The 144179-nt window shown below is 43.6% G+C and overlaps 1 protein-coding gene across 1 annotated transcript; it reads left to right on the top strand.

The window, feature by feature from the left end:
- The first annotated feature begins 28107 nt into the window (after positions 1-28107).
- On the top strand, positions 28108-122130 carry HSPA4 (heat shock protein family A (Hsp70) member 4). Its single transcript, XM_073620654.1, has 19 exons — positions 28108-28374; positions 55877-55934; positions 56474-56614; positions 58476-58598; positions 59871-59970; positions 68266-68399; positions 84139-84383; positions 88001-88077; positions 88636-88787; positions 89931-90037; positions 90149-90282; positions 90752-90933; positions 91040-91126; positions 102461-102613; positions 103548-103673; positions 115141-115248; positions 117180-117299; positions 119409-119570; positions 121532-122130. The coding sequence occupies exons 1-19, from the start codon at positions 28268-28270 to the stop codon at positions 121730-121732; spliced, it is 2517 nt and encodes an 838-aa protein (XP_073476755.1). The 5' UTR covers positions 28108-28267; the 3' UTR covers positions 121733-122130.
- Positions 122131-144179: the final 22049 nt, after the last annotated feature.

Below are 144179 nucleotides of genomic sequence, written 5' to 3'. Positions count from 1 at the left end.
AACAGTTATACGGTGATCACTGGTGAAAGGGTTAACTAGGGGGCAATCAAGGGGTTAAAACAATTATTAGATAGTATATGGGGGTCCCTGACGCTATAAAACGCTGATGGCGAACCTAAATATTTACCTCCCTAACTAGCATCACCTGTGACACTAATACAGCGATCAGAAAAACGTTCGCTTAGTGAAACTGGCGATGGGGGGTGATCAAGGGGTTAAAACTTTATTAGGGGGTGTTAGGGGGGTATCCTAGACCTAAAGGAGGCTAACACTAACTGTCACAAACTGACACCAATGCAGTAATCAGAAAAAAAAAAAAATGCTTGGTGTCAGTGTGACGGGGGGGGGGGGGGTGATTGGGGGGTGATCAGGGGGGGATCAGGGGGTGATGGGGGGTGTTATGTATGCCTGGCATGTTCTACTGTAAGTGTATGTGTTTTACACTCACTCGGATGTCTTCTCTCCTCGGCGCCGGAACGGAAAATACCGAGCCGAGGAGTGATGACATCACTTCCTCTGCCTCTGTTTACTATACAGAAGCAGAGGAAGATTCTCATTGGCTGGGAGCGATCGCGAGGGGGGGCCATGAATGGATGGCCTCCCCCTCACGTCTGATTGCTGCCAGACAGAAGCCGACCGCCTCGGGCACCGGGGGGGTCTGATCGGACCCCCCACCCGCGGGAGGCAGATCACGTACAGGTACGTGATTCTGCCTGCCCGTGCCATTCTGCCGACGTATATCATCGTGAGGCGGTCGGCAAGTGGTTAAGGGGGCGTGGTAAGAGGTGTGTCCTATGCCTGCATACTTTTGCTGATAGGTGTCCCTCATTCTCATCTCAAAAAGTTGGGAGGTATGCCACTGCAAGGGGGAAAGGCATCTATGAGAGATGGCCAAAGCACCCAGTGTACATAAGGCCTTAGGCCCTGTTCACATCTAGTGATTGGGGATCGCTGGTGGAATCACCACAATTCTTCCTGCGATTCCAAATCTCACTGCAATGCTGGCAAAATGCAGTACGCTTGTCATTTTTAATGGCACCTAAATGTGGTGCGGTTTTGCCCTAATTGTCGCACGATTTATCACGTGGCAATAAACATCGTGCAAAGCTTATCGCCCACAAAGGAAAAGGAGCTTCATTTGGACAACAAGCTTTGCTTGTTGCAGTTTGCAGTGATTGCGGCACAATAAATTGTGCAACAATCGTGGCAGCTTTGGTGCAATTAAAAATTAATGGCACACAAATACGCGTGCTGTGTTTTGGCAGCATTGCAATGCGATTTGGAATCGCGGGCGGAATCGCCAGATGTGAACGGAGCCTTAATAATTATACCGCGTACACACGATTGGAATTTCCAACGAGAAATGTTCGATGTGAGCTTGTTGTCGGAAAGTCCAACCGTGTGTATGCTCCATCGAACATTTGCTATCGGAATTTCCGTACACAAATGTTTGAAAGCAGGCTCTCAAATTTTACGACAACAAAACTTGTTGTCGGCAAGTCCGATCGTGTGTACACAAGTCAGTCGCAAAAAAGTTCATGCATGCTCTGAATCAAGCAGAAGGAGCCACACTGGCTATTGAACTTCCTTTTTCTCGGCTCGTCGTACGTGTTGTACGTCACCACGTTCTTGACGTTCGGAATTTCCGACAACATTTGTGTGACCGTGTGTATGCAAGACAAGTTTGAGCCAACATCCTTCGGAAAAAAATCCACGGTTTTGTTGTTGGAATGTCTGATCGTGTGTACGCGGCATTAGGCTGCATGTACACTGATTTATTGTAAATGCTGTTTTTTCCTGACAGGAGAAAATCAGTGTTAAAAGCTCACCCAAGCTGCATTTTTTCAAAACAGTTTATCAGCATGTGGTGTTTGGTCGTTTATTCATTTCACTGGCCAGAATTTTTTTTCATACCACTATACTCTCTTGCTACTAAAAGTAGTGTGCATGGACACATAGGGGTTGATTTACTAAAGGCAAATAGACTGTGCATCCAATCATGTGCAAGCAAAAATTATTATTTTTTTTTTCCTTGCATGTGATTGGGTATTCTTTGCAAAGTGAAGCTTTGCCTCATTTACTAAAGTCTGGAGCAATTGCACTTGCAGAGTGCAACTGCACTTTGCAAGGTGCACAGTCTGTTTGCCTTTAGTAAATCAACCCCATAGGCTAAATGCAGTGGAGTTCAGAGGCAGGAAGAAAAACGCTGGATGCCCCTAAGAGCAGCTGTAAAAAAACGTCCAGTGTGCATGAGGGCTTAGAGCTGGAGCGCTTCTGAAAAATGATATTGTATGTTGTGATATATCAGAAATTTCCTTAGCCAGACTTGAAAAGTTATTGAAAGGTCCACTTTAGGGCTCATACACACAGGCACAAAATATAAATATACTGTGTTCAGATCTGAAATGCATCAATCTTTTATTTTTTTTATAGATCTGAATGTAGCCGTATGCTCTGCTGTGGTCCCGAGCTGTACACAATTCCTTAATCTGGAGATGTGTTCAGCTGTTTAGAAAAAAAAATACATTTACAGTCCTGCTTATGGATCCTATTTAACATTGTGCGCGTGTAAACGTTTTTGCTAAGGTTTACATACATACAACATTTAGAAAAAAAGACAGTATATGCTTTGGCCCTTAATAGCAAAGACCCTAGGTGGGAGGAGCTGTCTGCAGGCTAGCAACAGAGGATGCTATTTAGAAGGCATTGTTTGAGTCCAAGCAATCGAGGAAGCTTAATGGTAGGAGCCACCAGAGTCCAAGCAACTGGGGATGCTATATGGCAGGAGCCACCTGTGTCCTAGCAACTGAGGATGCTATGTGATAAGAGCAACCTGTGTCCTAGCAATCAAAGATTTTATGTGACAGAAGCTGTGTCGTAGAAATCAAAAATGCTATGTGGCAGGAACTGTCTGTGTCCTAGAAACTGAAGATGCTCTGCATCAGGAGCCCCCTGTGTCCTAGAGACCGAGGAGGTTATGTGGCAGAAGCTGCATGAGTCCTAGCGACCAAGGAAGCTATTTGGTAGGAACCTCCCAAGTCTTAGAAACCGAGGACACTATGTGGCAGAAGCTGCCTGTGTCCTAGAAGCCAAGGACTCTATCTGAAGGACCACCTGTATCCTAGCAGCTGAGGAAGTTATAAGGCAGGAGCCTCCTGAGTCCTAGCAACTAAAGACACTATCACCGAGGATGCTATAAGGCAGGCACTTCCTGAGTCTTAGCAACCGAAGACACTATCACCGAGGATGATTTAAGGCAGGAACTTCCTGAGTCCTAAATACCGAGGAAACTAAGTGCTAGGAAGCTCCTGACCTGAGTTTTAGGGCCTTTTCACACAGGCGTTCTATTCATCTCTTTCCATCTGTCCATGGAAAAAAGACAGCAATTCATTCTTATGGGCTTGCAGATTTAAACAGATAATCATCCATTTACATCCTCCTACATCTGTGTCCATTCAGGTCCATTTTTAAATGGCACAAGGCTGTGTTCTTTTCCATTTATACAGATCCTAAAAGATGTAAATGGATGTCCGTTTTTTTAGGCAAGAAACATATTTTTTGTTTGTACTTTTGTCACATATGATTAGTTTCTTCAACAGCAAAAATGAATGACCGGCTGCTATTCACTTCCCACTAGTTCCTGATTACCTGTAGCAACTGCTCACCATCTCCTTCCCCAAGTTTCCTCCTGTGTTAACCTTCCGTAGTGGCCTGGCTTCATACTCCATTGTGCTTTACAGGCTCTGTTCTTCTGATACACCATATTCTATTATGTACCCCTTGAATAACTTCAGACCAGGCTTAGAATGTTTTAAAACTTTTATCCCTTGTTCACATTGAATGCGGCTATGAAATCGTGCGACTTCATCTGAAATGGCACAATTTCAAAGCTGCATGTCAGTGCGACTTCAAGTGCGACTTTGAAGACATCTGCGCGACTTCATGCACAGATGTCTACGCAAGTCGTATCCGAAATCGCCAATAGAAGTGCAGGAACTACTTTTGCAATCGATGCGGCACGCAAAGTCAGTGTTGCATCAATTTGAACATGGCCATTGCCGACAATAGGGTGTGACTTGTCATGCATGACAAGTCGCTCCAATGTGAACGAGGGCTTACTGAGATCTTCTTGTCGCAAAGTCTATAACAGTGAACTATATTTTTAATCCTAACTACCTCAACTAAGGCTGCCCAGGCATACCGTGACATGGTGCAGCAGTCCCTCCTTTTAAATTACAGGGCTGGAAGGCAGGGCCCAAAAAGCCCGGGAAAGGAGTCCGAACCCAGTTAGCCCCTTCCCAGGATGAGCAGGCTAACTTACTTGCAATTACAAAACCCACATTGCAGGCAACATGCCTACAAACGCACACGCTGAAGTGTGAACCTAGTCTGAATTTTTTTTTTTATAGTGTGAAAGAAAAATGCTGAGTAAATTGATACCCAACATGTCATGCTTCAAAGTTGCGCCCGCTCGTCGAATGGAGGCAAACTTTTACACTTACATATGCGACGTTTAAAAAATTCTACAGGTTGCATGTTTTGAGTTACAGAGGAGGTCTAGGGTTAGAATTATTGCTCTCACTCTACCGATCGTGGCAATAACTCACATGTGTAGTTTGAACACCGTTTTTATATGCGGCTGCTACTCACGTATGCGTTCGCTTCTGCGTGCGAGCACGCAAACTCCCCGAGGAGGTTACCTTGCGGGCGAGCTCCCGAGTCCAGCATTCGGCGTCCATAGAGGCCCCCTGCGCTCGTGTCATTGGATTTGATTGACAGCAACGCTGCTATCAATCTATCCAATCAAGAGCCGAGAACCCCGGGCACAGAGTCAGCGGGTCCCCGTGGGTCAAGTTCGAGGGTTCAGGTAAGTAAAATGGGGAGCTGGGGGGCCGGTCACTGACAGGTGTTTTTTCACCTTAGGTGAAAAAAACACGTAGGTTTACAACCCCTTTAAGAGCTATGGGCAGAAGTGACGTTTTAACGCTGCTTCCGCCCTGCAATGGTATGGAGACGGGTGGGGGCCATCTTCCCCTCACGCAACTCCATACCGCAGACGGAAGCAGACGCGATCGCCTCCGCCGGCTCCGGTAAGCGGCGGAGGGCACTGTAGCACGGCAGGAGACCCTCTCCCGCCACCGATAAAAGTGATCTTGCGGCAAATCCGCTGCAAAGACCACTTTTATTTGAAAGCGGTCCACCTGCTGAAGAAGAGGACACCAGGGTTATGGCAGCTAGCTGCTCCCATAACAACAATATCCCTCTTCAAACAGCTGACGTATAACAACAACGGGTGGTTCCCTAAGTGGTTAACAATGGCTTGCTGCTGTGTCTCAGCCAATGAGGAGGCAGATACCCAGGAGAGCAGCTGCTCTTGTGTTGATCAGTGGATCAAGACTGGGCTCAGGAGTACTGGAATAGTCCCAGGACTTTCCCAAGTACTCCCAGGACGTTGCTAAGTGAGGCCTAGTTGTCACTGTTCACCTCTACCAGCACAGTAGTGAACTCTCAAATGCTGAGCTCAAAGCTACTGCATCAGGGGCAAGAAAAAGTATATGAGGGGGTTTGAATCGGAGAAAAAGCTCACTGTGATGGTGGAGGTGAACAGTAATGACTAGGTCTCAATTAGCAACATTCTGGGAGTACTTAGGAATGTCCTAGGAGTATTTCAGTCAGGCTTCATAAGGTATGGAAATGGCCTACACCTACAGCAAGGGAATTATTCATCTTTAGTCAGAGCTTCACAGTTTGTTTTAATCTACAAACATCAAACATCTATAGTGCTACCCCCGTGAGGGGGTATCTTGTTGAATCTGTACCCGACTGGTTGCCCTGACCCTGCAAGTCCTCTGACAGCCTGGGGTCAGACATTTTTAGCAGTAACCAAGACAATTAGAAACACACACACAAATCAGGTAAAACAGTTAAACAGTAAGAGGCAATTTTAAAGTTTAATGACATAAGCTTGTTACTTATAGTAGAACCTCTTAAAAAGTACTCCTGATGATAGAGACAATAATAGCAGCAGATAGTAATCGATGGCAGAATATATAGATCAATTAGACACCCTGTTTAGACATAAGAAAACCTATGGGAACAGGCAGGAGGGCAGAGAAATGACCTTTAGCTATGTCAGACCACTCCCTTCTGTATCTCAACTCACAGGTCCAGCTAAAAATGATATTGTATGCAATCCAACACAAATGGCTTAACCTGTAAAACTTTAACCTCCTCCTTTAAGAAGTAGGGTCCCAGGTAAAAAAAAGGCCTTTCTGGCACTACAAATATCAATCCCTTGTGAGGGGGGAGGTTAGGTGTAGACCCTTTCAAGAAAAAAAGCCCTTGAATCTTCAGCTAGCACTTAGGTGATTTTTGTCTGAAGATGTCCTGAATAGCAGAGTAAGGCAAATTAGGCTGGTGTATCCTGGCAAGCAGGGAATGCAAAGTGTGCCTGTGATATCCTGACACAGGATGAACACTGGAGCTGCTTGACAAGGTGTAAGTGTGGCACAGAGTTCTACAGGTGTAAGTAGAAAAAAAGACGTTGTTTGCATGCAGTGTCTCTTATCAAAAGAGAATGGGCAGGTCCCCGCACACCGATCCCTGTGACTGGTGGTGTCGAAGACAGGGTGTGAAGGCTCTGCAGCGACTCCCTCAGGGACCTGGCTCAGGGGATGGCGTCTGACCTCAGCTGGATCTGGTGTGGATGGAGTAGAAGTAGCCTGCAGGCTGCTGCCAAACAACCAGATAAGGCTGGCAATGGATGTGTCAAGACTGGGCTCTCAGCAGCTCTCTTCTCTGTGCTCAGGCTGCTAAGCCGTCGGATAATTGTCAGCATTAATGGTTTCCACAGTGGCTTACCTGGTGATCATTTCCTGCTCGTCAGTCCCGCCTACAGCCAGCCCCTTCTGGCCATTTAAACTGCCTTGTCCATTCCTTTTGTGTCTTCGCCTTGGTCAACATATCTGGAGATTCGCTGCTGTGTTACTGTGAAAGACGTCCCTTCTGGTTCCTGATTCTGTTCTTTTGCCTCTGACTATGCTGATCTCTGGTTTCCTGATTACTGGCTTGTCCAACTACCTACATTGGAGTCCGATCCCTGGCTATGTTTTGACTACATTACTGATCTGTACCATTTTTACCATTACAATAAAAGGTGTGATTTTTACTGCATTTTCTGTCTCAGTCTGATTCATGGTTCCTGACAGTAGGCGAAGGACATGAATTCAGAAGATGCAGGCAATCCACCAAGTGGTAGTATTTTTTCCAGATTAAATGAGCAGGACCACCACATGGATCAGTTTGCCATAGCGTTACAGATGCTCCTGATTCACACTGCTCACCGGGATCCTCTCACTGTGGCTGTTCTGGTACAACCAGTGTTGCGGGCCTTCCCTGCTGCTGCTCCACCTCCACCTCGAAAATTACCTCTGTAAGAGGTATGTCTGGTTCCGTTTCACTTCCCCAGCATTTTGGGGGCCTTGCAGTTCAATGTAGAGGGTTTTTCAACCAGGTTTGGATATACTTTGAGATGCTGCCCCAGGCGTTTCCCAGGGACAGAAGCAAAGTAGGCTTCATTATTTATTTGCTTTCTGATTACCCTCTATGGTAGATACAAAAACCCATTGTCCTGTATTACCCTGAGTTTGTGGCTTCCTTTAAAAGGGTATTTCACTTTCCAGCTTGCTTCAGTTCTGCTGCCAAGAGCCTCAGGTCCATCAAACAGAGTACGAGAACTGTTGCCGATTACGCCATTGAATTCTGTACTCTGGCAGCAGAGGTTGCTTGAAATAATGAGGCCTTCGCGGCTGCTTTTTCTCATGGTCTCTCGGATAACATTAAAGATGAGATAGCAGCCCGAGTCATACCTACGGATCTGGAGAAGTTAATCACGTTTGCCATTCTCATTGCCTCCAGACTCCAAGAGAGACCTTCCTTTAAGGAGCGCTTGCGGAAGCCTCCTGTATGTTTGGCTCCGAGCTTTGCATTCCCACCCTTGCCTCCCTCACCTCCCATGCCTCCTGTTACCGAGTCCGCCAGTGAAGTAGAACCCATGCAGTTGGGCTTCACACACCTCTCTGTGGAAGAGAGGGCCTTTGGGAGGAGGGAGAGATTGTGCCTTTATTGTGGCCAGGCAGGTCACTTTTTGAAGTCTTGTCCTACCCGTCCAGGAACCTCAACCCGCAGCTTGAGGTCCTGTAGGGGACAGACCTTAGGCGGCGTTGTTGCGTCCCCAGTTATCCTGAAGGATAAGCCTCTAATTCCGGTTACCCTTTCTTGGTCTGAGTCATATATCGATACACAGGCTCTAAGCAACTCTGGGACTGTAGGCCTGTTCATAGATAGTGCCTTTGTGTCTTCCGCTGCAGCTTTGAGTCACTCTACTTGCCGTTGAGGCTATTGATGGGAGACCTTTACAGCCTGCCCATGTGATTCATGAGACTGCTCTGTTGACCATAGTCGTAGGGGCTCTTCATCAAGAGATAATCCAATTTCAAGTCATTTCCTCACCTCATTACCCGGTGGTCATTGGTTATCCTTGGTTACAGAGGCACAACCTCTCTTTTGATAGGCATTGTGCTGAGGTTCTTTCCTGGTCGCCACAGTGCAGTGAAACATGTTTTCAGAAAGTGGTAAAGGTTTTGAGCACCTCTTCACTTTCCCCAATGCCAGAGGAGTGCCGCGAATTTAGCGATGTGTTTGACAAAAGGTCAAGCCGGTAGTTTGCCTCCACACTGGTCATATGATTGCGCAATTTAACTTCAAACTGGTGCCATGCCCCCTCGTGGCTGGGTCTATCCCTTGTCTGTCTCGGAGGATAAAGCCATGGAGGACTATGTTGCCGATTCACTTTCTCAAGGGTTCATCCGCATATCCTCGTCTCCTGCCGGTGCTGGCTTCTTCTGTGTGAAAAAGAAGAGTGGTGAACTGAGACACGATCAGGGCTTTTTTTCAGCTGAAACGCACCCGAACTGTGTTCCGGAACCTTTGGCAGCCCTCTCCAGCCTGTCATTTAATACTGAAGCCAGTAGAGGAAGTTTTCTGCACAGCTCACTTTCTCTACTGGCTTCTCTGTGCTAGCGTTGTGCACTCAGGGCTGCTGCCCTCGATCACTGGTGAGGTCCCAGGTCCCAACCTTCAGCTGCTGCAGCGATTCAGGAGGAAGCTTCCATCCCTGCTTGCCGCCGCTCCTCAGACTTTGTAGCACGAAGCCGAGGAGCCCTGAAACACCTCCTCAGTTCTGTGCTACAGTAGGGGGAGCTCTCCAGTCCACTGCACTGTGCAGAAAAAAAAACCTGCACATACCATGGAGAGTGGTGATGGCGGAAGAGGTGAGGGATCTGTCACTGTGAAAACGAGGGAGAACTTTGCATAGACTGAGTTCATTCAGAGAGCAGTACACTGCACTGTAAAAATGTGTGGGGGAGGGGGAATATTTGCAGAGAGGTAAAGTAGTTTGTGTGTGTTTAGCAGAGGGGAGAGCATTGTACACAGAGGAGAGCTTGTTCACAGAGGAAACCTGAGAAAGTATGTGTGTGTGTGTGTGTGTGGGGGGGGGGGACTTGTGATGAGAGGGGAACTGGGGGGATTTGTACAGAGAGGTGAGCTGGGGGGATTTGTACAGAGAGGGAAGCTAGGGGGATTTGTACAGACAGGGGAGCTGGGGGGATTTGTACAGACAGGGGAGCTGGGGGGATTTGGATTTGTGATGAGAGGAGAGCTGGGGGATTTGTGATGAGAGGAGAGCTAGGGGGGATTTGTGATGAGAGGAGAGCTAGGAGGGGATTTGTGATGGTAGGAGAGCTAGGGGGGATTTGTGATGAGGGGAGCTGGGGGGGTTTGTGATGAGGAGAGCTGGGGGGATTTGTGATGAGAGGAGAGCTGGGGGGGATTTGTGATGGGAGGGGAGCTGGGGGGATTTGTACAGTGAGGTGAGCTGAGGGGATTTGTACAGAGAGCTAAGCTGGGGGGATTTGTACATAGAGGGAATCTGGGGGGATTTCTACAGACAAGGGAGCTGGGGTGATTTGTACAGACAGGGGAGCTGGGGGGATTTGGATTTGTGATGAGAGAGAGCTTGGGGATTTGTGATGAGAGGAGAGCTAGGGGGGATTTGTGATTAGAGGAGAGCTAGGAGGGGATTTGAGATGAGAGGAGAGCTGGGGGGCTTTGTGATGAGAGCTGGGGGGGTTTGTGATGAGAGCTGGGGGGATTTGTGATGAGAGGAGAGCTGGGGGGGATTTGTGATGAGAAGGGAGCTGGGGGGGATTTGTGATGAGAGGAGAGCTGGGGGGATTTGTGATGAGAGGAGAGCTGGGGGGGATTTGTGATGAGAGGAGAGCGGGAGGGATTTTGGGGAATTTGCCTTATGTGATGCACAATTCTAAGCCTTAACTCATTACAATCTTTGGCACCGCTATAAGTCTCTCCTCTAAGAAAGGTGTGGCTGGGAGTATGGTTTGGATGTAATTGGGGCGGAGTTTGGGTGTGGTTGGAGCAGAGAGGTGGACAAAAAGGAGTTCCTGCACCTTTTTTACTGAGAAAAAAAGCCCTGGACATGATTAAGAACGCTTATACGATTCCATTGACCGCCTCAAGGGAGTAACGGTTTTCACTAAGCTCAATTTGAGAGGGGCATACAATCTCGTGAGTATTAAGGAGGGTGATGAATAGAATACCTCATAAATGCTCCTGCAGTTTTTCAGGAATTCATCAACGATGTCCTCTGAGATATGTTGCAGCAATGTGTTTTGGTTTATCTCAACGATATTCTCCTAGATTCAAAATCCCTGGAGAGCCATCACACAGATGTCTCCCGTGTGCTACAGGGGTTGAGAGATAATGACCTGTATTGTAAATTGGAAAAGTGCGAGTTCCATCGTGAACAGGTTAAATTTCTGGGTTATGTCATTTCTACTGCCGGTTTTTCGATGGACTCTATAGATAGAAATTATCTGCAGTTCTACAGTGGCCTCGACCCATAGGTCTACTTCCCCTACAACGTTTTCTTGGCTTTACCAATTATTATCGGAAATGTATTTGTAATTTATCTTCTCTGGTCAAACCCCAGACTGATATGACCAGGAAGGATGGTAACCCACAGAATTGGTCTTCGGATTCCCTTAAAGGAGAAGTCCAGCCAAAGCTCCTTTGGCTCGACTTCTCCTATGGATCACAGGAGTGCAATTCGTTTTGCACTTCTGTGACCCGTTTTCTGTGACCTGTGAACCGAAGTCTGCTCTCTGCTGACGTCACCTATGTCAGTCCAGGCACTGACACCCGTTTCAGCCTCTCAGCAAACCACTGAGAACCTGAGACGGCCGCTCCACCCCCTCCACAGCCCCGCACTCCAATGAGTGAGGAGGGAGAAGAGCAGAGAGCTGTGACTGACAGTCTGCAGCTCTCTGCTCACTGAGCTGCGAAAACCGAGCAATCGATGGTGTTTGATCACTTGGTTTTCAGTGTAGAGGCGTAGGGGGACAGATGCAGTATCGGACCGATGCTTCATCCAATTAGGTAAGTATAAATGGGGGGAAAAGAATGCCCATACTTCTCTTTAAAAGCCTTTGAGTCTCTCAAGGCTGCCTTTGTTTCAGCTCCTGTGTTGGGAATGGAGGCATCCCCTCGAGGGTACCACTGTGCCAGTCCTCATTTTGACTGACCATAAGAATTTCACATTCTTGTCTTAGGCAAAACGCTTATCTCCCAGAAGGGTGTGATGGGCTCTTTTTCTGTCAAGCTTTAATTACATAGTCTCATTCGTACCTGGTACTAAGAATGTAAGGGCTGTTGCATCGTCACGACAGTTTTCCTCCTCCTCCAAGATGGAGTTGGTTCCTACTCCAGATACCTTCCAATCGCATTCTAGCCACTATTCGCACTAGTCTCTCTTCACCTTTGGGTGACAGAATTCTTGCTGCTCAGATCCATTCTCCTCCTGAGAAACCTTGTGACGATTGCTTTGTCCATGAGAATCTCTGCACTGCTTTGCTCCAGACCTACCATGCTCCCAAAGGCAGCTGGTTACCCAGGGAAGAATCAACGCATCTGGTCTATTTCTCAACAATTCTGATGGCCTAGTCTCTGCACTGATGTAACCGCCTTTATAGCTGCTTGTTCCGTGTGTGCTCAGAGTAAAACACCACGACACCTTCTAGTGGGCCTCCTACAACCCATGCCCAATGGAGAGAGGCCTTGGACCCACTTGTCTATGGATTTTATTGTGGAGATACCCAACTTCCAGTGTGTCAGGAGAATAATTCCTCCAGGCGCTTCGGCCGTGTTCCTGCACGCATGCGCTGCGGAACGGCGCTCCGGCGCATGCGCATTCGCGATCCGGCGTGTGCGCACTGGTGCACTCCCAACGTGACCCTTTAGCTGGCCTATATAAAGGGCTTTGGTACTCAGACAAATTGCTGGTTCGTCTTCAGCTTCCTGTTTAAAACTTGATCTTGTCTCCTGTGCCTGTTTACCCGTTGTGACCCGGATTGCTACCCGACTACTCTGCTCTTCTCCTGGACATGACCTTGGCTTGCTTAAACGGATCTCCAGCTATCTCCTGTGTTTTACCCTGTGCCTGTGACCCAGATTTGTCTCCTGTCTCCTTGCCTTGACCTCCTGCCTGTAACCTGGACTTGCCTTGTGTCTTCCTGACACCATCCCACAACCTACAGTTGTATTGCTGATCCTGGTGTTTGACCCTCAACCTGGTTCTGGACTGTCTGTTGTTCTCTTCCAGCAAAGTACTTCTGTTACCAGTTCCTGCACAGCGGCTCTTCCCTTCAAGGACCTCCACGCAAGTTTTCTACGGTCCACTGGGTAGCCTGTGCCTCTTTGTGCCATTCACTCCCTGTACCACCTCCAGGGGGGCGGACTGTGCTTAGTTGCAAGGGTGAATCGCTCTCTGCATCTCGGCTTTGGCAAGTACTTTCCTGACAGTACGAACCAGCCATGTCAGAGGCCGACAGAGCGCGTTCCCCGCTTGAGATCCTGTGTCAGCACTCACCGATGCAGTTCAGAAGTTGCAAGAGGGCTATACCCAAATTGACAATCGTCTTCAGCAACTCTCTGGGGCACCCTCATTAGCAGCCGCAGCTCCTGCTCCTCCCAGTGGGGCCTCCTCTCAGATATCACCTAACCCTACAGTGATTATGGCTTCCCCCGAACCCAGGATTCCTATACCAGAGCGATTCGCTGGCGACCGCAAACAATTCAGAGCCTTCAAAAACGCCTGTTCTTTGTACTTAGCTCTGCAACCCAGGACTTTTTTCTTCTGAAGTAGTCAAGGTCGGCTTTGTCATCTCTCTCTTAGCCGATGAACCCCAAGCTTGGGCCCATAGCCTGATGGAACAGAGGAGCCCTGTGTTGAATTCAGTGGATACCTTTTTTGAAAGTATGGCACAACTCTACGATGATCTCCAACGCATGGCCACGGCTGAGGCAACGTTGCACAATTTATCCCAAGGGCGAAGGCCGGTAGAGGACTATACTGTTGAGTTCAGGAAATGGTCAGCTGATACCGGCTGGAATGAACCTGCCCTCAAGTACCAGTTCCATCAGGGGCTGTCTGAAACCCTGAAAGATGAGCTGGCCAGGATAGAGACCCCCGACACTCTGGAGGATTTGATCCAAGCAGCTACCAAATTGGATCGGCGTATGCGGGAGTGACGCTCAGAGCGCTTCCAGGTTCTTCGTCCCAGCTGGATGCTTCCCAAACCGACTCCCATCCATCCATCCTACTCGGCTCCTCCAGTCTCCACCACTCCTGAGGTTAAGCCTATGCAATTAGGACTGGTCCGTGCTCCTCTTACCCCGGAGGAAAGATTACGTAGGCGTCAGGGTAACCTGTGCCTTTACTGTGGGGGTTCTGGACATTTCCTTTGTTCCTGTCCTGTGAGACCTAGTAAGTCTCACCCTCGATCTGCCTTAAACTATCAAGTCTCCGGTATTTCACAGACTTATGTTACCCTCTTTGTCTCCTTACAGTTAACGGGAAAGGAAACTCGCCTGCCAGCCATAGTTGATTCTGGAGCATGCAGTTGCTTCCTGGATGCTTCATTAGCTACAAGACTACACATCCCTCTGTTGACAAAGAACCAAAGCCTCCAGGTACACCTAGCTGATGGGTCTCTTCCCCCGCTCTGGACTTATCATTCAGGAAACCAGACCCATCCTTACCACCACGGACTCCGGTCATCAGGAGTTCCTACGCTTTGACATTATTCCTTCCCCTATGTTTCCCATCATCTTGGGGCTCCCCTGGCTACAGGCTCATGAACCTCGGATTAATTGGAATAAAAAAGAAGTCTCCTTCTCCTCCCAATACTGTTGTCAACACTGCCTCCTTCCAGCACCAACCTCTTGCTCAACCATAGTACCAGTACCTGACAATCTTCAACATATACCCCCAGTCTATCAGGAATTCAAGGAAGTTTTTGATAAACAACAGGCCGACCGTCTACCACCTCATCGGTCTTATGACTGCCCTATAGACCTTATGCCCGGCTCTGAAATTCCTTTTGGCCGCATCTTCCCCTTGTCCGAGACAGAATTAAAGGCTCTCAAGTCCTACATTGATGAAAATCTTGAAAAAGGATTTATCCGTCCCTCCTCATCACCGGCTGGAGCCGGTATCTTCTTCGTAGAAAAGAAAGATGGCTCTCTCAGACCATGTATTGATTATAGGGAGCTAAACAAAATCACCATTAAAAACCGATACCCACTTCCTCTCATCCCAGGGTTGTTTCAACATTTCCGATCCACCTGGATTTTCCCCAAGTTAGACCTTCCTGGTGCCTACAACCTTATTCGAATTAGAGTTGGCGATGAGCTGGCGATACACCAGACACATGTCAAACAGGTCCTTGCAATCCTCAGGAGACACAAATTATACCTCAAAGCAGAAAAATTTGCATTTGAAAAAACAACTGTGCAATTCTTGGGATTCATTATCTCCACCAACGGGGTCGCAATGGACCCTCAGAAGGTCAAGGCAATCCAGGAGTGGCCGGCTCCTGTGGATAAAAAAGGGGTACAATGATTTATAGGATTCTCAAATTTTTACCAGAGGTTTATCGCTGGCTTCTCAGCTATTGTAGCCCCCATCACCCAACTCACACGCCAACATAACCGTTTTCAGAGGTCTTCAGAAGCACAGGAAGCTTTCATTAAATTAAAGGCCCCATTTTCATCTGCACCAGTCTTACGACATCCAGATCCAGCCCTGCCATTTATACTAGAAGTTGATGCTTTGGAAACAGCTACTGGGGCCATCCTTTCTCAAAGAAGGGGCCCCAAGGCCCTCCTGCATCCCATAGCCTTCGCATCCCGGAAATTAAGTTCACCTGAAAAGAATTATGACGTAGGCGATAGGGAGTTGTTGGCCATCAAGTTTGCTCTGGAAGAGTGGAGATACCTGCTAGAAGGAGAATCTCATCCTGTCATGATCTTCACCGATCATAACAATCTGGAGTATCTCAGGACAGCAAAATGTTTAAAACCCAGACAGGCCCGATGGGCCCTCTTCTTCTCCAAATTTAATTTCCATATTTCTTACAGACCCGGTTCAAAGAATGGAAAAGCGGACGCACTCTCCCGGATGTTCCACGAAACCTCTTAGGTAACTGAACCCAGTACCATCTTGTCTCCACAAAATTTTTTTCTGGTCACTCAAGCTGACCTAATAACCTCCAATAAATCAGCATCCAGTCAATGTTCTGATCCTGACATCTTCTCTTTGGAAAGACATGATGACTTACTCTGGTCCCACAGAAAAATTTTTGTCCCGCTGGAGTCAAGACCTATAGCTTTAAGGACCTTCCACGACCATAAACTGGCAGGCCACTTCGGGACACAAAAGACTATTGAATTAATTTCCCGTTCTTTTTGGTGGCCGGGTTGGAGACAGGACTGTAAGAATTATGTTGCCTCCTGCATCCCATGCCAACGCAGTAAGGGTCCAAATAATAAATCTTGGGGTCTACTAAAACCCTTGCCCATTCCTGAACGGCCGTGGGCAGAAATCTCCATGGATTTCATCGTGGACCTACCCCCCTCTGGGGGTTGACCACCATTCTTGTTATCGTTGACCGGCTTTCAAAGATGGCACACTTCCTGCCCATGGTGGGTACTCCCTCTGCTTCTGCTACAGCCAACGTGTTCTTTAAAGAAATTATTAGACTTCATGGTGTACCTGTGAGCATCACCTCGGACCGAGGTGTCCAATTCACTTCTAAATTTTTGAGAGAATTATGTAAATCCCTGGAAATAAAGGTCTGTCTCTCCTCTGCATACTATCCCCAAAGCAATGGCCAGACGGAGAGAACGAACCAAACCCTGGAACAGTATATCCGCTGTTTTTGTTCTGACTCCCAGGATGACTGGCCCACTCTTCTGCCGTACGCTGAGTTTGCGTATAACAATTCCATCCATACTGCCACGAATTAAACAACTTTTTGGTCTAACTTTGGTTTTCATCCCTCTTTCCTTCCAGATTCTATTCCTGAGTTGTCTGTCCCTGCGGTTCCATCCAGCTGAACTTCCGGAGAATTCAGGAAGCCATGCAGAAAGCCCAGGAGGATTACCAAAAGCACTATGAGAAGGGAAGGAAGGAGAATCCAGCCTTTAAGGTAGGCGAAGAAGTTTGGTTATCAACCTTCAGTCTCAGGTTGCCAATTCCCTCATGGAAATTAGGGCCAAAGTTCATAGGCCCCTTCAAAATCAAGAGGGTGGTCAATCCTGTGGCCTTTGAACTAGCCTTACCTAACTCTTACAAAGTGCATCCACTATTTCATGCATCTCTCTTGAAGCCTGTTGTTCCCAGCCCCTTTCCTGACAGGGAGGAACCACCTCCTCCACCAGTTATGATAGACGGGGAAAGTGAATTCGAAGTGGAAAGAATATTGAGTTGCAGGAAGAGGGGAAGGCAGCTCCAGTACTTGATTAAGTGGAAAGGGTATCCCCCTGAGGACAACTCCTAGGAACCTTCCAAAAATTTACATGCCTCACGTCTGGTCCAGGCCTATCATCAAGAACATCCAGAGTTAATGTCCAGTTTGGGTGTCCGGAGGCCACCCCTCGAGGGGGGGCACTGTCAGGAGAATAATTCCTCCAGGTGCTTTGGCCGTGTTCCTGCACATATGCGCGGCAGAACGGCATACTTGCCAACTGTACTGAATTTCCTGGGACATTCCCGGGATTTAGAACTTTGTCCTGGTCTTAGCGTTTCCCGGGAAATGTCCTGGGAAATCCGTGTTTTCCCATTTTTTCACCGCCGATGCTAGAGGTCTGCGGCCTGCATTAATTGTCTCCGCCGGCCGCCATTTTACAGAAGACCAGAAGTAACAGGTCTCTCGCCGAGGGGAACAAACAAGAGGCGGAGCCGGCTGGGCTGCTGCCAATAGAAATTGAGCTACCACCAACCCCCCCGCCCTGTGGTCTGCTGCCGGTCTGTGACCTGTTGTGGAAAAGGCCACGGGGCGGGGGGTTGGCGGCAGCTCAATTTCTATTGGCAGCCACCTGGCTGGCTTCACCTCTTGTTTGTTCCCCTCGGTGAGTGACCTGTTACTTCTGGCCTTCTGTAATGGTGGCGGAGACTCTGCTGCTGGGACACCTGATGTAAGTGGGGCTCCACTGGGGGACACCTGATGTAAGGGGGGCTCCACTGGGGGACACCTAATGTAAGCAGGGGCTCCACTGGGGGACACCTGATGTAAGGGGAGCTCCACTGGGGGACACCTGACGTAAGGGGGACACCACTGCTGGGACACCTGATGTAAGGGGGAGCTCCACTAGGGGGGGACCTGATGTAAGGGGGGCTCCACTGGGGGACACCTGATGTAAGGGGGACTCCACTGGGGGACACCTGATGTAAGGGGGACACCGCTGGGGGACACCTGATGTAAGGGGGCTCCACTGGGGACACTTGATGTAAGGAGGAGCTCCACTGGGGCACAGCTGATGTAAGGGGGACTTTGCTGGGAACAGCTGATGTAAGGGGGACACCACTGGGGGACACCTGATGTAAAGAGGGGCTCCACTGGGGGACACCTGATGTAAGGAGGGACACCGCTGGGGGTCACCTGATGTAAGAGGGACAGCTGATGTAAGGAGGACTCCGCTGGGGACACCTGATGTAAGGAGGGGCTCCACTGGGGGACACCTAAAGTAAGGAGGGGCTCAACTGGGGGACACCTGATGTAAGGGGGACACCTGATGTAAGGGGGACTCCGCTGAGGACACCTGATGTAAGGAGGGACACCACTGGGGGACACCTGATGTAAGAAGCGGCTCCACTGGGGGACACCTGATGTAAGGAGGAACACCTGATGTAAGGGGGAACCCTGATGTAACAGGGACTCTGCTGGGGACACCTGATGTAAGGGGGACACCACTGGGGGACACTTGATGTAAGGAGGGGCTCCACTGGGGGACACCTGATGTAAAGAGGGACACCGCTGGGGGACACCTGATGTAAGGGGGGACACCTGATATAAGGGGGACTCCACTGGGGGACACTTGTTGCAAGGGGGACTCCGCTGGAGACACCTGATGTAAGGAGGGGCTCCACTGGGGACACCTGATGTAAGAAGGGGCTCCACTGGGGACACCTGATGTAAGGAGGAACACCGCTGGGGGGACACCTGATGTAAGGGGGACTCCGCTGGGGACACCGGATGTAAGGGGGACACCACTGGGGGACACCTGATGTAAGGAAGGACTCCGCTGGGGGGCACCTAATGTAAGGAGGGACTCTGCTGGGGACACCTGATGTAAGGAGGGACTCCGCCGGGGACACCTGATGTAAGGAGGGACTCCTCTGGGGACACCTGGTATAAGGAGAGACTCTGCTGGGAATGCCTGGTGTATGGAGGGACTCTGTTGGGGACACCTGATGGCATCTGGTGGCAGGCGATGTGGCAAGTGACAAGCTCAGGCATCCTACTGATTCTGCATTTTGGTGAGTTGAACCATTTCATTTTATATTACAATGTAATAATAGAAAAAATGCACTTCAATCATCCTGACATCATAACAACCGTGGTGCTGGGATGATTGAAGCGCTAACACCAAGTATTTGGAGTATCTTTATCTGCTGATTGTTAACCACTTGAGCCCCGGACCATTATGCTGCCTAAGGACCAGAGGTCTTTTTCCAATTTGGCACTGCGTCGCTTTAACTGCTAATTGCGCGGTCATGCAATGCTGTACCCAAACAAAATTTGCGTCCTTTTCTTCCCACAAATAGAGCTTTCTTTTGATGGTATTTGATCACCTCTGCAGTTTTTATTTTTTGCGCTATAAATGGAAAAAGACCGAAAATTTTGAAAAAAAATGATATTTTCTACTTTTTGTTATAAAAAAAATCCAATAAACTAAATTTTAGTCATACATTTAGGCCAAAATGTATTCGGCCACATGTCTTTGGTAAAAAAAATGTCAATAAGCATATATTTATTGGTTTGCGCAAAAGTTATAGCGTCTACAAACTAGGGTACATTTTCTGTAATTTACACAGCTTTTAGTTTATGACTGCCTATGTCATTTCTTGAGGTGTTAAATGGCAGGGCAGTACAAAACCCCCAAAAATGACCCCATTTTGGAAAGTAGACACCCCAAGGAAATTGCTGAGAGGCATGTTGAACCCATTGAATATTTATTTTTTTTGTCCCAAGTGATTGAATAATGACAAAAAAAAAAAAATTTACAAAAAGTTGTCACTAAATGATATATTGCTCACACAGGCCATGGGCCTATGTGGAATTGCACCCCAAAATACATTCAGCTGCTTCTCCTGAGTATGGGGATACCACATGTGTGGGACTTTTTGGGAGCTTAGCCGCGTACGGGGCCCCGAAAACCAAGCACCGCCTTCAGGATTTCTAAGGGTGTAAATTTTTGATTTCACTCTTCACTGCCTATCACAGTTTCGGAGGCCATGGAATGCCCAGGTGGCACAAAACCCCCCCAAATGACCCCATTTTGGAAAGTAGACACCCCAAGCTATTTGTTGAGAGGCATATTGAGTCCATGGAATATTTTATATTTTGCCACAAGTTGCGGGAAAGTGACACTTTTTTTTTTTTTTTTTGCACAAAGTTGTCACTAAATGATATATTGCTCACACAGGCCATGGGCATATGTGGAATTGCACCCCAAAATACATTTAGCTGCTTCTCCTGAGTATGGGGATACCACATGTGTGGGACTTTTTGGGAGCCTAGCCGCGTACGGGGCCCCGAAAACCAAGCACCGCCTTCAGGATTTCTAAGGGTGAAAATTTTTTATTTCACTCTTCACTGCCTATCACAGTTTCGGAGGCCATGGAATGCCCAGGTGGCACAAAACCCCCCCAAATGACCCCATTTTGGAAAGTAGACACCCAAAGCTTTTCAAACGCATTTTTTGGGGAAAAAACACACTTTTTTAAATTTTAATGCACTAAAACACACTATATTGCCCAAATGTTTGATGAAATAAAAAAGATGATCTTAGGCCGAGTACATGGATACCAAACATGACATGCTTTAAAATTGCGCACAAACGTGCAGTGGCAACAAAATAAATACATTTTTAAAAGCCTTTAAAAGCCTTTACAGGTTACCACTTTAGATTTACAGAGGAGGTCTACTGCAAAAATTACTGCCCTCGATCTGACCTTCGCGGCGATACCTCACATGCATGGTGCAATTGCTGTTTACGTTTGACGACAAACTGCCACTTGCGTTCGCCTTAGCGCGAGAGCAGGGGGCGACAGGGGTGCTTTTTTTTTTTTTTTTTTTTTTTTTTTTTTGCTTTTTTATCTTATTTTTAAACTGTTCCTTTCATTTTTTTTTTTTAATCATTTTTCTTGTTATCTCGGGGAATGTAAATATCCCCTATGATAGCAATAGGTAGTGACAGGTACTCTTTTTTGAAAAAATTGGGGTCTATTAGACCCTAGATCTCTCCTCTGCCCTCAAAGCATCTGATGACACCAAGATCGGTGTGATAAAATGCTTCCCCAATTTCCCAATGGCGCTACATCCGGCGAAATCTAAGTCATAAAATGCTCGTAGCTTCCGGTTTCTTAGGCCATAGAGATGTTTGGAGCCACTCTGGTCTCTGATCAGCTCTATGGTCAGGTGGCTGAATCACCGGCTGCATTCTCAGGTTCCCTGTTGAGACAAGAGAGAGAGAATAGAGAGAGAGAGAGAACAATAAAACGACAACTATTTTTTTTTATTTTATATATTTTTTTTTTTTTTACACTTTTTTTGTAACTAACTTTTATAACGGTAACCGGTTCCAGGTTCGGGTCTCTCAAAATGCGATGGCATCTTGGGAGACCCTGTGAAAGTGTGCCTAGTCTGTGCAATGCTGTACCCTACGCTAATACTCAACTAATGAATGGTAGCGTTCAAAACATTCACCAATGCAAAGACCAGGATTGTCAGGACAGGAGGGACAATAATAGAGGGTGTCACGCCTATATCCGCGCTTGCTGCAGACACGACATCTTTTTTGGGGGTTCGTTGGGTAGGGATACTCGGGAGGACATAAAGAAAATGCCTCTCATGCAGCCGACTGCATTTGGTTGGGGATGTGAATGGGGGAAGTACGGGCGCTGCAGAAGTGGTGGGTTCCCAATTAGGATTGGCGAATGCAGCAGGAAGGGCACTATGGGCACGACGGGCCTGTGTTTGTCTTCTTGGTGGCAGCGCGACACTACTTGTGCTTGCCACCTCACCAGCTTGAACTGCACTTATGGGACTCGCCACGTCACCAAGTGTTACTGCAGTGCTGGTTTGACTACGACCGGGGTGTACTAGGCCGCTGGCGCTTGCCAGTTCAATAAAAAGCTACCAAAAAAACTGTTAGCGATCGCAGGGATCAGGCCTGACTCTGCGAATGCTGCAGTTATGCGTTAAGTGTTTTGTAAGTGACAGTGATCGATCGATACTGCACTTGGGTGGGCTGGGCCGGGCGGAGGGGCAAAATGCAGGTGCTAGCAGGTATCTGGGCTGATCCCGCTAACACTGCGTTTTTGGGAACCCTAAACTGCTGGGGACGCCAGTATAGATCTGATCGGATCAGATATTGATCCGTTCAGATACTATACCACTAAGGGAGGTGTACGGTGCGTGCGTGGGTGTTAGCGGTACTGGCGCTAATCTGACGCTGCTTGGGGCTGGTGCTTGCCAGTTCACCAAAATACTACCAAAAAAACTGTTAGCGATCGCAGGGATCAGGCCTGACTCTGCGAACGCTGCAGTTATGCATTTAGTGTTTTGTAAGTGTCAGTGATCGATCGATACTGCACTTGGGTGGGCTGGGCTGGGCCGGGCGGAGGGGCAAAACGCAGGTGCTAGCAGGTATCTGGGCTGATCCCGCTAACACTGCGTTTTTGGGAACCCTAAACTGCTGGGGACGCTAGTATAGATCTGATCGGATCAGATATTGATCCGATCAGATACTATACCACTAAGGGAGCTGTACGGTGCGTGCGTGGGTGTTAGCGCTACTGGCGCTAACCTGACGCTGCCTGGGGCTGGTGCTTGCCAGTTCACCAAAATGCTACCAAAAAAACTGTTAGCGATCGCAGGGATCAGGCCTGACTCTGCGAATGCTGCAGTTATGCGTTTAGTGTTTTGTAAGTGACAGTGATCGATCGATACTGCACTTGGGCTGGGCCGGGCGGAGGGGCAAAACGCAGGTGCTAGCAGGTATCTGGGCTGATCCCGCTAACACTGTGTTTTTGGGAACCCTAAACTGCTGGGGACGCTAGTATAGATCTGATCGGATCAGATATTGATCCGATCAGATACTATACCACTAAGGGACGCGTATGCTGCGTGCGTGGGTGTTAGCGGTACTGGCGCTAATCTGACGCTGCCTGGGGCGACGCATATCACCGCCGGGCGATCAGGGGGCTAAACCTTTATTCGGTAATAAACGGCGGGTGCCCTGACACTATAAAAAATAAACAAACTAACCAGCGTCACCCGTAACAATTATACGGTGATCAGTGGTGAAAGGGCTAACTAGGGGGCCATCAAGGGGTTAAAACATTTATTCGGTAGTATATGGGGGTCCCTGACGCTATAAAACGCTGACGGCGAACCTAAATATTTAGGTCCCTAACTAGCGTCACCAGCGACACTAATACAGCGATCAGAAAAATGATCGCTTAGCGACACTGGTGACAGGGGGTGATCAAGGGGTTAAAACTTTATTAGGGGGGTTAGGGGGGTATCCTAGACCTACAGGGGGGCAATACTAACTGTCCCAACACTGTAACTGTCACAAACTGACACCAATGCAGTAATCAGAAAAAAAAAAACAAAAAAACAAAAAAACTGCTGGTGTCAGTTTGTGACAGGGGGGGGGGGATCGGGGGGCGATCGGGGGGGGGATCGGGGTGTTTAGTGTGCCTGGCATGTTCTACTGTGTTGTGTAGTGTTGGTGCACTCACATACCTGTCTTCTCTCCTCGGGCCGGAACGGAAATTACCGAGCCGAGGAGAGATGACATCATTTCCTTTGCTGCTGTTTAGCATACAGCAGCAAAGGAATGATGTGATTGGCCAGCGGCGATCGCGAGGGGGGGGCCACGAACGGATGGCCTCCCCCTCATCTCCGATCGCCGTGGGACAAAAGACGACCGCCTCGGGCACCGGGGGGGGTCCGATAGGACCCCCCACCCGCGGAAGGCAAATCACGTATATGTACATGATTTTGCCTGTCCGTGCCACCTTGCCGACGTAAATCGGCGTGAGGCGGTCGTCAAGTGGTTAAACTTTCTGAAATACACATATTTCTATTGTGGTATAGGATCTGGACCTGCTGTCCCTCCATCCCTCTTTCTTTCCTTCCTTCTCTCTCTTTCTTTTTCCCTTCATCCCTCCTTCATCTCAGACTTTAACCACACCCCCTTTGAGTCACGCCCCCTTTAAGCCACACCCAATATTTAGTTTAAACAACGCTCATTTCTCTGCGCACCACATTTTTCTTTCCCTGCTACGTCACACCTACAAATGAATGCCCCGCCCCCTAATTATAATAAGACTCTGCCTACAGACAAAAAGTCTCCCTATAATTTGTTTTACAGTGTTGGCAACTATGTAAAGGTGAACTATCCTTTTAAACTGCGCTCCAGCCAAAATGTTTGATTTACTTTTAGACAGAGCGGGAAAGGGTTAGAGCCTCTCTCGGGTTTTCATTTCCCTCCTTGTCCCTATTGAGGTGTGTAGCAAAGTCTTTAGCCTCTTCCAGTCTAATGAGGACCTCCAAGGCCAAAGATAGCTGACATGCTTCAATATGTAGTGGGTTGTGAGGCATAGTGGGTGCAAAGATGGTGAAAATCATTGGGCACCAGACACTTTTTGGATGTAAAAGAGGTTTTATTTCTTTTAACAGTCCTTTTTGTATTTTGGGGGGAAAGAGGGTTAGGGCCAGGACACCCTTAAGTAATTGTAGATTCAATTGGTAGACTCTGAGACTTCAATAGGAGGACAGCCGTACAGGGAAAGGCACCAGAAAGGCGCCACTTCTGCACATGCAGGAATGCTGTCTCCTATGGCAACAGTCTTTAACAGTTCCTAACTCAAACGTAACAGTTCCTTCTGCTTCACTACAACTGCCTCTTGTAGTTCTTCAACACTGAGCTCCCGGTCTCTCTCTAGACCCTCTGATTCACTGACTCTGAATCCCTGGACCTCCTCCAATCTTTGTGGTGGTATCTCCCTCAAGCGTCACCCATGCTTCCCTGCTGGGTCCATAGCTTGTCACTCCAGATACTTCTCAAGCTTCACCCCTGCTGACTGGCTCAGTCCCTGGCTTGACACGCAAGGCTGCTCTGCAAGCGTCACCTCCGCTGGTTGGTTCCCTGAAATTTCCGTCTGAAATTTCCTGATTCTCCACCGTGCCTGTTCGGTGAGAATACTGCTCTATTACTTGCTTCAGTTATTCACTGTGGTCCCTGGTAAAGGTGGCTGGTCCCTTAGTGGCAACAGCTCCCCTTCTACCTCCGACCACAACAGGTTCTCTGGACGGCACAACCATCACTTTTGGCTGGAGTGCAAGCCGCAGTCCCAACCCTGCGCTACCCTCTTACTTATGGATAGGCCCTCACACAGCCTGGCAGCCAGATGCCCTTGGGATACGCCCAATCTCCAGCCTAGTAGCCCGGGGCGTTACGACACACGTCCACCCAGACAGCCGTCCGAGTGGCACAAAACATAGATCACCTGACTCCACCCGAATATATAGATGCTCCCTAGCAGGCCAAGGGATTCAAGAAAACCCCTGGCCATTGGCTGGGATATTTAAAATAAATTGTAGCGCTAAAAACACACAAAAAAATAATAATAAATATGAAGTTCAAAGTGCATATAAACGTAATGTCCCAGGAAAAGCAAGTGTGTGATCCAAAGGAACAAAAAGTCCACAGTGAAAATAAATGATCCGTATATCAATCCTGTCTGCTTCTCAACCTTCAGCTTGTATATCATCAATTTAAGCGAATAGATGGAATACGCTTACCAGAGAAGTTGGATTCTACTGCCATGAGCATAGAATCAATGGAGCTTAATGCCACCCAGGGCGAAGTGGTGAAGTGTTGGAGGCAAGGGTAGAGCCTCTACCAGGCCGGGACGTCCCCTCTCTACCCACCGAAGCAGAGCCAAAAATGGGTTCCAGAAGTGGTTTCTCAGTTTCCCAGGATATGTGGAAAAAAGAAGGAATGCTCCACATAGTGTAACTTCTGGGTGTTTTTATTCATAAAAAACCACGATACATAAAAATGTGATCACAAAGATGAAATAAAAAGCAGTGTATAGGGTCTATAAAAAGCCGCCCTACGCGTTTCGGTCCAATGACCTTCAACAGGGGCCCTGTTGAAGGTCATTGGACCGAAACGCGTAGGGCGGCTTTTATAGACCCTATACACTGCTTTTTATTTCATCTTTGTGACCACATTTTTATGTATCGTGGTTTTTTATGAATAAAAACACCCAGAAGTTACACTATGTGGGAGCATTCCTTCTTTTTTCCACATATCCTGGGAAACTGAGAAACCACTTCTGGAACCCATTTTTGGCTCTGCTTCGGTGGGTAGAGAGGGGACGTCCCGGCCTGGTAGAGGCTCTCCCCCTGCCTCCAACACTTCACCACTTCGCCCTGGGTGGCATTAAGCTCCATTGATTCTATGCTCATGGCAGTAGAATCCAACTTCTCTGGTAAGCGTATTCCATCTATTCGCTTAAATTGATGATATACAAGCTGAAGGTTGAGAAGCAGACAGGATTGATATACGGATCATTTATTTTCACTGTGGACTTTTTGTTTCTTTGGATCACACACTTGCTTTTCCTGGGACATTACGTTTATATGCACTTTGAACTTCATATTTATTATTATTTTTTTGTGTGTTTTTAGCGCTACAATTTATTTTAAATTTGTTTTCCTTTTGTCACATGGTTTTGTAGCAGCTGTTTTTATTTCTTTTGGGTAGCGCATTAATCATCCCCTTTTTCACTGCCATTGGCTGGGATACCCCATATACCTATAACCTGACCTTGGGTTGCCCTTCTCACATCTAGTACCACCAAGTACCCGGCCACCTAGTGGTAAAAGAGAAAAGTGCAACAAGGCCAAACTTAGGGAGAAATCAATGGATTTCTATCAATCAACCAGGATAACTACTCCTGGCAAGTATATTTGTGAGGAGCTCCATGCCTAAGGGTCCTTTCACACTGGAGCGGTTTGCAGGCGCTATTATGCTAATAATAGCGCCTGCAAACCAACCCGAAAGTGCCGCTGCCTTCATTCCAGTGTGAAAGCCCCGAGGGCTTTCACACTGGAGCGATGCGATGGCAAGATGGTAAAAAAAGTCCTGCTAGCAGAATTTTCGGAGCGGTGAAGCAGTGGAGTGTATACCGCTCCTTCACCGCTCCTGCCCATTGAAATCAATGGGACGGCGCGGCTATACCACCGGCAAAGCGCCTCTGCAGAGGCAATTTGCGGTGGTTTTTAACCATTTCTCGGCCGCTAGCAGGGGGGTAAAACCGCCCCTGCTAGCGGCCCCATACCGACGGTAAGGTGCCACTTACAATAGCGGCGCTTTACCGCCGACGCCCGCCCCGTGTGAAAGGGCCCTAAGCTACAGGTGACTCACCTTCACTTCCTGTCACGGCAGGAAGTGACAGGAGTGATGGGTAATCTCCCCACATTTTTTTTAACAGGGATCTTTTATTTTTAACAAATACTGTCCACACTTTTATTCAAGGAAGGGCTAAAACTCCTGATAAGTTTTTTTTTTTAATACTGCTTGCGCCCCAAATTACTAGTAAGCATACCTCCCAACATTTTGAGATGGGAATGAGGGACACCGACTAGCAAATGTATGTAGGCATAGGACACACCCCCTTAAAGGAGAATTAACCAAAAAAAGGTTAATTAAACCCACAAGTGTTTTTTTTTTACCACTACTATTTCTTTATATTGGCTTTTAAAACTTACAAATGCAGCAATTTAGAAATTGGATGAAAGGTTTAGCACTGGGAAACACTATTTCAAAGCTAAAAAGTGCATTTTATATACAACTATATAGGTCAAAATCAGGGACAGATGAGGAGGAATGAGAGACAGAGGGCCATTGCTCCAAATCAGGGACAGTTGGGAACTATGAGTAAGGGATATGAGAAAAAAACTCCCCTCTGTTGGCCAGAAATAACACTGTATCCTTCCCACTCTATTTTGGCTGGCGTTAGACTTTATCACAAAGACAATTAAAAACCAGCAGAGCCATCTTCATTAGAGAACACCGTTTATTTATAGCGCATCTAACGTCAGGCCTAGAGGGGGGAGACAGACCATCCTCCCCTACATTGCAGTATCCGTAGCAACTGCATCAACGTACGTATGACGCAGCCCTCAGCGGCGTGGCCCCACCCCCTCCCCTTGAAAGGGAAATCGCAACGTGAGGAGGGAATTCGTCACCTAACGCCCTCCTCCTTGCTCTGGTGATGCGCTAACCCCTTCACCCTTTTCATTGGCCAGACGCAGGCGCAGGGAGTAGCGGATTGGCCCTGTAAACCTGAGGCTATGACGTTTCCATTTATCGCGAGATTCTCCGGCGCTTGCCTCTTGCTTTTCCTCCTCCTGTGACAGCGAGATCTTTCGAGATCTTCCAGGGTTTCCATTCATCTCCCCGTGCAGGAGTGTAGTGCGGCTGCTCTGCCGTCTTCCCCTCCCCGTGTTGTGAGCTACCGGTGTCCCCAGCTGCAGTCATGTCTGTGGTGGGCTTCGACCTGGGCTTCCAGAGCTGCTACGTCGCGGTGGCGAGAGCCGGAGGGATCGAGACTGTGGCCAATGAGTACAGCGACCGCAGTACCCCGTGAGTAGAGCCGGCGCCGCCATGCTGCCTGCTCCTTGTCATTGCCTCTTCTCGTGTGTGAGGGGAGGTGTGCATGAGGCAAAGCACCCCACTATGGCAGGCTTCCTACCTTCTCCTCATCACATCTAATCCCCTAGACATTCATTATATACGATATCTTTTATTCTACATCCACATTGCCTCATCCCCACCATAGGCTTTCATTCATGTATGGGAGGGAAGCTCAGTGACTCAGGGTTACTTCTCCCCTGCTTAACAAATGGCAGATAAAACACAAAAATGAAAGTACTATTAAACCCAAAAATGTATTCTATTGTAGCTTACCAGTCTTTACATGTGGTGGCTACGTTCGTTTTCTTTTTTTTTTTTTTTTTTTTTTTTTTTTTTTTTTATTTCTTTGTGTTTTTTTTTTTTTTTTTTTCCCCACCTTTTTGTTTTCTGGCCTGTAACACACCTGTATTAGTGAGACACAAATCTGGAGGAATGAGCACAGGAGGCACAGCGGCCTTGTCAGTCTGGGGGGAAGGGGAGTGTTAAATGTATTAGATTTACAGCCACTAACAAATTGAAGCTAATCTCCCAGCTCACACGTTTTGACCATTTCGGCAATGGAAGTCTTTATCCTCTTAATAACCAGGCCTTTTTTTTTTTTTTTTTTTTGCAGTTTGGCACTGCGCTACTTCAGCCGCGGATGATTCGATACGGCACTGCGTCGCGTTAACTGTCAATTACGCGGTCGTGCGACGTTGTACCCAAACAAAATTGAGGACGACCCCCCACAAATGGAGCTTTCTTTTGGTGGTATTTGATCACCACTGCGTTTTTTTAATATTTTGCGCTATAAACAAAAAAGGCAACACTTTTGAAGGGGGGAAAAATTTTTTTTTTTTTTTTTTACTTTCTGCTATAAAACGTTTCCACAGAAAAAAAGTAAAACAAATGTATTTGTCAGTTTAGGCCAATATGTATTCTTAGGTAATAAGGAAAGCCGGCAAAACTGTAATCCTTGAAGTGTCTTTTTTTTTTTTTTTTGGTACATCAGAGTGACAATTATCTGACGCGTTTCGGCAATAGCCTTAGTCGTAGCTAGTTTGATCCCGCCGTAAATTAAATTCCCCCTCCCTTTTTTTTTTTTTTTTTCCTTTTTCTTTTGATCCTGCCATTAATCTTGACTTTACATTTTGTTGCTACCAAAAGTATTTTTTATTTTAACATTTTTCCCTTCTTTTAAGGAATATATTTCTCCCTTGGAGTAATAAGGTCCTAATATCTCATGTAGCATTTTTTCCACACGCTTCTTTTTGGCTCAACAAAATAACTTTTTATATTGCCTTTCTTTCCCCTCTCTCTTTTCATGCTGGCTAAAAAACAGGTGTAGTCACTAACCACTTGAATAATTGGTGGTATCAATCAAATATATACATTTTCTGTGACACTAACCTGATAGGCCAATTTTGTAGAGATGGAGTTTGTGTGTGTGTGTGTGTGTGTGTGTATATATATATATATGTATGTATATATATATATATATATATATATATATATATATATATATATATATATATATATATATATATATATATATATTATTAATTTTTTTTTTTTGCCATATCTGTCTCAAACTTGCTACGACTAAGGCTATTGCCAAAATGCGTCAAATTTATTGTCACTCTGATGTACCAATAAACACTTCAAGGATTACAGTTTTGCCGATTCTCCTTATTACTGTTGCATTGGAGTGTTTTGGGACACATCGAGCCTCGGCACCTGTGAGCGGACCTGGTGTATGGATTGAGTTGTCCCTGCAGAGAGCGCTGTGACCTTTTCTTCTTTTCCATGCTCAATATGTATTCTGCTACATATTTAAAAAAATAACCAATAACCGTATATTGATTAGAGCTGCGACTTTATTTTACTTATTTTTTTTATTTATTTTTTTTTTTTCTTAGAGGATAGATCACGATTCTCGCAGCGTAACATGATCTTTCACATTAAAACAAAAAAACAATTATGCTAACTTTACTGTTTTTATTTTTTTTTTTCTTTGTCTATTGAAGTGTATTTTCCAAAAGATTGCAAGACCGCTGGGCAAATACAGTGTGACAAAATTTTGCAGCAATTGCCATTTTATTTCCTAGGGTGTGTGTATGTATATGTGTATGTATGTATGTGTGTATATGTATATATATATATATATATATATAATATATATTATAATTTTTTTTTTTTTTTTAAGCAAAAAATATTGATTTTAACTTGAAGTGTCAGAGAAAGATTTAGACTTTAAGTGGTTAAACTTGCTGCATTTACAGGTTGTTTAAAACTTGGCAGACTGCCTGCATTATTTATTTACACAGAAGTTCTATCCCTTTGATCAAAGATGGAAGTTAGTTACAATGTTTCAAGTTCTAAACTTGGCAGACTGCCTGATGCTTTCTTTTGACAGCTGAGTGAGCAGATAATCTCTCCACTTCTTTATATGAAAGAATTGGCAAACTCAGCAGGACAGAGGGGGTCAGAGGGGGTGAATCAAGATCATGATTTTTTTAACGATTAATTGTGCAGCTCTAATATTGATTTGCTCAAAAGTTATTGCGTCTACAAAATGGGGGATAGATTTATGGCACCAGTGACATTATTACAGTAATCAGTGCTAAAAATATGCACCGTTATTGTACTAATGACACTGGCAGGGAAGGGGTTAACATCAGGGGTGATCAAGGGGTTAAATGTGTTCCCTGCAGGTGTGTACTAACTGTATGGGTGACTGGAGAAACACACAGATCCGTCTTCCTGCTTGGCAGAAAGACAGGATCTGTGTAATCTACCTTGTCAAAACGGAGCAGTATGACGGCGGCTGGTGGGCAAGCAGTTAAAGGGGTTGCAAACCCTCGCGCTTTTTCACCTTAATGCTTTAAGGTGAAAAACCTTCTGTAGTACAGCAGCCCCCCCTTTTATTTACCTGACCCCGATCGTTCCAGCTGCTGTTTCGGGTCCTCATTGGCTAGATTGATAGCACTGGGAGCCATTGGCTGCTGTCAATCAAATCCAGTGACATGGGGCTGAGTCCTGCTGTCTGTGTCAATGGATGCAGCAGCAGGATTCAGGAGAGTGCCCCCTTGGAATGCAGGTCTCCGCAGGGGCACTCGAGAATAGGAGGAGCCAGGAGCGCCATTGAGGGACCCCAGAAGAGGATTGGAGCCGCTGTATGCAAAACCCTTGCACAGAGGAGGTAAGTATACAATGTTTAAAAAAAAAAAAAAAAAAAAAAATATGAACCTTTACAACCCCTTTAACTGACGATTGCACGGTCATGCAACGCTGTACCCGAACAAAGTTTAGGTCATATTATTTTTTTTTCATGCAACTAGTGCTTTCTTTTGGTGGTATTTGATCACCACTGGGGTTTTTTCTTTTTTGCAGTATAAACGAAAAAAAGTCAATACATTTTTATAGCAGAGAGTAAATGATATCTGTTTTAAAAAAAAAAAAAAAAAATTCTTCATAAATCTTGGCTAAAATGTATCCCGATACATTTTTTTGCTAAAAAAAAGTTATTGGGAAAAGTGGCTTCCACCCCAGGCAAGGATGATTCCGCAATTCTGGCAAAACCAAGGATTCCAATTTTACCGAGAAGACCGCCATCTCACAGGATTAGGGTTACTTGGTATTCCCTGGATCTAAAATGCAGCCCTTGCATTTGGGTGCACAATGCACTTTAAAGAGACTGTCAGCTTAGTAATTTAGGGCAAAGTGACTGTCTTTGCAACCCCTCCACTGATGCTCACCTTGCTAGTTCTTCCTGCCAAGCTTCTCCATAGCAGATGGCAATAATACCCAGTTATGGTGGAGGATGTGACCAATTGCTAGGCCTCAGCACTGTCACATAAAGATAAGAGCGAATATCACCACTACCCTAGAGTCAGATACCAGTTGACCATGGGGATTTTAGTGCTACAACAGGGAAAGGAGTACTGGACGATGGCAAGGTAAGTATCAGGTCAAGGAGGCCTCTTTGCACACGCAGTCATTTTGCCTGAGCACAGAGCAGGAAGAATAACATGTTTTATAGTTTTAAAGGAGGGGGAACAAACGTTTACTATCACCTAAAGCTCTAGCAGAGCAAACTTGCAGGAATTCTGTATGTATGTCATGTTAGTTCAATTCTTTTCATTCAGGAACCCAGACATAACTTTTTTAAACTTTAGGTTTAGGGTTCACACTTATGGATGCAAAGAGATATCATTTTGCCCCATTACAAATCATTACTAAGACCTCATCTGGAATACGCTGTTCAGATTTTGGCACCAGTTCTCAAAAAGGATATCGGGGAACTGGAAAAAGTGCAGAGAAGGGCAACCAAACTGATGAGAGGCATGGAGGAGCTCAGCTATGAGGAAAGATTAGAGGAACTGAATTTATTCCCTCTTGAGAAGAGGAGATTAAGGGGGGATATGATTAACCTGTATAAATATATAAGGGGTCCATATAGTGAACTTGGTGTTGAGTTATTCACTTTATGGTCAACACTGAGGACAAGGGGGCACTCTTTACGTCTAGAGGAAGAGATTTCATTTCCAAATACGGAAAGGTTTCTTCACAGTAAGATGTGAAATAGACTCCCTCCAGAGGGTGTTCATTCCTAAATGTACATAATATAACTGGGTACTAACATTTTAGATCAAGTTGATCCAGGGAAAATCCTATTGCCTCTCGGGGGGATCAGGAAGTATTTTTTTTTCCCCCCTGCTGTAGCAGATTGGATCCTGCTTTTCTTGTTTTTTTTTCGCCTTCCTCTGGATCAGCTGTGGGTATGGGATTGTGTGTGTGTGTGTGTGTGTGTGTGTGTGTGTGTGTGTGGTTTTTTTTTTTTCCCCAAACTAACTATGATGCGGGTTTCCCCCTCATCCAATTCGCATGACAGGAGACTGTGACTGGTTCACACATCTCCTGGCTGGCTGCGGAGCAGATTGCACAACTGTCCTGTGCGTCTTTGGCTCCGTTTCAGATTTGCATTCAGGCAAAAATTCGGGCCTCATTCTTCCCTGCAATGGATAACAGGGGCGCACCGGACCCCTGCTGTGAGCCACATCCAAATCAGTGTAAACCAGCCTTACAAACTAATGGTATCAATACTTTTATCCCTGCCTTAAAGCAGGAATCCTTTATATTTAAAAGGTTTACTTCAAATGATGAAATCTTCATTTTTTGAAGATTTGAACAACAGAAATAGCATTATTTATTTATTTATTTTTAATATTGCAGTGCCCTAGTAACTGATACAAGACTTGAGTCACAAAGCTGGCACACCAGGATTAGAATCCTTCTTCTTTTCACAGGTGACAGTTATTTTCAATGGCGCTCAATAAGGTGAGTGCTTTACCACTTGCCGACCACTATACGCCGATATATACGTCAGCGCGGTGGGCAAGTGGGTGTACCTGTACGTCCTCTTTAAGAGGCGGGATTAGCAGGCACGCGCTGTGTACAGCGGGACCGGCGGACTTTGTCTCCTGGCGATCATGTCAGGGAGCCGCAGAACGGGGAGATGCCTATATAAACAAGGCATTTCCCCGTTCTGCCTTGTGTCATGACAGAGATCACTGCTCCCTGTCATCGGGAGCAGTGAGCGCTGTCATGTGAGTTGAAGCCCATCCCTCCATAGTTAGAATCACTCCCTAGGACACACTTAACCCCTTTATCGCCCCCTAGTGGTTAACCCCTTCCCTGCCAGTGTAATTTACACAGTAATCGGTGCATTTTTATAGCCGCAATTGCTAATATAAAATAATAAAAAATGCCATAAAACTATTTTGTAGACGCTATAACTTTTGCACAAACCAATCAATATACGCTTCTTGTGTGGGGTTTTTTTCCCCAAAAATATGTAGAATATATATCGACCTAAACTGAGGGGACAATTTTTTATTTTATATATATATATATATATATATATATATATATATATATATATTTTTTTTGGGGGGATATTTATTATAGTAAAAATTATTGCTTGGTGTGTTTTTTTTTTTTTTTTTGTGCAAAAAATAAAAACTGCAGAGGTGATCAAATACCACCATCAGTTGAAGCGAAGCATTCTCGAATCGCAAAAAGTGCTCTGGTCAGGAAGGGGGTAAAATCTTCCGGGGCTGAAGCTGTTAAAATAGCTGAGCACACCCTGATGTACAGAGGGCTCAGCAATCTCTTACTTGGCCTTCTATATGTGCCTTTTTTCCTTGTTTAGGAATAGTTTACTATGACTGTTTGGACTCAGATTCCAAGAGAAAAAAGACTCATCATTCCTTTATATTGAAAACTACAGCTCTGCTCTAGTGAATGCTAAACCTGCCTGAACTGTTAGGCCCCTTTCACACGGGACGGATCCGTGTTGATCCGCCCCGTGTTTATCCGCTGCTCAGCGGGGATCGCTCCGTTTTCCCCAGCTGAGCAGGCAGATGACAGGGCGGGACCCGCACACTGTGCAGGGACCGCCCTGTCAGATCTCCGCTCTCCCCTATGGGGGATCGGAGGAACACGGACCGTCTGTCCGTGTTCCTCCGATCCGCTCTGCAGACGGATAGAAAAATAGGATTTTCTTCCGTCCGCAGAATCGGACGAGAGCGGAGCCGGACAACATCGGGTGTTGGCGGATGTACATCCGCTGACACCCGCTATCCCATAGGGATGCATGTATGCCCGTATTTCATCCGAAAACGGATGGATGAAATACGGACATACTGTCCGCATGTGTGAAAGGGGCCTAAAATACTTGTTTTGTTTGTGTTAAAAAAAAAAAAAACTGAAATGATAGAGTAGATTCAGTAATAAACATGTAATAGGAGTAGCAGTGTAATTGTGTTATGCTTAGCCCATTCAGGACTACCTGTTCCATTGTGGTGCATAAGTGTGCCTTATGTTGCACCACTACAGACCTGAAATTGGAACTGTGCTATTCTTTCTAACACATCACATTGCACGGTGATGTGATATTTATTGTAATGCAGTTTCATCTGGATGCTATTCAAACTGAATGGCACTGCGGTCTGTGATAAACATTGTACTAGGGCTACAACTAACGATTATTTTAATAATCAATTAGTTGGCCGATTGTTTCAATTGAAAAAAGTTTGGTATATAATATGTAAAGTTTAAAAAAAGACAATTTATTCTTGAAAAGCTGTATGCATGGTAAATAGGAATAACAGAGAAAATGAGAGAATATATTGGACTCTGAGTTCAAATTTTTTTATTCAAAAAAACAAAGTAAAAATACTGTTCTGTATGTGTTCTATATTTTGCAGATTTTCAGACAATTTTTTTGGCCAGCATAAGACATTTAGTAGCAGCAGCATGCTTTATCACTTGTCACGATGAGGTTAAAAAAAAAACTAAAACTAGCCCTACGTAGTTTAAAAACAGAAATCGGTACTATAAGAGGTTAATTTATACTGTGAAACAGTGAAAGCAAGAATATACCGTATTTATCGGCGTATAACACACTATTCCCCCCCGAAAATAGGGGGCAAATCACAGGTGTGTTATACGCCAATAGTGTACCTCAGAGGGGGACGAGCGCTGCCGAAATTCACTGAGCTGTCATCTCATCATGTTTACTCGGCTTTCACATCACACACAGTCCCGCATCCGCCACAGGCATTGGACCAGTGTTCTGTCTCACAGGAGCTGGTCCAATGCTGATGGCGGAGGCATGTATGTGTTGCTGACTGAGAGCCGAGTAAACAGAAGAAGACTGCTAGGTGATTTCTTGCACTGCATTGATGAGAGATGGTGAGGCTGCAGATCGGCATTGATGGCAGATGGGCGCTGAGCATTATTTTGCTTCAAAGTGGTCTATTTGGAAAAAAAAAATTCCTGAAACTTCCCTCCTAAATTGAGAGTGTGTGTTATACGCCGATAAATACAGTATATAATAAATATACCCAGAAGTAGGATATACAGAGTGTAACGAGCCCCTTGCTCGCTCGGTTCTACTCTCCCGACACTCCTCTGCAGCTATTGAATCAGATTGCAACGTCTGATGGTTCAGTCATTCGATGCTCCGGGATTAGAACTACAGCTCTGTGCTGTTCTAACCCAGTTGTGATAGCTCAGAACAAACACCAGGCAGGCTGTATGTTAGTTCAAACAGGAATCTATATTTATTGACAGGAATATAGTCTTATTTATACAATAAAAGAGGAGGTGCAGACCTCCTGCTCATATGACTCTAACAATACAGCTGTAACCTAATTAACCTAATTAACATGAGCTAATTAACTAATCCCTTTAGACAGCCTAGATGACTCCGACATGTCCTTTAGGCCAGACTGGCCGTCTTGTAGTTCAGAACATCCAATCAACATTCTCACAATAGTTAATTAACACAAACAACAATGGGGATCTAATGACTCTTAGATCCCATACTAGAGACTTATTTACAATACACATTTTAGCAGACAACAGACAGACAGGTGCTGGAATTTACATCAGCATCTCCTAACAGTATCTGTCCCAGCATTCTGAATCTGCCACTATTCCAATATGGCAAATCCAGGGTCCCCAGAGTCTGTGTGTCCTGGGGGACCAGGACCCGAATCCACAGTAGTACCACCTCAAGGGTCCCCAGGCATACAGCTCACAAAGAGCACCGTTCCCCCAAATGCCAGGGCCCACGATCGATCGGCAAGAGGCTAGCATACAGTCCCCTCCAAAAGTCTCTCTCCCGGCTAGGTCTGTCACACAGAGTATTTTTAACTGGGAGTCAGAACTGAAGCTACATGAAGGGGGTGGGGGGGTGTATATAAATCTTGTACATTAGAGTAGTACTAAAGGCTGAGACATTTGCATGGTTATAATCTTTCAAATATAATGCATCATGCTGGTAAATTTGTACTTTAAATTGGAGGTGCACCAAATGGACATTTTGGTACCGAACATGTAGGATGCACTTAGCTGAAAATGACAGTTTTTTTTTTTTTAATATATTTTTATATATAATTGTATTCGACTTTTTAATTGATATCGTCAATTCAAATTAATATGAGTTTATTGTTGGCACCTTTTTTTTAGTGCAAGAAAAACGCAGTCTCTAACCATCTCTTATATCATGTCTGCAATCTCTTGCTTAAACTCAAATACATTGCTAATAGTATTAGCAAAATTTCCATTTGGTGCACCTGTAGCAGACATGATGCAGGAGGCGGTCAGAGGTAGCAGACATGATGCAGGAGGCGGTCAGACACTGCAGACATGATGCAGGAGATCAATGCAGCCTCTCCAGTGTCTGGTAGTGCGATCTCTCGAAGCTGGATTTGAATCGCCGGGCAGCTGCTGTAACAAAGACCCGCCTCCTAGACCTGCCATGCGTCGCTCTGATTTAATTTTCAGCGTTACAGCGGCCATCTGTCGATTCAAATCCAGCTCCGTGACATAGCGTAAAAACTCTGCTCTACATGACTCTCACATGGAGGGGAGGACTCTGACAGGGGCATGCCAGGGTGACAAATATGTGGTACCTGGGGCGGACCGCTCGCTCCTTGGTTCCATTATCTGCACCTCTTTCTGCCGCTTGCCGAAAACACCATTTTCGGTAGCCGAAATTTTGGTGCACCTCTACATTGTAATGCCTTATATTGCCTCCAGCTTCTCTGGGCCATCTTCCCCGCACAGAGCCATTAAAGTGATTTGTAAACATTGGATTATTATATATATATATATTTTTATTTATTTACCAAACATGTTATGCTTACCTGCTCTGATCAGTGGTTTGCACAGAGCAGCCCTGATCCTCTTCTTCCGGGGTCCCCGCCAGCGCTTTTGCGCTTCCCCTGCTTTCAGAGCCCCTTTTCACCTATGGTTCATATACTTATTATGGTGCAAGATCACTGTACATTATATATGCCCCTATAGCAAGCCACAAGGTATAGTATAGAGTGCCCCTATAGCAAGGTAAAAATAATTTCTGCCTTTAGAATGGGTTCCTTCTCCTTCCCTGGACTACATGTCCCATAAGGCATTGCTTCTCACATATTCGTAAGTTTTCAGGCACTTACTGGCGTGCATGGATGGTGTACTGAGCTTTATGTGTGCTGCACTGTCTTCTGACATGTATGAATGATGTACTGAGCTGTAAAAGTGTTGCACTGTATTTTCTGATATGTAAACAAATCGTGCATTCTGTATGCAGGCCAACTATTTGGCTTACCAACTAATTGATTATGGAAATAGTTGACAACTATTTTCGAAATCGATTAAGTTGATTCAGCCCTACATTGTAATACATTTGTGCTCAGTGCTGGGTGCCTGGTAATCTGCACATATTAGCCGTTGCACATATATTGCCATCCATTAGTTGCCTCATTCCCCTTGAGTTACATAATACTCTGCTGCAGTAAAGAACAAATGGATTTGTATTGTCACAATTGTTGCTCCTTTTTAGTTTTTAAAGTGTATCTGAACCCAAAAACTGTATATATTGCAACTACCAATCCTTCCTTCATTATGGTGTGTGTGTGTGTGTGTGTGTGTGTGTGTGTGTGTGTGTTTTTTGTTTTTTTTTTTTTTTTTTGTTTTTTTTTTCTTCTTATCATTTATTTTCATCTGGTGATCTCACCAGTAACATATTTCTGTCTAATGGTCTCTCTATGGAGGAGCAGCTTGCCACCCCTGGAAAGCAGCATTGTCAACTTGTAGAAAGGGTAGTGTTGGATGGACTTTACTAACAAGTAATGAGTTTACATACTGTATATGTATAAACTGACCATTGTAAGCACCCTGTCAGTGGTAAATGGTTTAGTCAACCCTCTATCTGCCACTTTTGCTGGACCGTTCTGTTAAAGCAGTACTAAAGTCACTACACCTATCAGAAGTTGTCAAAGGGTCCCTCGCTGGCATCTTCATTGGCCAGCATGGGACCACCTAACTCCTAGACATGTGTAGGAGTTGGGTCATCCCAGTACACATTCCCACAAGCACAGTTTATTATCCTACTAAAGACTGTGCATAGGTGTATTTTTATTGCAGAGGAGAGAACGCATTAAAGCAGCCCCTTCATTTGAATGGACTGCCTGATTCACCCAAATGAGTGCATACACTGTTTTTGTAATGCAGTACACAATGCATTGTGGTTTATTGCAATGCAGATATGTTGGTTAAGCATAAATGGCAATGCAGCACACCAACAGGCAGCAGTAGGTCACTAATGGCAACCAATATCTTTCTCCAATGACTGGTTTCCCATGTGTGTTTTGCAGAGCAAATCATCTCCCACTGTCATATGTCTACAATGCTTTGCCAACTGCAGCAATCCCTTCTATTGTGTATTAAGACTAGCAATGATGGCCTCTGTTTCTCTCATGACGTGTACTATCAGTGTGTACAATGTGCACTTACTTATCTGTACCCAGACAGGGCTGGACAAATCCCAAGAGCTGAGTAATGAAGCTGCAGTTGGCAGGTTAGGTGTTGTATAGTTCTTGAACACACCTTTCTTTCCCTGTTTCTTAAAATCAGTTCCAGGTCTTGTTTCCTAACACTCATAACACAATATAACTTCAGTAAAACCTAAGATTCCCTGAAACACAAATTAAAATATTGCATAGCATGCTATGGCATGTTAAGGTTTATTTAATTGCCATTAACATCCAGTAGTCAAGTAGTTTTAAAAGCCGACTCCAAGCATTTTTTTCCTTTTCAACCCCCCCCCCCCTTCTTTCCACTCTAACCTCTTTAGGGCTGCAACTAACGATTATTTTCATAATCGATTAGTTGGCCGATTTATTGTTTCGATTAATTGGTTAATAAGCTTAAAACAAAAAAAAGTGTGGTGTATAATTTAGTTAATATGTAAAGGGTTTTTTTTTTGTTTTTTTTTTAAAAAAAGGCAATTTATTCTTAAATATCTCTATGCAGTGGTAAATATAAATAATTATATGGTTAGGGAGCAAAATATATAATCCACTCTGAGAATAACAGACAGAAGAGATATACTATTAGGAGATGTACTGTATATACTATTAGAGGAGAGATATGCTATTGGAGGATATATACTATTAAAGGGTGAATCTGGTAAATATCATCAGACTCAGAGATCAAATTTTTTTTATTTAAAAAAACAATGTCTTCCTTCAAACAAAAAAAATGGCATTTTAAGAACGTTAGTTTGATTTTCTAATCGTTAGTGGGGTCAAATTGACATTCATTTTCAACCATGGTGACAATTTTGAAATGATAGAAAATTTCTTGGTCAAAGGAATTTTTAGACAGTGTATGTGGTTTTCCTTCATTTTAAAAACAGAATGTTAAAAGCAAATGAAAATTTCAAACGTTCTTTCATTCAGCAAATGTACAAAGATTTTCCGTCTGAATATTCTTGTCTGAAAATTGTTCCATGTTGCCAGCATAAGGCTCAGTACACACTAGGGCTGCAACTAACGATTATTTTCATAATCGATTAGTTGGTCGATTATTGTTTCGATTAATCGATTAATCGGTTAATAACCTTAAAAAAAAAAAAAAGTGTGGTGTATAATTTAGTTAATATGTTAAGTTTAAAAAAAAAAGCAATTTATTCTTAAATATCTCTATGCAGTGGTAAATATAAACAACCAACTATATGGTTAGGGAGCAAAATATTGAATCCACTCTGAGAATAACAGACAGAAGAGTATATACACTATTAGAGGAGATATACTGTATACACGATTAGAAGAGAAATACCGTTTTTTGGCCAATTTGTTGTTGGGCAGATTAAAAAATACAAATTGCTGCAAAAACGCATTACATGCTTTTTTGCAGCTTCTCCACTAAAGTATATTGAACCAAAAAAGCACCGTTTTGCGTTAAAAAAAAAGTCATTGACCCTTTCTAAATACGCAGCGGCTGAAAAAAAGCATAGATGTGAACGTGTCCCATAGAAAACCATGTTAAATGAACTGTAGTGTGTTTCTGCAAAAAGCACCAAAAAACACAAAGATGTGAACCAGGTCTAAGACGTTTAGTAACATAATGGGGTTAAAAAAACTAAAATGAGCCCTTTATAGTACAAAAAAAGCAAATAATTGCTACTGTAAGGGGTTCATTTTTTTTTTACTGTAGAATGGTGAAAGTAATATTTACAGTAGCGATTATTTGCTTTTTTTGTACTATAAAGGACTAATTTTATTATTTTTAACCCCATTATGTTACTGGCCAATTAATCGATTATGAAAATAGTAATCGATTAATTTCACAATCGATTAGTTGTCGATTAATCGATTAGTTGTTTCAGCCCTAGTACACACCTATGCAGTTTGCTTTTGATCTGTTTCTGCAGTGCTTTTTGCTGTGCATTTTGATTTTTGCACATGTGATTTTGCTGCGATTTGCGTTTTTTACATTTTTTTTTTTTTTTTTTTGGCCAACTTGTTGGGCAGATTAAAAAACACAAATTTCTGCAAAAGCGCATTACATGCTTTTCTGCAGCTTCTCCATTGAAGTATATTGAACCAAAAAAGCACCGTTTTGCGTTATAAAAAAAAAAAAAAAAAAGTCCCTGACCCTTTCCAAATACGCAGCGGCTAAAAAAAAAAAAGCATAGATTTGAATGCGTCCCATAGGAAACCATGAACTGTAGTGCAACCAGGTCTAAGACGTTTAGTAACATAACGGGGTTAAAAAAAAAAACTAAAATTAGCCCTTTATAGTACAATAAAAGCAGATAATCACTACTGTAAGGGGTTCATTTTTTTTTTTTTTTTTTTTTACTGTAGAACTGTGAAAGTAATATTCACAGTAGTGATTATTTGCTCTTTTTGTACTATAAAGGGCTCATTTTAGTTTTTCTTAACCCCATTATGTTACTGGCCGATTAATCGATTATGAAAACAGTAATAAATTTCATAATCGTTTCGTTGTCGAATAATCGATTAGTTGTTTCAGCCCTAAACCTCTTCTTCTAGGTGTTAAAGGAGCAGTCCAGCCTGAGCTCATTTGGCCTATGGGTCCTGTGACCTGTTTCCAGCAGCGAGCAGTCTGAAGTCTGCTGACGTCACACAGATCAGTCCAGGCACTGTGTCATCCCGACTCTGGAAGTCCTGGATCCGCCAGGTGCCTGGACTGATGGCTGTCTCAGCGAGTTGCTGAGACAGCCGCTCCCCGCTCCTCCACAGCTCAGCCCTCCAATGAGCGTGGAGGAGCAGAGCTGGAGATGCTGGCTGACAGTCAGCAGCTCTCCTCTTGGAGTTGTGAGAACCGAGGCATCGGCGATGTTTGTTTGGCTTGGTTCTCAGTGCAGATGCTGCATCCACCTAGGTAAGTATAATGGGGGGGACCCCAAACCCATACTTCTCCTTTAAGCTTTACTTACCATGTAAAGATATTTATACTCGCTTAAGTTTCCAGATCCCATGCTGACAGTTTCCGCCTGGGGGGGGGGGGCGGCAACTAGACCTGTGCCACGTTTTAACCTAGGGATTGACCGATTTTATATATAATTTTTTTTTTTTTCATGCCGATACAATACTGATATTTCAACCACCTCTCAGGCCGAAGCTCATATGTACATTAAAAAAAAAAAAATATTGCTGTCACAAGAAATGTAAACTTCCCTCGTGACAGGTACTCCTTTATGGGAGGATCAGGGGTCTATTGGACCCCAAACCCCTCCCCTGCACGTAAAAGTATTCAAAATGTCAAGATCAGTGTTTTTTGAATGCTTTCTATTTTTTACAACTGGTGCCTTTTTAAGATGGCCGTAATCAGATCTAGATACTAGATCAGAGATTAGCAAAGCATCGGCTTTGTTTGGGTCTTCGGCAGCCGGATTGTGGCTCAGGTCTCCTCCTGGTGGGATGGGAGAGCTTGAGTGAGCAGTAGGAGGTTTGTGTGTCGTGGTTTCCCCTCCCCACCCCCTGCTGCTTGTAATAACAGCTAAGCCACAAAAAGGCCAACCATCCACTCTAAAGAACAGTACTGGGCTGATGCCTGCAGCTGCAAGCGTCACCCCGGTACAACCCCTTGAAGCAATATCGGTAAGTCTTTTGTGACCGATGCTTCAAAAAAGTGAATGTAGGCTGCACCGTTAATCGGTCGATCCCAATTTTAACCCTCAGCCGTTGGTCCCCCTTTATGTCCCTCAGTCTGATGTCTGTCATCTACTCGATCCTAGGAAAACCACTCCACGGCCAGTCAATGGAAAATTTCCACGTTGCACAGGCAATGGTATAGACACCTGGAACAAGAACCCATCTAGGAAATAAACAGGAAGGAGACAGACCCTCATCTGTCTAGGATCATTCTTCTTTCCCCTAACAACAGGTACTGCTGGTTGTGCACATACATGGGAACAGCAATGTCTTCTCTTGGCCTGCAATTACTGTGTACAGGCTTTATACTATTTACACACACACACCTGTCATCCCAGTTACAAGAATATGCAGGAATCTGGTGTATGCTTGTAAGCCTGCATTCACACCAATGCAGTTTTAGTGCTTTTTTGCATTTTGCAGGTTTGCACTACAGTCCATGTTTTCCTATGGAACACATTTTGTAGTGCAAATCTGCAAAATGTAAAAAGCACTAAAACTGCATAGGTGTGAATCCCAGCCTAAATGCCCATGTGAAGACCTTTTTTGCACCTGATGATTTGGCCAGTAACGCTTCCTGTCCTAAGATAACAACAACCCTGCACTTTAGTGTGTCTATTACCCTAAAACAGTCAGAAAGCCAAAACACCCCTCCCTCTCCATCTCCATAACATAGTAGTAATGTGTTCTATAGTTCAGAGGAAACATTGGCAAGGCTGCTTATACTGCTCGAGACAAGACTACAGAGTGCGAAGGGCGGAACTGGTTTTCTGGAAAAATCAACAGCTATTTTATGAACTTACTGAGCAAGTATAACTACACATTTTCATTGCGAAAAAGTACTCCCTATTATGTTGTGTGTGTGTGTTTGTTTTTTTTTTTTTTTTTTAATAAAAGCAGCTGTCTGCAATACTCGCCCAAACTCTGGTAAGTGCTTACCCCTACAGGCTCGCCAATCCATCAATACTGCTGGATAGTCATTATCACTATAGTGTACATGCAATGTCCAGTCTGTTATGTTAGGTCATGGGTAGGCAACCTTTTGAGTACAGTGTGCTGAAAAATGTTTTTAAAGAAATTGAGCGTGCTGATTATAACAAAAAATGTTAACTCGACACTAAATCGCAAAGGATTTTTTTTATAAAGTTAATGCTGTAAATTACTTGAGTAATAGTGACTAACATCCTGCACTCTCATGTCTTAGATTAGCCCCAATTCATGCACCTTCACACCTATACTCCCTGCAAATCTGCTCCACCACTGTACCACCCTGCTCTTCTGTCCCACCACTGTAAACCCCCTGCTTATCTGCGCCAAAAATGTACACCCTTTCTCATCTGCCCCACCACTGTATCTCCCTGCACATCTGCTCCACTGCTGTACCCCCATGCGTTTCTGTCTCACCGCTGAACTACCTTCTCCTTTGTCCTAACACAGAATCCATCTGCCCCACCACTGTAACCCCCTGCTCTTCTGCCCCACCACTGTAACCCCCTGCTCTTCTGCCCCACCACTGTAACCCCCTGCTCTTCTGCCCCACCACTGTAACCCCCTGCTCTTCTGCCCCACCACTGTAACCCCCTGCTCTTCTGCCCCACCAACACGCCTCCTTTCTCCTCTGCCTCACCTCCTAAACCTCTGCTCATCTGACCCACTAATGCACCTCGCTTTCACTTCTGTCCCATCACTGACCCCCCGCCCCCCCTGCTCATCTGTCCCATCACATCACTGTGCTTCTGTCTCACCGCTGAACCCCCTTTTCATCTCTCCCACCACTGTACTCCTGCTGCCCCACCACTGCACCCCACTGCTCTTCTGCCCCACCACTGTAACCCCCTGCACATCTGTCCCATGATGTACCTCCTTTCTCCTCTGCCCTGCCACTGTACCCCCTGCTCTTCTGCCCCACTAGTGTAACCCACTTATCTGTTCCACCACTATAACCCCCTTCTCACCTGGTCCATCACTGAACCCCCCCCCCCCTGCTCCTCTGTCCTACCACCACTTTAACCCTTTACTCATATGCCCCATCACTGTAACCCCCTGTACATATGCCCCACTACTGAACCCCCCTGCTCTTCTGTTCCACCGCTGTACCCTCTTCTCATCTATGATCTGTGATATGCAGAGTGGTGAAAAGAAGCAGAGAGAAGACACATCTACCTGTCCTGGCACACTCATCCTGCTGATCCAACTCTCGCATCCAGCCCACATGCTTGTATGGGATGTATGTGATGTCACACACAAGCATTTGGAATAGATGCGCAATGATGAGCTCAGGTCGGGCATTTTCTGAAAGCAGTGGGTCTGTGTGCAAGATTGGGGCCCCCGCAGCTGAGACAAAGTGCGGTGCCGAGCGCCGCAGTAAAATTGGGTGTGATTTATTTATTTTATTCATTTATTTTTTTTTCATTGCGATGAATACTGGCAGGGGCTTAAAGCGACAAAGTGCAGGGGTTCATCAGTAAATGTCTCAAAATTCAGGGCTTGTGTGCAGGTGATGTAGAGGTTGGTGGTAGTAGATGATGCAGAGCTGAGGGGTCAGTAGTAAGAGAGAGATAGATATATGCATATTTCAAGAGGCTTCCCAGAAGCTCAACAGTAATTGCACAAACTCTCACCTGATTGGGGTTTTCAAAAATTACAGTAAAATCCCTTCTTTCTGAGATTGGTAATTGCAAACGAGAATCATCTTCCTCCAGATGGTGGACGGGACTGTGATTGGCCACTGCCAAAGCCAATCAGTCCTCCTCCTGGAAACAGGGACCGCCCCCTAGCAGAACTGCACCCAATCTATACCCCATCACAACGACCGCACGACGATCGCAGCTACAACAAAGTTAGATAACAATCAATATTTCCCATTGTTTACAATGTGTGGGGGGGCTTAGTGCAGGTGCGGCATGAGGAATTGTGAAATATATATATCTATAATCTCTCCCCCCAAAGTGAGTACACCCCTCACATTTTTGTAAATATTTTATTATCTTTTCATGTGACAACACTGAAGAAATGGCACTTTGCTACAATGTAAAGTAGTGAGTGTACAGCTTGTATAATAGTGTAAATTTGCTGTCCCCTCAGAATAACTCCACACAGCCGTTAATGTCTAAACCGCTGGCAACAAAATTGAGTACGCCCCTAAGTGAAAATGTTCAATTGAAACTCCATGACGACATCACAGGGCTGGTGGATGTTGGAAACCTTGTGCTCCTCCATCTTCCGTTGGAGGGTGCCCCACAGATCCTCAATAGGGTTTAGGTCTGGAGACAAGCTTGGTCAGTCCATCACCTTTATCCTCAGCTTCTTTAGCAAGACAGTGGTCGCCTTGGAGTTGTGTTTGGGGTCGTTATGTTGGAATACTGCCCTGCGGCCCAGTCTCCGAAGGGAGGGGATCATGCTTTGCTTCAGTATGTCACAGTGCATGTTGGCATTCGTGGTTCCCTCAATGAACTGTAGCTCCCTAGTGTCTGCAACACTCATGTGGCCCCAGACCATGACACTCCCACCACCATGCTTGCCTGTAGGCAAGACACACTTGTCTTTGTACTCCTCACCTGGTTGTCACCACACATGCTTGATACTATCTGAACCACATATGTTTATCTTGGTCTCATCGAACCACAGGACATGGTTCCAGTAATCCATGTCCTTAGTCTGCTTGTCTTCAGCAAACTGTTTGCAGGCTTTCTTGTGCAACATCTTTAGAAGAGGCTTCCTTCTGGGATGACAGCCATGCAGACCTATTTGATGCAGTGTGTGGTGTATGGTCTAAGCACTGACAGGCTGACCCGCCACCCCTTTTAAACTCTGCAGCAATGCTGGCAACACTCATACGTCTATTTCCCAAAGACAGCCTCTGGATATGATGCTGAGCACATGCACTCAACTTCTTTGGTCGACCATGGCGAGGCCTGTTTTGAGTGGAACATGTCCTGTTAAACCGCTGTATGGTCTTGGCCACTGTGCTGCAGCTCAGTTTCAGGGTCTTGACAATCTTGTTATAGCCTAGGCCATCTTTATGTAGAGCAACAATTCTTTTTTTTTTTCAGATCCTCAGAGAGTTCTTTGCCATGAGGTGCCATGTTGAACTTCCAGTGACCAGTATGAGAGAGTGAGAGCGATAACGCCAAATTTAACACACCTGCTCCCCATTCACACCTGAGACCTTGTAACACTAACGAGTCACATGACATCGGGGGGTGAAAATGGGTAATTGGGCCCAATTGGTGGCTGTGTTGAGTTATTTTGAGGGGACAGCAAATTTACACTGTTATACAAGCTGTACACTCACTACTTTACATTGTAGCAAAGTGTAATTTTGTTCCATGTTGTCACATGAAAAGATATAATGGTTACAAAAATGTGAGGGGTGTACTCACTTTTGTGAGATTCTGTATAACTGTACTATATTCAACTTTGATCGTGAATTTAAAGTGGGGTTCCACTCAAATTTTTAACTTAATCTTACCCCCTTCAGTTAATTGCATAGATGTTCAAATGCCACATGAAAAAATTTTTATCGCTGTAATTACCTTTTTATATTGTACTTTATTGTGGCACTTCCTGTCTCTCCTTCCATGGGAGTAGGCGTGTTTATTGCCTTTCCCCGGCGCCGCACGGTCTCCTGGGAGCTTAGTGTCGGGCTTCCCAAGATTCAGTGTGGAAACAATGATCATGCGCGTGAACAAGCTGTGAATGAACAGCATTCACTGCATTCCGGAAATCAATGCTTGTGGGCTTCACATACCCACAAGCAAGATGGAAACAGCCAGCATCACATTTTTTAAGTTATTCTTCAGTACGAAAACAGAGGCGGAAATATTACACCCAAACTGTGAGTATGATTTTGGGATTAGCAAAGTGTCTCAAAAGAAAAAAAAAAAATTTGGTTGCCGGACTCCCGCTTTAAACTAATGTGAGTTTGTCGGCCATTATTGGCACCTTTAGTGCAACAAAAATATATCCCTTTAAATTTTATGTATGTCTTCACACTGGCTCGTCATGCTTCCGTTGTGTTGCTTGCTGCGTTTTTGGTCAGTTAAAAAAAAAAAAAAACGCACCAAAAAAACCACCTCCCTGTAGAAATGCATTAAAAAAAAAAAACAAGAATGCACCCATGTGTTATGTTTTTGATGCAGTTTTTGAGTCACATGACCTATGAAAAATGCACAGTAACATCGTGGCAAATTCGTATGCGTTTTCTGTGCCATTATGAACACATTTTTCTGTATCAGCAAAATGCCAAAAACACAATTTTCGACTGATGTTTTGGTTCATCTCTAAACAAAATAAATCGGTATCCCACATGTAGAGAGGGAGAAATATTAAAGCGGTTGTATACCCTCAAAAAAAAATTTAAAAAGAGGGAAAAAAAAAAAAACCTTGTAAGGCAAAGGCATAATGAGCTATTATGCACCTTAGAATGAGGTCCCTGTATCGGAGGCTGGTCCATGACGAGGGCTGTGAGTGGCCGGAGCCGCGATTCTTCCCGGCAAGGTCCGGCAGAGCCGGGCATTCACAGCGCTTGCGTCGCTGATGTCAGCGGCTGCATGCAAAGTGAATATCTCCTAAACGTACAGGTTTAGGAGATATTAATTTTACCTAAAGGTAAGCCTTATTGTAGGCTTACCTGTAGGTAAAAAATGGGTATACAACCACTTTAAGTCAAAAGGCCTAAATACACAGGACACATCACACCAACCCTACTGTAATTGAGTGAGATTATCTTTTACCAGTAAATTGATGAAACAATCTTGTCTACACTTGTCTGTTACAGTGTGCCAGTAATGTCAGGTGCTGTGACAGCTGTAATGAATGTATTGGACATTACAGCATTTCTCTACATTATGATTATTTTCCAGCTGCAGGTGAAGGAAAGGCATTAAAGTGGTTGTAAAGGCAGAAGGTTTTTTTTTAATCTTAATGCATTGTATGCATTAAGATGAAAACTCTTCTGTGTGCAGCAGCCTCCTCATACTTACCTGAGCTCCATCTCGATTCAGGGAGACACTAAGCTGTCCGGGACATTGGCTGAGACAGCTCCTGCTGCTGTCAATCAAAATCAGTGAGCCAATGCGGAGAAAGAGGGGCCGGGTCACGGCTCCGTGTCTGAATGGACACAGAGCTGCGGCTTTGTTCGGGTGCCCCCATAGCTAGCTGCTTGCTGTGGGGCCATTTAACAGGAGGGAGGGACCTGAGAAGAGGAGGATCTGGGTTGCTCTGAGGAAAACTATTCCACAGACCAAGTATGACATGTTTGTTATTTAAAAAAAAAAAAAAAAAAAACTTTATTATCATTTTAAAACAAATTTAATTGTTATGGAGCCCACACTTGGCTAACAAAAGATCCTCTATTTAGACATCCATTCATATGGACCTGCTTTACTAGGGTTCTGTGGAACCGTAACAACTAGGCGATGAAAAGCTGGCCACACACAAAGCAAATTTTGGACGGTTCTTAATTAACCTGCCAAAATTCGTTCCTGCCCAACATCTCTTGATTGAAAAATCAAAGGAGTTAGTCAGAAAACTATCAGCTGAACAGGTCCTGTATCCAAACAGATGCAGTCATGTTCTATTATTTCCACAGCCAGTGGGGTTGGCTATCAAAATAGAATGTACGCAGTGGGCTATTCACACTGTATAGCGTGGATGGTGGAATCTAAGATTTATAAAGGCTGTATGAGAAAAATCTCTGTATGGGCAGTTTAACCCCTTCCCGCCGAGCGTACGCAGATGAGCGCACTCGGCTTTCCGGGGTTATACCGGGATAATGCCTGCAGCTGCAGGCATTATCACAGTACTGTCTTTTAGAGCCGGCGATTGGCTATCCAGATATAACAACCGATGCGGCTAACATCGGACTCCCGATGCCTCCATAAAGAGTACCTGTCACCACAAAGAGTACCTGTCACCACCTATTACTGTCACAAGGGATGTTTACATTCCTTGTGACAGCAATAAAAGTGATCAAAAAAAAATGTTTTTTTTTTTAAAACACAATAAATATAAAATTAAAACAAATAAGAAATTTTTTTTAAAGTGCCCCCGTCCCTGCGAGCTCGCGCAGCAAAGAAAATGCATACAGAAGTCGCGCCCGCATATGTAAACGGTGTTCAAATCACACGTGAGGTATAGCCACCATCGTCAGAGTGAGAGCAATAATTCTAGCACTAGACCTCCACTAACTCTAACCTGGTAACAGTAAAAAAAAAATTAAAGCGTCGCCTATGGAGATTTTTAGGTACCGTAGTTTGTCGCCATTCCACGAGTGCATGCAATAATAAAGCGTGACATGTTTGGTATCTATTTACTCGGCGTAACATCATCTTTCACATTATACAAAAAAATTGGGGTAACTTTTTACTGTTTGTTTTTTTTTTTTAAAATTCGTGAAAGTGTCCCTTTTCCCAAAAAGTTGCGTTTAAAACACCGCTGCACCAATACCGTGTGACATAAAATATTGCAACAATCGCCATCTTATTCTCTAGATTCTCTGCTAAAAAAATATATACAACGTTTAGGGTCTCTAATAATTTTCTAGCAAAAAATACGGATTTTAACTTGTAAACATCAAATTTCAAAAATAGGCTTAGTCATGAAAGGGTTAAGGGACATTCTACTACTGACTGCTAGCGTATCACTGACGACTAATAAGTCTGCAGTGCACTGCTGTTTTCATTGTCTGCCTTTCTTTTCTGGTCATTATTTGTTTTATTTTATTACTGTAAATTTTTTTTTTTTTTTTTTTTTTTTTTTTTTGAGCCATTAGCAAATATGCCAAGTATGCCACATTACTTATTCTTTTATTTATATATTTTATTCCAGCCTATTTACACTAGTATACCAGGAGCCTTGGCTATAATAAGGGTTTTCTGAGACCTGAAATCTATTTCAAGGATTCGTCCATGCTAGACAGGTTGAAAGGCTGTAGATGGTATTGCATTCCAGACAAATGCAGCATTTGTTGCTGCATATTGCCCAAAAGCTAGCAGGAGGTGTAATAGTATGTTACATATTTACCTTTTGTCAACACAAGCTACAATGTCTTCTAAAGGATTTGTATGTGCAAACAAATTTTGGCTTTTGTAAGCCATTTAATGGCATCGATAAAGCAGGCGGGAAATGTAAAAGGTCAGTTTTTCCATAAATAATCTAGTCAAATTCTTTGCAGCCATAAATGTTAAAGCCCTACTCCAGATAAAACAAACTTTTTTTTTTTTTTTTTTTTTTTTTTTTTTAAATTCTAAGCCAACAACACTCGCCCTAAGGTCCCTTTCCATTGCTGGGCTCATGTAAGGAACAGTTACTCAAGCACCACCATGGTGCCCCCAAGACCATCGGTCCCACACTGTCCCCTTGTGATATCGTCAGTCCTTTTCTCTCTCCTGAAGACTGCTGGAAGCCACCATACAGGAAGAGTCCATGACACACAGGCCGTTGCGTGGGCAACCAAAGGAGCAACCTGAGCAGGAAGTAAACAAGAGGGAAAGACTCAAGGATGCGAGAGTGGCTCAGTGTCTGTGTCTCTAATGCAATAAAATACTTGCCTGCCTGTTCGCAATCCCTTGTAGAATGTACAATGTGCTGGGGTTGCGCAGCTCTTTTTACCTTGTGGCACACTGCACTGTTCATGTGTCTGATGCCATCCCGTGCTGGCCAGTCAAAACGTATGAAGACCTGGAGGAATCTAGGGAGAAGATGCGTTCATTCGGGTTATGTCACTGCTGTGATTGTCACAGCAGTCACATGATTAGAAAGCTCCCTATCGCAAGTATGCATCAGCTTTCCAGTCCCCACTGGTAACTGCTGGTAGTGCGCAGGGTGCGAACATTCAGCACAGAAAGTGTTAAAGCCCACCCTCCAAGTGGCCACATATATGCGTACCATCAGCGAGAAGGGGTTAAAAGGACTGTCTGCTGCTTTGTTCCTCTGCTATCGGCATGAATCGCTTTTCCTGAGACCAAGAGAAAAATTGTGATAGAAGAGGAACCTCCAGCTTGGTTCCTGTGTGCTTTCTGAATTGACGTGTGTCTATTCCCTCCTATCTTATTTGAGCCTGTGTGTACAGGCAGATTGTAAACAATGGGCTGCATTTTTTTAGTTCTATTTAGAAGCTTGAAAAAAGTTTGGACGTGCACAATTTTTTTTTTTTTTTTTTTTTTTTCTTTCTGATGCAATGCCCAATGCATCACCTTGCATAGCCGTGAGCTACAGCACACGTGCGTCAAATGTGAGGTTATGCAATGCACTGGAGAAGTATGAATAGGCCCTAGGGTCTGTCTCACCCCTTCTTTTTTTTTTTTTTTTTTTTTTTTTCCATTTCATGATTATACAAGCTCAGTTGATAAACTTGTGTATATTAATGTAATTCAATATAATGTAAAGATACTTGGGTTACTAAGGTTTTCAATGTTGATAAGGTACATGCTTGAAATCTTTTAGGGAGAACACATTAGGTTCCTATGGCAGTTGGTATTGTGCTTGGTCCTAGTTTCCTGAAACAACAATAATATAATTCTAAAAAAATGATCTAGCACCAACAGTTTGCGCAGCAGTTTACAATATAATGGAGCACAGTTCTCTGGAGAAGGAATAGGAGGGCCCCGCTCCTGGAACTTACAATTTAAGGGGGGGGGGGTGCTAAAAAAGGTAAATGGATGCCAAGTACAGTGTTTGTGTTTTTTTTTTTTTGGGGGGGGGGTTAGGATTTCCTGAATAAATTTTATTTTTTTTCAAGGATAGCCTAAAGATGAACAGGGTAGGAGCTGGCCGGTCATACTGGGGTTGGGAGTTCCAGAGGATGGGAGAGGTTATGGAAAAGTCCTGGAGGAAAGCATGGGAAGAGGGAACCAGAGAGCAAGGTGTCTGGGAGGACCGGAGAGGAAAATTTGAGCGATATCTCTCTCTAGATGAGGTTGGTTATGTAGCTGGGTGCTTTATTGCGTTTTAGTACTTTTTTTATTTCAGCTGTATAAAAAATAAAAAAAATATGTGAACCCTTTTGGAATGATATGGATTTCTGCACAAATTGGTCATAAAATGTGATCTGATCTTCATCTATGTCACAGCAATAGACAATCACAGTCTGCTTAAACTAATAACACACAGAATTAAATGTTACCATGTTTTTATTGAACACACCATGTAAACATTCACAGTGCAGGTGGAAAAAGTATGTGAACCCTTGGATTTAATAACTGGTTGAACCTCCTTTGGCAGCAATAACTTCAACCAAACGTTTCCTGTAGTTGCAGACGTGCACAACGGTCAGGAGTAATTCTTGACCGAATTCCTCTTTACAGAACTGTTTCAGTTCAGCAATATTCTTAGGATGTCTGGTGTAAATCGCTTTCTTGAGGTCATGCCACAGCATCTCAATCGGCTTGAGGTCAGGACTCTGGGCCACTCCAGAAGGCGTATTTTCTTCTGTTTAAGCCATTCTGTTTTACTTCTAAGCTTTGGGTCGTTGTCCTGTAACAACACCCATCTTCTGTTGAGCTTCAGCTGGTGGACAGATGGCCTTAAGTTCTCCTGCAAAATGTCTTGATAAACTTGGGAATTCATTTTTCCTTTGATAGCAATCCGTCCAGGCCCTGACGCAGCAAAGCAGCCCCAAACCATGATGCCCCCACCACCGTACTTCACAGTTGGGATGAGGTTTTGATGTTGGTGTGCTGTGCCTCTTTTTCTCCACACCTAGTGTTGTGTGTTTCTTCCAAACAACTCAACTTTGGTTTCATCTGTCTACAGAATATTTTGCCAGTACTGCTGTGGAACATCCAGGTGCTCTTGTGCAAACTGTAAACGTGCAGCAATGTTTTTTTTGGACAGCAGTGGCTTCCTCTGTGGTATCCTCCCATGAAATCCATTCTTGTTTAGTGTTTTACGTATCGTAGATTCGCTAACAGGGATGTTGGCATATGCCAGAGACTTTTGTAAGTCTTTAGCTGACACTGTAGGATTCTTCTTCACCTCATTGAGCAGTCTGCGCTGTGCTCTTGCAGTCATCTTTACAGGACGCCCACTCCTAGGGAGAGTAGCAGCAGTGCTGAACTTTCTCCATTTATAGACAATTTGTCTTACCGTGGACTGATGAACCGCAAGGCTTTTGGGGATACTTTTATAACCCTTTCCAGCTTTATGCAAGTCAACAATTCTTAATCGTAGGTCTTCTGAGAGTTCTTTTGTGTGAGGCATTATTCATATCAGGCAATGCTTCTTGTGAAAAGCAAACCCAGAACTAGTGTGTGTTTTTGTTTGTTTGTGTTTTTTTTTTTTTTTTTTTTTTGGAAGGGCAGCTGTAACCAACACCTCCAATCTCATCGATTGGACTCCAGTTGGCTGACACCTCACTCTAATTAGCTCTTGGAGATCTCATTAGTCTAGAGGTTCACATACTTTTTTTCCACCTGCACTGTAAATGTTTACATGGTGTGTTCAATAAAAACATGGTAACATTTAATTCTTTGTGTGTTTTATTAGTTTAAGCAGACTGTGATTATCTGTATTGTTGTGACTTAGATGAAGATCAGATCACATGTTGTTATGACCAATTTGCAGAAATCCATATCATTCCAAAAGGGTTCACATACTTTTTATTGCAACTGTATGTTGGGTTAGTGGAAGCCGGTAAATGGATTGGCAGAGAGGGGCAGCAGTCATGGATCAGTTGGTAAGGTGTATAGGTCTAGCACTTGTTTTGATGGCCTGCTTGGTATTCTCAGAAATTGCACATTCAGACCTGTAAAGTTCTAGAACATTAAAAAAAAAAAAAAAAAAAAAGTTGATCGTTTGGCAGCCCATTATCATTTTGATTTGATGTTTTTTTTTTACTTTTATTAAATCATGTATGATAACATATACAACAATCTGTACAGCCTCTCTCGTCTCAATGTCTCAGGGTAACTATAAGATTTTAAAACGAGTACAAAGTGGTAATGATGAAAGCCTGTAATTGGGTGCACCCACCAGGGTAGATGATGATAGATTGATATAGCGCCTACAGTTTGCGCAGCGCTTTACGATATAAGGGGAGACCATACACCAACAGTACAATTTAGAACACTTCCATTGTACTCCCTGGGTATATTATATCTGTATTACTTCAATGTTTTACCTAGTTGGAAATTGCTTATACAGTAAAAAATATGAAAGAAATAAGTAAAAAGTGGTCATATTAAAAAACAAATGGCATATGTGGGGTAAATCGGAGACCTTGATCTTAAGTAATAGGTGTGTGGGCAGATCTAACCCATGTGCCCCATACTTTTTCAAAGATGTGGTGTTTTGTTTTTTTTCTAGGTTTGTAAGCAAGATTTAAATTTTAGTAATATGGTAACATTTAAAAAGCAGATTGCAGTATTAAATGCTATGGCAATGCATTCAGTGTCCTTTATATTGTGCTTTATCTTATTCTGTGTTTTTCTATCTCATAGGTCATGCATTTCATTCGGTCCTAAAAACCGATCTGTTGGAGCAGCCGCAAAAAGCCAAGTAAGCTCTGTTGTTTATAAAGACTGTTTTGGTGTGTTGTGGGTGTTTGTTTTTTTTTTGTTTTTGTTTTTGTTTGTTTTTTTGTTTTGTTTTTTCTCTCCCTCTCCCTCTCTCCCATATGGCTATAAAACGAGAACTGCACTGTAGCTTATGGCAATCATTCAGATTGTTTCTGTCGTTTAACTTGGGTAAACTAAAATATTGATCACATCTGTGGACAAAAACCATTTATCCGACAAGTGTTCTAAATTGGCCCCTTGTTTCTAAAACTTGATTGTGAAAACATTGCATATTCAAGTTCACTAAAGTAGTATTCTGACACTGGATGATCCCAATTAGGGTTTATAGTAATATAAAAATGTATGCAATACATTCAGCCAGGTCTCCCCTAAGCTAATGGTTTTTGTCTTTTTTTTTTTTTTTTTTTTTTTTTTTTTGCCTTGTTCATTTCCTATCATTGGTACAAAACTGTACTTTTATTTCCTCTTGCTTATGTCAGCTTAAAACATGCTGATTAACTTTGGCCTTGTTTTCTCTAGGTCATTTCCAATGCAAAGAATACACTGCAAGGATTTAAAAGGTTTCATGGGCGAGCCTACACAGACCCATTTGTGCAGGCTGAGAAGCCTGGTTTGGCCTACGAACTTGTTGAACTGCCGATGGGCACCACTGGAATCAAGGTAAATGAAATGCTTAAAAGTGCTCTTTCATAAGTAGGGGTTGTCTGGTTTCAGTGGCAATTCTTCATGGCTTTTATTCAGGGTTAGTACTCAATTTTAACTTGTGTGCTTTTTACATAATTTGTATCTGAGGTTTTCATCAAGATGTTGGTACTGTATATAAAATTTATTCTGCACGTCTGAAGGTTCCCATTCTATGATTTTGTTTGGGGCTTGTGTGGTTAAATGATCTGAGAACTATACCAGCGTTGGCATAATAGTTAGTAGGTTATCCATGCCATGAGAGCCTTCAGCAAAAATAATGTATATCCTAATCGGAGTGTAAGGATTGAAGGACCATAGGAGTTGGCCAATATGGGAAATGCTATACTGGTATGAAGATTTGCCTTACAGCACCCATTTAACATGGCTTTGTTAAAATTCCATTGGACAGTCGGCAGCACCAAATGTTGAGACGCTCTTACAGTTTTGGTTGATATCTATACACTCGCTTTGGGGATCCAGTCAAGAAAAGACTACCATTTTCTAGATGCCCCCCCCCCCCCCCCATTCCAGAACTCAAACTAATTTTTTTTTTTTTTCTTTTGCCACCTCAGAAAGTTTTGGAGAGACCTAAATCAGCTTAGCCGTTCATAAATGTCTCTTCTCATCTTTACATCACCGTGGCTATTCATCGTTTCAAAAAAAAAAAAAGGGGGGGTACACTAGGAGAAAAACACTCTATCAACCCAACCGAACCAAGCCTTATTACCCCCCCCCCCCCCCTATAAAACTATAAAATTCTTTATTACAATATCTCTCAGTTTTACTACCCATGTATATGAGTATAAACCCCCCCTTCCCCAGCCCTTGTGCAAGACTAAATCCTATTTTTTTTCTGCATAACGCCATGATTTTTTTTTTAAACTCCTTCCAACACTTCCATTTGTCCTTTTTCCACCTCCCTCTTTTCTTCCTTGTTATAATACATCCAGGCCATGATATAAGTCTCCTCCACGGCATTTATCCAAGCCCATATCTGGGGGCTTTCTTTTACCAACCAATTTTTAGGAATTAACCTTTTTGCTGCATTTAGTAAATGTGGGACCAGGGAGGCTCTATACTGTTTCACATTCCCTTCAATGCCGTGGAAGAGTACCGTCCATGGAGCCTCCTTTACCTCAGTTTTAGTAATTTCTTTAATAATTGCTAAAATCTTTTCCCAAAACTTTCTGATAATCGGACAGTTCCACCATAAGTGGGCCATTGTGCCCACGTCTTTGCATCCCCGTCAGCAATCAGCCGACTTCCCTTCTTGTCTGGTGTTGCATACCACCTTGCTAAGCATTTATAATTCATCTCAGCTGTTTTTATATCCACTGCTGAGCTATGGGTCTAACATTTTTCTAATAGTGCTTAAATCTTTCTGTGTCCCCAGTTCCCTTTCCCATTTTTTTTGATGAATGTAGGTACTTCTGCTTCTTCCTCTGTCATTAACAATTTGTATAACTTTGATATAGTATTTTTTGTGTTTTTTGAGATACACATCTTTTCTAAAGCCATCAATTCATCTCCTGATCTTATCGGTTGAGGTAGTTTCTTCACGAAAAGATCTAATTGCACGTACCTCCATGCATCAATCACCCAAACATCTGTGTTTTGTTTTAACTCTTGAAATGTGACTATTTTTTTCCTTTTTTTTTTAATATCTCTCTAAGTTGTACCTTATCTTTTTTTTTATCCCATTCCCTCCTATGCTTTTCCCTGGTGCAAAATATTCATTGCTTTTTAATTCTATTAAGGGTGAATTATATGCCTTTATTTAGTTGCTTATACATTGCATCCCATGTCACTAATTTTTTTTTTTTTTTTTTTTTTTTAGGTAATGTATTTGGAGGAGGAGAGAAGCTTTACTACTGAGCAGGTGGCTGCCATGCTACTGACCAAACTTAAAGAAACAGCAGAAAGTGCATTGAAGAAGCCCGTAGTAGACTGTGTTGTTGCAGTAAGTACAATTTTTTTTATAAGGCTTAATGTTTATGGTTTATGGTCAGTGAGCACATCTGACAAATTTATGGGAAATGAATCAAGTTAATAAGTAGTTCTGCCAATATATGATGATGTTTTATTGTCTGATAAGTCAGGTCTTCCTGTTTCCTGCTTCTTGGCTGCCTAGAGTGGACTGTACCCCATGGACATGCTCATGGAGTGTCGTTAATGTGAAGGAATTATTCCTTTCCAAGGATGTGTCATGTGTAGCAAAGAGTGCAAGAATTTTTTGGTATAAAGAGCTTGGCTTAATTAGGAATGCATGTCCTTCCAACCTCCTTTTTTATATTGTATATTTACATTCTCCATGTTCTTATATTTGGGTGTTGATTGAACCCGCACATCGTATTTATTTTTTTCATTTATGAGATAGCAGTGTTTTACGGGAGGGGAAAAAAGGAGTTGCCTTTAATGACCACCTGAAAATACTGATTGTTTGCGGTCTCTGGCACCCATACTTTAGAAGTCTGGATCATGTGATTAGCATGAGTTCCCAATCTGACTTCAGTACTTTAAGTCCCGGTTTACACTGATGTGGTGCGGATTCCACAGCGCATCCAAATTGCACCCCATTCATGCGAACCGATGCGGGTGTGTATGTTAACGACACCCCAAAATCAATTCGCAAAACAGTGTAATTTGCAGAATCAGATCACATGGGTGTGAACGCCCATGTGATCTGATTCTAGTGCGGCCAAAAAAAAGGGTCCTGCACGTTTTTGGTGCGGATTAGTTGCAATTTAAACCATACAAAATAATGGCTCAAATCGCACTGCTGAAGACACTCGCATGTGATTGGAACAGGAATGCAGTGCAATTCCTGTTCAGATTCGCATGCTGTTCCCCCACCGCATAGTGTGCACCGGCACGGTGTCACATAGCATATACACAGGTAGCTAGCACTATAGGATGGAGAATTCTGCCATGGCAGCTTACATTTGTGTGTGGGTATATAACCAGAAAACTGTTGGTAGAACTTAATGACAGGTTTGAGAAGCAGAAAGTTGAAGATCTTTGTTTTTGTTTTTTTTTTTGTGAGGAATATAAATGGGACTGAAATTTGAATCTGAACACTGAGACACCTATAGTGTTAATCATTTTTCATTCTAATGGCTTGTGGCATATGCAAGCCATATAACTAAGTGTCATTTTATCTGGAGCTCTGTAGTCTCACATGTCTGTAAGAAAGTGTAATGTGATGTGTAGTCCGGTGTTCTCTTTATTCCAGGTTCCGTGCTTCTTTACTGATGCGGAGAGGAGGTCTGTAATGGATGCCACACAGATCGCTGGGCTCAACTGTCTACGACTAATTAATGAAACTACTGCAGGTAACAGATGGCAGAAAAAAATGATAATAAAGAAGCTGAGTATTTTCAGACTGATTTCATAACAAGCAATCCCTTTCTATGTAATTACAGAAGGTTTTTTTTTTTTTTTTTTTTGCAGGGAGGCTATCTTTTCCTAGCTAATAGGTCCTAAAACTTGTGTTGCTGTAATTACATTTTCCCTGCTAAAGTGATTTGTAAAGGCAGTAGGCTTTTTATCTTAATGCATTCTGTGCATTAAGATAAAAAACCTTCTATGTGCAGCAGCCTCCCGCTGCTGTCAAAGTCAGTTAGCCAATCTGGAGAGAGAGGGGACGGGGTCTGAATGGACACGCGGAGCTGCAGCTCGGTTCGGGTGCCCCCATAGGAAGCTGCTTGCTATGGGGGCACGTGACAAATGGGAGGGGCCAAGAGCACCGACGAGGGACCCGAGAAGAGGAGGATCCAGGCTGCCCTGTGCAAAAGTATGTTTGTTTGTTTTTTTAAATGAGACTTTACAAACAATCACTTTAAATAAAACATGTTATACTTGCTTGCTCTGTGCAATGGTTTTGCACAGAGCAGCCCTAAACCTCCTTCTCAGGTCCTCCATCAGCGCTCCTGGCTCCTTCTCTTCTTGATGTGTCACTATAGGAAGCTGCTTCCTTTGGTGGCATAGCTGCAGGCTCGATCCTGAGTCATGCTGCCGGAGTCCATAGACAGTGAGGCTCAGCCCTAGCCCCCCTGTAATGGCTGTGCCGCAGTCACGCACAGCGTCTCAGTAGCGCACTTTACATGCACATTGCTGCTCACCAATGGGGTCCTTAATTTGCACCAATGTCACCAAGCTCTCCTCTGTTCCTGCTTAACTCCATGCCTCGTGGCAGCTCTGCCCCTGCTATGCCAATGCTCCCAACGTCCAGCGCATGCCTCCCACAGCATCCAGCCTATGCAACTATTAACTTACCCTTTGCTCATTTGGTGTTGGAAGTTGCAGCTTTACAATAACTATATACAGATCTTCTAGATCTTAGATGGTTATCAATCCTGATGATTTTTCAGTAGTTACCATTTTGTGGGTTATGTTGGACCTCCTCAGCCACATAAAACTTAGAAAGGGGGATGTCTGACATCCGGGTTGGGTTTTGTAGCTAAGATTATTCTTGCTGTTTGACAAATTTTTTTGAGAGTGTCTGCAGTTTTTATTTTTTGATTTTGTATATGTTTATATAGATAGACATATGGCTAGTGTATGCCCTGAGCTAAATACATTTCTTTTTCATACATCATGGGACACAGGCTGATATTCATTACCTACTGGGTTATACGCCATCTCTAGGTGAATGGACACTGGTAGACAAAGTCTTAGACAGGAAGTGATCCCCCTATACAACCCCTCCCATACAGAAAGTACATCAGCTTTTTTTACCAGTGTCTGCAAGGTGGATGGGCACGTTTTTGTTTGAGCTCTCTGAGCTCCAGGTCTCTAGCCCCACAAACAGTTCTTAAAATGAATCAAGAGATTGACTGATCAGATCCATTTGACACTGGCTCTATATGCTTAGATAAATGGTACCCGAGCCTCGCAAAGACACAATATCCGGGCGCTGGACCCTGCGTGCCCCGTTTGTGTCTGGCTGTTTTTTACCTGTATGATGATGCAAGACGGTGTGCTATTTCGCCTCTTGGTTCGCTGTGGTGCACATGCATTCGTAAGAGCGCTGCTGTGCTCAGCAGTTTGTTTGGCAGCCATGGCGCACGTGGCTTCGCCATAGGCATGCGCAGTCGAAGCCACACGTGCCATAGCCTAATCTGGGCTGCACGAAGATTCGCATCATATGTGAATACAGCCATGCCGGGTCTGTGTGCTGAACTTTCTGGCGCACAGCCAGCTTATTTAAACTGTGTATGCCAAGCATGCAGTGCTTCCAGAAGGCAGCTGTGGGACACAGAGCAGGCTCTGTTCCAGGCATTTGCAGCGGTTCATTTCTCTTTACATGGGTCGCGTGAGTCACCAGGTGTTGCTTGGCAGGCTAAGGTGCTTAGCAGGCTTGTTGCATAGGTGCTTGGTGAGTCCTATTAAAGGGTTTCTCTTCTGAGGTGTGTTAATACTACACCCAGGTACTCTTTTTGTGGCTTGTAAATGTCTTCAAAAAAGAAGAGCAGGACTAACACTAAAGGGAAGGGCACACCTAAGTTGACAGTAGCTCCTGATGAACCTAATCGTATCCCTAGGGTTGCGGCTCAGAGGCTTTCGGGCAATCTGAGCCGCTGCGCCTCTCTGGTATGGTGCTTACAGTAAACGCTGCTGCTTCACCCTTTATCACCAAGGATGAACTGTCCTCAGCCCTAGCCGGGTTAGAGCACAGGATTGCTGGCATGATTGCCTCCATCCCACAGGGTGGCAAGAAGCATGACAGATACACCTCCCTAGTTTGGAGCAGGAATGGGTTGAGGATGGGGAAGAACTAAAAGCTCAGGATTCTGTGAAGGGCCTGGCGGATGAGTCTGCTTCTGGACATGAAGACATCCAGTTGGTGTCTGCCTCTGTCGCAGTTTTTTATCCAGACTTACTGAGATGATTCGTTCTGCCTTTTTAAGTTGCCTCTTGCAGAGGTTACTGAGCCCTCTTGGTGCTCTTTGGGGTCCCTGAGGCCTCTTTAGGCTGCACAGGCTTTCCCCTTATACCCACTGTTGGAACCAGCGGTGTATTCTAATTGGGAATATCCTGACAGAATTTTTGTTCCTCCTAAGAGGTTTTCCCTTTCTTTATATCCCATGGATGAAAAGTTCATAAAAAAATGGAGTATGCCAGCTGTAGATGCAGCAGTCTCTTCCTTGAACAAGAACTTAACTTGTCCAGTGGATAATGCACAGGGTTTGAAAGACCCCGTTGACAAGAAACTGGAGTCATTGTTATTAAAGGCTTCCTTTGGCCAGTTCAGCTATTCAGCCAGCTGTTGCAGCAATTGGTACCTGCCAGTCCGTAAAGGATCAGGTCAGACAGCCTGACGGGCCTAACCAGGAGGATGATCTTGCTGAAAATAAGACAGATATTCCTCAAGCGCTGTGTTTTGCTATTGATGCCTTAAAGGATTCAATACACCAGGTTTCTCATTTTGGCACTTTTGTCTGTACATATGCGCAGACTTTTGTTGTTTAAGAACTGGGGGTTCGGGGTCCCCCTCAGGGGTTTCTAAAATCCAGCGCTCCCTTGGTTCCTCCAAAAATGTACTGTTTCAGGCACTACATCATTTAGTGCATCAAGGAGTGATTGTACAGGTTCCTGTAGCCGAAAGAGGCGCACGGTTTTATTCATACCTGTTTACGGTTCAAGAACCAAACTGGGACACAAGGCCCATTTTAGATATGAGATCCTACTACTAATTACTAATCCAGTCCTTTCGCATGGAGTCTGTTCGCTCAGTTGTAGCTTTGCTCCAGATGGGAGATTTTCTATCCTCCATCAAACATAAAGGACGCTTATTTACATGTACCTATCTTTCAGCCTCATCAGAGGTTCCTGCAATTTGCAGTAGAGGAACGTCATTTTTAGTTTGTGGCTCTACCCTTCGGGCTTGCCACAGCTCCCCGGGTGTCAACAAAGGTCCTAACACCAGTGCTGGGTCTCTTTAGGGTCCTGTTGCTCGGGTATCTGGTTGACCTCCTGCTCAGAGATCACTCACTACAAGCTCTAGAACAGAGCATAAGCTGCACAGTGCGGTATTTGGAAAGCTTAGGCTGGGTCATAATTACCGAAAAGTCAGCCTTGAGACCAGCTCAAAGTTTGAAGTATTTAGGTCTGATCCTAGATACGGTCCAAACAAGAGTATTTTTGCCATCCGTAAAGGATCTGTGCCCTGAAGGATCAGGTACGTCAGATGAGGTGCACCAGGCAACCCTCCATTCGGCTCTGTATGAGTCTTCTAGGAAGGATGGTGTTCTCCTTCGAGGCAGTGCCCTATGCCCAGTTCCATTCCAGACCTATATAACAAGACATCTTGTTGGCTTGGAACAGAAGAGAACAAACCCTGGATTATCCAATCTTCTTATCTCCTCGGGCACGCTTAAACCTAAACTAGTGGTTGCAGGATCAGAACCTGCAAAGCGAAAGGGAAGATCCCTCCTCCCGGTAACTTGGGAGAATACTGACCGCAGATGCCAGTCTCTCAAACTGGAGAGTGACCCTAGAGGGGCTCACAGCTCAGGAGAAATGGTCAAGGACAGAACAGATCCTGCCATCAACATCCTGGAGTTATGGGCAGTAGGTCTGGCCCTACGGTCCTGGACGATGGAGCTTCAGGACTGCCCTATCAGGGTTTAGTCCGACAATGCCACTGCAGTTGCCTATATAAACCACCAAGGCGGTACCAGGAGCCGTTCAGCTCAGAAGGAGGTGAACCACATACTAGCCTGGGCAGAGGGACATGTGCCGGTTCCATCGGCAGTCTATATCCCGGGAGTAGAGAACTGGGAGGCAGATTATCTCAGCCACCAGCAGATCTGGCCAGCGGAATGGTCCCTACACCCAGGAGTGTTCCAGGAAATTTGCCTGCGTTGGGTTTGGCCAGAGGTCGACCTATTGGCATCCAGGTTCAACAACAAGCTACAGCAAATTTTATCACAAACAAGGGATCCTCTGGTAGTTCATGGAGCCAGTACTCCCTGGTTTATGCTTTCCCTTCGATCCCTCTCCTTCCACATTTGTTGTGGAGTATTCGGAGAGAGGGGGTTCCAGTCATTCTGGTGGCACCAGCCTGGCCCAGAAGGCCCTGGTTCCTGGAGATTGTGAGACTGACAACAGATGGGCTGTAGATGCATCCACTTTGCCCTGATCTACTGTCTCAAGGTCCTATATTCCTCCCCAATTTACAGTTTCTAAATTTGATGGCATGGCTATTGAAGCCAGGGTGTTTGAAGGACCGTGGCATCTCGGGACCAGTGGTGTCTACCCTAGTGAATGCTAGTAAAGCTGTCACTAGGAAGATCTATCATAAGGTCTGGAAGACTTGTATTGCTTGGTGTGAGGCCATAAAATGGCATCCTCGGAAATAGGTGATTGAGAGATTTCTTTTTTATACTGTCAGCTGTAGAAATCAGATTCAGGTCAGATTTCGGCCCTGTCAGTATTCTTCCAAAGGCCTTTAGCCTCCCATTCGCTTTATGTAGGGGGCAACTAGTTTGCTCCCCCACCCCCATTAGGTCACCTATGTGTCCTTGGGACTTGAACTTTATGCTGTCTGTGTTACAGAAACAACCATTTGAGCCTATCAAGGAAATTTCCATTTGACTTGCTGTCAGGCAAGCTAGCCTTCCTGATGGCCATCACCTCGGCTAGAAGGGTGTCTGAGTTGGCGGCCCTTTCGTGCAGGGAACCATACCTGATCCTCGTGTTACGACCTGTTTCATCCTTTTTGCCAAAAGTGGTGTCAGCCTTTCATTTAAATAAGGACGTAATTTTGCCTTTTTTCTCTCCGCCTCGTTCGGCGGAAAAGAGATGACTGCATTCTTTGGACGTTGTCCGGGAAGTCCAGGTTTATTTGTCCGAGGATCAGACTCCTTTTTTGTTTTACCAAAAGGACCCAAGAAGGGGCAGGCAGCTTAGCTTCCAAGGCTTCCATTGCCAATTGGGTCTGTCAGTCATTCAGGCCTATGGTCTGAAACATAAAGCTCCTCCCTTTAGTGTGAGAGCTCATTTTACCAGAGGTATAGGAACCTCATTTTCGCCATCAGGTATCTGTGGCTCAGATTGGTAAGGCTGCCACCTGGTCTTCAGTGCATACGTTCACAAAATTTTATCAAGTAGATGTTCGAGCAGCCGAGGAATCGGCTTTCGGATGTAGTGTACTGCGGGGCTGCCGTATAAGTAATGCTATTGTTTGGCAGGGTGTCTCCCTCCCCTCAAGGCTATTTCTCTGGGACGTCCCAGTAGGTAATGAATATTGGCCTAGCACTGGATTTTTTTGTCATACTTACCTGTAAAATCCTTTTTTCTTTGAGTACATCATGGGACACAGATTCCTCCCCTCTTTTTTGAGGATTCAGTGCTTGCTACAAAACTGATGTACTTCATGTATGGGAGGGGTTATATAGAGGATCACTTCCTGTCTAAGACTTTGTCTACCAGTGTCTATTCACCTAGAGATGGCGTATAACCCAGTAGGTAATGAATATTAGCCTAACTCTGTGTCCCATGATGTACTCAAAGAAAAGGATTTTACAGGTAAGTATGATGAGAAAATCCTGAATACAGAATTGTTTTTTCAATTCTGTAAACATTTTATTAGCAGTTTTTATACTTACAAAATAGTGATAGAAGGACAGCAGAACACATCAAGACCTAGCCATTGGTACATAAATCATTGTTTAGTCTGTAAGAAATCACTGAGAGGTGGAAGCAAATTCTCACTGGTCAATGCTGGTAAGGGGAACCTGAGCTAAAACCTAACAAATCTGCTCTGGAAGTGCACAATAGCTTGAATTGTGACAAGTAAGGATACCACTATCTCAGAAGGTTCCTCCAAGCCAAAGAGACTTTGGCTAACATTTCTCCATTTGGGGACAAAGAAGGAAAACACAAAAAGGAGGGACCGTGAGAGCAGGGGGTGAATGAAAGAAGGGCACGAGAACAGCAATCATGCAGCCTATTAACAGGAGAAAAGCAAACCCACTGAAGAGGGGTGTCAAGGCACATTGTCTGCACGAGTGCGCAGTAGGTTCTGTTTAAACCACTTGCAGACCGGAAGATTTGTGCTACAGCGATGCTTCGCTTTAACTGACCATTGCACGGTCGTGCGACATTGTACGCAAACAAATTCACGTCCTTTCCCCCCCCCCCACAAATAGAGCTTTCTTTTGGTGGTATTTGATCACCTCTGCGGTTTTTATTTTCTGCTCTATAAACTAAAAAAAGCGAAAAGTGTGTGTGTGTATGTGTATATATATGTATGTATATATGTGTGTGTATGTGTGTGTGTGTGTGTGTATGTATGTGTATATATATATATATATATATATATATATATATATATATATATATATATATATATATATATATATATATATATATATATATATATATATATATATATATATATATATATATATATATTTAAAAAAAAATCACAATAAGTGTATATTGATTGGTCTGCGCAAAATAATTTATGGCATTTTTAATTTTTTTTATTCCCCCCCCCCGACATTGAGGCGGACAGATCGGACACCTTTTAAACCATTGTTTGGGACCATTGACATTTTATACAGCGATCAGTGCTATAAAAATTCACTGATTACTCTGTAAATGTCACTGGCAGGGAAGGGGTTAACACTAGAGGGTGATCAAGGGGTTAAATGTGTTCCCTAGTTAGTGTTTCTAACTGTATGGGGATAGGACTGACTGGGGAGGAGACATATCGTTGTTCCTACTTAGTTTCCTCTCCCCTGATGGAACAGGGATTTGTGTGTTTACACACACAAATCCCCGTTCCTGATCTCGTGCACGTGATCGCGGGTGGCCGGTGGTGATCGCGCCCGCCGGCAACTCGAATCTGGTTTCCTGCTGTGCAGCGGGTGTGTGCCTGTTATCATCCTTAAAGGTACAAGCGTACCCATATGGCGATAACGAACCACTTTGTCGATGTATGTTGGCTTGAGCTGGTCGGCAAGTGGTTAACTGCGAATGTCAACCATGCCACTGGGCGGGCCTATAGAGCTACTATTTATGTCCAATTAATTATTGTCTTTTTTATTTGGTGGTAGATTTTTAATGTGTAACCAACAAGCTCAAGTCTCGGTGATGAAATGTGTGAATCTGTCATTGGCTATGGTGATTAACTTCTCCATCGTCTCTGTTTTTATTGATGTGAATGAACCACTTGGCAATCATGGGCAGCTGGGTTGCCCGCCGCAACACACATTCTGGCTGCGTTCACCATATGCATCAACAAAGATGTGAAATATGCACGTTTTGGGCATGCTTGAATGGTGCGGTAGGAACTGAGCAGGGGAAAGTCAGAGGTTATAAGTGCAGGATTTTAATGAGACAGAGCACTGAATTTGAAAACCACACTGCAGCCCTGACCAGGTTGGGTAGTGTAAAACTTAATTTCTCACAATCCTTAACACATACCCTTGCTTCCTAAACAGTCTTACCTTGGGGGTCTGTTTATAAAGCAGTAGTATGGTCATAGAATATTTCCCATGCATCGCTACAAATGAAACGAAACAAATGTAAAATGCTATTAAACAAAGTTTTATTGTCAGTGTTTGTTTTTTTTTTTTTTTTTTTTTTGTTTTGTTTTTTTTTTTACACCAATACAGTGGCACTTGCATATGGAATCTATAAACAAGATCTACCTGCACCAGAAGAAAAGCCAAGGATTGTGGTTTTTGTGGACCTGGGACATTCTGCATATCAAGTCTCTGTGTGTGCTTTTAACAAAGGAAAACTTAAAGTAAGGTCAAATTTTTATGTTTTCTAGAAGATCAATGCTGAGCACATAGTGTTGTTAAAGCGGTTTTTAAGTAGTTTCTTGAAAAATTAAGTCAGCAGCTACAAAAACTGTAGTTTCTGACTTTTAATAAACAGTTGCTCACCTGTCCATGGATCCAGTGCTGTTCTCACCCTGGTCTTCAGTCCCTGGTCCTGGCATGTTAACTGTGGAAAGCTGGTTACGACTCCTTGCGGCTTCACAGCAGGCTGACCACTGCATGTGGTGAGCCACACTGCACGTTGTGATCCACACAAGGTGGGGGATGATGAGAACTTCCACTTCGATTGCCTAGGTGATCCGAGTGGGTACCTGTTGAAACTAGGTACCCGCACCCCCCCAGAGAGTAGGAATAGTGGAACTTCCCCTTTTGGGTGAAGTTTGCTTTAAGGAGATTATTTTTTGTATATTGGCTGAAGAAGTGATGAGGTGCCAGGTGAACACTGTTTATGAATGTTAATTTTTATATGGCTGAGTTTTTACTTTTCTTCCTAGCTTAATCATGTGAGCTACATATCACATGGACTGGGTTCTAGGCTTTTCTGCCCTACATCAAGCATTAAAGTGGAGTTCCACCCAACTTTACTACTTGGTCTTAAAAAAAAAAAAAAAAAAAAAAAAAAAAGACCACCCCTCCACCGCACGTATTTGGATATCCGTTTTTTTTCTAGTAAACAGGTGAACTTCCGTCCCAGCCTCACCACAAGGTACGTCATTTCCTCTTCTGGTTCTGCCCTTCCTCTATCCCCCTAACCTGTGTGTCTCCCAAAAGACGGGGCCTTTCGAAAAGTGAGGCGTGACTCGCGCATGAGCAGTAGGAAACTGCTGTGAAGCCTGAAGGCACCACTGCCGGTTCCCCTTAGTTACAGTGGCGCCGCCTGCACCTGATCCGATGGACAGAACTGCCTCGGAGGGGCTGGGGGAAGAGAGCGAGAGAGACAGGTAAGCGTCCTTATTAACCGCTTGCCGATCAGCTGCCGCAGTTGTACTGCGGCAACACGGCTCGGCTGCACGAATCACCGTTGCTCCCTCTGGTGGCCACTAGGGGCGCGCGTGCCGCCAGAGGCACTAGCGCCTGCAGCTCGCCCACAGAGCTGATGCGACTCTCCGGCAGTCTCTGACTGCTGGGCTCCCGCGATAGCTTGTAACACGGCAAGAACCGGGATCTCTGTGTAATCAGAGATCCCGGTTCTCTGAGGGGAGAAGTGACAGATCATCTGTTCATACAAAGGTATGAGCAGCGATCTGTCATCTACCCTAGTAAGTCCCCTCCCCTCCTTCAGTTAGAACACACACTAGGTTGTTCCTTGATTGCCCCCTAGTGTTAACCCCTACACTGCCAGTGACATGTTTACAGTAATCAATGCATTTTTATAGCATTGATCGCTGTATTAATGCCAATGGTCCCAAAAAATATGTCCGCCATAATGTCGCAGTCTTGCTAAAAATCACAGATCGCCACCACCGCCAATAAAAATGCTATACATCTATCCCCTATTTTGTAGACGCTATAACTTTTGCGCAAACCAATCAATATACGCTATATTGCGATTTTTACCAAAAATATGTAGAATACATATCGGCCTAAACTGAGGAAAAAAGTTGTTTTTTTTTTTTTTTTTTTTTATATTTTTGGGGGCTAATTATAGCAAAAAGTTAAAAAAAAAATGCGTTTTTTGTTTTTTCAAAATTGTCGCTCCTTTTTTGTTTATAGCGCAAAAAATAAAAACCGCAGAGGTGATCAAATGCCACCAAAAGAAAGCTCTATATTTGTGGGGAAGAAAAGGTTGTCAATTTTGTTTGGGTGCCAGACCGCGCAATTGTAAGTTAAAGCGACGCAGTGCCGAATCGCAAAAAGTGCTCTGGTCAGGAAGGGTATAAAATCTTCCGGGGCTGAAGCGGTTAAAAGTCAGCAGCTACAGTGTTTGTAGTTGCTGACTTAAAAAAAATAAAACTAAAAAAACTTTTTTGAGGGTGAAACCCTGCTTCATTTAATAAAATGTTTAATGTAATAACGCTACTTTTGTGTCCAGTGACTCATGGGGCTATAATATATAGTTGTACAGTGTTCTTTTCCAAGGTTGTACAACTAATAATTTTGTAGTGTGGAAATCCATGATGGATGGAAGGTTTGGGACCAAAGTAGAACGGCATATATGGATCAAAATGTATATTTAATAAATCTTGTTCAATTTTAATTAAAAGCAAAGCCTGCATACAAGGTAATAAATAAGGATAGAAATAGTTGCTTAGTATGCTGGCATTGGAAGAACTGTGACTGAATATTTTCCCTAGATTTCGATAGGGACAAAGACAACTGTAAAAACCTGACAGACATTCTAACCATTCCCCTACTAGGAGTTTCATCCTCACGGTTTGTCATAGTGACTATTTTGTCACTGGAACGTTAAGGCTCCATTCACATCAATGCATTTTTTCATGCTTTTTGCAGAAATGCAGGACCTTTTTAACCACTTGAGCCCCGGACCATTATGCTGCCTAAGGACCAGAGGTCTTTTTCCAATTTGGCACTGCGTCGCTTTAACTGCTAATTGCGCGGTCATGCAATGCTGTACCCAAACGAAATTTGCGTCCTTTTCTTCCCACAAATAGAGCTTTCTTTTGATGGTATTTGATCACCTCTGCGGTTTTTATTTTTTGCGCTATAAACGGAAAAAGACCGAAAATTTTGAAAAAAAATGATATTTTCTACTTTTTGTTATAAAAAAAATCCAATAAACTAAATTTTAGTCATACATTTAGGCCAAAATGTATTCGGCCACATGTCTTTGGTAAAAAAAATGTCAATAAGCGTATATTTATTGGTTTGCGCAAAAGTTATAGCGTCTACAAACTAGGGTACATTTTCTGGAATTTACACAGCTTTTAGTTTATGACTGCCTATCTCATTTCTTGAGGTGCTAAAATGGCAGGGCAGTACAAAACCCCCCCAAATGACCCCATTTTGGAAAGTAGACACCCCAAGGAAATTGCTGAGAGGCATGTTGAACCCATTGAATATTTATTTTTTTTGTCCCAAGTGATTGAAAAATGACAAAAAAAAAAAAAAAAAAAAATATTTACAAAAAGTCGTCACTAAATGATATATTGCTCACACAGGCCATGGGCCTATGTGGAATTGCACCCCAAAATACATTTAGCTGCTTCTCCTGAGTATGGGGATACCACATGTGTGGGACTTTTTGGGAGCCTAGCCGCGTACGGGGCCCCGAAAACCAATCACCGCCTTCAGGATTTCTAAGGGTGTAAATTTTTGCTTTCACTCTTCACTGCCTATCACAGTTTCGGAGGCCATGGAATGCCCAGGTGGCACAAAACCCCCCAAAATGACCCCATTTTGGAAAGTAGACACCCCAAGCTATTTGCTGAGAGGCATATTGAGTCCATGGAATATTTTATATTTTGACACAAGTTGCGGGAAAGTGACACTTTTTTTTTTTTTTTTTTTTTTTTTTCATAAAGTTGTCACTAAATGATATATTGCTCACACAGGCCATGGGCATATGTGGAATTGCACCCCAAAATACATTTAGCTGCTTCTCCTGAGTATGGGGATACCACATGTGTGGGACTTTTTGGGAGCCTAGCCGCGTACTGGACCCCGAAAACCAATCACTGCCTTCAGGATTTCTAAGGGTGAAAATTTTTGATTTCACTCTTTACTGCCTATCACAGTTTCGGAGGCCATGGAATGCCCAGGTGGCACAAAACCCCCCCAAATGACCCCATTTTGGAAAGTAGACACCCCAAGCTATTTGCTGAAAGGCATGGTGAGTATTTTGCAGCTCTCATTTGTTTTTGAAAATGAAGAAAGACAAGAAAAAACATTTTTTTTTTTTCTTTTTTCAATTTTCAAAACTTTGTGACAAAAAGTGAGGTCTGCAAAATACTCACTATACCTCTCAGCAAATAGCTTGGGGTGTCTACTTTCCAAAATGGGGTCATTTGGGGGGGTTTTGTGCCACCTGGGCATTCCATGGCCTCCGAAACTGTGATAGGCAGTGAAGAGTGAAATCAAAAATTCACGCCCTTAGAAAGCCTGAAGGCGGTGCTTGGTTTTCGGGGTCCCGTACGCGGCTAGGCTCCCAAAAAGTCTCACACATGTGGTATCCCCGTACTCAGGAGAAGCAGCAGAATGTATTTTGGGGTGTAATTTCACATATTTCCATGGCATGTTTGAGCAATATATCATTTAGTGACAACTTTGTGCAAAAAAAAAAAAAAAAAAAAAAAAAATTTGTCTCTTTCCCGCAACTTGTGTCGCAATATAAAATATTCCATGGACTCGACATGCCTCTCAGCAAATAGCTTGGGGTGTCTACTTTCCAAAATGGGGTCATTTGGGGGGGTTTTGAACTGTCCTGGCATTTTATGCACAACATTTAGAAGCTTATGTCACACATCACCCACTCTTCTAACCACTTGAAGACAAAGCCCTTTCTGACACTTATTGTTTACATGAAAAAGTTTTTTTTTTTTGCAAAAAAATTACTTTGAACCCCCAAACATTATATATTTTTTTAAAGCAAATGCCCTACAGATTAAAATGGTGGGTGTTTCATTTTTTTTTTTCACACAGTAATTGCGCAGCGATTTTTCAAACGCATTTTTTGGGGAAAAAACACACTTTTTTTAATTTTAATGCACTAAAACACGCTATATTGCCCAAATGTTTGATGAAATAAAAAAGATGATCTTAGGCCGAGTACATGGATACCAAACATGACATGCTTTAAAATTGCGCACAAACGTGCAGTGGCAACAAAATAAATACATGTTTAAAAGCCTTCAAAAGCCTTTACAGGTTACCACTTTAGATTTACAGAGGAGGTCTACTGGAAAAATTACTGCACTCGATCTGGCCTTCGCGGTGATACCTCACATGCATGGTGCAATTGCTGTTTATGTTTGACGACAGACCGCCGCTTGCGTTCGCCTTAGCGCGAGAGCAGGGGGCGACAGGTGTTTTTTTTTTTTGTTTTTTTTTTCTTTATTATTTTTTTGCTTTTTTAATCTTACTTTTAAACTGTTCCTTTCATATTTTTTTTTTTAATCATTTTTATTGTTATCTCGGGGAATGTAAATATCCCCTATGATAGCAATAGGTAGTGACAGGTACTCTTTTTTGAAAAAATTGTGGTCTATTAGACCCTAGATCTCTCCTCTGCCCTCAAAGCATCTGACCACACCAAGATTGGTGTGATAAAATGCTTCCCCAATTTCCCAATGGCGCTATTTACATCTGGCGAAATCTAAGTCATGAAATACTCGTAGCTTCCGGTTTCTTAGGCCATAGAGATGTTTGGAGCCACTCTGGTCTCTGATCAGCTCTATGGTCAGCTGGCTGAATCACCGGCTGCATTCTCAGGTTCCCTGTTGAGACAGGAGAGCCAGAGAAAAACACGGAAGACGGTGGGGGGGGGGGGGGGGGCATTCCCTCCCACGGCTTGTAAAAGCAGTCTAGAGGCTAATTAGCCGCTAGGATTGCTTTTACATGAAAGCCGACCGCTGGCTGAAAAGAATGATACCAAGATGATACCTAAACCTGCAGGCATCATTCTGGTATAACCACTCAAAGTCGTGAATGGCGTACCTGAAGACAAAAAAATGGTTAACAATGGTTAACAATAAAGCACAGTAAACAGTAAAGTATAAATAATTACATACCTGAAAAACAAACATGATAAAACATAATAACAATAACAATAACAATAAAACATTGCAGAATAGAATACAGTAAAAAAGAGCAGAACAATAGAGAGAGAGAATAGAGAGAGAGAGAACAATAAAACAACAACTATTTATTTTTTTTTATTTCATATTTTTTTTTTTTTTTTACACTTTTTTTGTAACTAACTTTTATAACGGTAACCGGTTCCAGGTTCGGGTCTCTCAAAATGCGATGGCATCTTGGGAGACCCTGTGAAAGTGTGCCTAGTCTGTGCAATGCTGTACCCTACACTAATACTCAACTAGTGAATGGTAGCGTTCAAAACATTCACCAATGCAAAGACCAGGATTGTCAGGACAGGAGGGACAATAATAGCGGGTGTCACGCCTATATCCGCGCTTGCTGCAGACACGACATCTTTTTTGGGGGGTTCGTTGGGTAGGGGTACTCGGGAGGACATAAAAATGCCTCTCATGCAGCCGACTGCATTTGGTTGGGGATGTGAATGGGGGAAGTACGGGCGCTGCAGAAGCGGTGGGTTCCCAATTAGGATTGGCGAATGCAGCAGGAAGGGCACTATGGGCACGATGGGCCTGTGTTTGTCTTTTTGGTGGCAGCGGGACACTACTTGTGCTTGCCACCTCACCAGCTTGAACTGCACTTATGGGACTCGCCACGTCACCAAGTGTTACTGCAGTGCTGGTTTGACTACGACCGGGGTGTACTAGGCCGCTGGCACTTGCCAGTTCACCAAAACGCTACCAAAAAACGTTAGCGATCGCAGGGATCAGGCCTGACTCTGCGAACGCTGCAGTTATGCGTTTAGTGTTTTGTAAGTGTCAGTGATCGATCGATACTGCACTTGGGTGGGCTGGGCCGGGCCGGGCGGAGGGGCAAAACGCAGGTGCTAGCAGGTATCTGGGCTGATCCCGCTAACACTGCGTTTTTGGGAACCCTAAACTGCTGGTGACGCTAGTATAGATCTGATCGGATCAGATATTGATCCGTTCAGATACTATACCACTAAGGGAGGCGTATGCTGCTTGCGTGGGTGTTAGTGGTACTGGCGCTAACCTGACGCTGCCTGGGGCTGGTGCTTGCCAGTTCACCAAAACGCTACAAAAAAAACTGTTAGCGATCGCAGGGATCAGGCCTGACTCTGCGAACGCTGCAGTTATGCGTTTAGTGTTTTGTAAGTGTCAGTGATCGATCGATACTGCACTTGGGTGGGCTGGGCTGGGCCGGGCGGAGGGGCAAAACGCAGGTGCTAGCAGGTATCTGGGCTGATCCCGCTAACACTGCGTTTTTGGGAACCCTAAACTGCTGGGGACGCTAGTATAGATCTGATCGGATCAGATATTGATCCGATCAGATACTATACCACTAAGGGAGGCGTATGCTGCATGCGTGGGTGTTAGCGGTACTGGCGCTAATCTGACGCTGCCTGGGGCGACGCATATCACCGCCGGGCGATCAGGGGGCTAAACCTTTATTCGGTAATAAACGGCGGGTGCCCTGACACTATAAAAAATAAACGAACTAACCAGCGTCATCCGTAACGGTTATACGGTGATCAGTGGTGAAAGGGTTAACTAGGGGGCAATCAAGGGGTTAAAACCTTTATTAGATAGTATATGGGGGTCCCTGACGCTATAAAACGCTGACGGCGAACCTAAATATTTACCTCACTAACTAGCGTCACCAGCGACACTAATACAGCGATCAGAAAAATGATCGCTTAGTGACACTGGTGACAGGGGGTGATCAAGGGGTTAAAACTTTATTAGGGGGGGTTAGGGGGGTACCCTAGACCTAAAGGGGGGTAATACTCACTGTCCCAACACTGTAACTGTCACAAACTGACACTATGCAGTAATCAGAAAAAAAAAACAAAAAAAACTGCTGGTGTCAGTTTGTGACAGGGGGGGGGGGGGGTGATTGGGGGGGGATCGGGGGGCGATCGGGGGGGGGATCGGGGTGTTTTGTGTGCCTGGCATGTTCTACTGTGTGTGTGTGTGTGTGTTGGTGCACTCACATAGATGTCTTCTCTCCTCGGGCCGGAACGGAAAATACCGACCCGAGGGGAGATGACATCACTTCCTTTGCTGCTGTTTAGCATACAGCAGCAAAGGAGTGTTTTCATTGGCCGGCGGCGATCGCGAGGGGGGGGCCACGAACGGATGGTCTCCCCCTCATCACCGATCGCCGCTGGACAAAAGACGACCGCCTCGGGCACCGGGGGGGGGTCCGATCGGACCCCCCACCCGCGGAAGGCAAATCACGTACCCTGTACGTGATTTTGCCTGTCCGTGCCACTTTGCCGACGTACATCGGCGTGAGGCGGTCGTCAAGTGGTTAACATGGGTTCCTATGGAACACGTTCCCATCAATGCATTTTTGTGTGTCTGCGTTTTTGGAAGAAAGGGTCAGGGACTTTTTTAACCACTTCTTCAAGACCAGACACTTTTGCCCCTTTCTGCCTAGGACAATTTTGAAGCTTTCAGAGCTGTCACACTTTGACAATTGCGGGGTCATGCAACACTGTACCCAAACTAAATTTTTATAATTTTCTTCCCACAAATAGAGCTTTCTTTTGGTGGTATTTGATCACCACTGGAGGCTTTTTTTTTATTTTTTTTTCTGCTAAACAAACTAGACGGAAAAAAAAGATGGAAATTTTTGAAAAAATGTTTTTCTTTGTTATAAAATTTTGTTTTCTCCTTCACTGACGGGCACTGATGATGAGGCACTGATATGTAGAATTGATGGGCACTGACGGGCAGCGCTGGTGGGCACTGTTATGGGCATTGTTGTGGCACCTCTCTTGGAGGCTGCACTGATAATCAAATAATCAATGTGCTGATTATCAGCGCAGGCCTCCCTGTCAGCGCGAACTGAGGAAAGCCGTTTACCGGCACTTCCTGGTTCACGTTGTGCACAGCTGTGATTGGTCACAGCTGATCACATGTTAAGGAGCCTCTGCTAGAGGCTCCTTGCCACGATTGGAGATGCGGTGTGTCAGAGTGACACACAGCACCACTGATTGCCGCGCTGCGTGCCCCTGCCGGAATGTTTTCCTGCTGGATGTCATATGACGCCCAGTCAGGATAACTGAACCACCGCCCAGCCGTCATTCTGCTATAGGCTGGGCGGGAAGTGGTTAAACGCAAAACGGTGCTTTTTTTTTTTTTTTTTTATTCATTCAATGGAGGAGCTGCAGAAAAGCATGTAGTGTGTTTTTGCCAGGATTTGCGTTTTGTATTTTTAAGTCTACCCAACAAATTTTCCAAAAAAAAGCATAACAAACACAAAAATTGTGGTAAAATCCCTGTAGAATGCACTGCAGAAACTCTCAAAAGCATCATGCAAAGATGTGAATCGAGGCTTCGTGAGAAGAAACCCCAAATTTACTCCTATTCCACTGACAGCAGTAGAAGGATGACAACTGCCCGATTTCTTTCTTTTAAAGAGGAAGTAAACCCTGTGATGGGTTTTACTTCCTCTTTGCCTCCCTGCAAAGGTAAAGCATAACTGGCTACTATGCATCACATAGTAGCCCATTTTGTGTCACTTACCTGAAACCAAAGCCTGCAATGTTACCACTGTCCCCTCTTCCATGAAGCATCCATCTTCCTTCCGGGTATCGCGGTTCCGACACTGTGATTGGCCGGAGCCACGATGAGGTCACTCCTGCGCATGCACGCGGGAGCCGCAATTCACGGCACGATCTCCTTTAGAAACGGCACGTTCCCCGTTTCTAAAGGAGTCTAAAGCGCGCCTGCGCCGTTGACATCAGCGATCGCCTTTTTTGTAATTATCTCCCCAAACCGGGGAGGTTTGGGAGATATTTCAAGCACCTACAGGTAAGCCTTAATCTAGGCTTACCTGTAGGTACAAGTGGTTGTAACGGATTTTCCACTCCCTTTCTGTCTATGAAACCAGAAGTTAGGAAGATCCCAGAAAAAAGGGACACAAACGACGTTAAAAAAAAACTGCTAGAGAATATTTGGCTGGAGTTCTGCTTGAATAGGAAACTCATGAGACTTAATTGAAATTGAACATCCAACAGGTTTTATTAGCTGGCTTCACTACACTTTACTTTTTACAACATCCTTGGAGTTTGTTATAGCTTGGTTTTGATATTTTACTGTATTCCAACATTTATACAGCGATCAGTGCGATTAAAAATGCATTGATTACTGTGTAAATGTGACTGCCAGTGAAGGGGTTAACCGGGGGTTAACCCTGTAGGGGTTATGTGTGTTCCTAGGGATGTGTTCTAATCGTGGGGGGGGGGGGGGATAGGCTACGTATGACATGACACTGATCACCGCTCCCGATTTACAGGGAGCGGTGATCAGTGTCACTAGGCAGAACGGGGATATGATTGTTTACATCAGCATTTCCCCGTTCTTCCTCTCCGTGAGACGAACGCGGGTATACCCACGGACATGGAGTTCTGCTGACGTATAACGGCGTGAGCCAGTCGTCAAGCGGTTAAGAGGTTGACCCTCCAATCTTTTAGAGATTGTACAGATTTTCCCCCTGAAGAGCACTCTGCAGTGGATTGCTCTTCAGAAGGCAGTTGAAAGGCATTTAGGAGACGTTTTGTGGCCTGTTTTTATCGTTTTCAAATTTATTACATTACTTGCTTTGCAGTGGGCTTTACAACTATCCCTCCGGGGTTATGCGCTGCTGGGCAGTTTTCCTGCTCCTTGCTTTTTGTTTGTCTTATTGAACATGGCCTGAAGAGTATTAACATTTTTTTTTTCCTTTCAAAATGTTGAATAGGGACGTTCCTCCGCCCCCCCCCCCCCCCCCCCCCACGCCAAAATGTAAAAAAAAGGAGTGGGGTCCCCCCCCAAAATCCATACCAGACCCTTATCCGAGCATGCAGGTCAGGAAAGGGAGGGGCCACATCAATCCCAGACCCAAGGGCCTGGTATGGACCTGGGGGGAGGGGGGACCCCAAGCTGGTTGGTTTCTTCTTCCTTCCTTTTTTTTTTTTTTTTTCTTTTCCATTCAGCGGTGAAGCCCGCTGACAGCTGACCCATCGGTTGATATGGATGCGTCGGCCAGCTTCCCGGTCCCCTCCTTGGCAACCAGCTATATACAGTGTAAAAAAAAAAAAACACAAATTGCGGTAAAAATGCATGTCCAAAAATGCAGAAACGCTCAAAAGCAACATGCATAGATTAACCACTTAAGGACCAGCCTCGCTTTGGATTTTAGGTGTTTACATGTTTAAAACAGGTTTTTCTGCTAGAAAATTACTTAGAACCCCCAAACATTATATATGGTTTTTCTTCTAACACCCTAGAGAATACAATGGCGGTAATTGCAATACTTTTTTTTGCACCGTATTTGCGCAGCGGTCTTATAAGCGCACTTTTTTTGGAAAAAATTCACTTTTTTGAATAAAAAAATAAAACAACAGTAAAGTTATCCCATTTTTTTTTTATATTGTGAATGTATAATGTTACGCCAAGTAAACTGATACCCAACATGTCATGCTTGAAAATTGCGCCCACTCTTGGAATGGCGTCCAACTTTTACCCTCAAAAATCTCCATAGGCGACGTTTAAAAAATTCTACAGGTTGCATATTTTGCGCTACAGAGGAGTTCTAGGGCTAGAATTATTGCTCTCGCTCTACCGGTCGCGGCGATACCTCACATGTGTGGTTTGACCACCGTTTTCATATGCGGGCGCTACTCGCGTATGCATTCGCTTCTGCGCGCGAGCTCGTCGGGACAGGGGGGTTTTAAAAATTTTTTTTTTTTATTATTTATTTTACAATATTTTATTTATTTTTACACTGTTTAAAAAAAAAAAAAAAAAATTGTGTCACTTTTATTCCTATTACAAGGGATGTAAACATCCCTTGTAATAGAAAAAAGCATGGCAGGACCTCTTAAATATGGGATCTGGGGTCAAAAAGACCTCAGATCTCATATTTAAACTAAAATGCAATAAAAAAAAAAAAGTCATTTAGAAAAATGACATTTGAAAAAATATATGCCTTTTAAGAGGCGTGGACGGAAGTGACGTTTTGACGTCGCTTCCGCCCAGCAGTGTCATGGAAACGAGTGAGCGCCATCTTGGCCTCACTCGTCTCCAGACAAACCACTGAGCAGGACGCGATCGCCTCCGCTGCTACCGACGGCTCCGGTAAGCGGCGGAGGGCACCGGATCGAGGGGGGGGTGGCCCCTCTCCTGCCACCGATAAAAGTGATCTCGCGGCGAATCCGCCGCAGGGACCACTTTTATCTAAAAGCCGGCCGCCGCACGAAAACGGGGATACCGGGGTTATGGCAGCTAACTGCTGCCATAACAACGATATCCCCGTTCAAAATTAGGACGTACATAGTTGTGCGGCGGTCGGGAAGTGGTTAAAGGGAGTACTCCTAATCTCAGTTTGTTACCTGTATAAAAGACACCTGTCCACAGAAGCAATCGATCAACTAGCTTCCAATCTCTCCACCATGGCCAAGACTAAAGAGCTGTCCAAGGATGTCAGGGACAGGATTGTAGACCTACACAAGTCTGGAATGGACTACAAGACTTCGCCACACAGCCTTGTGAGAGGGTGACAACAGTTGGCGCGATTATTCGCAAATGGAATAAACAGAAAATAACTCCATCTCCCTCGGTCTGGGGCTCCATGCAAGATCTCGCCTCGTGGAGTTTCAATGATCGTGAGAACAGTGAGTAATCGGCTCAGAACTACACGGGAGAACCTTTTTGCTCTCAAGGCTGCTCGGACCATAGTCTTCTAGAAAACAATTGGTAACACACTTGGCGTGAAGGACTGAAATCCTGTAGCGCCCGCAAGGTCCCCCTGCTCAAGAAAGCACATGTACAGGCCCGTCTGAAGTTTTCTAATGAACATCTCGATGATTCTGAGAACTGGGTGAAAGTATTGTGGTCAGATGAGACCAAAATCGAGCTCTTTGGCCTCAACATGCTGTGTTTGAAGGAGGAGGAGGAATGCTGCCCAGGAACACCACCCACACCGTCAAACAAAAAGGTGGAAACATTATGCTCTGGGAGTGTTTTTCTGCTTGGGACAGGACAACTTCACTGCATCAAAGGGACGATGGACGGGGCCATGTACCATCAAATCTTGGGTGAGAACCTCCTTCACTCAGCTAAGGCATTGAAAATGAGTCGTGGATGGGATCAGCATGACAATGACTCCAAACACAAGTGGTGGCTCAAGAAGAAGTCTATTAAGGTCCTGAAGTGGCCTTGCCATTCTCCAGACCTTAATCCTATAAAATATATATATGGAAGGAGCTGAAGGTTCAAGTTACCAAACACCTTGAAACCTTAATGACTTGGAGAGGATCTGCAAAGAGGAGTGTGACAAAATCATTCCTGTTGTGTGCAAACCTGGTGGCCAACTACAAGAAATGTCTGACCTCTGATTGCCAACAGGGATTTTACCACCAAGTACTAAGTCACGTTTTGCAAAGGGGTCAAATACTTATTTCACTCATTTTAAAATGCAAATCAATTTTACAACTTTTTTGAAATGCGTTTTTTCTGGATTTGTTTGTTCTGTTTCTCACTGTTAAAATAAACCTACCATTTAAAATTGGACTGATCATTTTTGTCAGTACAGTACAGAATCAGCAGGGGGTCAAATACACTTTTTTTTTTTTTTTTCCCCTCACAGTATATATGCGGTGCAGCAGTAGTGCGAATTCGCTGCAGATTATACGAGTCCTGTGCTTTTTTTCTGAGCACTGCGGTGTAGTTCAGATGCGAATTCCCGGCTATTGCCTTTTATGGGAATGCATCTGAATCACACGTCATCAGTTTTTTTGTACACGAATTCCATCCGGGCAAAAAAACTGTTGGGGTCTCTTCCCCCAATCCATACCAGGCCCTTTTGGGTCTGGTACGATTTTTAAGGGAAACCCCATGCTAAAAATTCTTTAAAAATGGCATGGGTTCCCCCCCAAATCCATACCAGACCCTTTAGGGGATTTTGAGGGGAACCCCCGCACCCAAAATTAAAAATAAGTGGCGTGGAGTCCACACCCCAAAATCCATACCAGGCCCTTATCTGAGCACGCAGAGCAATGCCCCGTCCTCAACCATTCCAGGCCACATGCTCTCAAATGCTTGAAATCTAGTGTGTGTGTGTGTGTGTGTGTGTGTGTGTATGTATGTATGTGTGTGTGTGTGTGTGTGTGTATATGTATATATATATATTTTATATATATATATATATATATATATTCACACACGGGACGGAAAGTATTCAGACCCCCTTAAATTTTTCACTCTGTTATATTGCAGCCATTTGCTAAAATCATTTAAGTTAATTTTTTTTTTTCCCTCATTAATGTACACACAGCACCCCATATTGACAGAAAAACACGGAATTGTTGACATTTTTGCAGATTTATTAAAAAAGAAAACATATAAGGATAAAGTGAGTGCTGAGCCCAACACAGTGTAAACCCCTAGCCCTATTGCTCCCAACGGGGAACTAGTGAATAAAACAATACAATGAAAAGGAAAATAAGAGTTTATAAATGGCTATGGCTTTAATAATGTCCATATGGGCTATGGTAATGTCCATAAAGGTTCATGAGATGATAGCAACTTAAGAAGGCAGCCCCGTTGAGGGAAAGAAGCAATCCTTTGGACAATCTGGAGATGAAACAAAGGCGCCACTCTAAGTGCAGTAAAACACATGGAGTTTAATAAACTGTAAGAGAGGTACTCACAAAGGTACACTGTAAACAAGCATGTTGGCAAAAAACTGCCAGAGATCCTGGAAGTGGGTCTGCGGTGGTCTCCGGAGGACAGGCTGCGCCGATGGATGCCAAAACTTCCTGTCGTTGGAATGCACGCTGTCAACCAAGGGGACGAGGTCACTTCTGGAATTGGGAACGCTTTAAACGGCACTAGGGTTGTTGGTTCATGGCAGTTCATGGGGCTTTATGGCAGAGTGGCCCGATGGAAGCCTCTCCTCCATGCAAGACACATGAAAGCCTGCATGGAGTTTGCTAAAAAAAAAAAGCACCTGAAGGACTCCAAGATGGTGAGAAATAAGATTCTTTGGTCTGATGAGACCAAGATAGAACATTTTGGCCTTAATTCTAAGTGGTATGTGTGGAGAAAACCAGACAATGCTCATCACCTGTACAATACAGTCCCAACAGTGAAGCATGGTGGTGGCAGCACCATGCTGTGGGGTGTTTTTCAGCTGCAGGGACAGAACGACTGGTTGCAATTGAGGGAAAGATGCGGCCAAGTGCAGGGATATCCTGGACGAAAACCTTCTCCAGAGTGCTCAGATAAAATAACGAAGGAGTGGCTTCACAACAACTCCGTGATTGTTCTTGAATGGCCCAGCCAGAGCCCTGACTTAAACCCAATTGAGCATCTCTGGAGAGACCTAAAAATGGCTGTCCACCAACATTTACCATCCAACCTGACAGAACTGGAGAGGATCTGCAAGGAGGAATGGCAGAGGATCCCCAAATCCAGGTGTGAAAAACTTGTTGCATCTTTCCCAAAAAGACTCATGGCTGTATTAGATCAAAAGGGTGCTTCTACTAAATACTGAGCAAAGGGTCTGAATACTTGGGACCATGTGATATATCAGTTTTTCTTTTTTAATAAATCTGCAAAAATGTCAACAATTCTGTATTTTTCTGTCAATATGGGGTGCTGTGTGTACATTAATGAGGAAAAAAAATATAAAATTTATTTTGGAGCGACATGTATATTCCTGTGTTTTAAAGCAAAACTCCAGACGAATTGTTATTTTAATTACATGTTTAATTTTTATCTTTAAAAAATGTGTAATTCTGTTCTTGTATTTCACAATGCACAAAGCCAATAGGTGACTTGAGCAGTAGTTCCAAATTCAGAGTTAATGGTCCTGTTCGTTGTTCCTGCACTGCTAATGCTGATTGCAAAAGTTCATACAGTGTCACATGTCAAAGTATAGGGGTTAACCTAATTGTCTTTTTAAAATCTATTTCAGGTGCTAGCTACTGCCTTTGACCCGTATGTTGGTGGAAGGAAATTTGATGATGTTCTGGTTGGCTATTTCTGTGAAGAATTTGGCAAGAAATATAAACTGGATATCAAGTCTAATATTAGGCCTTTACTGCGACTCGCTCAGGAGTGCGAAAAGCTCAAGAAATTGATGAGTGCAAATGCTTCAGATCTGCCTCTAAATATTGAATGTTTTATGAATGATATTGATGTCTCCGGAACAATGAACAGGTGTTTATCAGTGTGCATATTTCTCAAGCTTAGCCCCTTTTATTGGCATTAGTTTTCAAATCAAAGCTCTTGTTTAAAAGAGTTGTATGGGAATTTTTTTTTTTTTTTTTCTCCTTCTCGGTCTGATGCTGCATCTGTCCCCTGGTGCCTCCTAAGACTAAGAATCGAGTAATCTAACAGCATTGATTTGATCGCTCGGTTCTCAAAGCTCCCCGAGCAAAGAGCTGGTGACTGTAAGTGTATAGGCTGTACAATGGATAGATCAACCCGAGATAGTTGGAACAAGGCACCACATCCCAAATAATAAGAAATAAAATTGGGAGAGAGGGGACTTTTGAGGTGCCAAAACAAATGGAACTATAACATGTATAATAAAAAAGGTTTTATTGTACATAGGTTAAAGTATAGCAATCCTAGTGATGAACATTTAAGATCCAGACCAAATTACTCAAGGATATAATGTATTGCTGTACAAAAACGTTATTCTTGACCTGTTTCGCTAGAGTATACAGCTTCTTCAGGAGATTAGTCATTGCCTGTGTACAGAGTAATCGCTGCAATATATTAAAAGATGTACACAAGACAAAATAACAGGTCCTGCATAGAAACTGAATAATACCAACAATATATTAAAAAAAAAAAATATATATATATATATATATATATATATATATATATATATATATATATATATATATATATATATATATATATATATATATATATATATATATACACAAAATAGTTTTGGATCAGCCTTAGCTACTTCTTACTGACTTCAGGTCAGTATGTGAACACACCAGGACAACCGCACTGCCAAATAAGATATCAGTGTGTCATAAGAGAACTATTAAGCCCATTTGCGAATCTAGAAATGTCAAAATATAAACCCGTAATATATACTCATTGAAAAGAACACCAATATAGACTCCCACTGACATCTGCAATGTGAACAGATTGGTTAAAAGGTGATTACCTAGATTGCATACAAAACTTATTTGAAAGACTTGGAAGCTGTTGATTTCCTTTCTCAACCACTAGAGGGAGCCAGGACATTGAAGACAACAAAGCTGCGAGTATAACAAAAAAAAACAAAACCCTTTTATTAAGTCTCGTGGCTCACATCTGCATCCAGTCTATCGGTGAAAATATGCAACTCTACATACTGGCTCTTACCTTCTAGCTAAATTGAGCCAAAAAAAACCAGACAGCCTACAGAGAGAAATCATGTGGTGTTCGTCATCAAAGGCATCAGATGTAATGGCTCCAAATTCAATAGGTCTGCAAGGCATAACAAAGTTTGCCAGAGCAAAATAGCCAAGAAAATTATATAATACAAAATAGAAAGCTTCAATTTATTACCTTGGAGACTGCAGAGGTTAGTACAGAGCTCCTGGATGGACACATGGAAGGTGATCTTTGCAAATTAAGCCACCTCCATGTTAGGCCTTTTATAGTCCTCCCACTTGTTAGCAGATGAATCTGCCAATCAGGTGCGGACGTCTTGAGGTGCCAATTGATGCCCTGTCGGCTATTTTGGAAAGTCTGAAATCATATCCGTGAATACAGCGTTGCCCACACTTGACAATAACATTGAGGCAATACAGAAAAAAAAAGCTGAAAACCACCTGTATCCCACATCTAACTCGCAAAGAGAGGGGAAAACTGAAAAAGGCAACAAACCTTTTATCCACCAAGGCCCAATACAGACAACAATATGGCAGCATAATTAAAGGGCCAGTGTCGAATTTAATAAAAAAATAAAAGGATCAAAAAGGAAATCAAAGAGATATGAGAACATTCTCAATAAAGAGCCAATGTAATCAGTTTAAGCCTCCACATTCACTGTTACAGGGTATTTATCAAAGGGCTAGATGGTATATAGGGGCAAATCGGCACACTGCGTTGGGGCAGCCCTAGAAGAACCAATGATTCTTCCCAACACAACCCCCCGGGTGTCCATATGACTTCCCATCCAAATTTGGCAATTACAGCCATACCTGGTGGTCCCAAGCATACAAAGAGTAAGCTGAAATTCTGAAACAATTTACTGGGGAGGGGACGGGCAGCTCTCAGGCATTCAATGGCTCGCTGAGAGGCTGAGCCGGGTGTCGGTTCAGGCATGTGGGCGAATCCCGACTCCATTGTTGTGATGTTGCCCGGCTCTGGCATTAGACCGCAGACTTCAGCTGAACGAACTGCACTCCTGTGATCCACAGGAGAAGTACAGCCAAACGAGCTTTGGCTGTACTTCTCCTTTTTAAGCGTACATTTAAGGATATCATTATGAAATAATATCCACCCCTAAAACTACCTTTTTAGTTAACTTGACTAGATAATATGTATAACCATACTTTTAACCACTTCAATACTGGGCACTTTTTTACCCTCTCCCTGCCCAGGGCAAATTTTCAGATTTCAGTGCTGTCACACTTTGAGAATTGCGCGGTCATGTAACACTGCACCCATATGAATTTTTATATCAATTTTTTTGAGCCAAATAGAGCTTTCTTTTGGTGGTATTTAACCACCACTGGGTTTTTTTTTTTTTTTTGTTTTTTTTTTGTTTTTTTTTTTTTTTTTTTGCTAAACGACTGAAAATTTTGGGGAAAAAAGTGCACTGATCTTTGTAAATGTGTGCTCTCAAAATTGCCAGATACCGACTCTCTTCTAGTCACCCTGTGACAGCACGTGAGGAAAGGAATGCTGATAGTTTTGTTGACATGTGATCAGCTGTGATTGGGCATGGTAAAGAGCTGCTGTGATTGACCCTTTAAAGTGATCTGTGATCAGCTGTGTCCAAAAAAAATACACCCTTTTCCTTTCACAGGGTAGTTAGAATAGGGATGGGAGCAGGTTTAGGTTTAGTTGGGATTAGAATGAACTTCTTTAATAAAAAATAGTTTAGCAATGCAGTTGGAAACAACTCCACAAACTGCACAAGGACATAGATAGGATAAGAGGCTGATGCAAAATAAAGTAAACCTGGCCAATTCTTTTTACATAGTCTGGTTGGAAAAAAGACACAAGTCTTTCAAAGTTATTAAATTCTGAGCTGTAGGGCAGATATAAGAAGCTGAAGATATGTAACTCTCAACTTGTCTTGTTAAAGCTTAGCTTGGTGCCACACTCTTTTGAGCTTGTCTGTCACATTAAAAGACCAGTAGGGATGCTCGGGGAAGAGGCAGAGCTCAACCTAAACTTTAGAAAAATCAAGATTTGTGTTTTGAAGTAGAATTTCAAAAAATGTGATCAGGCTAGTTTTTAAATGCAGAAGAGTCAAACTACTGTCTGTCTCTTGTGCATTAAAGTTTCTTACCTGCAGCTTGGTGTACAATTTCAGTATCTGCCAAGATGAATGAACTCCCATGCGGGAGTAATGTTCTCTAAGCCCAGCCAATCAAAACTGCTGATGATACCACAGCACTGGAGTGAAAAAGGGATATACAGTAGCGCTGCTTATAAAGTAGTATTAAACACAAAACCAAAAATTGTATGAGACAAACCACTACAGCTTACCAATCATTCGACTTGGTGGTGCATCAGTTTTCAAGCAGTTTTTTTCATTTTGTATGAACAATGTTTGTTTTTTGTTTTTTTCTTCTTAATTTTTAAAGGGGTCACTTTGAAGAGATGTGTGATAGCCTTTTGTCACGAATTGAAGGCCCTCTGCGCAGCATCTTAGAGCAAACCAGTAAGTAATAAACTGTGGAAGCATAGTTTACTCCTTAGCTAGCCTCTGAACAAGTTTAGTTTTATATAGGAGAAAAAGTTAATGAAAATTATGCCTTTTGATTGTACCCTTTAATGCCGCAAAATGTTTTTTGGTATTTGAATTGAGGTAAAGAACATACAAAAGAGTTTGTACCATAAGGCAGGCACAGCAACTTGGACAAATCTAATTATACATGTGTCATACCTGGCTGATCCTCCTTGGGATTGGGAAATCACCAATAGGCACAACTACTAGCTTCCTGGTTCCATGCCGTTTAGCACAGGACCAGTAAGCTAGCAGTGATCACTGTGCCTTTTACAGTGATTTCCAGCTTCCCTGGGGATCAGCCAGGTATGGCACATGCATACCTAATTTGCTCTAAGCTGGACCAATGAAACTTTACAAAATACTCAATATCTAAGGTTCAGCTTTAAATCTGACAAGAAGTGAGCATAACTAGACATTTATACTGTCCTTTGGGGTGATGAACCCTATGATTTAGCCATTTTCTTTCACCTCCTTTTTATGTCTCCATAGAGCTCAAGAAAGAAGATATTTATGCAGTAGAGATAGTTGGAGGTGCTACACGTATCCCAGCTGTTAAAGAACGAATAATACGATTCTTTGGCAAAGAAGTCAGCACAACATTGAATGCTGATGAAGCTGTAGCCAGGGGCTGTGCATTACAGGTAAGTCATTGCTATGTGTATTGTAGACTGAGGAGATATAATACATTTTATAGATTGTCCTTTTTGAAAGTGTATTTGATATCTAATATTTCTTAAAATACTGCATGTGACCATGCATGCTTACACTACAGGGCGAGACCTAGCCTGCCTGATCTTTGGGTGCAGAAAAAAAAGGCCAGGGGGGCATACTGTCAACACCTAGGTTTTATACTCTCCCAGCGCTCCCCACTGGCCCTGGCTGTGTGTGGTTCGCTAACAGTTTGTCACAATATGATGGAGATGCGGGGAACCCATATTCCCTTGTCACCCGGTGCACATCTGTACCACAATTCACAACCTGGAAGTAACACATGGTATTACTTCTGGGTAGCGCAGGAGTAAACAGAGAATGCTAATTCCCCAAGTCTCTTGATGGCTGCAATGAAAAGCGCATGTATTAGGCCAGCAATTCTCAACTATTTTCAGTCACGGCACCCTTTTAAAAGTATGCACAATCACAAGGCATCTTGGTTCTGAACTGTATTTATTACACTGAATGGACACTTGACATCGGCGCTGGATGATGCCACCCTCTCTTGGGCACCACATGGGATGGGGTCAGAGTTCCCCTTTTACATCAGAGTCCCATTATCACATAGGAGTCAGCCCCTTCACATTTGGGTCAACCCCCATCCTTCACATTTGGGTCGAGCAGGACTTCCATCTTCTTAAAAATCCCCACTCTGAATCAGTGTCCTCTGTTTCCGTGGTGCAGTCAGCTCAGCCGCAAGCACCTTAACAAATGACATGGTGTTTCCTGGTCTGCCCTCTTGCACCATAAAAACCAATAGGAGCATGTCACTGTGCAGCCATACCAACATGGCCTTATCTAGGCTGCACACTGTTCCCTGCCCCCCACTTCCTGAGACCGTCACTGGTCTTGGGGGAGGCACAACTATAATCTGGGGGGACATAGCCCACCCCAGCACCCCCCTAGATCTGGCCCTTTTGCACTAAATAATTTGAGTGGTTGCATGGTTTACTAACAGACAAATAGAAAATGATGTAAGTTTGTGCCTGTTGGCTGTAATTCAGTTAATGAAGTCAATGCTGAGTGTTCTGTTAGAAGGTACTGATTTGCTGACTTTACCACTCTCGTTGTAGTGTGCCATTCTATCCCCAGCCTTTAAAGTTCGAGAGTTTTCCATTACTGATCTTGTACCGTACCCAATATCACTGAAATGGAATTCTCCAGCAGAGGAAGGTCTTAGGTAAGGGTTCTCTTTACACTTTGTCCACTTATTTGTAAAAATGCATGTGGCTCTGCTCATGTTCTTATGTTCCCTTTTTTTTTTTTTTTTTGTTTTTTTTGTTTTTTGCAGTGATTGTGAGGTGTTTCCCAAGAACCACGCAGCTCCCTTCTCCAAAGTGCTAACCTTTTACAGAAAAGAACCTTTCACTTTGGATGCTTACTATAGTGCACCCAAAGAACTGCCCTATCCAGACCCCTCCTTAGGTAAAAAATGAAAGTACAATATTTCTTGGGTTCAGATGATACAAGTGCTGGACTTTATAAGAGAGGTCTATGATCCTTATGTGCATGTTTTCTAAAGCAGGTGTTTAATGGGGGTAGGCATGTTTTTTTTCTATATTGTATATTCTGTGAAGCAGCTGCATGTGTTGCAATCACTCTAAGGTCCCCTGCTGCCCCAGTTCACATCCAGAGCCGTCCAAATTCCTTGCTGTATCCTGCACTGGGCTTAGTATGTGCCACTCTGCTACACTTGTCAGGAAAACTAGGTGCTGAATTGCAAAGAGGCAAGGGTGGTATCGGGCTTACCTAGTATTTCTCTGGCTCTGATAGGGGGTCTCTAAAGTGTCAGCAAGAGCTAATAACTTTTGATGCCTGCTAAAAATGCTGCTGCTACAAAGTACAGGTTTATTTTACGGATGCAGCCTTTTTCCATGTTGTTGGTTTTTGGCAGGTCAGTTCCATGTACAGAAGGTTATTCCTCAAGCTGATGGCTCCAGTTCCAAAGTGAAGGTGAAAGTCCGTGTAAACGTCCATGGTATATTTAGTGTTTCTAGTGCGTCTCTTGTTGAAGTCCATAAAACAGATGATTCTGAGGAACCTATGGAAACTGACCAGACTGCAAAAGAGGAGGAGGTATTGCTGCATATTTTGTTCCTTTTCCTGTACTAGAGTACTTGAATTTTGTTCAGGAGCAAGTCGTGCATATACTTATTACATGTTTCTGCACGTTCTTTTCCAGAAAATGCAAGTTGATCTAGAGGAACCCAAACAAGAAGAAGCTCAGCCCACACAAGCAGAAACCAAATCTAATCCTGAAGAAATGGAGGTGCTTAAAATAATTAGTTTGGTTGTAGTTGCTCTGCAGATCAGCCAGAGTGGAGCTCTGGTTATGTTTATCATGATTGCAGTATTTTTGAGTTACTGGTAACTTCTTAGGTTTTTAAGATTACCAAGTTGATCAGTTTGGGTAGGGGTAGAGGCCTAGGGGTTTATTTACTGAAGTTGGAGAGTGCAAAATCAGGCTCATGTCTGCATAGGAACCAATCTGCTTCTAACCTCAGCTTGTTTAATTAGGATTTGGCAATAAAATCTGGAAGCTGATTGGTTTCTATGCAGAAGTGAGCCTAATTTAAACTCTCCGGCTTTAGTAAAAGCTCTTGGAGTAGGTTTTTTTTGTAACCTACCCCTGACTTGTGCACTTGGGAAAAATACTTTTTTATTTTAATGCAAACAAACCCAATACATAACCCATTTTTTTTTGGTGTAAAATCTAAAATGTGAGTCCCCTCCTGCTGCTTGTGATAGCAATCGAGTGGCTAGCAAGCCCCTCTGTTTTCAATCTTAGTTTATTTTCAAAAGTAAGAACACAAAGAATATAACAGAAAAGTACCATTCTTTACAGTTTGGCAACACATATAGTATACATAGAATAGTGAGGTGTACTTTACCCATGTATAAACAGGAGTGATCATTTTAACATACAGCTTTCGGTGAACTACTGGTATATCATATTGTATATTGAAATCTTTATTCTAAGAGAGGAATAATATACGGGTGGGGGCCAACATATAATGAACCTTGTAGTTTCGCGGGTTGGTGTTATCTGAGGGTTCCCTCTCAACGAATTAGACTGCTGTAGAAGTCTTTTATTCACCTATTATAGATAATCAAGTCATTTAGCTAGTCCAAAGATATGATCTTTAACTATATATGTGAGTGGTCGGTTCAGTACTTAACAAAGAGGAGACAGAAAAAGTCAGAAATAAGAACGTGAGTAGAAGTGTGGGATGGTACCTGAGGCACCAGGCACTCCAGCATGGCTAATCGGCGGGTAAGGGTGGGGTATCTCTGACCCAAAGGGAAAACTCATCAGAATAGCGAAACATGGACCATGAGGTCCAGGTGGCGGTAAACTGCTCCTCCTTTCCCACTTCCTCCGCCAACAGGCGCTCCAGATCTCTTATCTGGTCCACTTCAACCACCCATTCTCCCAAGGAAGGCACATCTGTCGTTTTCCAATGTCGGGGGATCACTGTCCTAACTGCTGCCAGAAAGTGGCGCAGTACATCTTTTTTAATCGACTTGAGGGGGCCTGGGAGTATAGATAATAGGGCTATCTCTGGTGTGGGTTTGATTGATGTCGCCATCAGCCTGCTGTAAAGATCAAAGACCTTTTGCCATAGTTTCCAGATTGGAGGGCAAGCCCACCAGATGTGAAGCATTGTCCCGCTAGAGGACAGGCATCTCCAACACACGTCTGTCAAAGAGGGGTTAAACTTTTTAATATCTACTGGGCATCTGTACCACCTCGTTAATAATTTAAACCCTTTTTCTTGGTTCTTGGTTGCCAGGGAAATCCTATGCGTTAGGATAAAGCTTTTTTGCCAATCAGTGGGGGAGATGGAGTGTTGCAGCTCCGCTTCCCATTTCTGTGTATATGTTGGAAGGTCAGGGGCATATTCGTTCAGTAGTAGGGAATACAACAGTGATACTACATGTATTGGTGGGTCTGGTTGTAAAAGCAGTTCGTCAAAGTCTGATGGGTCGGCCAGTATCTCTGAGATGGATGAGAAAGTGCGTATGTATGACGTTATTTGACCCCTTTGTAACCACATTGTTGAGGTCCCTAATTCCGTCCGAGAGGGTATGTCCGTTCTCAAGGATGGGTCAGCGCGTAAGACCTGTGCTAAACGTCTATGGCTATCCCTACTCCAGGGTCCAAATCTTAACTTGTTCGCTGCTGGGGGGAAAGCCGGAGTCCCGAAGAGAGGGGTCATTGGGCCCTGGATTTTAGACAATTTACTCGCTGAGATCATGCGGTCCCAAATCTGGAGAGTTTGGCGAGTAAGAGCAGTGGAGAATAAGCCGTCCCCACGCCCAGCCATAGGGGTCCATGGCAGGGCGCAAAGATCAGCCTCATTAAGATATTTCTCTAGTTGAACCCAAAGTTTGGAGGAAGAGTGGTGGAACCAATCCACTATACGCACGAGTACCGCTGCCTTATGGTATATAGAGGCATCTGGGACCCCCGCACCCCCCCTGACTTTCGGGAGAATCATTGTGTCATGTTTTATCCTGGGGCGACGTCCCTGCCATATAAATTTAGAGAAGATCTGACGGAGCCTTTTGAAGAACGAGGTGGGGATATAGATAGGAATGGTCTGGAAAAGGTATAAGAATCGAGGGAGAACATCCATCTTCAAGACATTCACCCTACCCAGCCAGGAGAGCTGTTTAGAGGCATATGTGGTCAGATCCGCTTGAGTTCTGGTAAGTAAAGGGGTGAAGTTGCTGGAGAATAGTTGGGATGAGACTGTTGGAATATGGATTCCTAGATAGCGGATAGATGTGGAGCTTGTCTTAAAAGGGAAGGAAGTCGTAAGCTGTTGTAGAACCGCTGTTGGGAGTGAAATGTTGAGGATTTCTGACTTATTTAGATTAACTTTAAAATTACTAACCTCTCCATACCTCTGAAACTCCTGCATAATGGAGGGTAGAGAAATTTGTGGTTGGGTTACAAATATGAGTAGATCATCAGCAAATAGGGCAATTTTAGTGTGTAGTGGGCCTACTCTAACGCCATTTATGGCCGGATTGTTTCTAAGGGCAATGGCTAGGTGTTCCATGACAATTACATAAAGAATGGGGGACAAGGGGCACCCCTGCCGCGTTCCGTTGTGTATAGTAAACTTAGGGGATAGGGAGCCGTTTAGTCTAATCCTAGCGGAAGGAGATGTGTAGAGGGACATTATTCTGGAGATCATGTTTTGGCCTAGACCTAGTTGTTGTAATGATAAGCGGAGAAATTGCCAGTCGACACGGTCGAAGGCTTTTTCCGCATCGACTGTGAGAAGGCACAATGGGATATTGTGGGCCCGAGCATAATCAGCAATGAGGAGTGTTTTTAGGGTGTTGTCACGCGCCTCCCTTCCACTCACAAAGCCAACCTGATCTAGGTGTATTAAACGGGGTAACAATGGTTGCAACCTATTAGCTAAAATTTTTGCGTACACCTTTAGATCTACTCCTATTAGCGAAATAGGTCGGTAATTAGCGCAAACATTCAGGTCTTTGTCTGGTTTGTGGATGAGGGTAATATGTGCCTCTAAGGTTTGTGCTGGGAACACTGATCGTTCAGAGATGGAGTTAAATACTTTTGTCAAGAAGGGAGTAAGAAGGGTAGCAAATTGTTTATAGAATTTCGGAGTAAAGCCATCAGGACCCGGGCTTTTACCAGATGGGGTAGAAGTAATGGCGCGGGCAACCTCGTCTTCCGAAATCGGGGCCTCAAGGTCCTCTATCGTCTCGCCATCTAGAGTGGGTAATGCAGTTTGCTCGATGTATAAGGCTTGTGTTTCCGCTGTAGTGAGGGGAGGATCAGTGGAGCTCGCTGCAGGTATATTATATAGGGATTGATAAAAGTCCCGGAACACCTGTCCCATCTCGGAAGGTGATGAGACAGTTTTCCCAGAGCTGTCCCGTATATGAGGTATAAAGGAGTTAGGTTGTTTGGTGTGGAGGGTGCGAACCAGGGATCTACCACATTTATCTCTAAATTTATATTGATGAAAAGCTAGTTTGTTCGCAAACGTGCGGGCTGATGCCTCATATAACTCTCTAAGCTGGGTGCGAGCAGAAGAAACCTCCGTAAGCAGTTCAACCGTCGGGGAGCGTTTATGAGTAGTTTCTAGTGTCCTTAGCTTATGTACTGCCGTAACTATCGCAGTTGAACGTTCTTTTTTTCATGCGAGCACCCATCTGAATAAACCTACCCCGTAATACCGCCTTCAATGCTTCCCATTTCATGGGTGGTGAGGTGTCATCAGATGTGTGATCTGTGAAAAAGTTTGATATCGTCTCTGCTATCTGTGTTTCAAACCCTGGTTCAGTCAAGAGAGAGTCATTTAACCTCCATGTCCATTCTTTTATTGGTGTAGAGGGGATTGTAAGCGTCAGGAATATGGGTGAGTGGTCGGACCAAACCATAGGGTCTATTTCACAATTGGGGGACCAATCTAAGCAGCCGTGCTCGACTAAAAAATAATCTATACGACTGTATGATTGGTGGATGTTGGAGAAGTGTGTGTAGTTTCGTGAGTCCGGGTACAGTATTCGCCATACGTCTATGAGATGCATATTGTAGATGGTACGTTTTAGGGCCCGTATTTTTGGAAAGGATATAGACGAACGGGATGTCGATGAATCCAAAAGTGGATCCAGGGGAGTATTGAAGTCCCCTCCGAGTATGAGCTTGCCCTCCGTGAAACCCGCCAAAATCTTTAGGTATTGCAAGGCTGATGGGACTTGGTGTGTGTTAGGCAAGTATACGTTGGCAATTGTAAATTTAGTCCCCCATAATAAAATTTTTACAAAGACATACCTGCCTTGGGGGTCCGTCACCTGATCAAGCAGCTCAATAGGGAGTGTTTTATGAAACGCAATAGATACTCCTTTAGATTTTTGTGTCGGGTTGGTACTGTGTATCCATCTATTGAAATATCTATTGGAGCAGGAAGGAGTGGAGTCAGAATGGAAGTGGGTCTCCTGCAGCAAGAGTATGCTGACCTGTCTTTTGTGCATCTGATATAGAATTTGCCCACGTTTCGACGCTATGTTAAGTCCGTTTACATTATACGAACAAAGTTTCAGGTGTGGGCGCAAAGTCACCGTGTGAGCCATGCTGGAGTGCCAAAAGCTGTAAAAGGGAGAAAGTATTAAGATATGGAGGAAAGGTATAGGGAGCAGGAAAGAAAAAGAAAGAAGAGATGAAGAAAAAGATAAACAGACAAAGGAGGGGAAGAGAGGGAGGGGAGGAAGAAAAATGAAAGGAGCGTGAGGATAATGGAAGAAATACGATATAAATGAAAAGACACCTAAAAAGATGTGTCTGGAAAACTAATGTGTCCGCGAACGCAGAACACTGCGTGAAAATTCACGTTTTAGGCACAAACCGTGCCTGTCCTATTGTGGGGGAAAAGTCGAGATGAATGGGTCTGAGCCGTGTTCCCGACAGCATATCAGGCATGCAAGTAGTATGTGTGGCACACTTGATATTTAAAACGGGTGTGGGGCATAAGGCAGCTTAACCACAACAAATGATAACAATCAACCAAGTGTGTGCATTGGATTTAAATAAGTAACCCTGAGGTATATATAAAACTATTGCATTGTCTCATGTATATAAAGAAAGTTATTGCGCCAAGACAATTGGGTGGGTATATGGAGGGCAGGGAGAGTGGGGGATCCCTCCATGGGGGTAATCCTCTGCTCCATGTGTAACGTCCTTTAAACCCTATATTCTCTGTAGCAGAGACCGAGTAAAACCGGGTACCAAACCCCCCTCCGAGGAAGGTATCCCCCCACTCCCGCTACACCTCCCCCACTGCATATATCATCATGGGAAGGTGAGAGGAATCAATCTGAGACAATGCAAAACATCTTTAGAAAAACGTCAGATAAAAAGGAAAAAAGAAAAACACAAAAACATAGCATTGGTAGACATTCGCATTACCTGACGCTCTTCATAATGAGAGGCATAAGATTGACTCCAATCTATGTTCTCACCCGAACCCCAGCCAAATTGTAAATTGGCAAAGAGCAGGGAAAGAACCAGTGGAGACAAAACAAGCCATCAGTCTCTAATTAACTGTTGAGTTAATCTTCTGGGGAAATAGGTCTTCTTATCCCTGGGCCAGAGGAAACTGATCTGGACCTAGGACGTCTGCGGCGCTGTGGAAGTGGACCAAGTCCCACCTGGCCTGATCTATCCTCTGGAGGGTCTAACCAGTTCAAAACTTCCACTGGATCTTGTTCGATAAAGAGGAAAAAGTCGGGCAGTTGGTCTGGATCAGAGAGCGTAAACCTGTTGCCGCCCCGTGTCACCTTGATGCTGAAGGGGTGACCCCATGTATAGGTAGCTCCAGCTTGCCGTATAAGGTCAAGTAGAGGGCGCACCACTCTACGCATATACAGCGTATTGCGAGATAAGTCAGGGTATAGGTGAATAGGGGCACCAAAGAAGTCAACAGGACCCAAGTTCCATGCCTTTCGCATGATCTCTTCTTTTAAAGTGTAATAGTGGACCCGACATAGAACATCGCGGGGGCGACCATCTCGGGCCCCCCCTGGTCCTCCTACTCTGTGAACACGATCCAGTTCAATTGGTGATGTTGCCTCTCTTCCCAGTGCTTTATTGAGGATAGTTATGACAGTGGGTTTCAATTCTGCTCCAGATGTTGCCTCCGGTATGCCTTGCAGTCTAATGTTATTTCTGCGACTGCGATTTTCGCTGTCTTCTATGCGGAGTTGCTGGTGACGTATGCGCCTAAGATGTGTCGCGGATGAGGATTCAAGGGCTGTTATACGTGCCTCGTGGTCATCCTGAGCCGTGGTTAAGACCGATACTGCTTCCTCGTTAGCTGTGACTTGTTGCCTCAGGGCGTTCAGCTCCACGTGGAGGGAATCTTCCATTTTGCTTGCCCAGGATTCGAAATCCATTCTGAAGGCAGAGAGGAGGGCAGCAGCTTCCGATCTAATGGGTTCTCCTGATAGGGGATGCGTAGCAGACTGGGATTCCCCGGTGCCTGTGTCGGACGATGAGACTGACCTTGTGGAGGAGGCTGAGGGCTCTCCCGTAGAATTCTGAAGTCTCTCATTATTGTCCTCTGCCGTGTGAGCTGCTGCTGAGGCGGGAGGCTTGGTCTTCCCCGGGTTGCGGCCGGGTGCCATCTTGTCTTTGGGAGTTCGGGGATCAATCGGCGTAGTTCTAAGTAGATACCTCTGTATGGTGCCTTGTTGGGGGTCGGTAAGCTCCGTGGAGTGTGAGCTAGCTGCCGCCATGTATTATGTGGGTGTGCTATGCTATGTAAATAGCCTGTAGCTGTCGGGATAGCACGGGACTCAGGGGTGCGGGTCTTCAGCCATCCATAGTTAGTCTCTCTCCATCAAAACCTATCTTCCACGGAGATGAGGGGGACTGGGGAGGGTGACCAGGCCTGCGGGAGCAGCGGTGTCACCCTATTAACATGGGCGCAAGGCTGGGACACCGTATGGGTTCAAGGGGGAGAGCACCGTCCAGCCAGGGCACAGTTTCTGATAGTGCGGGCCCGTCTTGTAAGCTAGGCCGCAAGATGATAAGATGGCGGCCGTCACTGGAAGTCTCTAGTGTTACCGGGGTCAGCGATGGGTCTGAGCTGGCTATAAACTTGTCAGATATGCCCAGGGGGGGCCACTTTAAGTGAGGGTGAATTATATGACCCCCTTACCTCCGGTCGTGGCGCCAAGATGCGGTGATGCTGGGGGCCTCACAGGCCTCGGGCCTGCCGCAAGCATCCAGTGCCTGCTTTCTCTGCCTTGTCTGGTGTCCCCTCCGCTCCGGATACAGCCCTCCCGGCCCCAGGGCCCCCGATCGCCCTCCGCAGCACCCGAGACCGGGGATTCTGTGTGTCTCGTAGGCCGCAAGATGGCGGCCGGCGTCTGTGGAGTGAGGCCGGCCGCGGCCCGAAAACAAGCAATCCGTCAGCCAATCTACTTAAATATTCTCAGGGAAGGACTCCTCCAGTGCCCAGTGGCTACCAGGTAGGCTTTGGGGCAGCTTTTGATGTCTGTGGAGGCCGGATGGCTGTAGATTGTAGAAGGCCGGCCGCGGCCTGAAAACAAAGTAGTCCGCCGGCTAATCTGCTCCAATGTCCTCAGTAAAAGGCTCTCCTAGTGCCCAGTGGTTATTAGATAGGCTTTGGGGCAGCTTTTGATGTCTGTGGAGGCCGGATGGCTGTAGATTGTAGAAGGCCGGCCGCGGCCTGAAAACAAAGTAGTCCGCCGGCTAATCTGCTCCAATGTCCTCAGTAAAAGGCTCTCCTAGTGCCCAGTGGTTATTAGATAGGCTTTGGGGCAGTTTTTGATGTTTGTGGATGCCGGATGGCTGTAGATGGTAGAAGGCCGGCCGCGGCCTGAAAACAAAGTAGTCCGCCGGCTAATCTGCTCCAATGTCCTCAGTAAAAGGCTCTCCTAGTGCCCAGTGGTTATTAGATAGGCTTTGGGGCAGTTTTTGATGTTTGTGGATGCCGGATGGCAGTGGATTGCAGAGGGCTAGACAGAGCTCCTCTGCAGTGCGTCCATTCACCTCGCCATTCGGACACGCCCCCCCTAGCAAGCCCCTCTGAATGCTATTACAAGGGAGCCAACCGCTGGCTCTAAAAAAAAAAAAAAAATACCAGGGTACATCGCTAGATGGGAAGTGGTTAATGTGCAACCATACCCACATGCTGTCCAGTTACAGAAACAGCCTATTGTTACTGTTGTGGGTCTGCTACACATATAACTTGTTCTGGATGATTTGCTGAGACTATCACTTTAGTTTGGCATACTCTGCACATAAAGCAATGCTTCTTAAAGGTTCTACCTAACTAGATGGCACCATAATTGTATATCTGCTGGACCTACAGTGCCTTGCACAACCTGTAATTAACATGGATTGAGGATTTGCATCATTTAATTTATAGAACATACCCACAACTTTGAAGATTTTTTTTAATTGTAAAGCAAACAACAAATAGGACAAAATAACAGAAAAAGTCAATGTGCATAACTATTCACCCCCCTAAAGTCAATACACTATAGAGCCACCTTTTGCAGCTATCACAGCTCCAAGTTGCTTTGGATAAGTCTCTATGAGCTTGCCATATCTTACCACTGGGATTTTTGCCCATTTCTCCTTGCAAAACTGCTCCAGCTCCTTAAGTCTGACCACAGATTTTCTATTGAATTGAGGTCTGGGCTTTTATTAGGCCATTCCAACACATTTACATGTTTTCCCTTAAACCACTCAAGTGTTGCTTTAGCAGTGTGTTTGGGGTCATTGTCCTGTTGGAAGGTGAACCTCCGTCCTAGCCTCAAATCGCACACAGAGTGGTACAGGTTTTGCTCAAGCATATCCCTGTATTTAACACCATCCATCTTTCCCTCAACCCTGACCAGTTTTCCAGTCTCGACTGCTGAAAAACATCCCCACAGCATGATTCTGCCACAACCATGTTTCACTGTGGGGATGGTGTTCTTTGGGTGATGTGTTGGGTTTGCGCCAGATATTGTGTTTTCTTTGACTAAAAAGTTAAATTTTAGTCTCATCAGACCGGAATATCTTCCTCCATACATTTTGGTAGTCTCCCACATGCCTTTTCGCAAACTCAAAACGTGCCATTTTGTTTTTTTGCTGAAAGTAATGGCTTTCTTCTGGTCACTCTGCCATAAAGCCCAACTCTATGGAGCGTACGGCTTATTGTCGTCCTATGTACAGATACTCCAGTCTCTGCTGTGGAACTCTTCAGCTCCTCCAGGGTTACCTTAGGTCTCTGTGCTGCCTCTCTGATTAATGCCCTCCTTGCCCGGTCCGTGAGTTTTTGTGTGCGGCCGTCTCTTGGCAGGTTTACTGTTGTGCCATGTTCTTTCCATTTGGTTATGATAGATTTGATGGTGCTCCTAGGGATCATCAGAGATTTGGATATTTTTTTTTTATAAACTAACCCTGACTTGTACTTCTCAACAACATTGTCCCTTACTTGTTTGGAGAGTTCCTTGGTCTTCATGGCAGTGTTTGGTTAGTGGTGCCTCTTGCTTAGGTGTTGCAGCCTCTGGGGCCTTTCAAAAAGGTGTGTATATGTAATGACAGATCATGTGACACTTAGATTGCACACAGGTGGACATCATTTCACTAATTATGTGACTTCTGAAGGTAATTGGTTGCACCAGAGCTTTTTATGGGCTTCATAACAAAAGGGGTGAATACATACGCACATGCCAATTATCAGTTTATTTCTGAAAAATAGTTTTATGTATATATTTTTCTAATTTTACGTCACCAACTTAGACTATTGTGTTCTGATCCATCACATATAATTCAGATTAAAAAAAACATTGAACTAAAGGCTGTACTGTAACAAAATAGGTAAAAAACCAAGGTGGGTGAATACTTTTGCAAGGCACTGTATGGGCAGATTCCTTTTAAAACCAAATAGCTTGTTTTGGGTATCTGATAGCTATCTGACAATTCTTGCACAGTCCATGGTGAAAGCATTTATAAGTGTCACAGGACGAGCATACAGGCCTGAGGCTAGTAGCAATGCATACTACTTGCAAGTAAATCTAGTATGCTTTGACTCCATTAGCAGAAGCACAGTAACAATGTGTGCAGATGATACCCCATGTTTAAAAGCAATCATTTGAGGCTCTAATTTTGTCATAGTGTGTGGTTTTTTTTTTTTTTTTTTTTATTTATTTATTTATATTTTGGCTTCAAGTTGGGAGTATTGTTTTAGGTCATTTAGTTTTGAATTTGTGATTTTATAGAGGGTGAATAGGATGAGAAAGCAGCCTTTATAAAGAAGACATTGCAGACCAATATTAGCAATTTAACATTGTAGGGATGATACGAAGCACAACAATAAACTGGCTTAAAGGAGATCTGTGGCCACAGCCTTTGCTTCTATTTCATAACAATAGCATTATAATCACAATACAAACAAGTTATTAACCCAATATAAGTTTACTTAAATCTACCTTCATGTGAGATCTGCCTGTCTACTGGCTATCTCTTTAAACAACTTCCTGGATTTCCTTCATGGTTTGTAACTTCTCCGCTGCCGTTTACTTTGTTTCTGAGGACTGCATATCACTGTGATTCCTGTACTGCTTCTACCTCCTAAAACACATCCTCTCAGCATCTCTGTAGTTCAGAAGACAGGCTCTGAAAATTCTGTGTCACAGCAGTGCCTTCCCACAGCGCATAGCAAATGTGTCACAAAATTTTAGGAAGTAAATGTGTGGGTACCGTTTAAAGTTTCAAAGTACATTTCAGACTTCAAATTCCATTCAGATTAATAGGCTAGAAATATTTAAAATTGTGGAAATGAATACCGTAATACGATTTTACATTTTTGACCATAGAGAGTTTTTAAGAGCTTCTTAACATTGAGTTTGTGCAAAGCAGACAAATTACTAGTAGCACTAGAGTGTGTAGAAAATCACATAATGTGAGCCTTCAAAGAATATAGTGCAAAATCACACCCCTAATTAGACATGGCATCAAAGTACTTTTAGTTAAGAATTTATTCCACATTTCTTGGGTTGTCTGTGAAATAGTTTTTGTTTTACTTCTTACTTTTAGACTGCACAAGCAACACCTAAAGACAAGAAGATGGATCAACCTCCACAAGCCAAAAAGGCTAAAGTGAAAACTAGCACAATTGAATTGCCTATTGATCACTACCCTCCATGGCAGATAGGACGGGATACGTTGAACTTGTTTCTGGAAAATGAGGTTTGTAAACTGTGTATTACAGTATTGACTAACAGATGTTGGGAAGTGGGGGCATGGTGCTTGCAAGGAGGCTGATATCCCAGGCTGGCAGATGGCGAAGGGTTTGGAGGAAGGCAGATATGTTGAGTTTTTCTAACCAGTAACCCTAGTCATCTAATGTAATGCCTTTTTGTAAGGTTGTCTGCTACATGTATTGATATTTGTGACACCAGTGCACATATTTATGTAACAGGTTCGAAGATGAGCTATTAACAAGTAGGTAGGATTGTGCATACTTTTTATCTGTAGCCAGTTAAGGGCCTATTCACACCTATTGCGGTGCAGGAATGCATGTTGAAGCATGGATTTTCCCGCATAACACAAGTACACGCTGCCAAATGCAGACACGCGTGGGTGCCATTAATTCATAATGACATCCCCATGCATTTTGCAAATGATGGGGCGTATGCTGCCATCAAAATGCATAGTACCGCAGTATTTTAAAAGGCATGACCTGTTGTACTTTTGTTCTTTCCTGTGTATTTGGAAGCCTACTGAAATGACTAGGCTGTCAAAAACGCGCTGGGTACGTACATAAATGCGCATGCATTTGCACATGTGATGTTAACTGCCCCTTAATCTCATAATTACTGTTTTTAACACATGCCCAGTGTAAGCTGCTGAGAATTGACCTTTAGTTGCCATGCTATTTATGCAGTGTTAAGCACACACCAATCCTTTTTGGCCATTTACATGTGAAAATTACCTGGTCCTGCAGGTTTCGCTGTTAATAACATTTTAAACGTATTTGGTGTCATCTAGCAAACATATTAAAAATAGATCTGGAGCATCTGCAAGTAGAGATTTGTCTTTGGATGAAATATTAAATGCTATGTGTAATGCAGGGTACTGAAATAAATTGTATAACTGTTAACTATTTAACCCTCTTCCTCAGGGAAAGATGGTCATGCAGGATAAACTTGAGAAGGAGCGAATTGATGCCAAAAATGCAGTTGAAGAATATGTATATGAAATGAGGGACAAGCTGTGTGGCATTTATGAGAAATTTGTCAATGAAGATGTAAGTGGTGCTCCATTCACCTTTTATTTGATTCTGGGATTTTCACTCCCCTTAAAATGTTAAACCACACTTCTTATTTAGTAATAATTCTTTAATTGCTTCCGCTTGGCCACTGTACATGCATGGCCGGCCAGGACAAGCGTCGTTCTGGGAGGACGTATGGGTATGTTCTCTCAGAAGCACACCTTGTGCACGCCCCCAAGGGGGTGTGCAACGAATGAATCTGTAAATACTGTGTCCGATCACCAATCGGTGTACGGGGCTGCTGTGCTTTGCCCTGGTACCATGTGGTGGCTGTAACAAATTACAGCCATCGCATGTCCAGTAGTAAACAATTACTGTCATTTATGATGCCGTTGCTTACTACTGTAATCTCTGTACTTGGCCGTAGTGATCACATGGTACAGGGCCAATTACAGCAGCTCTGTAGAATGTAATAGTTGTGACCTATCACACAGTAGTAAACAATGGCACTAGGAATAGATGCCAAACACAATCAGTGTTAAAAAAAAGTAGTACAGCGTCACTATGGAACGTATGTAAAAAAAAATAAAAACTAAATTAAAATTATTTTACGGTCATCAGACAAGTCCAGTATCATGGTGACATCGTACTGCTGTGGTGGTGATCATGTACAATGGCTGGCTGCTTTGAATGTAATCAATGTCGCAAAAGTTATAAAAGTAACGTGTAAAAACACAATCTCTGTCAGTCTGTCATTCATTTCTTTTCGTAACACTCTAATTATGTTATAATAGACACCGTTCCATTCCAACTTTGCTTATAAAAGTTTGTTCGTGGTTTAGTGATGGATAAATGCATAATCGTGTCTGGAATGTTGAAAGAGAAACTGTTAAATAGGAAGCAAAAGTACAAAGAAGATTACAATCGCATCGATCTGATTTGCTCTCGAAAGCAGGCACATCCTTCACATTAAATATACATATGTAAAAATAAGTTCTTCACCACAAAAATTATGACATCTTTTCAGGTGTGCCGTGAAAATTTTTATCTTTTTGGTGCGCCGCAAGACAAAGTTTGAGAAACACTGATCTTGGCTGTGATAGTCTCACTCACACATACAGTTGTGCTCCTAAGTTTACATGACCTGGCAGAATTTGATTTCTTGGCCATTTTTCAGAGAATATGAATGATAACCCTAATCTTTTCTTTCACTCGTGGTTAATGTTTGGCTGAAGCCATTTATTATCGATCATCTGTGTTTACTCTCTTTAAATCATAATTGCAACAGAAACTACCCAAATGACCCTGATCAAAAGTTTATATACCCTGGAGATTTTAGCCTGACAACATGCACACAAGTTGACACAAAGGGGTTTGAATGGCCATTAAAGGTAACCATCCTCACCTGTGATCTGTTTGCTTGTAATTAGTGTGTGTGTATATAAAAAAGGTCAGTGAGTATCTGGACTCCTGACAGACCTTTGCATATTTCATTCAGTGTTGCACTGACGTTTCTGAAATCTGAGTCATGGGGGAAAGCAAAAGAATTGTCAAAGGATCTGCAGGAAAAGGTAGTTGAACTGTATAATACAGGAAATGGGTATAAAAAGATATCCAAGGAATTGAGAATGCCATTCAGCAGTGTTCAGACTCTAATCAAAATTAAGCTTTTGGACTTCCAGTTCCGGCGCCGCATGGTGAGGAGGTAAGCAGAGCAAGCTCCCGCTGCACACCTCTCCAAAATCAGCCTGCTAACCACCTTGGCCCCCCCCCCATCTCCAGTACCGGATGTGACCCTCATGGATCGGTTTGTGGAGCGCTCCCACAACCGAACCCCCTCTGATAATATGCAGCCTCCAGCTGAAACAGCGGCAGCCTCAGCTAAGATGGCGCCCGCTCCCAGCCCCACAGAGACGCTGCAGTTTCACACAGGCACAACGGGCGATCACACATCCCCTACAGACATAGCCCAGGCGGTAGTGGCCCTCCTGACACCCACTCTGTCAGCCACAATGGATGCTGCAGCCCAGAAAGCAATGGAACAGCTGCATATGGAGCTCCAGGGACGCATCTCACATACGATGGAACGAATCTCCTCACTGGAGGATGACCCCACCGCTCATGCTGCTATGCTTGCACGCCTCACACACTCCAACAGAGAACTCTGGGATAAATTAGATGATTTGGAGAATCGTTCGCAAAGAAATAATCTCAGGATTATCGGATTACCAGAATCATTCTCTAACGTGCAACTCACGGACTTATGTACCCACACTATCCCTGAACAGCTGGGCCTCCGCACGCCATGCACCATCAAGCGTGCTCACCGCATAGGCCAACACGCTGAACACCGCACTAAGCCCAGAGCAGTCATTGTCAGGTACCTAAACTACGCTGACAAGAACGCCATCTTGCAGAAATTCCGCAGCAAGCGAGCCCTCTCTATTGACGGCACAGACCTGCTACTATTCGCTGATTACTCCGTGGAGGTGATGAAACAGCGCAAAGCATTCTCATCCGTCTGCTCCACTTTATTCAATAACCATGTCAAATTCACCTTGGCCTACCCAGCTGTTCTCCATGTCATATCTTCTACGGGTGAACGTCATACTTTTTCATCCCCAGCTGAAGTGGAACGCTACATCAACCACCCCACAGACATGGATACGACACACGACAACTCCGCGGACAACTCTCCCTCCAGAGGCGTCAAAAATTCCTGGATCCCACGCCAGAACCAAACCAGCCCTGAAAACCCCCCGTACAAACTCAGTCGCTCCGCCAAACTAACTCATCGCTCAGAAGCTCGCTGAAGCAGACAGGATGACTTCTGCACTCCTAGACTTAACTGGGGACTGATAACTTAACTTACTACTTAATTGGTATTTTTCTTTGCTCTGTTATAAATAATACGTCCTATATTCTACTTGTTGCAATTATACGCTGACTTCGCTGCACTTAGTTTATTTAGCTCAAGGTGTAGCCACATCAATCCCAGCTGCTCCTTTTTTTTCTCCTGTGGGCTTGAACGCTTCACCTTGACCAAACGCCCCTGGTCAGGCTGCTCACGCCCGCTAACAACGGGTCTCCCCATCCCTCCTCTCTCCTCTTCACCTCTCCCCTACCTATGATAGTTGTCTTGCTAACCCCCTTCCCCTCCCCCCTCCCCCCCCGAGGTTTCAATTCTACCCCCGAGAGAGGAAGGAGCGCTTAGCGGGAGCTCTGCGTGGGTATAGGTCCCCATGTGGAAAAAGGTGAAGTCAGTATTGCCTACTGGGTGGCGTTTCCACCTGGCTTTGTTGTTTTTGATTTGTTGCTTTTTTTATTTTATTTTGTTCTCTTGAGTTTTTTTTTACCTGTTTACCCTCGGAAGCTCTCCGACATATGTACCTCTAACTATGTTAGTGAATTAACTGTCATGGGCTTAGCTGTCATATTTATGTTTACTCAAACCCCTATACAATGCTCTCCATACTGACAGGGATCACCTAAAAGTCATTTCCTGGAACGTTAAGGGGCTTTGTTCTCCCAACAAATGTATGCAAATCCTTAGACATCTAAAACTCGTCCGTGCTGATATAGTCCTCCTCCAGGAGACCCACCTTTCCGCTGATGACTTCCCACGTCTGCGTAAGCTATGGGTTGGAGATGTGTATGGTTCCCCTGCGGTAGGCTGTAAAGCCGGGGTGACTATTCTGCTACATAAAAATCTGAGGCACACGATTCACGATATCCAGGCTGACTCGACTGGCCGCAAGGTGACGCTGCGTCTTTCCTTAGCATCTAGAGACATAGCTATTACCAACATTTATGCCCCTAACTTTCCTGATAGTAGTTTCTTTCAAAACATGATGTCTTGGATAATGGCCGCTCCTGAGGTTCTCCACCTGGTCGGAGGGGACTTCAACTCTGTCATGCATCCATCAGAAGATCGTGCAGGTCATATACCCCAGCGAACACGAAACCCCATCTCTTTGACTGATAACACGACGCTGCTTGCTCAGACCATTTCATCTATCAATTTTATAGACTTCTGGCGCCTAACACACCCGACTGACCGTGATTTTACTTTTTTTTTTTTTTTTCACCCCCCACAATTCTTTTTCGCGAATAGATTATTTTTTTGCATCTCCAGCCTTGCTGTCAACAAGCCAAATGGGGATCGGTGATGCAGTGATCTCAGATCACAGTCCCGTTATTTGACCAACCGCAAACCGTCAGCGCCCTCACTCACTTGGCGATTCCCCTCATACCTAGCCAAAAACGAGGATTTTAAACACATGCTCCATGTCTCTTGGGAGGACTATACCGCTACTAATGGCGCGCACCTCACTGACCCAAACCTTTTTTGGGAGGCGGGTAAAGCCTTCCTTAGAGGAAAGATTATCTCCTACACAGCACAATTTAAAAAACACTCATGACAACAATATGTACAGGCTAGTGAGAAGTTACGAGCCGCGCACTCTACTCTCACACGTGCTCGCACCATGGATAACATTAAAGCCTGACAACTTGCCAAACGAAACTTTGATCTATGGGCTGAACAACAAGAAGCAGCTAAAACTTCATACTTTACGCTTCGTTTGCACAGATTTGTTAACAAGGCGGGCAAACTTCTGTCCCGACTGTGCACGGGCTCTAAACGGCCTACTTATATCTCCGCTTTAAAAAACTACTTACTGATTATTATACATCCCTCTACTCTGAGGACCCGATCGATCAAGCTATGGCGGAGTCTGTTATCCAGGGTGCGACTACCTCAACTTACCACCACTCACTTACAGTCCCTTAATGCTCCCATTACAATAGAAGATATCCAAGCGACGGTGAAATCTCTATCTTCCTCGAAGGCCCCATGCCCTGACGGCTATACGGATGAGTTTTACAAACTGACTAGTGATTTCATTCCTGACACTTTGAAACATGTATTTTCCGCCATATGGGAAAGGGGCCCGTACCTTCCCACTGGAACCCAAGCACACATTAAACTCCTTTCCAAAAAAGGAAAAGACCCATTACACTCAGGCTCATACAGACCAATCTTGATAAATATGGACGTACAAATTCTTTCTAAAATAGTCGCCTCTCGTCTAGCTACTCTACTCCCCTCTTTACTTCATCCAGTTCAGTCGGGCTTTGTCTCGGGACGATCAGCGACCTTGAACATCCGCAAAGTCTTGATGGCATTAGAGTATGCCAAACTACACCCGGAGCGAGACACTGCTATTATATCACTTGACGCCAAAAAGGCTTTCGATAATATTAGTTTTAATTGGCTATTTAGGGTAATGACGGCATTGGGCTTTTTGGGTCCGATTGTACACTTCTTACACCAGATGTATTCATCCCCTACGGCCCGCTTAGTTACTCCGGACCTTATCTCCGAAACCATACCTCTTACTAAGGGTACTAGGCAGGGCTGTCCCCTCTCCCCCTTACTCTTCAACCTAGCAATTGAATCATTGTCCAGAATCCTTAACTCACCTGCAGGTATCAGCGGTATTAACATAGGCGACCAAACTGTTCGTTCAGCACTATTTGCAGATGATATTCTGCTTTTCTCATCTAACCCCCTATCAGATTTCGATATGTTGCGTGACCTGTTTGCGACCTTTCGACTCCGCTCCGGATTTAGGATTAATTTTGACAAAAGTGAAGTACTAGCACTAAATTCCCGATTGTCTACTAAATGGCAATTATCCTCGCCATTCACTCTAGCCACCCGCTATATTACATACTTGGGGATACATATAGGTCGAGAACAGTCTTCCTTGTACACTCTTAATTACCCACCTTTTAATAATAAAAATTGTAAAGGAGTTGGAAGCTTGGGCGACCCTCCCCCTCTCACTCTTTGGGAGATGTCATCTATTTAAAATGGTGTCCTTTGCACGGCTACTTTTATCAGATGCAGACTATTCCACTTTTACTGAAACACTCAGATGTGCAGAAGATACACAAGGCTGTGAATGCCTTCCTATGGGCTAACAAAAAGCCGCGTATAGCTCTCTAAAAGCTCTGTCTCCCTACGTTTACGTTATTTATAACATCTCTTGCCTTCTTAGACAGGGTCTAGATTGGTTGTCGGGTAAGTCCCGATACTCAAATCATAGGCTTGAGGGAGCCTTAGTGTCCCTGTACACCCTTTCTACCGTCCTCCAATATAAAAGCTTTACCCATTCATCTTAAATCTAATGTCCTCATTAGAGACACGGTGATTGCCTGGAGGGAGGTGCGGAGATTGCTAGGGCTACCCTCAAGTATATCTAACTATTTAACCATTCAGGGAAACCCTATGTTTCTTCCCTCCATTATCCATCCAGCTTTTAACCTCTGGAGCACACGAGGTCTCACTGCTATTACTCCTTTTATATGGTGATAAACCGGGACAATTCAGATCATACCAGGATATCTCACGAGAATACTCACTACCACCATCTCATGCTTTTCACCATCATCAGCTACTCAGCTACCTGCGAGCTTGCCATGGTCCTCACAAAGATCCTCTGCAAAAATCCTACTTGGATGTTGTGCTTCAGAATGATGATTATTCCATTTCCAGCCTCTACTCCCACCTTATTGATCATCAAGCGGATAAATATCATCTTACCCCTTTCCGGAAGTGGTCCTCAATATTCAAGGACACAGAACTGCCAGAAAAGGTCCTACAAAGCTATCGACACATCCACAAACTCGTCGTGTCAGAAACCCACTTCAAAATCATTCACAGGGCATACTACCCCTTCAGCAATTCGGAACCTGCCCAAGCTCACCGCCCTTGGTGCTTTTTCTCCCGCCCTAACTTATTGCATCGCCTATGGGAATGCCCCGCAATCTCCACTTTCTGGGACTCGGTGCTTAAATATATATTCAAAGTAAACAATACACAGCTGATTAAAGATCCGCTCTTATGCCTATTTGGCTGCGATCCACCAGCCTCCCCATGAACACCGCTGAGATCACCAACTCTCACACAGTGGACTCATATATGCCTATTGGCAGCCCGCAGAACGATCAAGTCCCACTGGATCAAACCATCTCCACCCTCCTTGCAAGCCGTAAAGCAAACATTACGGTCATTGTTTCATATCGAGAGACTGGACATCATGATGTTGAACTGCCGCTCCCTTACCCGTTTCTTTACCCGATGGAAACACCACTGATGCGTTATCCTACATCATATATCCATTTCGGTACACTGACTGTTACCTGAAACGCGATCTCACCAATACCCTGGGAAAGCTCAAAATAAAGGATCGGCCCAATTCATCTAACCCCCTTTCGCCCAGATCTCCTCACAGGATGACAGCTTTGCAAAATTATTCATTCACCACAAGCCCCTAGTCTGGGAATAAAACCTCTAGTCATTATCGTTATGTGTTTTGTTTATAGACTTGAACTATATATGAAAGTCTCCACTGTAGTACAAATTAGGAAGCTTCCACTCCTCCAGGTTACCTGACACGCAATTTGATATGTATCTTTCATGACGGAATCAGGTCACCATTACTTCATATACAGGTGATTATACTCATATATTCCTTTCCCCCACCCTCTCCCCTTCCCCTTTTACTCATTCCCCCCCTACCCCTTTTTATTACCTTTCCTTTGCATTGAACTGCTACTGTGTTTCGAAATTAATCGATTGTATACTCTTCATTGTCTGTTAACTTCTACTCTGTATCGCAATAATCCAATAAAAATATTACAAAAAAAAAAAAAAGCTTTTTGGCCACAACCATAAACTCTACATTTGGAGAGGAGTCAACTGAAAGGTACACCATTCCTGCTGTGAAACAGAGGTGGATCGCTGATGTTTTGGGAATGTGCGAGCTACAAAGGCACAGGAAATTTGGTCAAAATAGATGGTAAGATGAATGCAGTATGTTATCAAAAAAATGCTGGAGGAACATTTGCATTCATCAACCAGGAAGCTGCGCATGGGACGTACTTGGACATTCCAACATGACAATGTTTCAAAACACAAGACCAAGTCGACCTGTCATTGGCTACAGCAGAATAAAGTGAAGGTTCTAGAGTGGCAATCTCAGTCTCCTGACCTCAATTTCATTGAGCCACTCTGGGGAGATCTCAAACGTGCAGTTCATGCAAGACAGCCCAAGAATTTACAGGAACTGGAGGCTTTTTGCCAAGAGGAATGGACAGCGTTACCATCTGAAAAGATAAAGGGCCTCATTCACAAATACAAAAGACTTCAAGCTGTCATTAAAGGGGGCAATACATGGTATTAAGAACTAGGGTATGTAAACGTTTGATCAGGGTGATTTGGGTAGTTTTATTTTATGATTTAAAATGAGTAAACATGGTCTATTGATTATAAATGGCTTCAGCCAAACACTAACCATGAGTGAAAAAAAGTTTGTGTTGTCATTCATATTCTCTGAAAAATGGCCAAGAAATCATAAATTCTGCCAGGGTATGTAAACTTATGAGCACAACTGTACCCAGGAGGCATAGCAGAATGTGTTTTGGGGTGTAATTAAAAGTATGCTTTTTCTGTGTGTGAGAAATAACTTCTTAAAATGGCAACTTTTTCTACAAAAAAACACAAACAAACATTTTATTTGATTTCTTTATTTTTTGTCACATTTTCTTGGAAAATACAACTTCAAAAAATTCACCATGTCTCTTACTACTTACCTTGGCCTGCCTAATTTCCAAAAGGGGGTAATTTGGGGGATATTTGCACTGTTCTGGCATTTTAGGGCCTCAAGAAATAAAATGGGCAATCAGAACTGATCTATATATACAGTATCTTACAAAAGTGGGTACACCCCTCAAATTTTTGGAAATATTTTATTATATCTTTTCATGTGACAACGCTGAAGAAATGACACTTTGCTACAATGTAAAGTAGTGAGTGTAATAACAGTGTAAATTTGCTGTCCCCTCAAAATAACTCAACCCACAGCCATTAATGTGTAAACCACTGGCAACAAAAGTGAGTACACCCCTAAGTTGAAATGTCCAAATTGGCCCCAATTAGCCATTTTCCCTCCCCGGTTTTATGTGACTCGTTAGTGTTACAAGGTCTCAGGTGGGAATGGGGGGCAGATGTTAAATTTGGTGTTATCGCTCTCTCTCTTACTGGTCACTGGAAGTTCAACATGGCACCTCATGGAAAGAACTCTGAGGATCTGAAAAGAATTGTTTCTCTACATAAAGATGGCCTAGGCTATAAGAAGATTGCCAAGACCCGGAAACAGAGCTGCAGCACGGTGGCCAAGACCATAAAGCGGTTTAACAGGACAGGTTTCACTCAGAACAGGCCTCGCCATGGTCAACCAGAGTAGTTGAGTGCACGTGCAGCGTCATATTGTCTTTGGGAAATAGACGTATGAGTGCTGCCAGCATTGCTGCAGAGGTTGAAGAGGTGTGGGGTCAGCCTGTCAGTGCTCAGACTATACGCTGCACACTGCATCAAATTGGTCTGCATGGCTGTCATCCCAGAAGGAAGCCTCTTCTAAAGATGATGCACAAGAAAGCCTGCTAACCATTTGCTAAAGACAAGCAGACTAAGGACATGGATTACCGAAACCGTGTTCTGTGGTTTGATGAGACCAAGATAAACTTATTTGGTTCAGATGGTGTCAATTGTGTGTGGCGACAACCATCCCAGGAGTACAAAGACAAGTGTCTTGCCTACAGTCAAGCATGGTGGGAGTGTCATGGTCTGGGGATGAATGAGTGCTGCCGGCATTGGGGCGCTACAGTTCATTGGGGGAACCATGAATGCCAACATGTACTGTGACATACTGAAGCAGAGCATGATCCCCCTTCCTTCGGAGCTGGGTTCGCAGGGCAATATTCCAACATAACAACCTCAAACGCACCTGCAAGGCTACCGCTGCCTTGCTAAAGAAGCTGAGGGTGAAGGTGATGGACTGACCAAGCATGTCTCTACACCCATACCCTATTGAGCATCTGTGGAACATCCGCAAACGGAAGGCGGAGGAGCGTAAGGTCTCTAACATCCACCAGCTCTGTGATGTCGTTCAGTGGCAACCTGTGAAGTTCTGGTGAACTCCATGCTAAAGTTAATAAATGCAGTGCTGGAAAATAATGGTGGCCACACACAATATTGACACTTTGGGCCCAATTTGGAAATTTTCACTTAGGGGTGTACTCACTTTTTTGTAGCGGTTTATACATTAACCGCTTCAGCCCCAGAAGATTTTACCCGCTTCCTGACCAGAGCGTTTTTTGCGATTCGGCACTGCGTCGCTTTAACTGACAATTGCGCAGGCGTGCGACGTGGCTCCCAAACAAAATTGCCGTCCTTTTTTTTTTTTTTTTTTTTTTTTTTTTTTTTTTTTCCCCACAAATGGCTTTCTTTTGGTGGTATTTGATCGCCTCTGCGATTTTTATTTTTTGCGCTATAAACAATATAAGAGCGACAATTTTGAAAAAAAACGCATTATTTTTTACATTTTGCTATAATAAATATCCCCCAAAAATATATAAAAAATTTTTTTTCCTCCAGTTTAGGCCGATCGTATTCTTCTACATATTTTTGGTTAAAAAAATCGCAATAAGCGTTGATTGATTGGTTTGCACAAAAGTTATAGCGTTTATTAAATAGGGGATAGTTTTATAGCATTTTTATTAAAAAATTTTTTTTTTACTAGAAATGGCGGCAATCAGCGATTTTATTGTGACTGCGACGTTATGGCGGACATGTTGGACATTTTTGGGACCATTGTCATTTATACAGCGATCAGTGCGATTAAAAATGCATTGATTACTGTGTAAATGACACTGGCAGTGAAGGGGTTAACCACTAGGGGGTGGGGAGGGGTTAAGTGTGTCCTAGGGGAGTGATTTCTAACTGTCAGGGGGATGGGCTGGTGTGTGACGTCACTGATCTCTGCTCTCTATGACGGAGCAGAGATCGAGTGACACTTGTCACTAGGCAGAACAGGGAGATGCTGTTTACAACGGCATCTCCCCATTCGTCCTCTCCGTGAGGCGATCGCAGGTATCCCCGCGGCGATCGAGTCCCATTTGCCCAGCCGTGCCATTCTGCCAACGTGCATCGGCGTGTGCCGGTCGGGAACCGGTTAATGGCTGTGTGGAGTTATTTTGAAGGGACAGCAAATTTACACTGTTATACAAGCTGTACACTCACTACTTTACATTGTAGCAAAGTGTCATTTCTTCAGTGTTGTCACATGAAAAAATATAATAAAATATTTATTTACAAAAATGTGAGGGGTGTACTCACTTTTGTGAGATACTGTATATAGATGGATATCTATCATTTTGTTTTCACACAGATTAAATAATGTACACTGATTTGGGTTATTTTTACCAAAGAAATGTAGCTGAATACATTTTGGCCAAAATATATGAAGAAAGAGATTTATTTGCAAAATTTTACAGATTTTAATTGTGTTGCTGCTTGTGGTATAATTGGATTTCATAAAGACATATACATTTATTTAGGTAATCTTTTCTGACTTCTGTGAACATAATGTTTTAGGACAGAAACAGTTTCATCCTGAAGCTTGAAGATACAGAGAATTGGCTGTATGAAGATGGAGAGGATCAGCCAAAACAAGTGTATATAGACAAGTTAACAGACTTAAAGGTAGGTTAACATTGGATGTGGTTGATTTCTTGACGGTTTCCCTTGTGTAACTCTGTCAAAGCTTATCAAAATTTTTAGCTTCTAGTAATGTTCTTTTGAATCATGTGCATTTAAATTGTGTCTTTTGCCTAGCTTGTGACATATCAAGTCACATTGGATGAATGTAGGTTGAAGGGCGGACTGGCATAGTTTCTTAACTTTTTATAAGGTACCCACTGGGAAGGCCACTCTTGGAGCATCCTAGAACCCCTGTATCTATTCAGTCTATAAATCTTTGGGATAACAGCTGCAGGGACATTGTGGTTTATGGCACTAGAGGGCCATTCTCTTGCCCGAGGTTTCATTTGGGAATGCAGAAGAGAAAAGCACATTATAGCTGCATACACAGAGTTGCAGATACTTTGACAGGAAACTACATCAAGAAGAGACTGTGAGGTGGAGAAAAAAAATTCTAGGGGGACAGGAGGTGGACAGAAATTAGTACCAGATACACTTCTGCATCACTGTGAGGTACTTCAACGATTTTTATTGTATGGCATTAGTAGTAGGTTTGAAAGATATTTTTGCTTGAGAATGACTTAAAACATAAGTATGGCCTTTTTTTTTTTTTTTTTTTTTTTTTTTTTTGTTTTTGATTAACACTTTTAACTATGTGGATGCAGCATCAGACCGATGTTGCATCTGTCCCCAGCCGTCTCTGTGCTGAGAACCAAGCGATCAAACATCGCCGATGGCTCGGTTTTCACAGATCCCCAAGAAGAGAGCTGCTGATTGTCAGTCAGCGTGTCTCTTCTGCTTCTCCACACTCACTGGAGTGCTGAGTTGTGGAGGGGCTGGCAGCAGCCAGCTCAATGGCTCACTGAGACTATCAATCAAGGCAGCTAGCGGATCCAGACTTGGGAAGTCGGGATGACGCGCTGCCTTGACCGATGGCGGTGACGTCAGCGGAGCGCCGACTTCAGACCGCTCTCTGCTGAAAACGGGTCACAGGAGTGCAAAACTAATTGCACTCCTGTGACCCAGAGGAGAAGCCCAGCCTAAAAAGCTCAGGCTGGACTTCCCCTTTTTAATACAGCTTACAAATACTTTAGAGCAAACTCATCCATAAGAGAAATATTGATTTGTCTGTTCTATTTGTACTTTTTTTTTTTTTTTTTTTTTTTTTTTTGGGGACTCTGAAGTCTAATGTCTAAAGTAACGAAGTTATCACTCATCTGTATTAATTGCTTCGGCAAAACTATTCCCCAATGCAATAAAGTGTTTACTGTTTGCTTAATACAGTCGTTGACAAACTCTTGTGCCTTGCACCCAGAGTATTCAGCAAAGTGTTTTCTTTGTACTAGGAGTTATCGTATAAACAAATTTTGATGGAGGACGTTGAAAGAATACAGTTTCAAAATGGTTATAAACGCTGACGTTTTTTATTTATTTAATTTTTATTGCATTTCCTGCCTTCCACTGCGTGTTCATTGCCACCCTCTTCCCTAAACACTTACCTGGGCCCTCTATCGATCCAGAGCTGTGCCTGGCTACAGTTTTTCTCTTCCCTTTCCTGCTCTCACAGGCTGCACTGATGGCATTGGGAGCCATTAGCTCCTGCTGCTGTCAATCAAATTCTGTGAGGAGGGGGCCAAGCCGTGCTGTGTCTTTGGGCGCACATAGCCTATTTTAGGAATATGCCCCCATCGCACATGACTTTCTATGGGGGCACACACAGAAGAGGAGAAAACGGCGCTGGCAGGAGACCCCAGAAGAGGAGGTAAGGGACCGCTCTGGGCAATACCATTGTACAGAGCAGGTAAGTTTAACATCTTTATTCTTAAACGGAGGGTTTACAAACACTTTAAATGTTTTTCATTGCAGCCAAGTAAAAATAAATTGGGATGAGATTAGAAAGTTTTTTGTTTTCATTTCACTTTTCTTCTCTTCAGAACTTGGGCCACCCTATTCAAGCGCGTTACCTAGAGTTTGAAGAAAGACCAAAGGCCTTTGATGAGCTTGGGAAACAAATTCAGCTTTATATGAAAGTTATTCATGCTTTCAAAAACAAGGTATTTTTTTTTTTTTTTTGCCTTTTATCAGATGAATATTAAGTATTCTTTGGAGGCAGCTGGAAAGTGTGCTGCTGCAATAGGATTTTGCCTTGGGAGAACACCAGATATGAGTTAACTGATATCCGTTTCCATGTCTGTCCAGCTTTCTCCTAAGCCCGCTTTAACACTGAGGCGATTTACAGGAGCTATAGCGCTAAAAATAGCGCCTGTAAAGAGCCTCTCCTCAGTGCTTTCACACTGGATCGGTGCACTTGCAGGACGATAAAAAAAAAAAATTCCTGCAAGCAGCATCTTTGCAGCGCTGTAAGAGTGGTGTATACACCTTTCCTAAAGCGCCCCTGCCTATTGAAATCAATGGGTGGGTTTTAACCCTTTTTCGGCTGCTAGCGGGGGTTAAAATATCCCCGCTAGCGGCCGAACAGCGCTGTTAAAAATAGCGACGCTTTACCACCGACACCCCCAACACCTCAGTGTGAAAGCACACTAAAGGAAAAATGTCACTAGAATTACTATTTTTCAACCATATGCAGTATGTGACTTTTGTTTCTGTGCTTTATTCCTTGGCAAGAATATACAACTTTTTAATAACCAAAATCTTGTCTTCAGTCTGTTTTCTTATCCAGTCTTTTTATTGCCTGTAATGAATTAACGCTACAATTGTGTCCATCTGTACCTTCCTTAGGCCCCTTTCATACTGGGGCGGGGGCGGTGTCGGCGGTTAAGCGGCGCTTAACGGCGCTTTACCGTCGGTATTCGGCCGCTAGCGGGGCGGTTTTACCCACTGCTAGCGGCCGAGAAAGGGTTAAAAACCACCGCAAAGCGCCTCTGCAGTTGATTTCAATGGGCGGGAGCGGTGTATACAACCTCTGGATATGACGCTCAGCATGTGCACTCAACTTCTTTGGTTGACCAACAGAAGCCTGTTCTGAGTGGAACCTGTCCTGTTAAACCGCTGTATGGTCCTGGCCACCGTGTTGCAGCTCATTTTCAGGGTCTTGGCAATCTTTTTATAGCCTAGGCCATCTTTATGTAGAGCAAAAATCCTTTTTTTTTTTTTTTTTTTTTTTTTTTGAGTGAGAGTGATAACCAAATTTAACACCCCTGCTCCCCATTCACACCTGAGACCTTGTAACACTAACAAGTCACATGACACCGGGGAGGGAAAATGGCTAGTTGGGCCCAATTTTGGGCATTTTCACTTAGGGCTGTACTCACTTTTGTTGGCAGTGGTTTAGACATGAATGGCTGTGTGTTGAGTTATTTTGAGGGGACAGCTAATTTACACTGCTACAATGTAAAGTAGTGAGTGTACAGCTTGTATAACAAAGTGTTATTTCTTCAGTGTTGTCACATGAAAAGATATAATAAAATATTTACAAAAATGAGAGGGGTGTACTCAGCTTTGTGACTGTATGTAAGCGAAGTTGCTTTAGTGCATTGACAGAGTTATGGACTTGTAGTGCCAATTTAAAGTCATGGGGGTGTGACAAAGGAAACTGCATTAATGAACCAGGCAGTGTCACCTGTTTGGCTGTGCAGGGTGGTAAGTTCGTACATCTAAAGATTTCCTCTAAGGCCTACTTTCACACTGAGGCGCTTTACAGGCGCTAAAAATAGTGCCTGTAAAGAGCCTCTCCTATCTCTCCAGTGTGAAAACCCGAGTGCTTTCACACTGGAGCAGTGCGCTTGCAGGATGCTAAACTCATGCAAGCAACATCTTTGCAGCGCTGTAGGAGTGGTGTATACACCGCTGCTAAAGCGCACCTGCCCATTGAAATCAATTGGGCAGCACCGGCAAACCACCGCTGCAGCGGTGCTTTGCGGGTGGTTTTAACCCTTTTACGGCTGCTAGCGGGGTTAAAGCTCCCCACTAGCGGCCGAATAACGCAGCTAAAACACCAAAAATAGTGGCACTTTGACGCTACTGATGCCTCTGTGTGAAAGTATCCTTAGAGGTGTGTGTTTGGTTGTATTTGCACACAGTGTCATCCCTTATGAGAAGTGTTTGCTTTTTATCAGCTCCAGTGAAAAATCCGCCCCAAAAAAACAAGATTTAAAATGACTTTAAATTGGAAAGAACTGGATTAATCTGACTTTTCCATATAGGAAGAGGCATATGACCATCTGGACCCCACTGATGTGGACAAAGTTGAAAAGAGTATAAACGAAGCCATGGAGTGGATGAACAACAAAATGAATCTACAGATGAAGCAGAATCTTACTGCAGATCCTGTAGTTAAAACAAAGGATATTCAAACTAAAACAAAAGTGAGTTCTTTTAATCTTCTTTTTTTTTTTTTTTTTTTTTTTTTCAATCGTGTGTGTGTGTGTGTGTGTGTGTGTGCGTTTTAAAAGGTTCCTACTCCTTAGAGCAGGAGTCAGCAACATTTTTCCACTTAAGGGCCAGATTCAATGTATGTGAATGCACGGAGGGAGCCGCATTCATTTGCTAATAAATGAAGATAATAATCCTAACAGTATAGGTTTACCTCACTTTACGGTGCTTCATTTATACAAAGTCAGTTGACTGGCTGCGGGGGGATACAGAGGTTGCTATGGGAGGGGGATTCGGAGGTGGGGGGCTAATACAGAGGTGGATGGGAGGGGGATTCGGAGGTGGGGGGGGGATACAGAGGTGGTGCTGGATGGGAGGGGGGATTTGGAGGTGTCTGGGGGGGAGAATACGGAGGGGGGATACAGAGGTGGCTGTGGATGGGTGGGAGGGGGATTTGGAGGTGGGGGGGGGAATACAGAGGTTGCTCTGGATGGGAGGGGGGATTCGGAGGTGTCTGGGGGGGAGAATACGGAGGGGGATTCGGAGGTGGGAGGGAGATTCGGAGGTGGCTGAGGATGGGAGGGGGATTTGGAGTTGGCTGGGGGGCGGGACAGAGGTGGCTGTGGACGGGAGCGGGATACAGAGGTGGGGGGGGGGGATACAGAGGTGGCACTGGATGGGAGGGGGATTCAGAGGTGGCTGGGGGGAGAGTATGGAGGTGGCTGTGGACGAGAGGGGGATTCGCAGGTGGCTGTGGCTGTTGATGGGAGGGGGATTCGATTCAGAGGTGGCTGTTGGGGGGCAATACAAAGGTGGCTGTTGGGTGGGAGAGAGAAATACAGAGGTAGCTGTGGATGGGAGTGGGATACAGAGGTAGCTGTGGATGGAGGCTACAAGAAAATGCTTGCATTTTAATAATGTCATCTGCAAAAGTGTCTGTGTTTTTATAATAAAATTGCAGCTATATACCTCATTAAGAGTACTGCTCACATGACCCTCCGCCTTTCTCTTTGTTTTGCCCATTAATCACGGGCACTGGCAGGCCGGAGATTTAGCGGTGGCGGGCCGGCTTGCCCACCCCTGCCCTAGAGTTTATCTCATTATGTTTGTCACTTTTAGGGATACACGTACATAAAACTACATAGATATATAGATATATTTTTTTTTCTATGAATTTGGGAAATATCTGTATCTGTTGCTCAGAAAAAGCATAACTATGTAGATGGAAGTCTGGTTGCCAGATACATGTACAGTTCACACTTATGACACTTTGTATGGGGGTTGATTCACTAAAACTGGAGAGTGCAACATCTGGTGCAGCTCTGCATTGAAACCAATTGAATCAGCTTCCAGTGTTTTTTTTTTTTTTTTTGTTTTTTTTTTTGAAAAAGCTTAATTGAACACGGTTGTTTAATTGAACAAGTTGAAGTTAGACGCTGATTGGGTACCATGCACAGCTGCACCAGATTTTGCATTCTCCAGTTTTAGTAAATCGGCCCTAAGGTGTCTGTTTATTATACATCCTGCCCACGTGATGTAAAAACAGTAAGAGCATGTCTTTATACCGAAAAAAATGCCTGAAAAAGAGACCAGTGCCACGCAATAATTAGAATACTACAGATTTGTTGGCATTATGTACTAGTACACACCCATACACTATGGTTATCTGGCATACATACTGCATAACCTAGACAGCTTCAGTTTAAATTCTGCATACGGTATGTGAATTTCTGAACCACAGTGCCCAGTCCCCAAATTGTCATTTGGTGACATTCGTCATTTGCAGGGCACTTGGCACAGGTCGTAGCCCAATCATAGGTGCATGTTTAGTTGAGCTATTTAGAGAGATGTAAGAAAAGGATAACCCACCAGCTCCCTTTCCTTATTCAGGAAATCAATGTCTCTGTTTGAAATTTCATATACAGAATTAAATATTTCAATTGTTGTTTTCCAGGAATTGATGAGCACGTGTAACCCCATAGTCTCCAAACCGAAACCCAAGGTGGAGCCCCCGAAAGAGGAGCAGCAAGCAGGAGAGCAGAATGGACCAGTAGAAAATAACACAAATGGCCAAGGGCCACAGGCTACAGAGCAGAGTTCAGATTCAGCTGCCTCTGAGGCAGAAAAAAAGCTCCCAGAGATGGACATTGAATAAATTCCATGATCTATTTCTATTATAAAACAGTATAACAAAGCTTTAAGTTGTTACCTTCATACAGCTCAAAATACCGATCAGAGAAAAGTGATGACTGCAAATTACTTGTAGTTTCTTAGTCCGCCCCTGTATTTCCTGCATTTTCTACACCCTTTAACATATATGTATTGTTTTGGTGTCCATTTCTTTTTTTTAAATGTTGTTACTTTGCAGCAATTCCTCATTGTTGCAGTTTTAGCAATGGCTGTAACTTGCACAATTAACCTAGTAGGCTTTTGTCTGGAGTTAAGCCAGGTCTATAGCTTACTTGAGTAGTATTCAAGGTCTACAAATGTCTAAATTGCTTGGAAAAAGCACTTACCCCAATTATAGCAACATCTTTTGTGTTTCTTAGCAGATTTTGAAGTCTTGATTTGCATCTTTTTCTGTGCACTGCATTTCCGCCCCACTGGCAGCTGGTTATTGGTAAGAAGCTCATCCTTTTTGCATGGAAGCCTGGTTGCTTCATGGGGCTACCAAGAAATAGGAGTGTTAAAACCCAGCACTAGCCACTGTCTTTATTTTTCCTAAAGCGCTGGACTAGCTTTATCCATTGGATATTCTGTTTTCCATACTTTTGTGTAAAGATATAACCTATGTAAGTCTAGAAGCAGTATACTATCCATGATGGAGCGCTAATGAATCCAGTAAGGCAATGGTTAGCTTTCCATCATATCAGAAAATTGAGCTTTTACAGAAGGTCCTTATTTGAAAATTTAAATACCACACAAGGCCAAGAACCCTCCTTTGTAGTACTGTTGAATCTCCAAGAACTCTGTGCATTACCTACCCCATCTTGCCTATAAAAAAGCCTGGAGTCGATTGCTGTGGAACTGGGAGCTAATGTTAATGTTCATCACTTGATGGGTGCAGGTGGACTCATTTGCACCAAGATGCAATGCAGCTTGTATGTCAATCATCCTTCATGTTATTTTAAACATGAGACAATTGTTCAGTATTTGTTTTGTGATATTCATTTCTAGAAACCATACTGATCCCAGAAGAAAACTGGATTCTCTTCTCAGCACATGCTAATTGTGCTGTAATGTTATACACAAGGCATCCCAGACTATTTGGAATTCTTGTGTACAATACTATAGCATAATTGAAGTTAATGAGAGTTCATATCGCATAGAAAACACTTTTTTTTTTTTTTTTTTTCTTTTTATTGTGTTATAACCAGAACTCTTGACACCTATAGCAGTTTCTGTCTGACAATAAAATTGCTGGGTTGCAACATGTATTTTTTTGTATTTCTCTTTATTAAATTTGCACCAGCCACATCATTTGTTTTCTGGGCAGTCAGTTACTGTCCCTTTTGAATGTTGTTGCAGATCACTTAGTAGATGCTATGTATAATTATTTAACTACTGTACTATTGCATTTCGTTTGTCCTGTTACCAAAGGCATGTTTTATAAAAGTAGGTGGACTGAGCACTTCTCGCAGCTATGAATGTAATATGAAAAACAAATCTTAACCACTGCAGCCCCGGAAGGATTAACACCCTTCCTGACCAGAGCACTTTTTGCGATCCGGCACTGCGTCGCTTTAACTAACAATTGCGCTGTTGTGCGACGTTGCACTCAAACAAAATTGATGTCCTTTTTCCCCACAAATGGAGCTTTATTTTGGTGCTATTTGATCACCTCTGCGGTTTTAAGTTTTTGCATTATAAACAAAAAAAGCGACAATTTTGAAAAAAAGCCATTTTTTTTTTACTTTTTGCTATAATAAATATCCCCCAAAATTATATAAAAAAAAAACACATTTTTTTCCTCAGTTTAGGCTGATATGTATTCTACATATTTTTGGTAAAAAAAAATCGCAATAAGCATATATTGATTGGTTTGTGCAAAAGTTATAGTGACTACAAAATAGGGGTTAGTTTTATGGCATTTTTATTATTACTTTTTTTTTTTTTTTAATTAGTAATGCGGCGATCTGATTTTTATCGTGACTGCGACATTATGGTGGACACTTTTGACACTATTTTGGGACCATTGTCATTTATACAGCGATCAATGGTATAAAAATGCACTGATTTACTGTGTAAATGGCACTGGCAAAGAGAAGGGGTTAAACACTAGGGGGCGATCAAGGGGTTAAGTGTTTCCTAGGGAGTGATTCTAACTGTGGGGGGGGGGGGGGGGCTTACTAGTCACATGACAGCGATCACTGCTCCCGATGACAGGGAGCAGTGATCTCTGTCATGTCACTAGGCAGAACGGGGAAATGCCTTGTTTACAAAGGCATCTCCCTGTTCTTCCACGCTGTGACACGATCACGGGCACCCATGGTCACTGAGCACGCAGCGCGCGCGCGCAACGCCGCATCTTAAAGGGGACGTACATGTACGCCCATTTGCCCAGCCGTGCCATTGTGCCGACTTATATCGCTGTGCGCTGGTCGGCATGTGGTTAATCTTACAGTAGAGGACACAAGCGCAGAGTATTCATACACCGTGGGTTATAGGCATGTATTTTTAAAGTGATTGAACACTGGCAAAGCTTTAGAAGGGCCCCTTCCCAGGCACCTTCCCTATAACCCTACCCTGCTCTGTGAGTCCTCAGGTTTGTGCTAGGTGCTGGATTTTTTTCTCCTTCACTAAGAAAACTGCCCTTAGCTTAATTAGTTTGTTTTTCCTTTATTTTATCTTCAGTTTCTTTATTCAAACCCTTACAATCTTCTAATACTAGATTAGAAACCGTGTATCCAGATTGGAGCAACATTGGTAATACCTTGGGAGCCAAACCTGAACTCTGCGCTATGGAAATGACCTGTAATGTTGTCTTGAGCACTGGATCCTACATAGGTGCTCATCTTGGCACTTGGTGTAACACGTTGAGTTAGCAGCAGGGTGCTATACAGGTCCAGGGCAATGGTCCATTGCTATGGAACCCAGCCCCTGATGCCCTCATCAGGGGTTAAACCCACTGTGAGCCTGGACTTTATTTACAGTGCAGTGTGGTGGACAGGTAAAGAATGTCACCCTGAATCTCTGACCATTGCTGTAAAAGTCAGGGCTGTGTTTGGATTGCATTCACCTTGCAGTGTAAACATTTCAAACTTGGCACTAAAATTCAGGTGGATCACCAGGTTCTCTATATCACCCCGCTGGTCGCATGCTTTAACCACTTGCCTATTGTGATACTTCTCTCCTACATGTAAAAATCTGCTTTTTTTTTTTCCTAGAAAATTACTTAGAACCCGCAAAAATTTTAAGCAGAGGCCCTAGGGAATAAAATGGAGGGTTTTAAATGCAATTTTTTTGAGGGAAAAAATGCACTTTTAGTTATAATGCAGAAAAACACAATACCCAATTGTTTGGTAAAATATAAAAGTTATGCCAAGTAACTAGAGACCTAACAGGTAGGTCATGATTTAGCCCAAGCTCCATGGGTTCCGTACCCATATAGAGGGCTGTTTAAAACTGCCTCTCTTCTTACTACCCACACCTTGAAGCTCCGGGATTCAGTTAACAAACCATCTCTAGCTAAAAAAAAAAATCTCCACTACTACCGTTAGGGGGTTTCTGCTGGTCTCTCCTGGTGGAGTTTTATATATATATATATATATATATATATATATATATATATATATATATATATATATATATATATATATATAAAAAAATCTTGGGCTATGGATGGAGACACTAGCTGTCTTAAGTTTATGCGGAACGGGAGATTACGCCCGCTGGGGGACTTTAGAGAGGAATACAGTGAGTTTCCAATGGATACCTGGAGGTATCAATTACAGCATTTTTGTACTGCCCACCTAAAGGAGAATGGAAAGGTGGAATCTCTCTGATTTCTAATCTCTCTGGCATAAACAGCCAGGGGATGGTGGCTTGCTCTCTGTCGCACGGACTGTTGAACAGAAGTGGTGTCACCACAGGCCTTAGATTTTTTGGGGGGAGTGGGAATCTGAGTTAGGCTGCCATTTCACAGACTTGCAGAAAAGGAATATGTTAAGACTAGTACATACATCTTCTATAAATATTAAAACCCAGGAAACAAATTTATAAACATTTGTCCTGGTGTTACAGGGTCCCAAAGATGCTGGCCATTGCCTACCTCTCAGCCTCGGCTAGATGTTAGCAGGGCTGCGGGCAACAAGGATACCATATTCAGGGCTTATTCTGTCTATTGGGAAAAAAGCAGCAAGTACCTCCTACTATAGAACAATGGGCGAGACAGGTTAACAAAATTATGAAAGACAAGAAATGGGTTTGTACTAATAGTAATAGACTGGAAGAGTTCCACGCGAAATTGGAACCATGGGTTAATTATAGCACAGTGAACAGGAGTACATAGTTTATTTCCCATGAAGGGAGAGGACATTAAATCCCCCCCCCCCCCCTTGAATTTTTTTTTTATTTTAAATAAAAAAAAAAAAAAAAACTTTCCTTTGTTAATGAGAAATGTTATTGCTATAACAAGGGTTGAACAACATTCCTTGTGTTAGCATTGATTGTGACAGGTCCACGATATTAGACCTCAGATCATTCCTCCTGGCCTCCAAAGCACAAATCCTTCTGATCGGCTGCTTCACAGTAAACACAATACCAAAAGCGGTAGAGACAGCATACTCGTCTTTTTCGGTTTCTTAGACCATGGAGAACCCCCCCCCCCCTCCGCCACCTGGAAAAGCTGAAAAGGAATCTCTTTTCCAAAAAAGAGCATCGTTGGCCCAAAAAATAAAAATTACTTAGATGATGTCTGTAGCTGCAGGCATCATCCGTGTATACCCACTGCAACTCAAGTACGTACAGGGATGACTTTAGGCAGCAAGTAGTTAATAACACTTCCAGCTTGAGCCCTTTAAAATGTATTCTGGTGCTACATCCTGCCCTTTGCCCATGAGGTTTTGTTACAGGACATTTTACACCTGGGCTCTCTCCAGACAGTTACTCCGCCACCTATTTCGTGAGTACCCCACAGGGGCATACCACACTTGTAGCTTTGGCAAAGAGCAGGAAGAATCCTATGGCTAAACGCTTGGACCGCTAAAGCGGTCTGCAAAAGGCGCCTCACAAATATACTCTCCCAAAGATGTCTGTCTGGTAAAACACTTGACCAATCCATCATAGAGGTCACAGGTGAGAAGGGGGTTTTACTTCCACAGTGGAAGGTTCCAAAAGACCCCCCTCTGGAAACCCTAGCTCCTCTAAACGCACAACTGTCTGCTCTAACCAGGCTTCAAAATCTAAGTTCAGCCCTTCCTTTTGATGCAAGACTTTGCCCACCACGCCTTCCCCAAAGCCTTCTTCACAATGAAGGGGGTGCCCTCACTCCTAAGAGATGTCCCAGATCTGCGGGTTCAATTGGTGGTTGCAAAGGGGTACAAAAAAGAGTTCCAAACTTGGTCTCACTGCTTTCCTTTTCTAAATCAACCAAAAACTGCCCATGTACAGTTAGTTGCACCACCGCATGTCCCAGGCAATCGTGCCAGTACCACCACAAGACATGTTCAAAGAATTACACTCAGACATGTTCATGGCACCAAAGCCCAACTGGGGTGTCTGTCCTGTTCTGGATTTAAAATCCTTTATCAAATTCCCAAATTTCACATGAAATTTGCAAGGTCTGTAATTGCCTCTCTTGGTTAAGGCAAATGCATTGCACCTCTGAGCATTCTTACGTGTTCTCTTTTACCCACTTTACCAGCACTTTCTGTGCTTCACATTTGAAGACAAACTTCCTGTGTGGGAGCAGAGGATAAGCCAAAAGGGCATTATGACCATGTTGAAAAAACATCTTGGTACCTCTGCTTGCCTTTCTCAGGACTAGATGACCACCTTCTGAAGGACTTGTCTCCCTTCCTGCTAACAGAAAATGTCCACAGGACAATTCAGATACTCCAGCTGGGTGATCAATTTCAACAAATCTACTTTCCAGCCCAGAGATAGGAAGGCCTGAGGAAAATATGGGGGGGGGGGGGGGGGGGGGGGGGAGAGGAGAGTGGAATATTCTTTTACAATTATACAAAATATATCTGTGACCTGGTATTCAAACTATACAACACGGAGAGCCTAATGAAAGATATCAGAATTTATGTAAAGTCTTAATTTACTGCAAGTAGGGTTGTACCGATAAGAGTATCAATGTCGGTGCCGATACATGCATGAGTTTCGGTACTTGTGCAAATGCCCCGATACCTTCGGGCTTGGTACTTTCATCTGTTAGCAGGAAGTTCCCACTCACAGTTGAAATGTAAAGAAAAAAATGCTGGCAATTATTGGTTGTTAAGGAACGGGGCCGCTGCGTCCTTAACAACCAATCCCATGTCCTCGGGGTTTCCCTCCCTCCCTGCCTCCTCCCCTCTCGCCAGCTGTCATCAGGCTCAGGGCCACGTGTCCGTGTAAACTGCCTGCATTAGAGGTGAGCAAGCCCAGCCCCCCCCCTCCATCCCACTGTCCTCCCCCTCCTGCTGGGTGCAGCTCTCACAGTTATCTCTGCTCATTGCCGCTCTGCTATCTCTGTCAGTCTAGCCAGGAGCAGGAGTAAGTCTCGTGTGGGCCCCCTCACAGATCTGTCCTTTCCTTGGCAGCTGCACAGCTCTGCACATAGCGAGGCTTCTCCCTGTGTGTCTGTGCTCAGCCTGGTGGAACCCCCCTCTTCCCCTCTCCCTCTCTCCAGCAAAGACACACGGCCAGCACCACTACAGCAGGTCAGTGTGTGATTAGATCCCCCCCCCCCCCCCTGCAAAGTGAGGGTGACCTGGGCTCCCTGGAGAATAGAGAATAGTATATACTGTGCTGATGTGTCAAATACACTATAATAAATATATATATATATATATTATTATTAACCTGAAACTGACATAGAAAAGTGAACTCCAACATCGATGCCTAAATATATCTTGGTGTGTTATAATCTGAAAATTATCATCTATAGGGGGTTATTTACGAAAGGCAAATCCACTTTGCACTACGAGTGCAAACTACAACTGAAGTGCAGTCACTCTAAATCTGAGGGGTAGATCTGAAATGAGGGGAACCTCTGCTGATTTTATCATCCAATCATATGCAAGCCAAAATGCTGTTTTTTATTCTCCTTTCATGTCCCCCTCGGATCTACAGCGACTGCACTTCCAAGTGCAATTTCAAGTGTTGTAGTGCAAAGTGGATTTGCCTTTAGTAAATAACCCCCATGGTGTCCATGTAGTTTCAGCAAATAGGACTGTTTGCACTGAAGTTTTGGTTTCACCACCCAGTGGGAAGTTGGGATTCAAACAATATGTATGATTTTTTTTTTTTTTTTTTTTATGCATGGACACTATATATGCTAATTATTAATATGCCAAGATATACTTGGGCATCAATATTGGAGTTCACCTTTCTTTGCCAGTAATTTTTGTTAACACGATGGGGTTGATTTACTAAAACTGGAGAGTGCAAGATCTGGTGCAACTATGCATAGAATCCAATCGGCTCCCAGGTTTTGTTGTCAAAGCTTAATTGAACAAGGTGAAGTTAGAAGCTCATTGGCGACCATCTACAGCTGCATATAAGAAAAAAAAATAAAGGGCAAGGCCTTCCAATAGGGGTCTCAGTAACTGAACACTATGGTTGAATTTGATTACATTTTATTTAGAAAAATCACACCATAATATCAAATGACAAAATACCAAAAATAATGGTCTGAGTGTATAACCTTCCAAAACATTTTAAAAAGACAACATTGTTTTTTAAAAAGAGGGATCGCAGCTGCACATACATACACACAGCTCAAAAGATGGGAGTTGATTGAAGTATTGTTGATCAATATATTGCATATACTATCATTCTCCTTCCTAATTAGGTAGTGGATTGTGGTCATCCCAAACAGGATATGTAGCTGTAAACTGATTGGGAGGTGGATGCGCATAAACAAACAAGTAGATATATCATGGGCTGTCCTAAGTCATTAGTACACAAATTCAACTGTGGCACCTAGGATTAGGTGCTCTCATTTGTCTATTGGAGGCACAGGTGGCTTAATTGTATAGGCTGCAGTTTCCAGTAAGTAAGGCTGCGGGGGTAAATTTAAAAGTACACTGATCCATCACAAGTAGGTTTGGGGAGGGAGGAACACAACAGGGGGAATTGGTGTTGTCAGGCCACAGCTAATCAGCAAGTTCAACTGAATGATAGCAATATAAGAAACTTTCACCTACTTCTGTGTCTCCTCATACCTCCACTCTTGCTTTCTGAGCCGAGCTCCACTCCTGAAGTCAACGGATTATCCCCTTGGGAAGTTGATCTAGGTGTTGCATCCAGTGTAATCGCCGCCTTCAGCAAGCTCTCAGCTGTTCCATCGCCACTGCCTCAATACACTGTTTTTGTTAGTGCTATGACCCCTCCGTCATCCGGCTGACATGTTTCGTTAGCCGATGAAAGCTGACTTCTTCAGAGCAAGGAGGAGCTGAAGATGCTGGCTTAAATAGCCGAATATTTGACTGCAATATTTTGCTTCGGCCACTCAATGTCATCTAAATGCTCACTGTCACGGAACGTCCCATACTCCGCTTGAGTGCTTCTGTCAGTATACCGCTTCCTAAGTTCTGGAACACGAGTCCAATGGATCTGGCTATAGGAACTCCCAAGAACTAGACAACACCAGTCTTGGAGTACATCAGGACTAACTCTTTATTTGAGATCTCACACAAATTTATACAGCAGGATGACTCAACGCTAACCTAATTAACATGAGCTAATTATCTAATCCTTTATACAGCCTAGGTGACTGAGACATGACTTTTTGCCCAGACTTGTGGTCACCGAGCTTCACACAGTAACAGAGTTAATGAACACAAACAACAATGGGTGAAAAGACTCTTGGAGCCACACTAGACTTATTTACAATGTACACATTATAGCAGACAACAGACAGGTAGCTGGAATTGATGACATTAGCATTTAACAGTAGGAGTCCCAACAGTATGAATCAGTCACTATTCTAATATGGCAAATAAAGGGTTCCCAGAGTCTTGTGTCTTGGGGGACATGGAGCTGAATCCAAAGTAACACCAACCCCAGGGTTCCCAGGCATACAGCTCACAGAGAGCACCATTCCCCCAAATAACAGGGCCCATAATCGGCGGGCAAGAGGCTTGCGTTCAGTCCCCTCTAATAGCCTCTGTCCCGGGTGAGTCTGTCACACTCACTTCCATTCAACTTTCAACACAGGAAGACAAATTAACACATCAATGAGTGCATTTGGCACGTTTCAAACGGGATGGGGAGAAAAGCGAAAAATGATGAAAGGTGAAAAAGGAAAAAATAAAAATAAGAAACTAACAAAATCAACAAAAATTTATAAGTGATATCAAAAAGGGAAAATAATAGTAATGGTGGGTGATAACCCCATCATCCTCATTTATTAAATTCAAAATTATTTTTCCAAAAACGGTTGCAAATTGCATTCATTGTTAAGGCCACGTGGAAATAAATAATTTAAATAATATAGCCACATCTTCTCTTTTTGTAAGATCACTGTCAGTCGCCTCTTCTCATAGGCAGATTAAGTACATATACACCCTTCACTTTTAACCCCTTTGGGTCCCCCCCATGGAACTGTGCGAAATGCAACGATAGTGATCGATCGTCATCTTTTTTCTTGATGCTTCCGATGTGTTTGCCAACTCTGAGCCGGAGCTGTCTTTGTTTTTCCAACATAAAGCTTATTGCATGGGCAACTTAACATGTACACTACTCTAGTTGTAGAGCAGTTAACAAATTGTTTGATCTTAAATTCTTTCGTCCCATCAGAGTTGGCGAACATATCGGTTTTGTGCACATATTTGCAGATCCTACAGTGACCACATGCAAACATCCCCACAATTTGTTTGAAATTACTCAACCAATTTTTATTCTGAGTCCCTCTGATACTCAGAATGTACTAGTATATCATTCAGATTTCGAGCCCTTCTTGCCGACATAAGAGGTCTCAACCCTACGATATCAGCAATCACAGGGGTCGAAATCAGAATGCGCCAATGTTTTGCTAGCGTGTCTCTGACCTGATTCTATTGTGTCCCCAAATTTGGTAATAATCCTCGGGTAAGTTTTTTTGGCCTTTTTTTAGTTGTTTTCACGATTTTGTAGGAGTTTCTCACGTTTACACTTTGTGGCTATGTTCCTAGCTTTCCCTAAGAGGTTTATGGGGGTATCCTCTCTCTCTGAAACACCTGTACATATCGCCAGGTTTTCTGAGAGAAGCGAAGATCTTCGGAGGCAATTCCTCCTGATCCTTAGGAACTGTCCCATAGAGATTCCATGGGACCAGTGATTTAGGATGAAGACTTTGTGCTAGTAGTAAAGTATTCGCTGCAGTTTCTTTTCGATATGTTCGTTGTGGTAATCTTATTACCAATTCTGGTAAGTTGTAAGTCGAGGAAGGGCAATGTTGTCCTCGTGGTATGTATAGGTAAAGACTAATATTCCTATTGTTGGCGTTAAGCTGTGACAGAAAATCTGTCAATTGTTCTGCAGTACCATTCCACACCACTAGGACATCATCGATGTACCTCAGCCACAACAGACAGTGGCTGGGGTTGATTTATTGAAACTGGAGAGTGCAAGATCTGGTGCAACTATGCATAGAATCCAATCAGGCTTCCAGGTTTTTATTGTCAAAGCTTAATTGAACAATGTGAAGTTAGAAGCTGATTGGCTACCATGTACAGCTGCGCCAGATTTTCCCCTCTCCAGGTTTAGTAAATAAAACCCCTATATAGATAATTAGAATTTGAGACAGCAGAGCACGACATATATTTATACTTATTTTTTGGTGGGAAACATTGGGTGTTTGCACCAGCTAAATGTATTCAATCATGTTTATTTAAGTGGCAGCACATACTTTTTTTGTTTTTGTTTTATTTGATTAGACAGCAGTAGCCTGGATTGTGACTCCCCTCCCCACTTTATCAACCCTCCTTTTTTTCTCATTTAGTATATCTTCACCCCAGCCTCACCCAATTCCCCCCACCTCACAAACCCACCCCTTTACCTACTCTTCCATAGGTATCGGCAAGTACTTAAAAAAAAAAAAAAGTATCGGTACTTATACTCGGTTCTCTCTGCAAGTTCTCTCTGAAGACTAGCAAAATCCTGGAATACAATTCAAGTAACACTGTACTTCTCAAACAAGCATTTCTGCCACTAAGGTGCACTGTGCGGGAAAAGATCCAGTTTAGTTTGCTTGTAGGCTCCATCTTTGTACCTCCTACAGTTAGGTGATTGTTGGAATACAGGAGATAGTTTCTGTCCTCGCAGGCCCATAATTGACAGGTAAGAGGGTAAAATTTGTGTGACAAATTAGTTTATTCGTTTTAACCTTTTAAATGATTCTAATCAAAGTCTTATCAAACATGTCATACTTAACTGCTCTGTGCAATACTTTTGCACAGAGCAGCCCCGATCCTCAACTTCTGGGGTCCCCCGCCAGTGCGCCAGGCCCCTCCTCTTCAGCGGGTGCCCCCAGGGAAAGCTGATGGCTCCCGCTGCCTATTAATCTTCCCAATGAGGAGCGAGACAGCTAGATTGGCTCGGGTAAGTAAAAGAGGGGGGCAGGGGGAAGCCTCAGCACAGGAGGTTTTTCACCTTAATGTATAGAATGCATTAACTGGTTCCGGACCAGCCACCACAATTATACTGCGGCATGCCTCTCCTGGGCGAGGCATCGTAGCTGTACGTCGGGTGCATGGCCGCAGCGATCGGATTCGCTTCAGAACTGATCAGTCCTCCAGGGCAATGATTTCTGGCCTGGACCTGGTGATCGGTTCTGGCAAATGGGAGACTGTCCCCTGCCTGTAAGTGTAAACATAGGCAGGGGAAGTGATGTCATCTCCCTCTGGAATTCTTTTCTATTCCAGAGAGAGGAGAGGGGACATCCAAACGTGAGTTGCACCAACAGTACACATAGGCACACATTTCACCCCCCAGTTAACCTCTTCACTCCCTGTCAGTGTCACCAAGTGCAGTTGTCATATTTTTATTTGATCACTGTACTGGTGTCATTTTGTGACACTAATCAGTGTTAAGGTACTTAGTAGTAGGCCCAGATAGTTCTAGGGACCCCCCAAAAAAGGTTTACCGTATATACTCGAGTATAAGTCAAGATTTTCAGCCCTTTTTTTAGGCTGAAAGTTCCCACCTTGACTTACACTCAAGTCACCGCCGTCTGGCCTACATGATCATCGTGTCATGCAGACAGACGGCGGCCATTCCACTGTTCAAAAGCCGCGCCTCCTCCTAGTCTGAGATAGGCAGAACACTCAATTTCCCAGCAGTCAGTGTACAGCCTATCACGGACATTCTCTCATCCTCGTCCGTGGTATGAGGATGAGAGAATGTCCGTGATAGGCTGGACTGCTGGGAAAAATGGAGTGTTCTGCTCTATCACAGACGAGGAGGAGGCGCGGCTTTTGAACAGTGGAATGGCTGCCAAATGTTATTATCACACGTTGATCGGTGGATGCAGAGCAGCACACGAAGGATGCAGATCGCCATATGGAGGCTGCAGATCGGCACACGGAGGCATGCACAGGACACAGGTAGGCTGCACAGGGACACAGGGACACATGCACAGGACACAGGTAGGCTGCACAAGACACATGCACAGGACACAGGTAGGCATGCAGCTGCAGATGGGCATTGTTGACCCTCTTTTCCACTTACAGTAGCTGCTGCATTTCTCACCCTCGACTTATACTCGGGTCAATAACTTTTTCCCAGTTTTTTGTGGTAAATTAGGGGCCTCGGCCTTATTTCAGAATGATCTATACTCGAGTATATACGGTAACCCCTTAATTACCCCATCAGTGTATAGTTAGCTAGTTACTGTCACCGTTAGGTTTTTATAGCATCAGGGCACCCGCCCATATATTTGCTGAATAAAGGTTTAACCCTCTGATCGCCTGGCGGGTGACATCAGTTCGGTTTTAGTGTCAGTTAGGGTCTGCGTCGCCCCAGGCAGCATCAGATTAGTGCCAGTAGAGCTAACACCCACGCACGCACCATACACCTCCCTTAGTATGGTGTCTGAACGGATCAATATATTTGATCTGATCAGAACTATATTAGCATCCCCAGTGGTTTAAGGTTCCCAAAAACGCAGTGTTAGCGGGATCAGCCCAGATACCTGCTAGCAACCTGCGTTTAGCCTCTCCACCCAGCCCACCCAAGTGCAGTATCAATTGATCACGGTCACTTACAATACACATAACTGCAGCGTTCGCAGGAGTCAGGCTGTTCCCTGCGAACGCTAACAGGTTTTTTTGGTAGCGTTTAAAGCAGTTGCCGACAATCAGGTGCTCTTTTTTCCTGTGAGTTTCACTAGTTGTACCAGTAAATTTAGAGGCCACAATATCCAATCAAAGGTACAGTAATGAAGAGGCCGACATGTTTCTGAGCATGACGGATGAGAGTGAAGAGGAAGACGCCCATCTGTCAGATTCAGGATCAGAATATGAACCGGCAGACAGCAGCGGCACCCTGACAGATAGCTCTGACGACGGCGTAGTGGTCCCTGCCGTATCTGACCCCGTTCTTCTGCTGTTATTGTGCAAGAACCGCAGGGCTCTCGTGTGGAGCAGAGAGCCAGTACTAGTGCCGCTCATCCTTCTGGTGAATTGGCAAGCACCAGCAGCCTAGTACATTCAGCACTGCAGTAACACTTGGTGACATGGCGAGTCCCATAAGTACAGTTAAAGTACTGTCCTGCAGCCACCAATAGACAAACGCAGGATTTTACGTCAATTGATTTTTATTTGCTGTTTTTCACGGAACATCTCTATTGATCTATTGTGGACCAAATCGTCTGTGTTGGTTGAGTCCCTGATTATGTTTTCTGGCTGCTTGTCTATTAAACAGTATCTTCCCAGCAAGCATGCCAGATATGGGGTCAAGGTGTAGAAGCTCTGTGACAGGGCAACAAGCTATACATATAAAAATATATATATAAACTGCGCTAAACAAAGGTTATGTGTATTGAGGTGGATAAATATTGTGATCTATCACACAAAACAAAAAAGTAAAAATTTGTCAAAATACACAAATCAAAAATGAATAAAGTCCAAATTTCCCACGTGGTAAGTATTCAGTATAAATGTGAAATGCTGATCCAAATGAGCTATGATTGCTCTTACCAGATCTCCAAAGAAATGTGCGGATGGCAAAAAAACCCTTGCCGGGGCCTCTGGGGTGTTAGACCAATCAGCACCGTCCGTGGTTAGATCAAAATCCCCTCAATGGATACAGGATAAAAGCAAACACAAGAAAAAAAGAAGACTGGCCATAGTGTAGTATATTAAATACTGGACATGGACATACGAACATACCAATCACCCAGGTGTGCACATATAAACAACCAAAAAAACAGGGGGGGAGGGAAGTGAATAACCCCACCACCGTGGCTGTAGATTGTGCTTACCGACTCACGGTGATACACAGGCTTTTAATAGGATGGGAGCTGACATATAGCTGGCAAGAAGCACCTTGATAAGTCCTCATTACACGAAGTCCACAACGTCAGTATACCACCCAGAATAGAATAATAAACTCTCCATGGTGAAGTACGTTTTAAAAGAAAATTTAATAAACAAAGTATTGCACTTACATATTAAAAGCACTTAATATCGCATCAGTAAATATCGCCGGCCGGCATACAAGCATGGAAGCGAAGCTCGTCCTACTTCCTGGTCTCGTGGTAGCGTCGCTGCGTGCGTACCCAGTACGCACGCAGCGACGCTACCACGAGACCAGGAAGTAGGACGAGCTTCGCTTCCATGCTTGTATGCCGGCCGGCGATATTTACTGATGCGATATTAAGTGCTTTTAATATGTAAGTGCAATACTTTGTTTATTAAATTTTCTTTTAAAACGTACTTCACCATGGAGAGTTTATTATTCTATTCTGGGTGGTATACTGACGTTGTGGACTTCGTGTAATGAGGACTTATCAAGGTGCTTCTTGCCAGCTATATGTCAGCTCCCATCCTATTAAAAGCCTGTGTATCACCGTGAGTCGGTAAGCACAATCTACAGCCACGGTGGTGGGGTTATTCACTTCCCTCCCCCCCTGTTTTTTTGGTTGTTTATATGTGCACACCTGGGTGATTGGTATGTTCGTATGTCCATGTCCAGTATTTAATATACTACACTATGGCCAGTCTTCTTTTTTTCTTGTGTTTGCTTTTATCCTGTATCCATTGAGGGGATTTTGATCTAACCACGGACGGTGCTGATTGGTCTAACACCCCAGAGGCCCCGGCAAGGGTTTTTTTGCCATCCGCACATTTCTTTGGAGATCTGGTAAGAGCAATCATAGCTCATTTGGATCAGCATTTCACATTTATACTGAATACTTACCACGTGGGAAATTTGGACTTTATTCATTTTTGATTTGTGTATTTTGACAAATTTTTACTTTTTTGTTTTGTGTGATAGATCACAATATTTATCCACCTCAATACACATAACCTTTGTTTAGCGCAGTTTATATATATATTTTTTTCTGCTTTTGGTGTTGTCGCACTGTTTACTGCTGCTTATCCTTTTGTGCTTCTAGCGCGGAACTTTTTTTTGCTTACAAGCTATACATATAGTTTTATGGTTTACGAGGGAAGATATAATCACGTGGAGCCAGAGAATTGCGCAGACTACATAGGGAGCGCTGGTAAGATTGTGTGGGACATGGTGTCACCCTTATTCGGAGAGGGGTACCGCTTGTACGTGGACAGTTATTACACAAGTGTGCCACTTTTTAGTCACCTTTTTGATTGTGGAATTGGCACATGTGGCACTGTGCGATCTAATGGCCGGGGCTTCCCCCAACGGCTTGTAGAGTCCCAACTTAGTTGGGGTTAGAGAGCCTGCTAGAAATGTAATAATTTGCTCGTAGTGAAGTGGAAGGATTCACTGAATGTTTTCGTTCTGTCCTCCCTTCACGTAGATACGACAGTCTAAATTCCAATGGCAACTGGTGTTGTGGAGAAACCCCTCTGTGTCCACGAATACAACCTTAACATGGGAGGGGTGGACCTCAACGATCAGATGTTGGCTCCGTACTTAATTGCCCATAAATCCAGGCGCTTGTACAAAAAAGTTTCTGTATATTTATTCCAATTGGCTCTGCTGAACGCTTATGTGCTATACAAAGCTTCAGGACAAACTGGGTCTTTACTAAAATTCCAGGAAGAGATCATCCACAGCCCTTCTGTTTCCAGGTGCTGTGGCCCAACTTCCCAACGCAAATGCAGTGAGCTTGGCTGCATGAGAGGCATTTTCCGTATGTCCTCCCTGATACCCCTGCCCAAAGAAGATGTCGTGTCTGCAGAAAACGCGGACTGTTTCAAACGCTACCACACTAGTGGAGTATTAGCGTAGGGTACAGCACTATACAGTCCTAGGGCACACTTATACAAGAAAAAGAACCGCTGCTCCAGGTGTATAAAGATAAGGCTGATTGGAGTATTTTGCAGAGTGCTAGCCCCGGCCCGCCTCCGTGGGAAACTTGGAAAGAAGAAATAAATGGCTGCACATCCAGAACTTCTGATTGGGGTCTTTGCCTTTTATTTTGTTTCACAAAGATAAGACCAAACTGTGGTCACGTACGTGACCACAGTTTGGTGTCTTTGGTGTTAGCTTTGTGAAACAAAATAAAAGGCAATCGGAAGCTCTGGATGTGCAGCCATTTCTTTCTTCTTTCCTAGGGCACACTTACACAGAGTCTCGAAAGATGAGATGGCCATCACATTTTGAGAGACCCTAATCTGGAACGTTTATATAAAAGTGCAAAAAAAAAAAAGCTAAAAAGAATTGTCTTTTTTTTTTTCTTCTCTCTCTATTGTTCTCTCTCTTATGTTCGCTCTCTATTGATCGCTAGGTATTGTTACTGTATTTTAGAACTGTAATGTTTTATTTTTACTGTGTTTTATAAGATTTGCTTTGCAGGTATGATATGTCTTACTGTTATACTGTAATGTTACTTTGCTTTATTGTTAACCATCATTTGCTTAGCAGGTACGCCATTCAGCTGCAGCACGGGTTTATTTATTCTGACAGCAACAGCGTTTGCTCCCACGATACTTAAAGCTGTGACTCCAGCACTGTAGGAGGTGATTTCACCAACGCAGTTTAAAAAAAAAATGGTGCGTGTATGCCCATCTTTAGAAGTGGGTGGATGAAGGGCGATATTCTAATGGTGGGCATACTCACCGATCAATCTTTTTTTTCGTTCAGCCCACAGAACAGAACATTACAAAAAAAGAACAGAAAAGAACATTACAATATATTCCCAACAAGGACCAGCAATGGTCGGCTTTCATGTAAAAGCAATCCTAGCGGCTAATTAGCCTCTAGGCTGCTTTTACAAGAAGTGGGAGGGAACGACCCCCCCCATCCGCCGTCTTCCATGGTTTTCTCGGGCTCTCCTGTCCCACCAGGGAACCTGAGAATACAGCTGGTGGTTCCGCCAGCTGACCATAGAGCTGATCGGAGACCAGAACGGCTCCAATTATCTCTATGGCCTAAGAAACCGGAAGCTACGAGCATTTCATGACTTAGGTTTCGCCGGATATAAACAGCACCATTGGGAAATTGGGAAAGCATTTTATCACACTGATCTTGGTGTGGTCAGATGCTTTGAGGGCAGAAGAGAGATCTAGGGTCTAATAGACCCCATTTTTTTTAAAAAAGAGTACCTGTCACTACCTATTGTTATCATAGGAGATATTTACATTCCCTGAGATAATGTAAAAAATGAAAGGAACAGTTTAAAAATAAAATAAAAAAGCAAAATAATTAAAAAGAAAAAGTCCCCCTATGCTCACGCGCAAAGACGAACGCAAGCGTCAGTCTCGTGTCGTATGTAAACAGCAATTTCACCATGCATGTGAGGTATCACCGCGAACGTCAGATCGAGGGCAGTAATTTTAGCAGTAGACCTCCTCTGTAAATCTAAAGTGGTAACCTATAAAGGCTTTTAAAAATATATGTAGTTTGTTGCTGCTGCACGTTTGTGAATTTTAAAGCATGTCGTGTTTAGTATCCATGTACTCGGCCTAAGATCATCTTTTTTATTTCATCAAACATTTGGGCAATATAGTGTGTTTTAGTGCATTAAAATGTAAAGTGTTTTTTTTCCAAAAAAATTGCATTTGAAAAATTGCTGTGCAAATATTGTGTGGAAAAAAAATCGCAACACCCACCATTTTAATCTGCTGGGCCTTTGCTTTGAAAAAAATATATAATGTTTGGGGGTTCAAAGTAATTTTCTAGCAAAAGAAATATATTTTTTTTTTCATGTGAACAAAAAGCGTCAGAAAAGGCTTTATCTTCAAGTGGTTAGAAGAGTAGGTAATGTGTGACATAAGCTTCTAATGTTGTGCATAAAATGCCAGGATGGTTCAAATCCCCCCCCCCCCCCCCCCCCCCCCCCAAGTGAACGACGGAAAGTAGACACCCAAAGCTATTTGCTGATAGGCATGGTGAGTCCATGGAATATTTTATAATTTGCCACAAGTTTCAGGAAAATTACAAACTTTGTTTTTTGGTTTTTTTTGCACAAAGTTGTCACTAAATGATATATTGCTCAAACATGCCATGGGCATATTTGAAACACCCCAAAATACATTATGCTGCTTCTCCTGATACAGGGATACCACATCTGTGAGTCTTTTTGGGAGCCTAGCTGTGTACAGGACCCCGAAAACCAATCACTGCCTTCAGGCTTTCTAAGGGCATAAAATGGTGATTTCACTTCCTCACTGCCTATCACAGTTATGCAGGCCTTGTCAAGATAACACAACCCCCCCCCCCCCCCCAAATGAACCCATTTTGGAAAGTAGACACCCCAAGGTATTTGCTAAGAGGCATGGTGAGTATTTTGCAGCTCTCATTTGTTTCTGAAAATTAAGAAAGAAAAGGAAAATGTATTTTTTTTATTCTTTTTAAAATTTTCAAAACTTTGTGACAAAAAGTGAGATCTGCAAAATACTCAACATGCCTCTCAGCAAATAGCTTGGGGTGTATACTTTCCAAAATGGGGTCATTTGGGGGGTTTTGTGCTATCTTGACATTTTATGGCCTATGATAGGTAGTAAGGAGTGAAATCAAACATTTACGCCCTTAGAAAGCCTGAAGGTGGTGATAGGTTTTTGGGGTCCTGTACATGGCTAGGCTCCCAAAAAGTCTCACACATGTGATATCCCCATACTCAGGACAAGCAGCAGCAGAATGTATTTTGGGGTGTAATTCCACATTTAACTATGGCATGTGTAAGCAATATATCATTTAGTGAGAACATTGTATTAAATTTTATTTTTTTTTTTTTTTTGTAATTTTTCAATCACTTGACAAAAAAATAACATATTCATTGGGCTCAAAATTACTCTCAGCAATTTCTTTGGGGTGTCTACTCTCCAAAAAGGGGTAATTTGTGGGGGGGGGGGGGTTGTACTACCCTGCCAAAAACTAAAATCTGTGTAAATTCCAGAAAATTTACCCTAGTTTGTAGACGCTATAACTTTTGCGCAAACCAATAAATATACGCTTATTGACATTTTTTTTTTTTTTTTTACCAAAGACATGTGGCTGAATACATTTTGGCCTAAATCTATGACTAAAATTGAGTTTATTGGTTTTTTTTATAACAAAAAGTAGAAAATATCTTTTTTTTTTCAAAATTTTCGGTCTTTTTCCATTTATATCGCAAAAAATAAAAATCGCGGCGGCAACCAAATACCATCAAAAGAAAGCTCTATTTGTGGGAAAAAAGGACGCAAATTTTGTTTGGGTACAGCATTGCATGACCATGCAATTACCAGGTAAAGCAGCGCAGTACCAAATTGTAAAAAGTGCTCTGGTCATTAAGGGGCCAATTCTTCCGGAGCTGAAGTGGTTAAGGTGAAAGACCTTAAGGCTTTAGAACCACTTTAATGTTTTCCACCATCACACCATAATGTTTACCTATAGTCTGGTCAGTAAATAGTTTTTTCTTTTCCTCCTCTCCCTAAAATGGTGAGACCAACATCTAGATATTATTTTTCAAATACTGCAAGGATGACAAAACACATCTTTGCATGCCAGAGGTGCCCTAAAGACATCAAAAATACTTTATGGAATGAAATGATGAAGATAATAATGAAAAGTACAAGTAGCTTTTCCCTCCAGAGTTCTCATTCCAGAAACATTTTCTGCTGCTTCTGGGTCCTCACAAACTTCAAAAATCAAGTTGAGTTTATTTACTGAATAAGCTGTACTTTTATTTCGAGCATAATACTTTAATATATATTTTTTTCTTAATTCTAGCAGTGACCTGAAAGAAGAAAATGGCAATCGTTGCAGTTTATTTTATGTCACACAGTATTTGCACAGCAGTTAAGTGGAAAAATACACTATAATTGTAATGAATTTTAATGCAAAAAAGCAATATATTATTAAAATCTTGCGAGCAACTGATGTAATATGCCAATGAGTTGTAATTCAGGACCAAGCGAACAGCATGTAACACACTCCCAACATTAATGTGTAAAACTGTAGATGAAAATAAATTATGCTGTGCTATGTGATATAAAATCTTATCGTAACCTCAACATAATATCCATTTTGTGAATAATATTCCTTCATAAACAGTGTAATAAAGTGCTTGACATATATGTGTGCTCAAATTGGCAAGTAATGTGCTTAACAGTGCAAATAATTGTACTACAAATGAATAACACATTTCTCTAAAAATATGAACAGTCAAAAATTCATTAATCATTAAGTGCTCCAGTGCAAAGTGGTGTCTTTTAAACTTCCTTGTATCTTCACATTTTATGCATGCGCCCAAGTGCTCCCCCATTAGGTGTGTGCTCACCTTAGAATGTAAACTCACACTTAAGTTTGGTGAAACAAAGCTTTTTAGTCTCCCAGAAATAATTGAACGTATAGTCTCTCTCCAGCCCTGTCAGTGTATATCTCCCATGGGGATCCTCTGCCATTCCCCCTTGCAGATCCTCTCCAGTTCTGTCAGGTTGGATGGTAAACGTTGGTGGACAGCTATTTTTAGGTCTCTCCAGAGATGCTCAATTGGGTTTAAGTCCGGGCCCTGGCTGGGCCATTCAAGAACAGTCACGGAGTTGTTGTGAAGCCACCCCTTTCTTTATTTTAGCTGTGTGCCTAGGGTCTTTGTCTTTTTGGAAGGTAAACAGCCCAGTCTGAGGTCCTGAGCACTCTGGAGAAGGTTTTCGTCCAGGATATCCCTGTACTTGGCCGCATTCATCTTTCCCTCGATTGCAACCAGTCGTCCTGTCCCTGCAGCTGAAAAACATCCCCACAGCATGATGCTGCCACCACCATGCTTCACTGTTGGGACTGTATTGGACAGGTGATGAGCAGTGAGTGGTTTTGTCCACACATACCGCTTAGAATTAAGACCAAAAAGTTCTATCTTGGTCTCATCGGACCAGAGAATATTATTTCTCACCATCTTGGAGTCCTTCAGGTGTTTTTTTAGCAAACTCCATGCAGGCTTTTATGTGTCTTGCACTGAGGAGAGGCTTCCGTCGGGCCACTCTGCCATAAAGCCCCGACTGGTGGAGGGCTGCAGTGATGGTTGACTTTCTACAACTTTTTCCCATCTCCCGACTGCATCTCTGAAGCTTAGCCACAGTGATCTTTGGGATCTTCTTTACCTCTCTCACCAAGGCTCTTCTCCCCCGATAGCTCAGTTTGGCCGGACGGCCAGCTCTAGGAAGGGTTCTGGTCTTCCCAAACGTCTTTCATTTAAGGATTATGGAGACCACTGTGCTCTTAAGAACCTTACGTGCAGCAGAAATTTTTTGTAACCTTGGCCAGATCTGTGCCTTGCCACAATTCTGTCTCTGAGCTTTTCAGGCAGTTCCTTTGACCTCATGATTCTCATTTGCTCTGACATGCACTGTGAGCTGTAAGGTCTTATTATAGACAGGTGTGTGGCTTTCCTAATCAAGTCCAATCAGTATAATCAAACACAGCTGGACTCAAATGAAGGTGTAGAACCATCGCAAGGATGATCAGAAGAAATGGACAGCACCTGAGTTAAATATTTGAGTGTCACAGCAAAGGGTCTGAATACTTAGGACCATGTGATATTTCAGTTTTTCTTTTTTAATAAATCTGCAAAAATGTCAACAATTCTGTGTTTTTCTGTCAATATGGGGTGCTGTGTGTACGTTAATGAGGAAAAAAAATGAACTTAAATGATTTTAGCAAATGGCTGCAATATAACAAAGAGTGAAAAATTTAAGGGGGTCTTTTAAGGGGGGCGTCCCCAATATATATATATATATATATATATATATATATATATATATATATTATAAAATAGTCACTATCCATAAAATTGTATCAATACAATACTGGTATTTCATCCTATACTATGCAATCCATACATATAT

The sequence above is a fragment of the Aquarana catesbeiana genome, linkage group LG03 (assembly GCF_042186555.1).
Source record: "Aquarana catesbeiana isolate 2022-GZ linkage group LG03, ASM4218655v1, whole genome shotgun sequence".
NCBI classification, from domain to species: Eukaryota; Metazoa; Chordata; class Amphibia; order Anura; family Ranidae; genus Aquarana; species Aquarana catesbeiana.
Note: the sequence above shows the minus strand (reverse complement) of the source record. Positions and strands in the feature narration are given on the sequence as shown.

What these genes read in the sequence shown, in the direction of transcription:
- HSPA4 (XM_073620654.1), top strand. Translation starts at nt 28,268, where the DNA reads ATGTCTGTGGTGGGCTTCGACCTGGGCTTCCAGAGCTGCTACGTCGCG. An exon ending in CTATCCAGACCCCTCCTTAG is followed by an intron (nt 90,283 to 90,751) that starts GTAAAAAATGAA and finishes GGTTTTTGGCAG; the next exon opens with GTCAGTTCCATGTACAGAAG. An exon ending in ACTTGTTTCTGGAAAATGAG is followed by an intron (nt 102,614 to 103,547) that starts GTTTGTAAACTG and finishes CCTCTTCCTCAG; the next exon opens with GGAAAGATGGTCATGCAGGA.